General features: G+C 37.5%; 3 protein-coding genes across 4 annotated transcripts; all 3 read right to left on the bottom strand.

The window, feature by feature from the left end:
- Positions 1-12709: 12709 nt before the first annotated feature.
- On the bottom strand, positions 12710-14584 carry LOC113589068 (tumor necrosis factor receptor superfamily member 11B-like). The gene is made up of 4 exons (XM_027028522.2): positions 14533-14584; positions 14021-14402; positions 13723-13902; positions 12710-13637 (listed from the first exon to the last, which is right to left on the bottom strand). Exons 1-4 carry the CDS (start codon positions 14533-14535, stop codon positions 13327-13329), a joined length of 876 nt encoding a protein of 291 aa, XP_026884323.2. The 5' UTR covers positions 14536-14584; the 3' UTR covers positions 12710-13326.
- Positions 14585-40197: 25613 nt separating this feature from the next.
- On the bottom strand, positions 40198-62107 carry LOC113589069 (venom phosphodiesterase 1). Its single transcript, XM_035534348.1, has 24 exons — positions 62008-62107; positions 59965-60093; positions 59537-59662; positions 59169-59229; positions 58977-59074; positions 58661-58740; positions 57828-57947; positions 57405-57514; positions 54982-55047; positions 54579-54651; positions 51520-51628; positions 47758-47880; positions 47140-47171; positions 46473-46600; positions 46330-46399; positions 46109-46196; positions 45263-45435; positions 44794-44839; positions 44346-44500; positions 43544-43685; positions 42338-42415; positions 42056-42188; positions 41036-41192; positions 40198-40418 (listed from the first exon to the last, which is right to left on the bottom strand). Exons 1-24 carry the CDS (start codon positions 62105-62107, stop codon positions 40245-40247), a joined length of 2571 nt encoding a protein of 856 aa, XP_035390241.1. The 3' UTR covers positions 40198-40244.
- Positions 62108-66189: 4082 nt separating this feature from the next.
- LOC113589333 (ectonucleotide pyrophosphatase/phosphodiesterase family member 2) lies at positions 66190-86267 on the bottom strand. Of its 2 annotated transcripts, none has more exons than XM_027028930.2 (25): positions 86101-86267; positions 83729-83837; positions 83147-83293; positions 82818-82943; positions 82419-82479; positions 82128-82225; positions 81324-81403; positions 81110-81229; positions 80597-80652; positions 78819-78884; positions 78274-78346; positions 77778-77886; positions 76713-76835; positions 76475-76506; positions 76194-76321; positions 75911-75992; positions 75746-75833; positions 75389-75564; positions 75204-75261; positions 74899-75038; positions 72615-72750; positions 72266-72343; positions 68744-68876; positions 68006-68159; positions 66190-67642 (listed from the first exon to the last, which is right to left on the bottom strand). In XM_027028930.2, the coding sequence occupies exons 1-25, from the start codon at positions 86116-86118 to the stop codon at positions 67472-67474; spliced, it is 2562 nt and encodes an 853-aa protein (XP_026884731.2). In that variant the 5' UTR covers positions 86119-86267; the 3' UTR covers positions 66190-67471. The 2 variants fall into 2 exon arrangements, with proteins under 2 accessions (XP_026884731.2, XP_026884732.2); XM_027028931.2 differs by having other exon boundaries at positions 82854-82943.
- Between the last annotated feature and the right edge of the window lie 36235 nt (positions 86268-122502).

Below are 122502 nucleotides of genomic sequence, written 5' to 3'. Positions count from 1 at the left end.
CCCCCCACCGGCTATATGACATGGTCATAAACCTCCTCTTGGGTGCCAGTCCCCCTAGAGACCACTTGTTCTCCCTTTTGGGGCCTAAATGTCAGGCAATGGAGGAATATATTCAGGAAGCCTTAGCCCTAGGATTCAACTGGCCATCTGGGTTTTTTTTTTTGTTGGGAAGAAAGACAGTGGGTTACGCCCCTGTATAGACTACCGGGGCCTTAACAAGGTGACTGTCAAGGACTGTTATCCATTGCCCTTCATAACCTCAGCATTTGAGGTGCTGCAGCAGGCCTCCATTTTTACCAAATTGGACCTGCGCAGCGCCTACAACCTAGTGAGAATCCGAGAGCGGAGATGAATGGAAGACAGTGTTCATCACCCCCTCTGGACAATACGGATACCTGGTTATGTCATTTGGGTTGATGAACACACCTGCCGTCTTCCAGCGGTACATCAACGAGGTCCTAAGGGAGGCCCTTGACAGACACATGTTCGTCTACTTGGACAACATCCTAATATACAGCCAAACGGTAGACGAACATGTCACCCATGTTAGGCGGATCCTCCAGCTTCTGATCGAGAACCACCTCTTTGTCAAGCTGGAGAAGTCTGTGTTCCATGCCTGTACCATCTCCTTTTTGGGATTTGTCGTCTCCCACAATAAATTGTGCATGGACCCCACCAAGGTGAAGGCTGTAGAGAACTGGCCTAGACCCACCTCAGTGCATCTGGTCCAACGCTTCCTGGGCTTCACGAATTTTTATCGCAGGTTCATTAAGAACTTTAGTGCATTTGCGGCCTCACTGATCACGTTGACCAGGAAGGTGTCGGGTCGGTTCTGCTGGTCCACCGAACCCCAGCAGGCATTTGATGAACTGAAACACCGTCTGATCAAGGCCCCTATTCTGTAGATCCCTGATACCGAGCTTCCATTTGTCTTTGAGGTGGATGCATCTGAGGTGGGCGATGGTGGAGTTCTGTCCCAATGGTCTGAAGAGGACAAAAAACTGCATCCCTGTGCCTACTTCTCTTGACGTCTGTCCCCAGCAGAACAGAACTACAACGTGGGCGACCCTGAATTACTGGCGGTCAAGTTTGCACTCAAGGAATGGAGGCAATGGCTGGAAGGGGCAAAACACCCCTTCCTGGTCTGGGCGGACCACAAAAACTTGGCCTACATACAGCAGGCCAAGCGAATTAATCCGCGCCAGGCCAGATGCGGACTGTTCTTTGCCCGGTTTGATTTTACCATATTATACCAGCTGGGCACTAAGAACATTAAACAGGATGCCCTCTCCCACTAGTGGGAATCCTCTCCACCTTCTGCTCTGCCCTCAGCAGTTATCCCCGGGGCCTGCATCGTAGCGCCAGTCCAGTGGGGGGTTGAGAAGGCAGTACGTCATGCTCTCCTTACTGAACCAGACCTGGGTGGAGGCCTGCTGGGACAGCGATATGTCCCTAAGGTGGTTAGAGTTCAGGTCCTCGAGTGAGGACATGCATCCACCTTTTCAGCACAACCAGGAGTCACATAGACGCTTGAGTTTCTCCGTCGGAGGTTTTGGTGGCCCTGCATGGACTGCTTAAACTGCCATCTGTGAAGGAGACAGCTAAGTTATTTCTTACCCAGGTGGTCTATCCTCATGGGCTGCCTAGCGACATCATGTCAGACCACGGACCTCAATTCACCAGCCAGTTCAGGGGGGCCTTCTGTTGGTTGTTGGGGGCAGAAGCTAGCTTGTCCTCCAGCTTCCGCCCCCGATCGAACGGCCAGACCGAAAGGGTTAATCAGAATTTGGAGTGCACCCTCTGCTGTCTGGTCTGTTCCTGTCCATCCTCTTGGTCTGAGCACCTATAATGGGTGGAGTTTGCCCACAACACCCTGTGGCACTCCTCCTTAGGCATGTCACCATTCAAGTGCCAGTACGGGTATGCTCCACCCATGTTTCCCAACCAAGAGGCCGACAGGGGTGTTTGGTCTGCTGAGCAGATGGTCAGGCGCACGGGGCTCTTTTGTCTACCACTGCTGCTCAGGAACAATACGCCGATAAGAGATGGTGACCAGTGCTGACTTATCGGCCTGGGCAGTAGGTTTGGCTATCAGCCAAGGACCTGCCTTTGTGTGGGAATCCACGCAAACTCGCTCCTCAGTACATTGGTCCCTTCAAGGTCCTACGCCGCGTTAACCCTGTCTTTTATCGCCTTGCCTTTCCCCCGTCATTGAGGGTCCACCTCACTTTCCACATGTCTTGGCTTAGGCCCATGTTGTGCTCAGTGGGCCCCTTCTTATGCACCGGGCTCATGCATGGTGGATGGTGTACCAGCGTACATGGTCAAGCGTCTCTTGGACATCCGGCGGGTTCGTGGTGGGGTCCGGTATTTGGTGGACTTGGAGAGATATGGGCTTGAGGAGTGGTCCTGGGTCCCCTCCCATCACATCCTGGACCGTGACCTCATTCGTGCTTTTCGGCAGGATTGTGTGGCTGGCCTTGGGACGTCAGGAGCTGCCCCTTCCAGGGGGTGTGGGGTGGGGGTGGGGGGTCCTGTAAGGGTTGGTGCCAGGCCAAGGCCCCCTCCAGCCACCAGAGGGAGGCCTCGAGTCAGGCACAACACGCAACAGCTGGGCTAGACCTTATATAAGTGCAATGACCCAGTCATTCAGTGCTAGGTCTTTGCCAAAGTTCTGAGCCAAGCTTCTAGCCAGTAACTTCAGGTTTTGAGGTCTGTGAGCCCTCGTGCTTCACCTCACTTCTTGTCTCCGAGGGTGTTTGTGTTTTTACACGTCCCCTCCCCTCTCCAGTTTTCCCTCTCAAGTCTGTCTCTCTCCTGAGGCTTCCCTTAGCCATTCACGTTCCTCCCCATTTTCTGGTTTTGTTTGAGAAGTTTTAGTTTGGTTTTCCCCAGTGCATCGGGGTTGCCATTTCTTCCCGTGGCCTCCTTTGTTCTCCCTTTTTCCACGCTTGGCATGGTGTATAGTTTTTTCCTTTTGTTTTACCTGATCCAAGATCTAACTGTTCTGCACAGGGGTCCACCATTGTTAGAGTGTGGTTACTCACCCAGTAGGCTGTTGGTGTCATCGCCTAGTTCACCTGGCTTCAAACCTGCCTTACGGTATCAATGTGTGTAGTGGACATGTGTGGCCCAGCTTCAGACAAGTGTTTTTGTTGTTAGCCAAAGCTGCCATGAAAACAAAAATGAGCAGTGAAAAAATGTACAGGTTAACTTAAAAAAAGTAAATAAAAATAACAACTTTAAACTATAAAAGTGCATTTCCTGAAGAAAATGCAGAATGATTGCACAGCTTACATGATTCCTATGTGATTGCTAGGTGACTGCTATGGTATTCATGGCGGTTTCTAGTATGTTACCAAGTGGTTACTATGGTCTTGCTATATGCTTGCTCTGGAGTCCCAGGTGGTTGCTATGGTATCTCAGGTGGTTGCTAGGGTATTACCAGTTGGTTTCTATGCTCTTGCTATGTGTTTGCTATGAAGTACCAGGTGGTTGCTAGGGTGTTACATAGACTTCAGTCACAGTGCTCTCGCCAATCTCCTGGGATCCAGGCAGCAGGGCGGGGGTGCCTATGCTCCTTCCGCTAGCAAGTCCATCTTAGCCGAGAGCTGGCATCCTGTGCTGGTTGGTCATTCTGTAACACGTTTGTCTGAGTGCTGCAAGGTGAGGGGCAGGATGCACAGACTCCATCGATGTGTACAAACATTTGTTGATGCATAAAGACAATGGCACTCACATAACACAAATGATGAACATGAAACAGTTAACATTAAACAAAAACAATGAACACGAATACATTTAACAATGACAACGCTAACATTAACCTCAACATGCTATATGAACAGTGACCAACACCAAAACACCCAATGACAAAGGTTTAAATACACAAAAACAAAACAAGGTGCAGTTATGTGCAGGTGTGGCCAAAAACAAAGATCCTCCCACAGCAACGTGGTGGGCCAAACCACGTGACTCGCGAGAGGCGAGTGTTCCGTGACAAGGTGACTGCTATGCAATTGCTAAGTGGTTGCTATCGCATTCCAGGTGATTGCTATGGTCTTGCTAGGTGGTTGCTCTGGTACTTCAAGAGGTTGCTACATTGTTGCTGGTTGGTTAGGTGGTTGCAATGGAGTACCAATTGATTGATAACCAATACTGTATAAGCAGTTAGTATGTAACTAGTTACAGTGGGCATAGCTTTGTGTGAGTGGGTGTGTCTCTGCAGTTTTGAACATTCCATCATTAATTTTCTATGGGAAAAATTGAAAAAATGGAAACGTGGACACTGGTTGTCCAATCAAAAAGCTGAATACAAGCACGTCTTTGCCAATCAGACTGAACATTCTGGCCTTTCCCAATCAGACTGAACATTCTGGCCTTGGTTAGCAGTCAAAAATCTGGCAGAAAAATGATAATAAGAATAATATATCGTCTGATAAGAATAGTGATTGGGCATTGCATTGTGCAGTTACTATAAATATGAAAATAGAATCAAAATGATAATGTTAACTACAACATAATCGAAAACAAATCTTTAAAAACTTTAGTTTTCATATTTTAGCTTATGCATTTATGATAGATGTATATATGCAGATTCCCTGTGCCAAAAACTAAAATGCCCAGTAGATGACAAAGTTGCTAATTATCCTATAGAGGGAATGCATTGATTTCAATTTTCTATCAGAATATTCCCCCTTAGTTAGACTGAGTGGCAAAACACTGTGGAAAATGGCTGCATTTATTATGGAAACAGTGATACCAGGAATGAAATAAGTTATTATCTACTTAAATTAAAGAAAGTTACAACTGACAGAAATCCATCTAAATGATCAAAGAGCCAGTGGTTCATGGACATTGACATCTGGCCAGAAATCAGGTTTCCTATTTTTATGTGTCTGATCTTGACACCAAAGCCTACAAAAGACTTAACGCTTGGTCATATCACAAGGCAATGTCATTATAGAGAATTAAGACCCCAAACTTGTACTTATTTTTCAGCGCTTGTAATCAGATGGTTGCCAGTTCAAACCCAACCATTGCCACTACTGGACACAGCATTCCCTTAACTCTCACTTGCTCAAATTGTGTTCACTCATAATTGTATGTTGCTTTGGATAAAAGTGTCAGCTAAATTATGCAAATGAAACTAATGAGGACATCAATGGATATTCTGGTTGTATGTGAACAGGTTTGTACAAATGTTTCTACGTTATTACAACTTTTATTTGAAAACTGAAAGCTAGCTAGGTCTACTTTGTTTGTAGCTAATACTGCCACTCAGTAACATGAATATTCGTGAAGGTAGAACAACCAGTCCTCTGATGGTACTATGCAAACATTAAATATAACATATAAAATATAAAATATAATTTCTTGTGGTCATTGTGATCTTTAATGTATCTCCACAAGTATAGCTTCCAAATCTACAAAGTTATCTGGCTAGCTGCCTAAACTGAGTTTGTCTTGCTAGTGAACATAGTCTTGTCTTTCCTTTAGCTAGCTTTCAGCAAATTCAAACACAACTCATATTTTTGTTTTTGGGTTTCTGCAGCATTTACAGTAAACACTGCCACTCTATATCCTTCAGTCTTTCTGTACTTCAGCCCACTGCTGGACTCAACAACTGTGACATCATGTGCATACCATCTATTGTGGTCGTAACAAAACCAAGTACGGATTGATTTTGTGCTAATTTGGCCATGCTAAAATGGCAAAACTTGTTGGAAGGAAACCCGAAAGCCCTTGGCCTCAGAGAATTAAAGGCAGAGTCTTTAAAATGTGTGCACAGATTTATTCAGCTTGTTGGACTTCAAATATCATTAGTTCCTTGATGATCATTGGGACAAGCACTGTAATGAGCACCATGATGAGAACTGTGAAAACCATAAGATGAAGAAACAAAGGGAAAAAGAAATACAAAGATACTTATAGCTTTGCTAGTTCAAATAAACAAATAAACATGTTGATTTTAACTTAAATACCAGTAGACACCATTATAAATGACACAAAAACGGTTCCACAGCAATAAATTAACAAACTGAAAACTTCACTGATGCTACAAAATGCACAAACACAACTTAGCATGTTTCTTGCAGCATCTGTTCAGTATTTTGTACCTCAGTCTGTGTGCCAAGGGTGCAGTATTTCTTGAAGCTCTGTGTAATTTCTCCTTTTGGCTACTGTCTAACCCTTTTCTTAATCCAACGTTATGTGAATGAGAGTGGCATAAAAATAGCAAAGTAACTTGTCAGTAAACCTCTCAGTGAAAAAGGGTGTTCACAAAATTCACACACACAACCACAAAATGGGTTACAACCTTGAGCTTGAATGTGGGTACAGGTATAGACTGAGGAGCAGTACTACCGTCCACAGCCTGTACATGGATGAGATCAAGCTGTATGCCAAGGCATTGATATACTAATCCTCCTAATCATGATCTAAAGCAAAAACACTGGAATGTCAATCAGGCTGGAGAGGTGGTCGGCTAAATTAAAAGAAGGGTGATCAGGACAGAGCATTGAATTGCCACAATACCATTAACAGATCTGGACAATAGTTGAGGATTCCTGGGGAATCTCATGTAACATGGGAGCCATGTGGCAGAAAAAAGAAGAACAGCAAAATCCAAGTTACTCCATAGGGCCTTCAAAAGTCATTTGGATGAGAATAAGATTAAAGCCACAAACCCTTATACCCAACAGGTGAAATAATCTAGCCATGAGAAGAGGTGGAAGATGCCAACATCAAGACCAGAAAAGAGTGTCCATTTGAGTGTGGATAAAGTGTAGCCATGATGGGTTGACCTTGGTCAGTTTAGATATACTGTGCATTTGAGATGTTCCTCAGTGAGCATAAATTGTCCTAATTTGTGCCATAATGTTCCCCACATCATTACATTGCCACAACTAGGCTGTACCTTTAACATCAAATCCTGGCCTGTACATCAAACATGATGGCTCCATGCACATCAAACATGATGGCTACATTATATTGTTTGAGCCAAATTCTGATCTTGCTATCTAGATGATGCAAAAGGAACCTGGACAAATCTGACCAGGGAACCTTTTCCACTCTTTTCCACATCTTCCAGTTGGCTGCTCCTGTGCTCTGAAGAGATATGAGGGCATGCTCTTTGGATGTTATAGTTCATTTTACACAAAGTAGGGAGATAAGTGGAGAATTCTGAGGTGATATTCTATACACAAATGTTTAATTCACATGCAGTTTGCTTAGTGGTGACTCTATAATTTGCTTGCATGACCCAGGCCTTTAAAGCCTCCAACCCAACTAGATTTCACTATTCTTGGTAAACCCTTCAAATGGTTGCATGTGAAAAAATCTTAGGACAATAGCAGTTGTTTAGGATTGCAATTATTTATATAAATCAGCTTGCATGAAATGGTATAGAAAGAGAAGATTAGGCCCAAGTTTTGATAGACATGTTTGTAGTTGTAGGTTTTCTTGTTTGCTTATGATAATTATTTTTGAAATAATATATTTAAACCCAAAAATAAATTCTAAATTCCAATTAATTTTTCATTAAATCAGTTTCATAAAGTTATCTGTCTGCTGCCACAAATTATGTTGAACATTGCTTAATTTCCAGAAATTTCAGGGAGTCAGAACTCATGTTCAACTATGATAAACCTGTGCCAGCAAATATTTCTGTCTCACTTTCATTCACTCACTGACACATTAACCCCCCCCGCCACACACTTTATGCTCTTTCTCTTGCTATCCTGTTCACTACAATTTTACAACTTACTGAATTTACATTTTTGCTGCCTTTATTACTAACCCACAAAAGAACATAATCTTGTTTTCACATGTTTCTGAAAACTTTATGTTCCATAACAAATAATCATTTTATTCTTATTATAATCTTATTACATTTAAAATGTAGCAAAATTTGAGTTTCATTTTAACATGTAGGGTTTTCCTGTGATGTGCAAGTTTACCTTTGCCGTTATGAATGTTTCTTTAGAAATATTTTACTTTGTTGTTCTATAGAATGTTCAACTGGAACATTCATACCTGATTATCAAACCTACATGAACTACTGAACATGACATTTTGAAACCATCACCATTAACATGGATTCTTTCCAACCCCATAAACCTTATACACAACCATCATCATCATTAACAAATAGTGACAAGGTACAAGAAATCAACTCCATATGAGCATTAATCCCTGTTTTATTGGGCCCACAAAGGTTTGGCTATAATACTAACCATGCTGAAAAAGTATACAGATTCTGATATTCAGTCAAAGCAGAGACAGCCCCCGTAAAATAGTTGGAAAATAAAAGATCACTATGTTGCTATTTGAGTTCAAGTACAAGTGTACTTGCATTTAAACACACTTACATTTTTCAGATGTTTAACGTTGTAGCTGTATGGTTATTGCACTTTTTAAAAATGTATATAGGTGCAACCTGACAAAAAAAATCATCCAATCAAAGGTGTGCAGAACTATGGTTCGTTTCCTTCTACCTGAAAGTGAATCATATTTTTTGAGAAAATACAACAATCCAATTTTCTCCCAGTTAATACTTTCTCCCACTCTTGCTAGTATTCATCAAGGGTAAAGTGTAATTGCATAAATGGAGATAAAATTAAAGGTCACTAAAAATGGAAATATTATAATAAAGTCTTAATAATTACAAAAATAGTTAATTAAATGCACTAACAAAAATATTTTTAAAAATCTACTTTGTTACTGTTTACCAATGAATAGCAAACCACTAGAAAATGAATATATAAAGAGCAATGAAGGCACTCTATATATCTTCACATTAACAGTAGAGTCAAAAATTTGTTTTTGCCTTGTAACCCTGCTGGCTCAGTGACATAGTAGATCCCAACTCCTTAAGCACCTAGCTTTTACAACTGCTACTTATAGCTACAAAGACATTTTGTTAAGGAGTTTTTGACTTGTGTAAACCCAGTTTTCCTTAGACAATCCAAACCCTTCAGCATTCTTCTCCTAGTGAGGTCAATGTTACCTTATTGTGTTTTGGGTCACTGTGTATGGAGCTGAATAACTGCACACTGCCAGTAACTCTGGAGGCATTTTATTGTAAATTAAATGGAAAATGTAAATTTCATTGTAAAGTGTATTGCTTGCTATGCTTACAGCAGGTTTCTCATCGTCAGCATTTTAATATATTGTAGCCTTTGGCAGCTTGCTGGTAGATACTTATCATTTCCTCCTGTGTCCATAAAATGTGAAAGAGGACTCTACTTACTCATTTATGTACTCTGCTGAACATGTAATCTGATCTTCATTTTGTACTGATTAAAATATGTGTGTCTTGTGGAGTACTCTGAATAAATCTGCTGTCAAAGTTTTCTATGATCAAAGTAAGGTGCCACTTCTCTGTAGGTGTTTGATGATTTCATTGGCAAATATATTCAGTTTTTTAAACCTTTGGTCACAAAACAACAAATTTATTCCTTTTTCAAGATACACTATATAGCCTAATAAATGTGGATACCTGATTATCACACCTTAGTGAACATGACATTTTGAAACCATCGCCATTAACATAGAACCCCCACCACCCCCTGGCAAAGATGTTCAGTGAGAGGGCCTAGCTTGCAAATGACATTACAGTTCAAAGATGTTCAGTGAGAGGGCCTAGCTTGCAAATGACATTACAGTTCAAAGATGTTCAGTGAGCTTTGGGCAGGCCACTGCAGTTCCTCCACACCGAACATGTTGAACCATGTCTTTACTTCACTGAATGTGGACTATAGGTTATAGTCATGCAGGAACAGAAAAGGGCCTTCCTAAAACTGTTTCCACAAAATTAGAAACAAATACATTTCTAAAATGTCTTTGTACAGTGTGTTGTAAAATTACCATTACTCTTCATTGGAACTAAAGTCCCTTTGTAAACCCAAGCCCTAAAAACCGGCCCCAGATTATTAACCCTTATCTGATCAACTTATCTCTTGGCATTGTGTAGTCTTGTTTTAGCATTATCCTGGCATCTGCCAAAACAATATTCTTAAATTAGACTCCCAAATAATGAAGTATGATTAATTTCAGAGAATGTTAACACTGCTCCAGAGTCCAGTGGTAGATCCAATGCAGGATTGCTCATAGTGATCTAAAACTTGTGTGTAGTTGTTCAGCCATGGAAACCCATTTCATGAAGCTCCTGTCACATAGTTCTTGCACTGACAAGTTATTTTTATGTGCTGCATTTTTCAGCACTCATATGCCCTGCTCTGTGAGTTTATATACTACATGCTTCAGCACTCTTATGTCTCGCTCTATGAGTTTGCATAGTCTACTGCTTCATGACTAAGCTCTGGACACTCCATGATGCTTGTTTCACAATAATAGCACTTAAGGGTAAAAGGGTAAGCATTCATTGAAAGCATCTGTAATAGTCGGCTTACTTACTACTTTAAACTTTTAATTTCTAGTCTTATTTGACTAACAGAGCAAATCCGAGGGAACGTTTTGCCAAATATTTCAAACACATCAACTTCAACACTGAAAAAACAGATGCTAGATTAGACCAATTTCCTGGAAGCATACAAAGGCCTTCTCCACTGGCAAACATATTAGTCCTTCATCTTTTTCCTGCCTGTCTATAGGCAGAAGCCAATGTTCAGAGGCACATCGGGAGGTCCAATGCTGTTTGAACCTACTTTTGATTATGCATGACTTGGAGATGTTTCAGATCCCCTCAAACAACAATGTCGACAAGTACACAGAAGTCAGCAATGCATGCACAAGACTATAAAAGCAGGTAAACGTGTGCAGAGCTAACAGGCAAGTACAGTTCAGTACCACCAATATTAGGAGTATGTTACAGGGGCTGAACAAGACTTCATGGGGAAGATATTCTGTGTGACAAACACCATCACCTCTCTCTCAGATGAGTGAAACACTTTTTACACTGAATAAACACCTACAAAGATGCCAGTCCAGGTGGCATTTCCAGACACCTGCTTAAAGTATGTGGACATGGGTTAGGTGGAGCATTTACTGACATTTTTAACCACTTGCTGTCCCTGTCTATGATTCCAGTGGTTTTCAAACAGGACACTATTGTTCCAGTACCAAAGACAAACACTCTAACCTCTCAGAATGACTGGTGCCCTGTAACTCTAACCTCCATCAAAAGCAGGTGCTTTGAGAGGCTGGTTAAAGCATTCATCTTCACCTCACTTGGATCCTTTACAGTTTTCCTATAGACAGAACATATGTGCTCTAGGTCTAAATAATTCACTTTGCAGCTGGATCCTGAACTGCCTGTCAGACCCTTGCCAGGTGGTAAATATGGGCAGTATCACCTCCACCTCACTTACTCTCAATAGAGGAACACCCAAGGGCAGTGGGCTCAGTCCTCCCCTGTACTCCTTGTGACTGTACAGCCACACACAGCTTCAACATCAACATTACATGTTCTGATGACACTATGATGCTAGATCTGATCTCCCATGAAGATAAGACAGCCTATAGAGGGGTGGTCAGTTCCCTGACACGGGTGCCAGCAGAATAACCTTTCATTTAATTTCATGAACACTAAGGAGCTGATAGTGGACTTTAGGAAGCAGGAGAGGGAGAACATGCCCATTACCATCAATGGGATTATAGTAGAGAGGGACTGCAGCGTATCTCACATGGGCCACACATATGGGTCATGCCATAAAAAGGCACAACAGCATCTCTTCTCCCTCAGAAGGTAGAGGTTTGACATGAACCCTCACATCATTAAGACATTTAACACATACACTATGGAGAGCATCCTCTCAGGCTGCACTGTCTGATCTACGGAGTCTACCCAGGGTTTGTTTTGCAATGTGTTATGCCTGTGAGTGTGGGTGAGTGTGTTTCCTTTTGCTAGGTGTATATCAGATTCCAGATCCGGTGGAAGGTTTCATCACCCTTTCTAACCTTGACTTCTCTCTATTTTTCTCCAGGTCTACCAGCCCACTGGCTACTCCTACATAAGGCCCCTCCCAGAGTTGTTGTTGGTGGCTATTGCAGCAATTGCTGTTCGCAATTGTATCATTTGTGTGTATGACCTTGTTCTCCCCATTTGGATCTTGATCTTTAGCTTTGATCCAACTTTGGTGTTGGATACTGGTGGTACGTAGTGGCTGCCATTTTTGTTGGGTTCCATTATGTTAGCTGTTTATCATTCTTTTTCCTTGTTATGGCCTCACAGCCTAGACAGGGTTGTAATAAATGCTACACACTATGCATGATGAATGCATGATGTGTGCAAGATGTGCATATGAACAGCCTACCCATTTCCACTTTAGCACATCTGTATATATATTTCCCATTTTATTTTTTTAAGCATTTCATTTACCTTATTCTTGTGTTCTGACCTGCAAAAGTGTGTTTAAAGGTCTTAAATAGCAAGGATGCTCGTTACTGGCATTTCATGCCTAAAGTTGTTGTTTGCCATGTTGTTCAGTTATCATAGATGTGGATAAGGATCAATAATCTCCAGAATGGAACAGTTGCAATACTATTACATCTATGGCATTTAATATAAAATATTCCTTAGTTCTTTAAGGTATTTGAGGGATTTGTTGTTCTATTTCTTATTTTAATAAACCTATTCTGTGCTTCCATTTTGATAGCAAGTAAAGATAGCAGTTATCTGACCAGTTTAAATATGAGCAATATTTGGACCTGATCTTCTTTAGAACAGAAACACTGTGCACAGAAGATCATTTATGTTTTACGTTTTATTGGAATGCCCTGTTCAGCCCTCATTACAGCTCCTGATCAGTAAAGGCATCTTAAAAAACAGGTTCACAAGACATTTGAAATAAAATAAAATAAAATAAAAAACATAAAAATCTGCAACATTAAAATAATAAAAATATCATTTTAACAAACTACACACTGTAGAACGACAACAAAAAACCTGATCAAGTGAACGTACTACATATGCCTGAAATGGACAATACAATCTCAAAACAAGACTTTAATAGATGTACCATGTCTGAAAATGTTTTAGTTTAATTAAAACAATAATCTCTGCAGCATAAACACTTATACACACTTTATGGAAAGGAGACCATTATAAATAACAGATAAAAGGCACAACCTTCCTCAAGGAAAACGCAGTATGCAAAAAGTTTCCATCCATCCAAACACATCAGAACGTTATCCATTCAAACACACCAAAAATTGCTGCAGACAATGATATTAAACAAATCGTGTTTAAAAAACGAATTTGAAAGTGCCGTTTATATTGCGAGTATTTTACGTCTTGGGTGCCTTCTGTAATAAGGAGTAGGCAACTGTAAAGAGGATACGGGCAGCTACACTTCAGAAATGTCAAAGGATACTGTTGCTACAATGCTTAGTTTCTTCCTGAAACTTTTTAATTTTGTTCTCCACTTTGGCAGCCAGGCTGTCCAGGTTTACTTTCGTCAGCTTGTCTGGAAGCTCAGTTAACTGCTCCGGTGTAGCTCGACAGAGCCACAGCTGCGCGTGCTGCAGATAGTTGTCCGAATTGGACCGAACCTGAGATCTCCGCGTCCGACCATCGTTGTGCAGGATGAAGCGGTTGACGAACCGCTGCAGCCGACGCGGTTTCTGTTGTGCAAAGAGCTCCGACAGGAGGGGCTTGATCAGCCTGTCCCAGCCTGAGAATAGTAACAACAATATGAAAGACTTAGTAACAAGTCAAACCGGACCAGCACTAAAACATTCAGCTAGAAACCCGCCTACCTTGCTCTATTATACTACTGCAGGTGGCACACACGTTGTCGTGCCAACAAGACCCATGTAGTAAAAGCCGCTCTTCGGGTTGGCAAGCCTTGTGCGGGGTGCACACTGTATTTCCGGGAGCTCCAGCCGCATAGTGTTTATCCGCACATAGCTCGCACTCTGTGTTTGCGTACGGAGTTCCTGTGGATAAGGCATTCAGTGAGGAACAGCTTAAACCTGCAACGTACAATGTCACTCGGAACCTGTGAGACTAAAGTACTTTTAAATTTAAAACCCTATATCTATATCAAAATAATACCTTTTGATTTAACTCCGTATCCCGCACCGCACACGGTATGCTTCTTGCAGAAGTGGAAATTCCAGAAATAACCCTCCTTGCATTCGCAAACTTGATTATGGAAATGCGTGCACTGCTGCTTAACAACCTGATGGTCGAAGCAGGAGTCACAGGGTAGACACTCAGGAATATAATTCCAGAATTCTGTGAAGAATCCTGCGCTACATGGACGGCATTCTGTCTGGCGAGTCTCGGTGCAGTGTGCACGAAGGTGATACCCTGGAGCACATCGATTACACACGATTTCTTGTCCGGTTGAAGGAAGTACACGGACGTAAGTTGTTTCGTTCACCCCAGCTGCTGCAGGACTTATGCTGATCAAACTCAATACTGCAAAGACAAACTGCAAAACCACACATAATTGTTTAGACAAATTTAGAAAAGCCTCCCGCCATTGATTACATTTGCTATTTGCCTGGGACGCACGCAGCGAAAGATCTAACTTAACAATGAACCAGCGCAAAGTCACGTACCATGGTTGTGATACCTCCTTCTCTATTGATCTACACTTGCTTCGCGTTTCCTTTTAAACATTCCCATTGACGTAATTGCTTAAGCATGTGAAAGTCAAGCAGCCTATGCGTAATGCCATTTGCGGTATTTCTGATAAGCCTTATGCCGCTTTTATTATAGTATTTTCTTTCAAATAATTGCCCCATATCAACACCCGGAATCTTCAGAAAAATCTACTGAACTGGAGTCGCCTGCTTTCTAACTAACTTACATGCGTAGTCCAAGTTAATGTGCTGTTAGTGGGCTCAAGTTAGGTAAGCAGTTTGTTACATTTAGCTTGAAGCTGTATTTTTGAATAGACAGATGCCAGTGGCCCGGAGCATCATTTTCTATAATAAAATCCGTTGTAAGTATATGCTGACTGTGGGTGTTTAAATGAAACGTTTTTTACGTACTTTAAAACGTACTTTTACTAAGGCTGTAGTACTATAGTATACAAAAAGTGTCAAAATGTCCCAGACCCCAGAGGGTACAGGCAAGTCCAAACTCTGAGTAACTTCTTTCCCTGTTCAAAGATATTTATTCTAGGAGCATCATACTACATGCTGTTATTTTCTTTTCTTTCAAAGTTACTGCAGTTCACTGCTCTTTATATGTCTTTTATATCACTTCTTATTCAGACATTGAACTTCAATTAGGTCAGTTAGGTCAGTTTTCCAGGAATTATTTGTGCGCCAGTGTATTAAAAGGGCCGTTTTTGAGACAGCAGAAAAATAAAATTCCAATATCTTGTAGTTATGCTATTTACTGTCTGTTTGGGATAATTAAACTTGCAGTTAACTGGTAGAGGAAAATAAACAGTTTGGGTAAAATTAATATTTTTAATACATTTCTAACACATTTCTAAAAGATATTCAATTAAATCAGTTTTAAATTATATTTAAATGTTATTTTAAATATAAAAAAATTATTAATACAAGTCATTTGGCTTCTCATCTATGAGGCTAATATTTCTGTGAACTAATCCTGAAACCCTGCCAGGTTACACAGCAAGAAAATTACTTAATAATTATTTGTGAATTATTTGTGATTTTATGTAAAAAATATAATGTATCTCATTTTATGAAATCCTTTAATAAAACTGGAATGTGTTAGTTATGTTCTAACTTACATTTCTTTATTACCTTATTGGGTAAGGTATATTATGTTTCATGCTGCTGATATTTAACATAAAATATGTAAGATAGATGAGTTAATGTGCTGGATGAGGAATTTACAGAGGGGGTTTTAATGTGTTCAAGATTTGAGATTTATGCTACATTGTTACATTCGGTCTACAAACTTCACACTTTTGGTGAATGTGGCTCTCCTCTATTCCCTCACACAGTCATTTCCAGGATGCAACTTGATAATTCCATTTAGTACTCCTTGTCTGAAACTCATTTTATGTCTTATGAATTCCAGACATGTCAGATTACTGTTACAAACAAGACTATACTATTAGTGTAATTAGTCAACTATTCTGGAGAGCATTGTAGTAGCTCATAAGATACTGTGATTGGTGATGTTCCAATGAAGCCTAGACCTCATTTTTTGTTTACTGTGTTAATCAGACCAGTATACAGATTATTGTACACACAATAATTGTTCATCAAAAATAAAGTTTTTTTTTCTTTTTCTCCTCCCCCCCCCCCCCCCCCCCCCCCCCAAAAAAAAACAGCAATGTCTTTCTGAAGGTTCATCAAGAGCACCATCTTGTGGACTATAAACATTAAATCATAAAAGTTTGGCAAATGAGGATTTTACATTTACTAATGTTCAAACTAAACATCATTAAAATTGTTGTTTCTGATCCTTTATATAAAAGCTTACCTGCACATCTCAGTTGGTTTCAACTCTCTCCAATCATACAGTTGCATATGCAACTGTGCAGTTGCCATTTGATAAGTGGAAAACTCAAAGTGTAGTCATACATCAGACAGGGAGTACTCAAGGGAAATATTAAATTACATGTGTGAGGGAATAATTAGAGGAGAAACACGGAAACTAAAATTTGTATGCAAGGAGAGTTTTAGAGGACGTGTGTGACAATGGAGCATGCATCTCAGATCTTAAACATATCAAAACCACAGTTGCTGCAGTAGCTACAAAAAAAAAAAAAAAAAAGAATTGCAATACATCTAAAACACTTGTGAACTCCTGCATAAATATAGTCAGTTTTCCAGAAAGCATGTTTTGACCTGTTTTTCCTCTGTAGAACATCTGCAGATGCATACCTCTAAAGAGCAGACTTCTCCAGCACTTTTAATGCTTAAACCCTTGGATCCAACATGACCAATATCAGGCCACAGTGTGCTTGCTGGTCATTTAAGTACTACTAGCAGTTTGATTGCCTCTGTCTTAAATTGTTTAGCCTGACAGGTAATGTTTTAAACGAAGCAATAGCATGAGGAGAGGATATACATGGAGACACAATCCAGTGCTTAGCGTATTTGCGTGTTTATTTGATAGTAAGCATCTTGAGGTAAACACATTGCTGGTGTTAGTAATAAAGCAATTAAGTTCATGTAAGAGGGACAATGTGGTGGTGAATAAGTGAAGGCCATAAATATTGGTAGATGGGGTGAATCACAAGATTGGAAATTACTTATGGACATAGGTAAATAAACTACAGGCCCCACAATGTATTGCATTATCTATGATGAGGCCAAACAAAGTGTTGGACTCTGAAAGCAATTAGATTTTATAAAGTTAATTCCATTTGGGGATGCAGTGGATGAAACTATTGAAAGGAAAAAGCTGAAGTATGCAGACTGCGGCTGAGATGAGAGTACATGGGTGGCAGACACATATCAGAAGTAGGTGAAAGGGCTAGTCAGTGTTTGTGGATAAGGAGAGCTCAGACTATTTGGGGTAACGCACTATAAAGGCGGAGTGGCTGAGGTTATTGTGTCATTCTGTGGTAGCTCCAGATGGAACTGGTGGCATGGAGCAGGCATTGATAGTGCTGACTTTAGTCACCAGGGAGACCAGGATGGATCTGTTGTGTTGGAGAGCACCTACTGATATAATAGGTAAAATCCTTGTGGAACTGTCAGTACCGAGCATGCAGTAATGGTGCCAGTGGAGCTCGGTACAGCCTTTGTTACTGGGAAGTCCATAATGAATTTTATGAGTTGTGTTTGTTAGTGACATAGTACTTAAAGGGGTGCAGCTTATTTAAAAGTGAGTTTGGAAAGGGTGAAGTTGGGACGCTAGACCTAACTGCTGAGCCTTCTAGAGATGTCATGGTCTTAATTCAATGAAACACAGATGAAGGGAGGTGCCTACTTCATGACCCCTGAGAATATAGCTCGCAATGTTGTAGTTGCTGGTATGAAAGGAATAAACTGGGCCCATTGTGAAGCTCTAATGTGTCTCTAATGGTTTAGGATATTTTACATCTAATACCATGTATATGCACAATTACTAACATAAGAACACATATGTTCATGAAGCTATCTCACACTGTTTGATCATGCCTCTTCATTTAATTTCATTATATATTCATTTCATTTCATTATACATAAAATTATAATGTTAGCAATAAGATACTTGATATTTGTAAGATATTTGCACACTAAGCTGTTTTTCCTTTTTACTTAAGGTCCTAATGCAGTAGCAAGTTTGCGATTATCTGCATCCTTCTGTTTCAGCAAAACATGGAAAAAAACTGCCTTGTAAGATGTAAAATGTCTTTTTACTGCACTTGACCTTTTTGAAATTACACCTATTTGGCATTACCTAATACAATATGCGAATTAACTCTACCTCATTATATATTTATGACTTATCATGTATAACATTACAAATTAATGCTCTATCATGGCTTGTGATTTCCATGCACTAATCATAATCAGCCAGTGGGTTATATATCCAATGAGTGCCCAGTGTGCCATGAGATCACTTTGAAGTTGAAGGGTGTAGACAAGCAAAATGAAATACATTCATGAACTACAAACACCAAGGTCACGAACTACTACCACGCAGACAGCACAGACTATATTTGTTTACAGGTTTAGTTTTACAGACTTAGTTTTACTGCAAGATACTGTTTATCCCACTGGCTGTGTCACCCCGTTGTAAAAATCTAGTTACCTAGATATCTCATGGAGGCAGTGCTGTATAAGAGATGTATTACTTGTATTAGCTAATACAAGTATAGAATTCAACAGAATATCATGCTTTGGTCCACATGCAGCCAAACACATACATAGCAAATCCCCATCACCCAACCGATCAGACACCTACAACCCTTCAATAACTAGCCAATCAGACACCTCCAGACTTTTGTTACATTCTTTCATTTTTTGTTATTCCTCACTCGTACCTTTTGCATTCATCTAAATGTTACTCAGAAATAGTCGGCCTAAAACTGAGATGATGCTATGAGATGTTCAAGATTCTTAGATTTCAGTTCATGCATGTGCTCTGAGTCAGTATTTTTGCCTACATGTAAGGTTAGAATAGTGCAATGCTAATTTCAACTGAAGCTAACGGTACTGTTAATTTGGCACAGAGATAGTTCTCTATGCAATATGCGGTGGTTCACACCCGCAAAAGAGCAGAATGACAAAACATTCAAGAGAAAAAAAAGGGAATTGAGGGAATTTTTTAAAGGTGAATGAAATATATGAGTTTATTTGTGAAATCTTTATTTTTGATGTATTACAAGTCTGTTAATGGTCTTTGAAGGAAGAGTAGATTAATAGATGGAAAAACATTTAAACTCAGGTTAAAGGGGCTGACCCACTAGACTGTATGTAAGTCCAAAACAATGGCAAATTTCTCAGCAGTAAAGCAGCTGGAGCAGTTGTGCTATGTCTTATTATAAATTATAAAACAAATTAGCTGTAATAAGGTTTGGGTCTAAAAGTATTGAACTTATCCTTTAATTTGCATTGGAAAAAAAGCCAGAGGACAAGATTTGGGCAAGCGTATGTTTACCATCAAAGCAATAGTTGGTTTTCATTCAATCAAAAAAACTCAATCAAAATTTATTTATATAGCACTTTTTACAACAGATGTCACAAAGCAGCTTTACAAATGTCCAAGTCCAAGCCCCCAGTGAGCAAGACAAGAGTGACAGTGGCAAAGAAAAATTCCCTAGAGCATGAGGAAGAAACCTCAAGAGGAACCAAGACTCGAAGGGGGAGCCCATCCTCCTCTGACCGACAATGGTCATCGCAATAATAAGCATTTTAGGAGAAAAATACATTAAAAAAAATAAAATAAAATAAGCAGTTCATGTCTAGTCCAACTTTTTTCGAGGTCCTAGTCTTGTCCCAAGGTGTGCATATATCTGAGACCCATCCCACAAAAGAACGTTTATTAAGGGTAACGGAAAAGTAGTTGGCTAGGGTGGTGGTGTTGTGGCCTACAGGAAGGGACACCAGGGGGTGGTGGGAGTAGCCATGGCAGCTGAGATGGGCTGAGGCTCAGTAACATCATGACATCCCACAAGAGAACATCCATTAAGGGCAACAGAGATGTAGTTGGCTGGAGTGGAGGTGTGGTGGCCTATGTCTGGGGACATCAGGAGGTGGTTGTAACGTTTCCTATCGGAACAAGCGCAAGGCCAAATGCATGTGCAGGGGGCAGTTTATTAACCCGGGAAATACAAACACTGAGGTTAGAACAAACCGAGGCAAGGAGAAAACTCTGAGGCAAAATGATGCACAAAATAATCAATGGTGACGACAGTACAGGGAGTGTAACATAGACATGACAGAGGAACGTGACTTACCAAAATAACCAACAGCCTAGAGGACAAAACACAGGGCTTAAATAACCAAGACAATCAGGCACAGAACAGACTCAAGTGAACATGGGAACAGGGAGAACCAAAACACGGACTGGAATTAAGGAACAGACCAGGGGCGGACACACCAAAACTAAAGAGTGGAACCAGGGGGTGCAGGAAAACAAACGACAAGGAAACCATGATAACAGGGAAGCCAGGATGGTGGCCATTTGTGACAGTGGTAGGTGTAGCCATGGCAACTGAGATGGGAAAGTCTATTCAAAGAACATAAGAAAAATAAATTTTATTTTCTTTAAAAGCCTCTGGATGTAACTTTCAATAAAAAAACTAACCTGCATATTAACTTAAGAAAAGCTCAAACATGTATTCTTATCGAGTCAGGACACTTGTGTAGTCCTATGGGTAGACTCTGTTGAGAGGTTCCAAATAGATTCTACTTCAGGATTATTTATTGCAGTGTGCATCAGAGTGGGAACTATGTAATAGGTAAACACCTCCACATCTGTGTATAATAGAAGGAGAGTAAGTTGTTTGAGGTTTGTCTTTAAGTTATATTTCATGCCACAGTGGAATTTGCTATGGGCCCGCACAATACACAAATGATATTAACACGCTATCAGTCAGACTCTTTCAAAGTGGAGCTTGCGTGCATGGGCACAGACCTGTTAAACACAGCCAGTCAACATGACCTCACTAAAAGGCATAGAAGAACCAAACTAACATACTGTGAAGTAAACGTAATTCTTAGTGCAAACAATTTAAAACTGATCCATTTAAAAGCATTCAAAGTCTTAGAAGTGTGTTACGTGAGCGTCCTCCTCCTGCATGGGGGAAACCCCTTTGCCTCTGCTTGTTGTTATGCAATAAAAGACCTTTAAAAATATCTTTGTGTCTGTAAAATATGACTCAACCATCAGATTTATCAGTACATGTAAGGAAAAAAAATAGGAGGGAGAAAAAATGTTGCATGTTAAGAGAAATGGGCATGGGGGCGGGGGTGCAGTTAGGGGCTCTCCCGTATATGTTTCAGTGATTGTAGTTTCTATGAATGGTTTTGAATCAAAATTAGATTCAAAATTTGTAAGGTATATAACAATATACTATATTATGAGAAACTTGCCTTTTCATATAGATACACACACACACACACACACACACACACACACAAACTGCTCTGAAAAAAATTAAGAGAACACTACAAAATTATCATTTTCTCTAGTTTTACAATTGATGGGTATGTGTTTGACCAGGCTGAGCAGTTTTGTTTTATTCTAGAAAACAAATATACTACTGGCAACATTTCTTCCAAATTCCAGATAAAAATATTGTATTTAGAGCATGTTTTTTTTTTTTAATGAAAATGACTAATAGTCAAAATAACAAAACAGTTACAGAAATTTCAGACCACAAAAAATGCAAAGAAAACAAGCTCATATTCATTTATAAACAACACAGTACTAATATTTCAATTTAGGATGAGTCAAGAAATCAATATTTTGTTGAATAACCCTGATTTTTAATCATAGCTGTCATGTGTCTTGGCATGCTTTCCACCAGTCTTTCACATTGCTGTTGGGTAACTATACGCCACTCCTGGCACAGAAATTTCAGAAGCTCTAGTTTTTTGATGGCTTGTGACCATACAACTTCCCCTTGATCACATTCCAGAGGTTTTCAGTGGGGTTCAGGTCTGGATATTGGGCTGGCCATGATAGGGTCTTGATCTGGTGGTCCTTCATCCACATTTTGATTGACCTGGCTGTGTGACATGGAGCATTGTACTGTTGAACAAAAGAATCATCAGAGTTGGGGAGCATTGTCAGAGTGGAAGGAAGCAAGTTTTTTTCCAGCACAGTTTTGTTAGTGGCTTGATTCATGTGTCCTTCAAAAAGACAAATCTGCCTAATTCTAGCCTTGCTGAAACACCCCCAGATCATCACCGATCCTGCACCAAATTTCACAGAGGGTGCAAGACACTCTGGCATGTAGGTCTCCGTCTAACCATTATACGACCAGGTGTTGGACAAAACTGAAAATTGCACTCATCTTCTCAAATGACCTTACTCCAGTCCTCTATTATCTAATCCTTATGGTTCAGTCTGACTCTTCTTTGCTGCTCATTGATAAAGGACTTTTTTTCTAGCTTTGCATGACTTCAGCCCTGCCTCCAGAAGCCTGTTTCGAACCATCCTCGTTGTGCAATTCACCTCAGTTGCTGCATGCCATTTTTTTTGGTCATTCGAATGAGGTGGCAATCAATATGTTTGGTAGAGAGTCCTTTTTGACCTCTGCCAGTCTGTAGCTGTTGTTGTCCCATGTGTTTGCTGCTTGTCCTTGTTCTTATGAACTGTAGTTTTTGAAATTTTCAAGATAGAAGCAACCTGATGCTCACTGTATCCCTCTGCCAATAAAGCTACAATTGAACCCTTCTTTTCCTCATTAAGAACCTTTCTTTTCAACTCTTTTGGCATGGTGTGTAGCTGTATTTTCACTATACTTACTCTTTGGGTAGTCCTAGCACTGCGTTTTCCATCCAGCTGGTTCTATAACAAGATAATATTGATGAGAGCAGCAGTGATTTTTATACTGCTGCTTGTTAGAATAGGATTTTGTTCATATATATATATATATATATATATATATATATATATCTCCGTCCTTGAGTCTGAGAAAGTGTCACGGTTGGTCAACCCAACTAGCAGGAGGGACATGCCCACTCCGGCTAAGGATCACACCTTATACCTGCCCCGTTCACAGTCCCCTGATTACTGATTGCCTTCACCTGTTCCTTATTCACTCTGCCATATTTAAACCCACAGATCCCAGGAGATGGGACTGCACATTAGTGGTCCTTCAATGTCAAGGCAAACAGAGTTGTTGCATTCTCTGAAGAGGAGTAAGGCTTCTACTGTAACGCGTGTCGGCCCGACTGCCGCAGGGCGTGGAGCAGAACGCGCAGACTTCCTCGACAGGGACGAACGTTTATTACATAAATGACAGCGGCACTCACACGTATTACAAATGATGAACATGAAACGATTTCACATTTAACACGTTACATCAACAAGTTAAATCGACAATGACCAACAACGCTGCACACCCTAACGTGAGTTTAAATACACACTGACAAAACGAAGTACAGGTGTGTGCACACGTGGCCACAAATGAAAATCCTCCTACTGCACGTGGCTGGCCAAACCACGTGCCTCGCGGGAGGCGAACGTTCCGTGACATCTACAAGTTGTGGTTTGTTTAGTGCTTCTATTATAACGAACCCGATGGATAATAAAGAGCACCCCTTTGCAACCCCGCCTCTCCCTTCCATTCAAGCGCCAACGTCACAGAAAGGTGCTATATAAATGTAAATAATAATAATAATATATTGAAATCCATACAGACATTCTGTAAGACTAACAACATTTTATAATTTGTCATAACACACATGAAAATTGAATAAAGGTAATTATCCTTTTATGACATTGCAAGCAGGAGGGAGGTGTGAATAGTAAAGAGAAAACAGGTTTTTATAAAATAAAACGAGCACGCTGATAAAGTGACAAAAATCATCAGCAGATATTGGAATACACCTCAACGTAGTCCCAAGGCGGGGCTAATGTGAAGCACTCAACCTCAACATCTGTGAGGGTTTAAATAAGATGAAGATAATGACAGGAACATGTGTGTAACAATCAGTAATCTAGTGACTGAGAGCAGATAAGTGATTGGGGTTTGTGATTTGCGAGTAGGGTGGAGTTTTAACTGAATGTCAGCTGGAGTGTAATACCCTTTTATCACAGCATAAGAATGTGTAAGCAATGTACTTACTCATGATGTCACACTTAAAAAATGTACTCTGTTATTCGCTAAGTGTACTGTCTATGAACTTGGTGTATGGCTTGTTGGAGGGTTGTAGTTGAAATATGAAGGTGAATAACAGGACACTTACAGTCTTTAAGATGGGACTGTCAGGTCAAACCAGAAATTTACTGGTTTGACCTGAGAGAGGGACATTGGCAAATTTTTTAGTTGGAACATATACCACAGTGGAGGTTGCATTAACTTTTATCTCATACATATTGTTAAATCGTGGGTACATAATAAATGTATTGTATGGTCACCTATAAAAGTAACAATGTGATGTCTTGAAGGATAGATGGAAGTTATGGAAGTTCTTTTCAGAACTTCTCAGAGAAATAATGGTTAAAGAGTTAAGACAAAGTTAAGAATTAAAGAGTTAAGATAAAGTGTTAAATAAAAAGTTTCATTTTGAACAATCTTGCCTCTGGTTCTTTCTTACTAAGGAGAGAAATTCTCCCAGAAGGGCATGTCTGATCATGCTTTTCCAACCAGTGAACATTTGTGTATACATAACACCTGATCCAGCCAATCAGGATCATCAGGAGCATCTGGATATCAGAGACAGGTTGTGAGATTAGCGTCAGGACTTTGTACTAGATCTCAAGTAGTATGATTCCAGACCTTTACAATTTAGGACAGTCTAATGAGAGTTGCTGACTAGCAATCTTCCCCCAGGCCATTCGGGCTCTGAATCAGGGAAACTGATAAACTGTGGGGACCACCACCACCATGTAACTGTAAATATTCAATTGTAAGCTGGAACTGTACATTGTGTACATACACTTATACATATCCATATATACATTGTACATTGTGTATATAAACATACTATACATATATTGTACATACATTGTTAATATATTTTGTATATATATAGATATATATTTCCCTCAGTTTGGATAGAGCACTCTCAAATTATTTCACTGCGAGTTATATTGTGTATGACTATGTATGTGACAAATAAATCAAACTTGAAACTTGAAACTTGAAACTTGAATTGTCATGCTAGCTCTTGCTACAGTCCTATAGAAACCCCTGAAATGCAATCTCTAGAGAATCTTAAATTTCTTTAGATGCCAGTAAAAATAATAAAGACAAACAATCTAAACACTGGGCTTAGTGTACCCTTTAAACCCAAACTTTGAAAAAATGCTGGATAAAGTTTTGAAATCATTATAATCTTAACTAACTGTACTAAACACTTATTTGGGGTGATGTACTGGGGGCAGTAATGGCATTATCCACCATAAAGAGTCTCATTTTAATAACTTGCAGGCCTTTTTTCTAGCATTAACATGATGGTTAATCCAATGAGCAAGCTAATGCGTAGCACCTAAGTGAAAAATAACTGTTTCATCAGAGAAAGCAAGCTATAGCCTAAACTCTTCAACTATTTGTATCCCAAACTATTCAGAATTACAGTGTGGATGGATGAGCCCCATAGGAAATGAAAATGAGTGTGAGTTAGGATATAGAGTAGGTACACATCTATTCCTAGACAGAAAGTAGAGTAAAACAGGTTTAGTCCTCCATCAAGTGTAAATACTTTCTCAGTTGCCACTTTTTTCTCTTCACCATTTTTTACTGAATGCATCATGAATAGAATTGCCTTCAGTACGATTTTGGAGTCTACAATATATTATCCTGATGTATTTACTAAAAGGTGTTTATGGAACATTAAATTGAAGAAGGAAAGGTCAAGAAAACTGCTGTTTGCACAGTTAAACTGCTGTATTTAGATGTTATACTTGTAGATTTGTTCAATAGCTCTATATCCCCAGCACTGAGACCTCATTTAAATCACTGTTGAGGTGCTGAGGCTGGCTTCACAAATGTTAGCATGTGCCTTTATTTAAAATGTTTCTTTTATTTGCACAGTGAAGATACCTTCAGTCACTTTAAAAGGCAACAAAGCTCTATGCTCATTTTAATGCACGTATGTCAAATGCTGCGGGTAAAATACCTTGTGCAGGTTCATTAAAGCTATGATGGGCTTTTTTTTTCATTTTAGATGGATATCAAATAGAGAGGGGTTTTTTAAATTTGATAACATTTATTACTTAAGATAATGGTAAGCCACTTTAGTCATCATATAACAGGGCTACACATGCAAAGAGACACTTACTGGAGGCCTGGTTTCTACAATAATTTAGGAACTTATGTACCAATGTTAAGCAAGAAGTTATTTTTTGCATTAATAATGATAAAATCTAACACACACACACACACATACACACACACGGATAATAACAGATAGTAACAGATATTGGTCTATGAATATTTGAAGACAATTTTGCACAGTAATTGGTATAAAGCAGACAGGGTATCTTCCTGTAATCTGGCATTTCTCCAGTCAACTATAGTAGACTATATAATTCCTGGCAGTTTCTGACAGTATGGGTTAACAAACTGAATGGCCCATGGCTTGCGTTTCTATTAGTCACCTTAAAATCGGCAGGTTGTCCAGGCTATACCGGTCATAATGTTGACAATAAGAACTGTTGACATATTTCTCACATACAGCTATTCTGGTTTATGATTTTATGAGTCAGGATTACATACTTCTCTAAAGGTCAAGAAGAGACACTGTGCCACTTTTCATCTGCAGTCTTAGTTAGTGTTTACCCTGCCTATCACATGATCAATTTGACTTTTATGTTATGGTTATTATTGCTTTGTGTTATCAGGTATCTTCTTGTCATGCAATGGCTGTGGTTTTGGGTATGAAGTGTTTCCATTACAACATAACGTCCAGTGTCAGGCTTTTACATAAAAGGGATTGTTGGAATTTTTTCATGATGCATTCCTTTTTAGAGTCGCTACAGCTTGGGAATTCCATTGATCACTACACATGAATATATATTATATTGTGCTATGGTGTTTGTTATGATTAAGCAAGGAGTTTGAAGTTGCTGACAATGTATGAGACAAAATAAAGATCTATTTGTAGAAGATGAACAGTTATAGGATACTCTCTCATACTGGTTTAAAACCAATATTTGATCTCCATTGAAGGCTAGACACAAATTGAAGTGTTAAATTGGCCCAGTCATATATGTTTTTCAAACCATATCATTTAGGGTCGAGCTACTTTACATGGACATTATTGATGGAGTAAGGAATGGGCCAGAAATGGAACATCTAGTCTTAGAAGACGGAGATGTCAGCATGTTGTTGTTGGTGGTATTTATTTAAATTAGCTGGAATAATTAGTGGTGAGCTCATTGGCCATTGATGAGTTCCTGATCGGGTAAAGTTGACTACAGTTTTTTATATTGAATTTCCAAGAAAGAATACTGCAGCACAATACAAAGGAAAAGCTCTGGCGTTGAAAAGAAAAAATGATATTTATATACAATAATGCTAATAACATGCTGCCAAGAAAAGTAACATTCCAAAATGGCTGTCTGATGGAGTGGCCAATGACACAACCTGATTTGAATCCTATTGAGAACCCACTAGCATAATCAAAAAGCCATTTTATAGAAACATAATTTCAGAATGTCAGTGTGAACTGTGGAATGCTATTTCTACATCAGCAATATGTTAGCAGAAATTTTGAATCTATACAAGTTGATGGATCAAAGATTCATCTCAGTCATATCTAACCATGGTGATTACATAAGTAAATCGGCTATTTAATGCTCTTTATTTAAATTAGCTTTTTATCTTGGATGGTTGTAAGGAGTCAGCACAATAGCTTTGTAATCGGCTCTAAATAAATATCATTCCAGATTTCAGAGTTTGTTAAAACAGCTACAAAATAAAAATATTATTGTGTAATAACATGACAGACTGAATATTTCTCAAAATATTGTATAACATGCAACATAACTTTGACCACTTATTTGTGTATGACAAATGCAAATGTATTACAGATTTCATTGTTGTCCTACTTGTTTTCAAAATTTCCAAAATTTGTGGTTTGCATAATAGCTTGACAAATGATGTAAACATTGTTGAGCATGTAGGAATGCATAGAAATTTTTTTAAAAATCTAGCAATTTTACACACACACACACACACACACACACACACACACACCAACACAATCTGTTTGCTCAGCAACCCAAGCATAACAGTTAGATTCTGTCCCCACAGCATTTCTCATGTGCTGTTTCTTACTTGATAAACAGTAGAATAGACTCTGCTGTTGTGTCAATAGATTTAAAGAGCAGCAGCTCTTACCTCAATAATAATAATAATAACAAAGGTTAATTATACTCAACTAATTAACTAAAGGTCAATGTTAAATCTTTATTTAATGACAAAGGCAGGCTAATACTCATCTAGTCCCAAACAATATATCCCAGTCACTTCTGTTTGGTTACAAAACCTTCCACAGCACTGAGAAGCTCTTATTAACCCTCTTAACAACCTACCTATGTCTGTAGATTCTGTGGTTATCCTTATTCTATTGCTCCTCGATCTGAAAGTTGCATTTAACCTAGTTTTATATGACTATAGTTTTATATACTCATCATAGACCTTTCAAACACTGATGTACTAGCTCACAGAAAATTCTTCTATGAAACATTTAGAAATGTAATTTTATTTAATAGACAGTTCCCATTTTAAAATTGGATTTTGTTGAGGTACTTTGCCATCGCCAAATATTCAGGGTATACAGTTGAATGTGGCAAGTTATTAAAAAACATTCAAATCTTTACATTGCATGTATGACTTGTTTCTCATAACACTGGTGACTGTTGGAGGACACATTGGTGTTTGGTTAAAGACCTGTTTTGTGCTCCGCCTCTTGTCTAACAACACCCCTTAACTGTGGTAAACTGTAATGCATGGCCTCTTGTGGTTTATTGCGTTAGTGAGCTCTATTTCTAAGACTGTGGTTTGGTTGGAACAAATTTAACACAGTCTGCACAGATGCAATATACTGTGGAAATGTGGAAATGTGATTGTCAGGGTTTCCCCAGTCTGTCTTTCCCCTCTGTGAGGGCTGCCGGTGCAGTCTCCCTTGCCATGTGCCTCTTGTTTTTGATTTGGTTCCTACTTCGCCCCTTTGTACTTTGTTGCACACATAGAAAATAAAAGTGGCCTCCACGTGTATAAAAAGGGTTTTCATTTTATTGCTGCAAACCTAAAGACACAAAGTAGCAACATTTGAGCAGCTCTTGAATGTTTTTTATATACTGCAGTAGAAGCACTAGCCACAAAAGGGGCTCGAGGAAGGAGCATAAATCACCACCTAGTGCCTGAATATTGGAACTGCTTCCACCGAATGAACTAAACTGAGCCACATGTGTAATGAATAGGCACGATAACAGAAAATACAAGAAATAAGAATCCCTCTTCCTGTGGGAATACACATATAATAATATGGTTCCATTACAACTGTCCCTCAGCTTTGATTCATTCATGACCCAGAATCTGACTAATTTGTTTTTCAGAAGTGAGCCGCAGTTATTCAGGGAGTAATTCAGAAGAGAGCCAGGACACATAGACTTCCACACAAGTATCCCAAATCATTATCCCTAACATGATATTTTTAGTATAAAAATATCTAGGAAAAATAAAATAGGCACAATGAAGCTAGAAAGCCAGCTATTAAACTGTTGGTCATTCTATGTAAAACAAACGAAACAGGATGGTAAGGACTTAAGACCCCCCCCCCCCCCCCGCCCTTGTACTGGCTCTCACCTCGCCTGTACCATCTCATCAGGTCAGGTCCTTGTGTGAGGTCATTTAAGTCTGAGTTATAGTGACCTCACAAGAAAACATGGCAGGAATTCATTAATTGAGAAATAAATATGATCAATAAAAAGTTTGATTTGGTGGACGTGTCATATATATAAATGGATAATGATAATGTAATGGTGAGCGGTAAGGAGGTAGACGCGAGTGTGGAGAAGAACGAGATTTATTAGGGGCAAATCCAAAGTCTTGGTTGTTAGGGTTGTCCAGGTTCATTGAGCCAATATGTAGGAGTACGAGGATACATGATAAACAAACAAACACATAAAGGCAAACAGGGGAAGCAGACTATAACAGATGCTAGGAAGAACTCGGGGGCTAACAAACACGAAGGCTAGAAGAAACACAAAGGCATGGAGTTCAAACTTACATACAGGCATATAAAGGCTTTCAGATATTCAATCATTCAATGAACAGCGAAGACACATGGAACAAGTCAAGGTTTAAATACATAAGGAACAGGTGAAAATAACGATGGGCGTGGAAAACCAAACGAGGGATGGAGAAAACAAAATGAAAGAATGGAACCAAAACACACAAGACAGGAAACCATGGAACATGGGAGCTGGGAGGGACCAATGTGGCAGATAACATGATATTTATTCTAAAACATATAGATAAATTATAATATCATGAACTTTTTTTCAACCCAATTGGATTCCATCCAAGACTTATGAAAAGGTAGAAACACGGGGCCTGACAAGATACTCTTTCGTTTTAGGTATTTATCCCAATGACTCATTGGTTCCCGGCTCTGTGTTTACATTGAAATAATATATGTCTCAGTGTTGTTTTACAGTTACACATCAGGGCCCCACATTAGCTCTCTTCATGGGTTCCATAAATATCAATCACGAACTTGATTGGAAAACACCACTTATAGCCTGCAGGAGGCTTTCAAGGTTCAAGAAACCAATATGTGTACGGTTGCTCCATGACTCATGCTACATTAGTCCAAATGGGTTTTCTGTTAATTACACTCCATATCTATTGCCATTAAAATGTCTATAAGTAGTTAAATAGTGAAGGTTGATAGGCTATATACAATGGCTTCAGAAAGAATTCAGACCCCTTGTTGCAAAATTTACTGGGTTGGGGATTTTGAATGGATATAACTGCCATTTTTGCCCATCAAACTACACCTAATTACCAATAAGATAATATGATACAGTACTTATTCATTGTTTATTGTCCTAATCCTATCTTGTACAGCATATACATAAATCTCACACAAATGTATACACTCCATAAAACCCTTTTACATGTGTACAAGAAAACATTTACACACTCCAAAAACAACTTTGTACATGATTACAACAATTATACACTCTAAAAAACACCATTACACATAATTACAGTAGAGCACACAAACACTTCACAGAACACACCAGCAAATTTACACAATTTCAGGTGATGAGGACAAAACAGATGATGAAAGATGTTCTGTCTGAAATGTCCTGTTTCTCTGGAAACTTTGTGTACGTTACTACATTTTTTCCACCTCAGATCTTTAGTCCCTCACCCTACAAGTGTCAGTATATGTGACAATGTGAATGGCTCATGAAGCTGGTGAACAGAACACCAAGACTGTGCAAAGCTGTCATCAAAGGAAAGGCTGGCTACTTTTTTTTTAGAATTTAAAATGTAGAAGTTATTTCATTGTTTTCATACATTCACCGTTTTTCAAAAAATGTAGAAAATATTAAAAAACAAAATGTGCATTCAAAGTTTTGACTAAGTGTATACATAGTACTGGGCACAGTACAATGACAAAAATTGTAAGGTCATGTGTCATGTTTGAGTGGTGAAACCAGTGACACGGGGCATGCATTAACCATGCCAGTGAGGCGTGTTATGGCCTTAGTCACCGAATAGACCATAAATATGTGGTTACTTAACAAGGTGGATCCAGTCACGCTGAGTATACATTAAAAGTTACAGTCAGGCTTTAGTCACTGAGAGGCCACTATTGTATCTGTTGTGAAATAAGGGTTTGGATGGGGGTGGATCTGGGAACACTAGATCTCACTGTTGGGCCTTCTGTGGGTGTTGTAGGTCTAACTGAATGAAACACCAGAAAAGGAGGGTGTCTAACAACCCCAATGAAAAGCCTGCAATGTGATTACCTCCAAGGTGATTTATCCATTGTTAGGTCAAATACATAATAGGAAGTATAAGGTTATTTAGGTCTTTATATAATCCCTAGTCTTGGTACATGTACGGAACCTCTCAATATAATTTTATTTAAGCAATTTATATAAGCAACAGATCGTTATATTCATGTAAAACAGCAAAAACCATGTAAAAACACAAAATAAATAAATAAATACTAATTAAATAAAACATTAATGCACAGAAATATTAATAAAGTAAAAAGTATCAAGTGCTTTTCTCACAATCCGCATTGGAAGAGCTAGAAATTTTCAGAATAAAACACAATGGATCAGTTACAGGCCATGCTAGACTTTTTAAAAGACTTTTATACAGTAATATGGTTATGGGATATGGCTGATAATTGCATTACTGAATTTTGGTTATGTGGAACAGATCAAGCATCTATTGCCAGTTTCGCCATCTAATTAGTTTTTATGTGTGCGAGTGTATGTGTGTGAAGACAAGGATGAACAACAAAGCATGGGCACTGCTTAAAGAATGAGATGTAGCCTTTATGTTGGGAGACCAACAGGCCTACAGAGAAGCTTGAATGAATCTCAACAAAGGCCTCACTAATGCCAACACAAGCAGCACATTGAGGAATATTTTGAGAACTATAACCCTCACAACACAATGGCATTTAAGGCAACCCTTTGTAGCATAGTGCTAACACTGACCTGCTTGATGCCCTGAACCTGATTTTTGCCCAATCCAAACTGGGTAATTACCCCTAAACTGCAATACTACTGATTTTACACCACCACCAGGTAAGAGCCACCTTATGGCGTGTTAATGCCCGTTAAGCAGTAGGTCCATGTTGAGTACGTATATAGACCCAACTACTCTCTCATAAAGAGGTGCTCTCATACATTAGGTCCATCATCCCTTCAGATCTGGACAAGCACCAGTTTGCCTTCTGGGCAAATCAGTCCATAGAGGACAGTATCAATTGCAATACACATGGTTTTGACACATCTACAACAAAAACACATAACAAAAGGAACTTCACTTCCATATTCAACATCATAAACCATAATAAATTTGTTAACACCTGGGCAACTTGTGTCTGGGCAGCTACTTTTACTCTTTGATTATGGACTTTCTGACTTTGGAGTCTACACAACTATAAAGATGACATGGTTACTTAACACCTCTTGCTTGATGAAAACACTTGCCAAAAATTGTACTTGGAAGCTGAAGGCAGCCACCCAAGCCAGGACTCAAACCCAGGTCTGACATGAAGTAAACATGAGCACTATGCCAGCTCCCTGGCATAGCAGCCAGAGCACCTGTTATCTGTCCTAAGTGATAGTCACAAAATTTAATGTATTTACTTAGTGTTGCTTTATGGAAGAGATTCACGTGAATTTTGTTGTACAGTGGCATGGTAACAATAGAGACTTTATCTTAGCCTATCTGTAACGAAGGAGGGATGATGTGCAAACACACTTGCGAAATGCCAGCACCTTGGATGTTATGAAGGACAAAATTAACGGAGGAAGCCATAATGTGAACAACAAACAGGATAGAATAAATGAATAATACATTTAATAACAGAAAAACAGACCAGCACAGAGCAAAACAGAACAGACAGGTTAACATAAGAAAACAGGCTAACAAGGTGAGTACGGGAACTGGAAAAAAAGGGGCGTACACTTAGGGAAGACTAAAGGAGAATAATGATGATAAATATAACTAGAACTAAAGGGGAATACACAGAACTGGGTTACTTATTATTGATGAACAAAAACACAGAGAGACAGTACAACAGCAAACAACAAGGAAATCAACATAGACAGTGATGGTAACTAAACAGGGAGCACCAGGAGAAAGTACATAGGAACGAGGAGCGAGATCAAACGGGAATATACTGAACACATACAAGCGAAGACAAATGAGATCTTACCAACAACAAATTTACACAAGGAGCAAGGACAAAAAAGATCTAACCAGAAACAATGACTGACAAACAAGAGACACAAAACAAGGTTTAAATAGAACTACAATTAGGGACAAATTCAGAACAGCTGGAGACAAAGGGGAGGAGACACAGAACCATGGGGAGTGAGGAAAATCTGGAAGCAACTCGGTTGTTAGGGAAACGGGGAATGCTTAGGTCTGCAGGTGTGACACTATCTAAGAAAAAATGAACCAATAGGCCTACAGGATGTGTATTAAACTGTATAACATTTATAAGTAGGAGAATAGATGAACAATTTTTTTAAATTTTAGATTAAAACATACTCATTGCAAAAATATATGCAAATTACATATAACATATATTCCAGTCTAATGCAAATTATAAAACATTCAAACTTAAATCTGTATTTAAAATGCATATAATTACATATACAATATTAGTGTAAAATTAAATCAAAATCTAATCAGTTTGTCACATCATCTCACAGCATGCAAGTGTAAAACCTAAGCACAAGATTCATACCACAGTGTAAACACACAGAATACAATACACATAATATAGAAGTGATATACAAGAAATATACAAGATATGCTATACAGTGCGATGTGCAAAATACAATAGACATTACAGTGACAACTACAGAAGCCACTACAGTAGATACTACAATAGGTGTTGTATGACACTATACCATATACAGTGTTTACAGTACTAAAGACAACACACAATACACACTGTACAACAAATACTGCACAGTGCACAGAGTGTGCCTGAAAGTGAAGTGATTATAGATATTATATCTAGACTTTATATAGGCAGCTTGAGAACGTGCATGGGCGCATGAGTGGAGCAGCAATATTAGTGTTGATATGTTGAGTTCAGCAGTCTGATGGCCTGGAGGAAAATATAGTCTTCGAGCCAACTGGTCTGAGCCTTGATGCTGCAGTACTGTCTCCCAGATGGAAGCAGAGAGAAGAGCAAGTGAGAGAGGTGACTTCTTCAATCTCGTGATGAAGACAGAGGCTGATCTCATCCCCAGGGCAATATAATACACTCAAGAAATTAAGAATATGAATGAATAAATATGAATAATAAAATGTATATAATTATGTGTTTATTTATGCGGTTGTCTATAGGAATGAGGGTGGTTGGTTAGTGTGCCTTCTTTTAGAAGCTGGATGAATACACAGTTGTCCTGGAGAGAATAGGGGAACCTAGAAAATAAGGCAGTCTTAGCACATTGTCTAATTACATCAAAAGGTATATTTATAAGCTTTATGTGGATTTGCAAAACCCATAGGATACTGTAAGATTGAATGCTTTATTCTTGTATTTCTGAAGACATGCCTGAAAAGATCTTTTAAGATGCAGGTAATGGGATATTCCAGACCCTATAGGGACAGGGTTTCTGGTACAAGAACACTGGGAAATTGTGGTGAGGGAGTTGCTTCTCTGTGGAGAGAAAACACGTGTGTGAGTTCTGTGGGGCTTCACAGCCAACAGAATTTCTTTCTTTTAAGAGTAACAGCCTGAGTGCTGCAGGGCAAGGAGCAGGACATATAGAAACACTCGACGGAGACAGACGTTTATTGACACACATTCACGACACCGGCACTCACATAGAACACATGTAGTGATTACAAACACAGGCATTGCTAAGGTGAACAGAGGCACAAACAAACACGAACGGGATCATTGACTGACAATAATGTACACACTTACAAGGGTTTAAATACATACAAATGCGACAAGACTAAACCGATGCAGGTGTGTACTTAACATAGGCATGGTTATAAACGAGACACAGTTAACGAAGAACTCCCACTGCATGTGGCAGGCCATACCACATGGCTAGTGGAAGGGGAGCGTTCCGTGACAGTACCCCCTCACAAGGGTGGCAGCTCATGATGCGTCCATCACCAATGACAGCGAACCCCAGGCCGCCGTGCACACACAAAACACACAACATGACAAAGCCTGGTGCCCACCCAACACAAGGGATAGGATCTACCAACAAGGGAGGTCTCTCAGCTCCTGAGGAGGAAGGGCAGAGTCCATGCCTCTCCCAGGGCAGTCCAGTACACTCCGCACCAAAATGTGTCGATGCACCTGTACACACAAAAGACGCAAGTACACACAAACAGATGCGCATATAGACACACACGAAAAATGCTTCAACGTTGTGCTCGCTGAAAGCACAGGCACTGTAGATGTGTCCTTGGGCCCACTGGACATACAGAGGGGCACGTCTGCCCCGATTCTGAATATGCTACTCCTTTATCCGATCCTTCTTTTGCCTGCCACTAAAGGAGAGCCCCAGAGGCAGTCCACCTCCTGGGCTTTGGGCAGACCCTTCTAGTACTTCTGGCATTTCCGTGGAAGAGGAAGAATGTAGGCTTTATCCTCGCAAGCCCTAGCCGGCTCCACCAACTGCCTACACTGCAGTCCCCATAGAGCCCCTTGGATCCTGGCTCAGTAGCCCTAGGCTCCCCCTATGAAAAATCCAGGGGTATTCTCCACCTCCTCTGGTGTGGCTGCACTGGTCCTGGTCCTCTCCCCAATATCCAGGGATCCAGGCAGCAGCTTGAGATGTCCTCAAGCACAACCATGTAGGAGGTCCCTTTTCCAGCGAGTGAGTAGGTATCCTGTTATGGTCAGTCATTCTGTAATGGCCTGAGTGCCACATGGCAAGGAGCAGGACGTACAGAATTGCTCGATGGAGACATTCATTGACACACATTCCCGACATCATCACTCACACAGAACACAAGTAGTGGACACAAACACGGGATATGTAAATAGAGTTCTTGCACTGGCCTTTTGTGAGCACTTTGTAAAATAACACACTGAAGCTAAACTTGGAGAATCCTTGTGATCTTCTGTGGTAAACACCCTTTGTCCCACTAAAAACCACCTACAGGCCTTATTTATATTAGGGACATGTTTACACCACATTCTTGAAATGGCCAATTTTGATGAATGAGGAAGAAACCTTGACAGGATCCAACAAACCTTCAGAGGAACCATTTAGGTTCACAAACTAACTGGTAACAATCAGATAAATAAGATTAAAACCAGGAGAGGTTTTCCCTTAATCCCAACATTTTCGAATTTATCTCGTACAATTTGTGATCTATTCTAACAAATGCTACACTGAGAACAAGCAATATAAGCAAAAATACACAACCCTGGTCAGTGCTGTCTCTGTACTATGATGAAGCCTTAACCCTGACTGAAAGACTTTATGTATCTGGTACTGACTGCAGGTAAGAGTTTAGCTGCAGAGCTACAGCTTTTTCTAGGTTCTTAGAAATATAGAGAAGGTTTGAAATTGACCAATAGTTGTTAAGAACTGGGCTCTTACTTGTGTACAGAATTATGTGCATAAAGATTTCATGGTTTATTTAACCAAAGGCTTGCATATTTTGGGTTTGCTTACGAAGGAACCGAATACGTGTTTTTATGCAAAGAAGTGAGCATGCAATTAAAGAACTTTACTAACACTCAGTATACCATTTAAACATGTCACACAGTTGTTTTGATGGTAATTTAATTTTCTATGAAATCTGAACTTATCTTATACTGGGAGAATGTTTTAAAAAGCCACTTAAAAGGGCAGGCACGTTTTGTGGAAATTTACCCGAAAAACACGGTATCTTCTGCGTGCGATTTCTGGCAAATGGATGCATGTAGATGGCTGAAAATCAGTAAGCAGGTACTTGTATTAGTCCTAAGAAATGTTATGTTGATAAATATACTGTACATTAAGAATATATGATGTTATCAATAATTTATTTGAGTATGCTAGTTTGGGCCCATCTGCAGGCCCACTAGGGGACATTGGTGCATAAGGGGGTTAAACCCTAAAGTCAACTTGCTTGACTATTTTCAGAGGCTTGACTTGCCTGATTCCTTCTCCCATTTCTTGAGACTTCAAAGTAAAGGTATGAGACTGAGGTACTTTCCACATGACAGGCATCAAACTGTTTACCACTCCACATTCCATTTGCTCCACTTAGCATAACCTTTCAGCTGGCAGGTAACAAAACTATTTTCCTATATGACATAATTATAGCACCGCAATGCACAGCTAGCACTTGCCCATGTCCCAACTGTTTCCTGCCTTATGAAAAATCTTTTATTTATGACTTACTTTTACCTATGACTTACAGTTCTGTGCGTCTTTATACTGCGCCTATATACTACGTGTATAGTTCCTTAAGATAGCTGCATGCTAATTGTGGTATTTGCATGGGTATACCTTTGCTTTGAAAATTGCTGGGGAAAAGAATGCAGACCACATGTTGCATCCAGTTCAGCCCCTCAACTTCATGTTCCTTTTAAGAAATCAAATCATCGAGCAAGCACATTCACTGAATATAAATTAGCACTGGAACTGAAGGGAAGAGGTTCATAAACCCTCTATGGCTGCATTTGTCAAGCTTATTGGTATTGATGTTTTCTATTTATTTTGATTAAAAATTATTTGTTTAATTTCATGGAAAACCAATTGTGCTGCGTTCATTTGACATAACCTAAAATATAGGCATTCTTAAAGAAATCCTACTCGAAGTAATCAAACCTCTATTAAATATATTTAAAAAAACTCCTCTGTAAACATTGGCTATGTACCTAAATCATTTCCAGTTATTAGCCCACTGATTGAGAAATCTAACCTTGATCCATGTCAGTTGTCAAACTCGTTCCAATTATCAAAATGCTTAGCTTCAAGCCTCTACTGTCAACACTCTACTGTCAACACAGTCTTGTCAGGCATCAGATGTCAAGCATCATGCCACCTGCAGCTCCACAAGGAGATAGCTGGTTACAAAAATGGGAGACCACAGCTGTTACATGGCCTCAGAGTCAAATTCAGAAAAGAGCTCCTTTGAATCAATGTCCCCTGTAAAAAAAAGGCAAAGGATAATCTAAGCTAGCAAGGATTAATTGGTTAAAGAAACAGTGGAAAGGCACTGCACAGTGGTAGAATCCTGGCTTGGGTAGGCAAACATACACAAATACAAAGCTAATAAATACACTGGTAAACACTGGGGTTTAAACACACAAGGTGATTGGATCAGCTGATACGAAAGAAGAGTGATGAATGGGACGGAGCCAATGAGTAACTTGAGTGACTAGCTAGAGAGAGGAAATTATGACGAGATAGAGAGAGGAAACACATGCTGAATGTAAACAATGGGAGAAGGGAAACAGGCCAACTAGGAAGGAACTTGCTCACTCTGCAGTGGGATAGCAAATGGTGGAGTGATAGAATAGAACTGTCACACTTCAGATATCAGGCATTAGATGTCAAATTTCATTTATCAGCTGTCAACTGTTAGTATCAGTTGTCAGACTGGTTTCATTTATCTAGTGTCGATTATCATCTGTCAGGCATGAGGCAACATGTCAGTTTAAGAACATAAATGCACAAAAACAAGAGATACAAGGGACTTCATGTCATTATTTACTATTTATTGTTATTATTTTTGTCAGTGTTTGTTGGTATTATTAACCAAGTGCTTTGAACTTGGTGCTCAAGTACAAAGCACACACGGTGAAGATAAAAATAGAGCAGAAACATTTCAGGCAGAAGAGTTGTCAATAGAGTTGTGTTTCAGAGAGGGCTTATTTATGGATTATATTATTATAATCATGAACATTTAATCATACTTTAATCATACTGACACAAAGAAAACATATGATTTCTTAGTTTTCGCAGTAAGTATGATTCTAAAATATTAATGTGTTTATTGTTGGTAGATAAATTATGTGTAAAAAGGAAATACTATAGAGGCAAATAGCAGATTATTATCTGATAAAGAAAAATACATGTCTACTACATTATGTATCTTATGTACACATATTTCTCTAAAATCACTATATCTTATTCAAAATGATTAAATAAAAGGAAGATAAATAGTTTGTCTGTTTTTTTTTCATCGGGTGGCATTATTCAATCCCTACATTTATGCACGAAGTCCATGAGAGCAGATTACTAGTCTGGCTAGAACATTACAGATAAGACTAAGCATGTAAACATGCAGACCTTGTCAGAAGCTTCATCTGTCATTGATCAGATTGCGGTTATATGACAAGCCATAACAGCCACCCAAAGAACCAGTCGATTAAGCCTTGTGAACATAATTCATGTTCCCACTAATAAAACAGTGATGAAACAGTCAGGCAAAGGAAATGAAGTCAAATTTTTAAAAATAAGTCTCAGTTGCATCATTTACATATTATGATATTATGATGTTTTTTTTTTTTTTCACCCAATCATGGTTTTATGGTTTTCTTTTAATTGCAGCTGTGGGACGTGTCTTTACCCGTAGAATCTCGGGGAGTGGCCGGATGCTACTCTGGAAGAAGTCCAGTCCTGTTATCCACTCAACATCTTGGACACGTGATTGGTGAAACCAAATCAGGTCCTCCACCCAATAAGACTCCTCTTGGTTGCTCTGTATACAAAAGAAGTGAATTAAGCAAATTCAGAAAGTTCTATTCAAAGGAAGGGGACTATGCTCGCTATTATGTTATGTTATATGCTTACTATACAGCCAAATGCTTTGGGGAAAAAAGCCTTTACTCAGAATACACATTAAACCAAACAAATCAATAAATGCAGCTGCAGCAGTGCATTAGCAACAGCAGTAAAATCAACTACAGTGTATCTTTACTCATATAAATTAACATATATAAGGTTGCATGGCTTTAACAATGAGAAAATTACTTCACTGAAAATAATGCTATGGGCAATTTGTTAAAATCTTGGAAAGGTATGTGAAAAGAACATTCCATGAAAAGCAAAAACCCTAAGGAAACAGAGCTTTGAAAACCAATCACTGCTGTCCTGACTGTAAATCACACAAGACAGGGGTACCTAATGATAAATTTGTTTCACTGTGATGGTATCAAGGCAAGAAATAAACATCAGTTCTAAATTGATTTTTTTTCCTAAACATTTTTAAGTTCTTAGATTAATATTATATTTTTACTCTGCCATTTCATTTAAACTAAACATTTACCTGTAGTATTCACCCAAATATTGGTTGGTGTGTGCATATGAATTACCCACCAGGCAGCTCTCAGAGGTGGTAGGTCTATGTGGTACTAGGAAAGAGACAGTGTGCAGTTCATCATCACATTCATGTACAGGATGGGTCACATCCAAGCAGCTTGTCAGGACTGTAAAATAATGGGTGGGGATGGGAATACGGGTGCCTGGAACAAACCTACACGCTCACACATACACACACACACACACACACACACACACACACACACACACACACACACACACACACACACACACACACACACACACACACCAGCAGAGAGTGGCTTATATTATTCTCTTTCTGTGGAATTTCCATTAACCAGTGTATCACTATTTTAAATCTTTGCTTTGACTACACCCAAACTTAAACCTAACCTTAGTCTCAGTAACTACAAAGATTTTTTAATTTTTTGGGATCTTTCAGTTTGTTTGTTTTCTCCAAATATAAGCATCATTACCAGTTACAAATGTCCCCACAGAAATATTTGGTACCCCAAAAAAATACAGACCATCACATACCTACACACATTCACAAGCTCAAGCACATGTACGCAAGCATGCACGCAAACACCCACACTCCCACACTCCCACACCTACAACTAATAATATAAAATTAGGATTAATTAGCTACATAATTAACCATGACATTATGGTTAGAAATTTAGATATTTGCCTTATGCCTCAGACAGCAAATTGTTTTATTCATATAAATTCTGAGTATAACTGTGTTTTTTCAACAGGGTCTGCTCCTTAGTCGTAGCTTTCCCAAGTCGAACTCTAACCATATCCACAAAACATTCTTAAGGCTCTAAAATTAAACTTCATGGAACATATATCCCTGAGAAGAACTTTACATTATGATTATGACATTTGGCCCTTACTTACACACACACACACACACACACACACACACACACACACACACACACACACACACACACACATGCTTTATTAGGTTATTGAGTGTTATAAGTAAGATTTAACATAATATTATCATTGACCAAATGGACAGTGAGGTGGATAAGGGAACACATTTACTCTTGTATCTGGTCTGGAGTGTCGTAATGTCCGTCGGAGTTATAGTCAAATGCAGGTCCAGCCACCACATTGATTCTATTATACTGAGAGGAATATTTCAACAGTAAAAAATCCTGAAAGTACTGCCACAGCCCTGCAGAATACACACACACACACACACACACACACACACACACACACACACACACACACACACACACACATTTACATTTAAATTTACTAAATGGTTATATTTCACTATGTTAGGAGAACAGGATCTTGTAGCAATTTGCGGAGGCTCACTCTTAAAGGCTGGGTACATGGGCACTACATTACTCAAAATAAGGCCATCAAAATGCTCTTCTGCTGTGCTGTTTAGATCTGCAACACACACACACACACACACACACACACACACACACACACACACACACACACACACACATTGAACATTGAACATGCCTGAATAAACATCCTTTCTTTATCTGTATCGGTTCTATTATGTACTATTTTTACTCTGAATTTGCTGTTGACCAAATACTGTACTAATTTGGACATGCTTGCTATGTTGCCCATACATATTGCCTTTATTTCTTGCATTTATTTCAGAGTATACCTTGTTCCTTTACAATAACAAGCCTAATTTATACAGTATGACAATAAACCTGAACTGAATTAAACTGAATTTAAATAGATTACCTTTGTGGTCTTGCAAACCTGTTTAGTATGATGAACAACTACAAACTGGTTCCTGTGTCACTTCACTGTGTAAGGGTCGGTGATGCAAGCTCTGCATAAGCAACTGCACCATGCCAATGCTATAGGATACCCAAGATAATTGGTCTTAAAGCTATTTATTAAGTGTAATCTCATGAGAATTCACATGAAGTGATATGTCATAAGAACTCAAGAAAAGGTATGAACATGATATCTATTAGACCTAACCTTAACCATTTATATCTACGGATTGCTACACATTGCATCCAATGCGTTGCTACACATTTAAGATAATGAGAATTATCAGGACAGCAAAATGTTATTTTGCTACAAATGGTTCATTCCAATGAAAATTTCTTCCATGATGCTTCTTTTTGTTGGGAACTTGACTCTGGACATCTTCCCAGTTTGAGTTTTTTGCTAGGAACTTTACCCTGGAATGTGTTTCCGTCTTACTGTGCTACCACATGGTTTGGATCTTAGCCATCTTAAAAATAAATTTGACACAAAATAAAACTTTTTTTTTTTTTTTTTTTTTAATAAATTGCATTAATGGTTTATTGTTTCAATATTAATTTGTGTTATATAGTGTTCTACATTCAAGTAAACTTGAATGTTGCCCAGATTATCATTTTTTGGGTGCCTAGGAAATTTAGCATAATACAGCATAGTACATACATAGTATGCATGAGGTCTGTATATCATCCTTTTATGTAAACTGAATGTATGTAAAAAGGATTTCTCCAACTGCAAAAATGGCACTAAGTGTGTGTGTGTGGGTGGGGTGCCTACTGGGTGGGTACAGGAAGGCATGTGTGATATTGTTGCTGCTGTTGTACTGGTCACAGGTAGGACTCTGTTCTGCTGGAATTCTCACATCTGCTCTCAGACAGTCTGCTGTCACCGTTGGCAGTGAACCAGGAATACCTCCAGCCTGCAGGGAGATGTAGCATACTTATTCTAAAACTTCAATCATGCTTCTTAGGTGAACAACCTTTGGGTAGTTTATATGTAAGACAAAAAAATGGATATGTTGTTATGACTTTTGGTTGGGTTGTTCTTACCTGTTTGTCCTGGAGGACAAAACTTTCCCCCAGAAGCCATGTAAGCATCAGATTATAGTTTGTCATAGATTTTTTCAATACCAGAAATCAAAAACAAGATTGCTACATTCCATTTATGAAACATATGTGAAAATGTCTTAAAAAGTGTAATAGACCAGCAGTCTCATGACAACTGGGAAAGAATGAAAAGGTCTCATAATTGTCATAATCCAATAAATAAGATATTCTAGCCAAACAGCCCTCTCCAGCATTTATAATTCCCCTTAGTACAGTTATCTCTGTGCATAATTGTAATAACACCAGTATTTTTAACTTTACCAACTAAGGATGGTTGCTCATGAAAGCTGTGTGTGTGTGTGTGTGTGTGTGTGTGTGTGTGTATGTGTGCATGTGATTGTGTGTATACTTGTGTAAACGTGCCCGAGTGTGTGGCTGTGCATGTGTTTGTGTGTGTGTGTGTGTGTGTGTGTGTGTGTGTGTGTGTGTGTGTGTGTGTGTGTGTGTTTGTGTGTGTGATTGTTAGTTCTCACTGTTTTTTCCACAGTAAATGAGCTCCAGAGTGGCATAAGCATGTGTCTGCTGTAGGCACTGATGTAGCCATGATGATGAAGTATGCAGTAGTTGATGCTAGACTGCAGAACTCTGGGTCTTCCAAACAGCAGATGTTTGCCCTCACTTACAGACACTGCATTTACACACAAGCACCATACACTACCATCAGCAAATATGCACACAGTGGTTTTCAACCAATAAGCAATCATATACAATGCACATTCAACATCTTATGATAACACATAATAAAAATCATTACACACACTTTAAGATCATTGGTATACAGTTACACATAATACACACAGCATAAAGGAACCCAAGATACTCAATATATAAATACAGCACCAAGATTCACATATTTATTAAAGTACTTTGCATATATGAATTCTATGAAAGAATAATCATTATAAGTAAAAATATTATTACCTTCAGTGTCAGTTAGGTTTAAGCGAGCGTTGGGATTAGTGTCACCCTGCAAAAAATGCAGACACTGATTACTGCAGACTACCACACAAGCTCACTTATTACTATCAATCATGTTCAGCAGCATGTCAGAGGCTACAACTCTTGTTGTGGATTATTTGTAGCTGCAGATTCTTGTAGGGTGTTTGACCAATTCAATGTTACTGGTCATAATCTGATACCCTGCAATATGATAACATATATGAGGATGCTTAATTGTGTGATAGTGCACATCTAAGCATGTGTGTGTGAGTGTGAGATAACAGATTGGAATGGTGTCCACATAAGCCTGCGTGATTGTATGATTGTGTGATAGGTAGGTTAGTGAGTGTTTTAGTGTTTTTGGTGTGTGTGTATGAGAGAGAGAAAGAGAGAGAGAGAGAGAGAGAGAGAGAGAGCGAGAGAGAGAGCGAGAGGGAGGGAGAGTAGGTACCAGGGCAGGGCAGGAGCAGCCCATTTGATCACTGGGCTCCAAACTGTGCATGGGACAATTGCCGGGTGAGCTCTGCTCCACTGGGTGTTCAGGTGAATAAGGTGGCGAGCGCAGCATGTGGTTTAAGCTGCCATGGCTACCATTATTTTGGGCTGGTGTGATCTCTAACACATCTGCAGCACAGGAGAGGAGAGGAAGCCACACATATTTGAACTGATGTATTGAATCAGCTTTGGCATGAAAATATTCTACCATTTCATACCAAATCTGGACAAATTCGACCTGTATGATTTTTTTTATCTTTGTGTTTTTCTTTTACTGCATATTTTCATAAGAAATGTTATTCACTGGCTGTCCATTACTCATTAGCCAAACTAAACTCTGAACTGTTTAGTCTTTCTATCATGCAGATCCCAAAGATGCCTGGCTGGTAATCTTTAAAAAACCTTCTGTGCTTTTATAGCACTTTTCCAGCTAACAGGAACACATCTGAGTGGAAATAACATAGGAAAGAGTTACAGATTAGAACCCAGATCTCATTAATATGTTGGCTCATTTCTTCTGTCCTCCTTAACTAGGAAAAGCATGCAAGCATTCATGCACACAGAATAAGTTCATATAATGCCACTCTTCAGGTTAACAGAAGTAATGCATTTCAGATTTTTTAGTGGTACTACAACGTTGCTTTTAGCAATTCTTAGACCATAGACTTTGAAAGACAGATTTTTCTTAGAATAGAAGGTTGTTTGTCCGGAGGTGAACAGGGCCAACAGGCCTCTGCTGAGACTGAAATCTTTCTTTTTTCATAAATATTTCTGTCTACAGAAAAAAAAAAAAAAAACTCACCACACATAAGATTGTACAGCTCTATGTTGGAGAATGGCTCAACTACAGTCTGAGAGTAAAATTTTGGTCCATAACTCAGAAACATTGCCTGGTATGGAGAGAGAAAGAAAGGGGGGAGAGAGAAAAGAGGGAGAGAGACAGAAGAGAGAGCAGGAGGTATGTGGAAGTTCATTAGGGCCCCATTCAAACTGCCGTGCATGAATGCACACACATGCACACACCTGCATGGTGGGCTCGTCATTGTCATAGCCATGATTACCAGCAGTGCAGAAAGAAAGGGATCCTGGATACCTGTACATAAACAAATCAGCATATTATATTCGTTGACTCTCAAAGACAGAGGTGATTATCAGATGCCACGCACCTTTCAAAAAGCCACCGTGTGGTGACAAGCACGTTAACATCATCTATGCGTCTGCTGTTTGCGTAGTGGAAACGTTTGGGTAGATGAGACTTCAAATATGCCTTCACCTTCTGATCGGATTTCTTACACTATGCACATGAGCATGCACACACACAAACACAATGAGTAACAACAATAACTTATTTACATCATTTAGCTGACACTTTTATCCAAAGTGACTTTCAATTACAACTGAGCACAACTTGAGCAAATGAGGGTTAAGGGCCATATTCAGGGGCCCAACAGTGGCAATGTGGCAGTGGTGGGGCTTAAACCAGCAACCTTCCGATTACAAGTCAAGTACCTAATTGACTGAGCCACCCAGTGGTGGGTTAGTATGCTAACCCTGCAGCATAATAACACCATCATAAGTTGCATAAATTGCCCTCCACACCAGGTCACTTAGTCTGTGTCACTTGGTCAACCACTGTTATTCAGAGCCTGGTGACTTAGTGTGGAGTCAGTGTAGTAAACATAGTAAGCCCTGCCAGCTGCTGTTTTGTCAGTGACAACATCAGCTCTCCAGGTGTCGCTTCTGCAGACATGCTTTTGTCAGCCTTTGCTTTTCTGATGTGGAGACAATAGCAGTAAACATACAGAGACGTGGGACTCATCAGGATTCACGTACTGTCATGTTGGCCACCAAACCTGCGGCATCCACTGCAACCACAAAACAACCTTGTCTTATTCATCTAACACACAGTCCAACACTTCTGAAGATGCAAATAACAGCAAATAAAAGGGCATGTTTTGATGAAATATTAAAAAATCTAATTAAAATCCCATTGTTACACTACAAATAAGTTTTTATAGATCATCTTGATTACTTTTATTTTTTAGCCAGGTAATGTTATTTATTCAACTGTGAAGAGAAATAGCTGGATTACAGGCCGTGATATTATGATTCAAAATGATGACAGTTGTCAGACAATGATCAGCTGCTTCAAGAATAACTGTCAAAGTATCCAATCAAAACATTACAAATTAATTCAATTCTGAACTAGTATGTACCAAATGTAACCACATAAGCCACGCAGTATAAATCTGTAGCTCCCAACAAACAGCCTGGTGGAATCTCTTTAGCATGACCTACGTTGCTGGGAAAAAAAAAAAAAAAGTAATATCTGATGAGTTAGTTTTTCCTTGTGTGTGTGGGAGAGGAAGCCCACACCAGGCGTGGGTGGATGGAAGAGAGTGTGCATGTGTATGGGCATGTGGGTGTATGTATGTGTCAGATTGTACTTACAAGTGATTGTTTTGTTCCTGGCTCTGATGCGACCAAATACTCCCTCAGTCACATACAGCTGTGACACATCACCCACCAAGTCCTCTAGAACTTCTTTTCTCTCACAGCTGGTTTCCTCCATCCCTATAAAAAAATAAATCACAGTGACACAAACAAACACAAATATAGTGTTGAATATGCTAGAATAAGCTTTCTTTTTTAAAATATTTTGTTATTTGTTGTTTGTTCTATTATATTTATATTTTTAGTTCCATGTATTATGTTATCCATATACACTAACAAACTAAACTTACATAAGGACAATAAAACTGAACTGAATTATACTGCATTTAATTGGATAATTACTATTACTTTGACGAACATACTGGTTCCAGTAACATCACCCTGATTCCTTACAAAGTCACCCACCAGTGGTTGGAGTTGTGCTCAGATTGCTGAGTGTTTTGTGTAATGAATGTACAAGATGTCCTGTGGATGATGTGTGTGTGTGAGATAGTCCTAGTTGCTGCTTTGATTCAGAGTCCGGATATGATGATTCAAAACATCATTAAGACTATATTAAGACACAGGTGTAGTTAATAGTCTGGTGACAAGGATCATGTGCCTCCATGCTTGGAGTTGTAGTTCGATTTGTGATCACCAGGAGTAGGAGAGATGGGCTATGTCACACCAGATAGCTTGCAGGAAGAAGCTCCTTCTCATCCTCTCTGTGTTTGCCTTCGGGAAACGTGAGCACTTTCCTGACCTCAACACAGAGAATAGTCCATTATTGAGGCAGTTAGAGTCTTTCACAATCCTTGTGGTCTTGATCCTGCACCGCTTGTAGAAGACGGTCTGCTTGTTCTGAATGATGCTGAACACACCACTCTCTGGAGAATCTGTCTGTCCTGTTTGATGCTGTTCTCAAACCAAGCTGTGATGTGAAGATTCTTTTGATGGTGCAGGTGCAGTAGTTCCACAGCACCTTGTAGGGCAGTCTCTTAGGCATTTGAGGTGCTAGAGACACTGACAAGCCTTTGTCGCCAGGGCAATACCATGATGTGAACTCCCAGATACTTGAAACTGTCTACTCTTTCCACTGCAGCTCTGTTTATCCTGCTTCTTACTGCACTCCACTATCAGCTCCTTTCTTGTTGTGGCACCAGTTCTCCAGATGTTTAATGTTCACCAAGTGTGCCCTCACATCGAAATATGAGATCAGACCCACCATCACTGTGTTGTCAGCAAACTTGACAATAATGGTGGAGCTGGAAGTAGCCATGCATTCATAGGTATACAGTGAGTACAGCAGGGAGCTCAGGATACAACCAATACATTTTATTTATTATTTATTTGATACCTCAGCTTTGAAAATTTTGGACTTCTGGTGGCCCGTGTCACCTTTTTTTCTTGTTTGTTTTGTTTTTTGCTGTTATTTTGTTTTGTTTTTGTTTTTTTGATGTAAAAGTCCATTTCATTGTTAACACATTCAAATCAAATTTTAGTAGCACATCTGGCTTTTTGTCTTTAAGATCAAATTAACAGTCAGCCATTTTGAGGAAGAAACAGTTGACGTGTGGATGTATGAAAATAGGAATAATTTGCTTGGGGGAGTGTGTGGTTGAAGACACAATACTGAGTATTTTATTTATGAATGAGAACATTTTTAACATGATACTAAGCTGACTTTTTCAAATGTTTCTCAGTATGATGCAGTGATATGCATGTTGCATAACAGGTTGCCACAGTTTCCCCCCCTCCGGTGATACTGTTTCCATGGAGCTGAGCATCATGTTATTCTGTTTGTTTTGCTTTCGTTCATGTTCCCATGGTACCATGTATTCCTGTTCGCTGCTGTCCACTTTCCAGTCTCTAGCATTGATGATGCTATCCTGTCTCATATCCCTGCATGACTCACTGGTTGCCTCATTTCCGACTCTGTCCTTGGTAACCCTCTCCCCTCTGTACTAGTCTCAGCTGATTTCTTTGCTTTGATTGCCCTGTATATTTATTTAATGTTTGCTCATCCCTTTTGCTGATCATTGTCATCTTAGCCCCATGACTTTTACTCCAAACAGGATAGCAAGAAGAAAAATGATGATTCACATGCTTTTGTGTCTTTTCATTTATCCTGATTCAAAAGAACACACCTACAGCAATTCAAACAGTTGTAAATCTGTTTTTCAACAGGCATAGCACACATCTATATGCAAGGGATATATATCCCCTATTAGATTATATTAAGGAGATTTTATTAAGAATGTATTTATACAGAAATTTAGAGAGAGAAAGAGGTTGTGATTTACTCTGACTACAGCATATATACAGTCAAACCCAGGAAATATAAGGCTTCTTTCCAAGTGCACAATACAGTTGCAGTCTTAGTGTTTCTGTCATGCATTTACATAATATATAATATAATAATAATAATATGATGGCTGGCAAAAAGAAGGGGTCATGTCTTCATAGATATTTCAGTCATGTGTCACGAATGGCCACCCTCCTCATGTCCCGTGAATGTCACGGTTTCCCTGTCTTCCTGCACTCCCTGGTTCCATGCCTTAGTTTCGTTTTCTCCACCCCGTCTGTTCCTCTATTCCACTCCTTATTTTAACTTTCTCTGTTCCCATGTTCTGTGTTCTGTTCCGTGTATCTGTTTAGCGTCTGATTGTCTTGCTTATTTAAGCCCTGTGGTTTTGTGTTCTGGTTGTTGGTTATTATGGTAAATTATGTCTCTCTGTCAGGTTTGCCTTATGCCTGTGTTACTGTTGTCCTCACTTTTCTGTGTACTCCAGCCGTGTGTTATATTACCCTCAGCACCCCTTAGCCTTAGCTTGTTTTACCGTTTGTGTTTCCTCGTTTAATAAACCACCTCCTGCATTTTGCATTCTACCTCTCGCCTTGTTCCTGTCGGAAGTGTAACAGAATAACCAACCTTTAAAACACATATGCAGCAGGAGGACCTCTCCATGTCATGTCATGTTCCGTCTGCATCAGCCCAACCACCCCCACACACAATGGTTTGCTCTGAGACGGGGACATGGATTACATCAGGACCCTACTCATTATGCTTTGGGAGGGGAAACCCTTGACTCTACCCTTGCGTATGGTGACACCCAGTGAGTGTAATGGGGAGGGTATGTCAATGGGAACATATGTCATGCAATGCCATAACTACCTTCAGCACCTGACCTGCCCTGATCCCCCAGAGTATGTAAAGGTAGTGTTTTTGAAAACATTTCTCCAGGGTAAGGATCTCCAATGGGCCGACAATCCTCCAGCACAGGGTTCAGGAGAGTGTGATGGTGGAGGGTTTCCTCTGGTTGCTCTCTACATGATTTGCTCCTCCTAGTTGGCCTGCTGTGGCTGCTACCCTCCCAAACTTCCTATCAGTCCCTGTTTCGGGCATGAAGGAATCCGCCCAGCCAGTCTCTACCTCTGGTGAGAGATACGCCACCCGTCCTGTTCCTGTACTAGTCCCCGGTGCGAGAGACACCGCCCATCTTGATCCTGTTCCAGTCCCTGGCGCAGGAGACGCTGCCCGTCTTAATCCTGTTCCAGTCCCCAGCGTGGGAGACACCGCCCGTCCTGTTACCAGGTCTGTTCCTGTAGCTGTGCCTCCGGACCTGCTACCACTGATGGCCGCTATCGCCATCAGTGTTTAACGTCTAGCGATTTTGGACTTGAATACAATAAACATTGTTGGTCTTTACAGATGCATTCTGCCTTACCCCCCCACCCCCCACTACCCATGCCTTACACAAGGAAAACAATTCTACTCACCATGATCAGCCACAACAATTATATTGACACATTCATGGAGGTTGAGCTGTTTAAGTCCATTCATCAGCTGTCCAATCACCTTGTCCACTCCTTGAATTGCACTAATCAACTGAATCAAAGCAAACAAACATCACAGTGCAATATGAGACAATTTACACTAAACATCACAGTGCAATATGAGACAATTTACACTATTTACGAAGTGGGATTAATAAGGCCTATTTTCTACAATAACAGTGAATGTGAACAAGGAAATAAGAGTTTTGCATTGAACTTTAAAAATGTCTTTTATTTTAACTCTTACATATTAAAAAAATCACTCAGACACACAATCTCAGTCATAACAAATCCCAAAGAAATCAATTGTAAAAATACATTTAAAAATGGTGACATATGGAAATAATGTCTTCTTTAATTTCACAAGCAATAAAATCCCATTTTACAATATGTACTGCCATATAAAGAACAGAAATTATTTTTCAGCATTTTAAAGAGGATAATTGTCAGAGTTAGTCATTACAATTACTGTAACCTATCCCTCTTTATGCCTCTCCATGTCTGCAGGTTATTGGTTTACAGTCCTGGACTTCTGTATTTCCCTCTACAAAAAATGTGGTAATCTGTGTTTAAAAAAAAAAAAAAGGATCTATTTTCTGAAACCTATCCCATAGTGTCTTTAAAAAAGGCAAGTCTATATCTGTTTACTGGATGTAGAATGTTTCTTTGCTGCTTTTGTGTTTGTGTATATGTAAGACAGCTCCTTATTGTACAGTAGTGGCCAAAAGGTTTGAGACTGACAAATTCTGGTTTTCACAAAGTTTATTGCCTCAGTAAATGAGTTTGGCATCAGTCAAGATTTTGCCCAGAAGCTGATATCCAGCATGCCAAGGCAAATTGCAGAAGTCTTAAAAAAAGAAGGGTCAACGATCCAAGAGCAATTTGGTGATGAACAATTCTTTTTCCAGCATGACGGAGCACCATGTCACAAGGCAAAATTGATAACCAAGTGGCTTGGTGAATAAAACATTGAAATTTTGGGTCCATGGCCAGGAAACTCCCAAGATCTCAATCCCATTGAGAACCTGTGGTCAATCCTCAAAAAGAAGGTGGACACCCAAAAACACAGAAACTGTGATCAACTCCAAGCAAGAAACTCTTAGGCAAGAATGGGTTGCCCTCAGTCAATATTTTGCCCAGAAGCTGATATCCAGCATGCAAATTGCAGAAGTCTTAAAAAAGAAGTGTCAACACTGTAAATATTAAGTTTTTGCTTAAACTGGATGCATTTGTCAATAAAAAGTTAAATGTATGGAATGCTTGTAATTGTACTTCACTATACCATATAAACATCTGACAAAAGGATCTAAAAAAAAAAGGAGGCAGTTTTTCAACTTTGTGAAAACTACAATTTGTCGGTCTCAAAACTTTTGGATACAACTGTATATATTGTTACTATTGTTGCGTCCGTTGTTGGCCTGGTGAGGATGATACTTTTCCTTGCCACTGTCACCTTTGGCTTGCTCACTCGGGGCTTGGACTCAGACATTTGTAAAACTGCTTTGTGACAACTGTTGAAAAAAGTAAATTTGATTTGATTTGATTTGGACTTATTGGTTTGGGAACCACAGGGGGCTTCAATGATGAATTGGTAGCCAACTCCCTCTGCTCTATTGCTCCCTTCTACTATGACATGAACTATTGAACAATAAGTTAAAAAGCAACCATGGATCTGAGGTTCAGTCACATTTAATATTATTCATACATGTGAAAGGGGCATCCAGTCCAAGCTCTCTGGTCTACAAACAACTCAGTTTACTCAATACTTTTCTAATAGCTCCAGTCAGTATATCTAAATACATATATGGCACCATACAAGGAAACAGCATACTTGGAAATAACATGGGCCACACTTGTTCACAACTTATCACTCAAATCCCTAAGCTAGGTGCATGAAATACCAAAAGGCTTTGACCCCAAAGGTCGATTCCACAAAACCATTAGGTCTAATGCAATTTTCCTATCACACTTACCCATTACAGTCACTTCTGGACTTCTTCATATTGAATCCATCTCCTTTTCCCTTACCTGTTAGCCCAAGAATCCCATAGATTTAGGATTCCCTGCGTGGTTCAACACAACCCTACATTTTCCTGGGAAGAAGGGGAGACCATGCCCCTGTGCAAGCTGGGTGCATCATTCCATCAATCCTAGGTCATGGAGGAGGATGCCAAGGAATTGTTGCATTTACCAGTTCACTACAACATTTGCTGCAGAGTGCCATTTTCTGAGTGCCATTCGCATTAAACATCTGGATCTTGTTTCTCTAGTTCCCTCTGCCCTTGAACACCTATCAAGGTATTCACAAACTAGGCATTTCTAGTGCTTACAGCCTGGTTCACATTTGTGAGAGTGACAAATTAAAATCAAATTTATTTATATAGCACTTTTTACAACAGATGTTGTCACAAAACATCTTTACAAATGTACAAGTCCAAACCCCCAGTGAGCAAGACAATGGTGACAGCTGCAAGGAAAACTCCCTAGAGCATGAGGAACCAAGATTCAAAGAGGGGACCCATCATCCTCTGGCCGAATAACTTTTAAGCTAAAAATAAATTAATAATAATAATAAAATGAAAAAATAAGCAAGTGGAAGGTTGCTTTCAATATTCATAGCAGCATGTGTATAATGACCTCTCTAGACTGCTCCAGAACAAGCCCTTTGAAATGAACTCTCTACACAGCTCCAGAACAAGCCCTTTGAAATGTTCATTCTTAGGTCAGCCCAAAAGACTGATATAGAATGATGCTGCAGCCAGGGCTTTTGCTGAATTTTTGCTGCACTTATAAACTGCCCTCATATTGAAGCACTGACCTTTTACTTCCCTTCGTCATGGATGCCTGAGAGTAGGTTGGGGGCTGTGCTCTTGCAACAGCAAGGTGAACTAAGAAAACTTCTCCATCTATTCTCAGATGTTCCCTGCTAGTTTCCATAATAAAACCTCTCACATTTGGATCATACTGTGTTTTTGGTGCTTGCTATCATTACAATCTCTTACCCCTCCACTAACAGGTCCAAAACTGTGACCAGATTTATCTGGTTCTTCCAAATAAAGAGTGTAAAAATCAGGTCTGCAAAAACAACAAACAAAATCAATGCGTTCCAGCTAATACATTTATCGTTATCATTTCAATACCAAAAACCCAAAGCAAATCAAAGGGCAATATAAACACACCCGATAGGACAAAATCATTGCCATAAATAAATCAGATTCCTAAACTTTGACATTATGTTAATGAATTTGGCATATTTCATATTTATGTTGTTCACTGAAGGTATAGACCATAGAACTTTGACTGGGCTTTGGTATAATACATAGATGTGTTCTGTACATTTTATTTTTGTTATGTACAAATAATTAAGTAGTAAATATGTAAGGGTTGTCAGTCAAGAGGATTTACCGCTGATCATCAGGCAACTGTAACCACTTCAGTACAGTGAATACTCTCTGCTCAAAAGGAATTGTTCTGTAACACACACAAACACACACACACACATACAATCAGGCAAAAAAAAAAAAATCTATAATACAATAAGGCATGAAACTACTAGTGACACCGATTTCTCCCAAATTCCAAATAAAAATATTGTCATTTAGATTTTCAGACATTGAATAATGCAAAGAAAACATGTTCATTTTAAAATGGAGTCAGTAAACAAGTATGTTGGGTAAATTGATCAGTAGTTCATTAATTAGAATGTGTTGGAATTTGTTGGTTGTTCTAGAGCTGTATATACAGAAGTACACAAAATGACCAGAAAAAAAAGGTCAGAGGTCCTTCATCAGCTGTGCATGTAAAGTGATTCTCAAGAAATGCCAGAAATAATATCTTGTTTCTCCAGACACCTTGTGAACTTCACTGACTACACACATTTGATAGTTTATAGGTTTTTAATAGTCTTAAAGGGCTTATAATCTAATGGTTTTTACATTTATTTTTAAAAGCTATACATCAGTTGAGTTCCAAAACTGTGTGTGTAATTACACACACACACACACACACACACACACACACACACACACACACACACTGTTTTTCACAAAGTTTACTGCCTCAGTTTTTTTTTTTAGATCATTTTGTTTAAATGGTGTAGTGAAGTACAATTATAAGCATTTCATAGGTTTTTTAAACTTACTGACAAAAATATACCCAGTTTAAGCAAAGACCTAATATCACAAAATATCAATGTTTTGTTCAAGCCACTTGGTCATCACTTTTGCCTTGTGACATGGTGCACTGTCATGCTGGAAAAAGCATTGCTCTTCACCAAACTGCTCCTGGATCATTGGGAGAAGTAACTCTTGGAGGATGTTTTGAGATCATTCCTTATTCATGGCAGTGTTCTTAGGCAAAAATTCGAGCAAACCCACTCTCTTGAGATGAAGATGAATGGTCTCAGGATGCCTCACTGTTAGCATGACATGGTAGCACTCACCTTTTGTACTCCAGACAGTCATTTGTTCAGATGTACCAAACAGTCTGAAGGGGCGTCATCAAAGAAAGTAACTTTACCCCAGTCCTCTGCAGTCTAATCCCTATACTTCCTGCAGAATGTCAGTCTGTTCTTGAAGAGAAGTGACATCTTTGCTGCCCTGCTTAACACCAAGTCAAAAGCCAAAGTCCTTTGCCTCACTGTGCATGCAGCTGCACTCACACCTGCCTTCTCTCATTCCTCTGCCATGGTGGTGACCCGATCCTGTAGCTGCAGCCTCTTTAGGAAATGGTCCTGGCCCTTGCTTAACTTCCTTAGGCACCCTGAAGCCTTCTTCACTGTAATTAAACCTCTCTCCTTGAAGTTCTTGATTTGATAAATGGTTGATTTAGGTGCTATCTTACAAGCAGTAATGTCCTTGCCTGTGAAGCCCTTTTGATGCGATGCGATGCAATGCAATGCAATGCAATGCAATGCAATGCAATGCAATGATGACTGCACGTTTCCTTGAAGGTAACCATGGAAGAAAACTTCAAGCACCACCATCCTTTTAAAGCAATCAGTCTGTTCGTCTAATCAACATGACAGAGTGATATCAACTGCTTTGTCCTCGTTAACACTTTCTCCTGAGCTAATGAGAAGATCACTGAAATTATGTTAGCAGGCCATTTTGTGGCAGGGCTGAAATGCAGTGGCTGGAATGCAGTAAAGTGATTAAGTTCATTTTCATTGCAAGGAATGACTTTGTAATTAATTGCAATTCATCTGATCACTCTTCACAGTCTAGAGTTAATGGAAATTGCCACCATAAATCTGAAGCAGCAAATTTTGTGAAAACCATAATTTTGTGAAAACCAAAACCTTTGCCAATGACTATGTGTGTGTGTGTGTGTGTGTGTGTGTGTGTGTGTGTGGGTGGGTCTGTGTGTGTGTGTGTGTGTGTGTGTGTGTGACGATTGGCCACCCTCTTAGCGTCTCTGTTTTATTATTTCTCTCTGTCGTATCTTTGTTTTTCATTTACTTCCTAGTTCCGCTCCTTGGTTTCGTTTTCTCCGCCTCTCGTCAGTTCCAGTATGTGTTTTAGTTCTCCCTGTTATGTTCACCTGCATCTGATTTTCTTTGATTGTCTTGGTTATTTTAGCCCTGTGTTTTGGCTTCTAGTTTGTTGGTTATTGTGGTAACTTATGTCCTGCTGTCAGGTTTACCGGCACCGGCATTGCTTTTCTGTTTACTCCAGCTGCATGTTATATTACCCTCAGTACTCCTTAGTCTCTGTTTGTTTTACCCTTTGTGTTCATGTTTCCTCATTTAATAAACTGCTTCCTGCATTTGCGTTCTACGTATTGCCTGTTCCTGGTGTGATCGTGTGTGTGTGTATAACCACACATACCCATTATACTTTTCATACAGATGAGGAAATGTTCCATTTATTTTCACATCTGATCCTGGCCAGAAGAATGTTCCTGCTCGCAGACCCTGATATCTTGCTGTGTGCCAAATCTGTGTGCAGTGCAGAAACAAATATTCACATTATGACATTATGTAGTTAAAATCGTCAAATAAAATAGGTAACAACATAATGAAACCTTAGAAAAAAAGCAGAAACAACACAAAGTTTCAATCAAAAGCCAAAATACAAGATACAGCCCATTTTCTCTATAAATGTAGACAAGTTTTTGTCTTTCAAACATTTAATGGAGGGTTTTTATATATATATATATATATATATATATATATATATATATATATATATATATATATATAGATAAACCCTCCATTAAATGTGTGTAATATGTGTGTATGTGTGGCTTACTGGTTGCCCTAGATACCATCTAGGGTTGTCCTTCTCACTGTTGGATAGACTAAATGAAGCGTCAAATATGGGATCATACATGTTATTATCCACCAAACCATGGGACTCGGTGTACAGACCCTACACAGAGAGATGTGTTCATCTACAAACATTACCAAACTGAACAATATTAAAATGACAAATAAAACATCACTGAATTTTCAACTGAATTTGCCATTTATCAGCATGGCACAAGTGCAAATGACATACAGCCTTTCGCAAATTTGTAAACATTCTTGTTTGCTTGGACATTCATTCCGCTCTGGTTTTACTTCATCTTGAAATAACTTTCAAACCCAAACACTGATCGGTCAACTTCAATTTCTTGCAATAAAGTTTATTCAATTCGACTAAGGTCATAAAAAGGCCTGGGAATCGAATAAGAAGCCATAAGCTAAAGCCTAGGAATTAGAACACAGAATGGAGTCCCTTGTGGGTCACTGGCTGCAAAGTAGAGGCTTTGATGTGGGTGGTTTGAAGGCTTCCATGCATGCCTAAGGCAGATCATTCTAGACTGTTCCTCTGAGAAACAACTTTACTGGTATTGGGAAAGATCATTCTTTTTAACAGACTTGAAAGCTTCTTTGTGAGTTCTGTAGCTAAGCAAGGTTTGCTATCTTACCACCAATCACAAGGTGATGCTGGCCTGCAACTTTATCTTACACGTGTTTGGTGGCATAAGCTGAGATCATCTTTCTTTAGAAAAAGGCTTATTTAGAGCTCAGACAGCACAGAAGGAGAGTAGGGAAGGATGCCCATAGGCTGTCTCAGTGCAGCACTCATAAATGACTTACCGTTACAATGGAATAGTGGTTAGGGAAAGTTTTACTGGGGAACACAGGCTGCATAAAGATGGAGGAAGTACCACACTTTCCTAAAGACAGAGAACCACACACATATACACACACACTTCAATACACAAACACTTCACACTTCAACACTTCATGAACTGTGAGAAATATTGTGCTAATACACTGCTTCCTTGCCCCAGATTCAGAGACCTTACAACCCTAATCAAGCTCATGCTTTCACTGCTCTTATGTGTCTAGTTCATCTCATGGACATACAGTATGTATGTTTGTATATGGTTTTACATATGTGTATATTTACTTAGCTTGTTCAGCACTGGTATGAGGGAATGCCATGTGTACTGATATTCTGCTCTCAAGCCGTCCAGAGAGATCAGCAGTAAAGGTTGCCTCTTAAAACTGGAGGTGAAAGAGTGATGAAATGACTGTGTGGAATATAATATAATAGAATAGAATAGCATAGAATAGAATAGAATTGTGTGTATGACATTACTTTGCTGGGCATTTTGGGCTGGTCATGTTCACACAATCATCTTGAACCCACGGGGTTACTCCTAACGGAGACAGCATGGAGCATGATGGAAAATAAGTGTGTGCTTTTTTGTGTACATTATGTTTGTGTGCATATGAATGTGTGGGACTGTAGATGATTGAGTTTGTCTGTGGAATAGTGTGGAATGGTGTGACACAGTATGTGTGTGTATGTGGGAGTTGTATGAGTGTGCGTGGGTGTATGTGGGACAACCTGTTTGTAACAGATTACATCCAAGTTTCTGTGAAAGTGTGTACATCAGTATACATGAGTATATGTGAATGTGTGATGGATTTGATATATGTGCCTGGTATTGTGTACCATCTCACCACAGCAGACAATGTTATAGTTCGTGCAGCAGTCTCCAGCATGCAGACAGTCCTCAGAACATTGGCATTTACTGCCAGCAACACGTTTCTCCCCACACCTCAATAGAGTGCATTCCCAGCTCTCAGCTACGGACACACACACACACACACACACACACACACACACACACACACACACACACACACACACACACACACACACACACACACACACACACAACAGCATATCCCAAACAGCTGGGATTCTCTGGGATATTTAATCACTGTTTAAGCATTTCTTAGGTTGTATTAGGGCTCCTTATAACCACTGAACAATCTCTGAATAGCACAGACCTTTTTGCTGACAAAGTTTACCCTTTCATAGCTATGATTCACCCACCATTAAATGTACACTTTCAGCAAATAACACACCATGTTACAAAACTTACCTGGCTGAAGGCAGATCTCCTGGAAGTCATAGCAGCAGTTGTTATTGCTGATACACTGCTCATTACAGCGACAGCCTGGAGTCTCGTAATCATAAGGCTCGTAGCAGCGATTATGGCAGGACACTGGCACTGGGGGCTCTTAAAGATGAATATTATTTAATTGTCTATGATAGACAATTCAATAAACATAACAGAGATTTTATTATAAGTAACTTATTTATAATGCAATATATTTCAGTAGGCTTACTTTAATATCACTGCAGAAGTTCAGCAGTATAATTGTGATTCTATAGTATGATGGAGTGATTATATACAGCTCCAGAAAAAAAAATAATAGACCACTCCAATTTTTTCTTAAATCAGCATCTCCACATGTACAGCAGCCATTCCATTCAAGTGTTTGTTGAATTCCTTCACAGGCACACTTCATTCTACATAATGCTGAATAGGTGATCACCTTAACAAAATTCTATTTTATGAGCAACAGTATAAAATCCAGTGCCGCTGTCATCACTATTCTCTTGTTATAGAACCAGTTGGATGGGAAAAGCAGTGCCAGGACTACCCAAAAAGTAATTGTAGTCAAAATACAGCTACACACCATGCCAAAAGAGGTGAAAAGAAAGGTTCTTAATGAGGAAAAGAAGGGTTAAATTGTAGCTTTACTGGCAGAGGGATACTGTGAGCATCTTGAAAATTTCAAAAACTATGGTTCATAAGAACAAAGTCAAGCTGCAAACACATGGGACAATAAAAGCTATAGACTGGCAGAGGTCAAAAACAAATCTCTACCGACCATATTGATCACGACCTCATTCGAATGTGACTTAACAACCATAAGATGACAAAAGGAATGGCATGCAGCAGCTGGGGTGAATTGCACAGCGAGTATGATTTGAAACAGGTTTCTGGAGGCAGGGCTGAAGTCGTGCAAAGCTAGAAAAAGCCCTTCATCAATGAGAAAAGAAAAAATGAGAAAAGAAAGAAAAGCCAGACTGAAGTTTGCGAAAGACCATAAGGATTGGACCATAGAGGACTAGAGTAAGGTCATCTTCTCTGATTATTGTAAATTTCAGCTTTTTCCAACACCTGGTCGTGTAATGGCTAGATAAAGACCTGGAGAGGCCTACAAGCCAGAGTGTCTCACACCCACTATAAAATTTGGTTCAGCATCGGTGATGATCTTGGAGTGTTTCAGCAAGGCTGGAATCGGGCAGATTTGTCTTTGTGAAGGACACATGAATCAAGCCACTTACAAAACTGTGTTGGAAGAAAACTTGCTTCCTTCTACTCTGACAATGTTCCCCAACTCTGATGATTGTTTTTTTTTCAACAGGACAATGCTCCATGTCAGACAGCCAGGTCAATCAAAGTGTGGATGAGGGACCACCAGATCAAGACCCTATCATGGCCAGCCCAACCTCCAGACCTGAACCCCATTGAAAACCTCTGGAATGTGATCAAGAGGAAGTTGGATGGTCACAAGCTATCAAACAAAGTCAAGCTCCTGGAATTTCTGTGCCATGTGTGGCATAAAGTTATCCAACAGCAATGTGAAAAACCAGTGAAAAGCATTCCAAGACGCATGAAAGCTGCGATAAAAATCAGGGTTATTCCAACAAATATTGATTTCTTGACTCATCCTAAGTTGAAATATTAGTACTGTCTTGGTTTATAAATGAATATGAGCTTATTGTCTTTGCATTATTTGTGGTTTGAAATTTCTGTAAGTGTTTTGTTATTTTGACCATTAGTCATTTTCATTAAAAAACTCTAAATACAATGCTCTAAAATACAATATTTTTATCTGGAATTTGGAAGAAATGTTGCCAGTAGTTTATAAAATAAAACAAAACTGATCAGCCTGGTCAAACACATACCCATCAATTGTAAAACTAGAGAAACTGATAATTTTGTTGTGGTCTCTTATTTTTTTATGGAGCTGTATAATATATATATATATATATATATATATATATATATATATATATAAAGTTCACTGATATACAAATAGAATAGTAAATAGTAAATAAGACTATTTACCTTTGTTTCTACAGTTTTCCAGTTGAAGGCCAAGACCTAAGCCCAGTCCTAATATTATGGTGACCACAGACACAGCCAAGATGCCTATCTGTGCAAACATGCACATGCACACACACATACACATACACATACACATACACATACACACACACACACACACACTCAGAAGGGGTTACTACAACTAGATAATGACTAGTTCCTGTTTATATATATATATATATATATATATATATATATATATATATATATATATATATATATATATATATATATATATATATATATATATATATATATATATATATAATCTATCTATCTATCTATCTATCTATCTATCTATCTATCTATATATAGACATATAACTATAGACTGGTTGATAACTGCTTGAGTTCCTTAATACTTACATGAGCTTAAAAAGGGATATATATATATATATATATATATATCCCTTTTTAAGCTCATGTAAGTATTAAGGAACTCAAGCAGTTATCAACCAGTCTATAGTTATATGTCTATAGTCATATGAGACACTAGCTTTTGTTCAATGTGGGATTCGTGTAAATAAATGGGCTGGAGGGGTACTCAAACAGGATATAACCTAATCCCCGCTGTGAAGCAATGGTGGAAATTTAATGTTGTGGAGGTGTTATTGAATATTGACCCATGATTCAATACTGACACCTCATTGAGTAGTGACCTAATCAACACTATTTTTGTTATCTAACCAAACAGATAGTAACACTGCATTTGCCAAATGACAATGGTCCCATCCAAGAACTTGTAATGTGTAAAACATGAAAACATTATTAATTTTCCCTGACTTTGGACTTTTTAACAGTTCATTTATAAGTTGAAAATGGCTTTTCAGGATTTGCGTCTTAATTTTGATTGGTCAGTTGTCTCTCAGCCTTCAGTTTAAGTTACCACCATCAGTTAAGCTCACTGTACTGGGAAGAAACTGTCAAACGTTTACAATTAGGCATGAAAAGATCATGGACTGATTAAAAATGACAGGTTTTGCTTGCATTGTTTATGCTTGTTTATGTTTATGTAAAGTAAGCATTTGTGTAGGCTTAGCTTCTCTTGACTCCTCTCCAATGAAATGCCACAGACTTTAGTGCTCACTAAATGATTCACTCTAATCAACACACATAGAACTGTGACTATTTTTTTTCCCCCAACAAAGCAGCCTAAAAGAATGGAAGCATAGAATTTGAGTCCAGCAGCTCAAATTTATATCTTACAAAATCTTACAATTTCATTTTCTTTTCAATTTTTCTTTATTTTCTTTTCTTTTTCCAGTGTTCCAGTGTCTCATTTACACTAACTTTTCACAGGCGTAACAATGACAAAACTTGCACTATTTTATGAAACATTTGTCCATGTAAGAAAAGACAAGGCAGGGGTTGTCCACCCCAGTATTAGGAGTGAGTGGATTTATCCAGCCAGTGACATTACAAGCACAGTTTTATTATACTTTCTAAATTAAGATTTTATACATAATTTTATACATAATGCTACAAAAATGTAAAATAAATATTTTCATTCATCATGGGCCTATTACTAACACAATGCAATGCAATTGTTTTTTGCTGCACATATGTTTTGTCTGGTACAATGGCTACAGTGCTACAGGTGCAATTGCTAAATGTCTTCCAGAGAAATGTGAGAAATTTTATTAGATTGTTCCTAGAATGACAATTCTGGCTAAAAGTAATTCAATTTTGACTCACCACTAACAAATAGTCCAAAAGTAGTAGTAATCTACAACACTTACAGAGTTACTTTACCCTTGTGAATTGCTATGTCTATTTTGCAAGAAATTGTTACCTTTGTAGATATGCTGTGAAATATACCGGGCTAAAATAACCCATTTATTAAGAATTATAGACACTTCTACGTTAGGTCTGTTACTGTAGGTAATTCTGAATAAATAAACTCTGAAAACTGTGTCTGTTGAACTCATTCATTGAAAATTGCACCATTGCCAACCTAATGTTTTTTTTTTTTGGTTATTTTTATTTATTTATTTTTTAATTAAAACAACTGCATAAAAAAGAATACTTACAATGACAAGTTTTTGTTTGGTAATGTGAGTCTTGCTGAATTCCATGCTAATGTGCTCAGTTTTAAACAGTTTGGAACTCTAGAAGAAGTGTGTCTTTAGACCACAAGCATAATAATGATTTGAACTTTGCCAGTGGTGGACTATGGAATATCAGATGTGTGTGTGTGTGTGTGTGATGAGATTTATTGTACTGATACCACTTAATTCCTGCTCTTGTCCTTGCACCACCGCACACACTTTTATCACTCACACACACTTTGGATCACTTTTATTCACCTCTTACACTACACATCTGTTATCTCTTTTGTAAACATTAACTAATTTCATACATGTTCTTTTGATTGCTCACTTCATAAAATAATGCTATCTTATTGCTGACTTAATAATCTGTGTTCATTTTGCTATCTTTCTGTCTTGAATTAACTTGCAAGATGGTGGAAACAGGAGCTCTCATTCTCCTCGGCATGGATTGCTAATATGTCAAATATGTTTAAAATGAATGAATGAATGAATGTGTGTGTGTGTGTGTGTGTGTGTGTGTGTGTGCATACAGAATCCAAAAAAATATATATACAAATTATAGTCATTAAACATTAATCAAATTAGATTAGCATTAGATTTTCTTATTCTTGGTACTAGTAAAGAGCCTGCACCTTTTGATCTAAGCAGACGTGGTTGATCATAATGCACTAGGAATTCTCTAAGGTACTGTGAGGCAAGAACATTCAGTGCTATGTAGGTCATTAGAAGTATTTTATAATATATAATATTATATATATAATATATATAAAATATTTCAATATAAAATTTTACTGGGAGCCAGTGTAAATTAGCTAAGATAGGAGTGATGTGTTGAAAATTTCTAGTTCCAGTAAGAACTCTAGTAAGAACTCTGGCTGCTTCATTTTGAACTACTTTATGGTATAAGATAGATAGTAAGGCATTACAGTAGTCCAATCTTGAAATAATAAATAATAAATCTTTGAAATGTTCTTAAGGTTTAGAAAGGTGGTCCTAGAAATATTATTTACATGAGCTTCGAATGAGAGACTGGGATCCATAATAACTCCAAGATCTTTAACTGTTAAATTTGGAGACTATTGAGGTTCACTGAGTAATTAGAGAGTGAGGACCTGGCTGTCTCTGGGCCTAATAAAAGCACCTCTGTTTTGTCAGGATTAAGTGAGAGAAAGTTCCTCAACATCCAGTGTCTGATGCCCTTTATGCATTCATCAATAATACTAAACTGATATAGGTCCTCTGGATTGGCTGAGACATATAGCTCATATAGTTTCATCAGCATAGTAGTGGTAACTAGAACAGTGTTTACATATCTCACCTGGAGGTAGCATATATAAAGAAAAAATCAAAGGCCCTAGAACAGATCCTTGTGGGACACCATAGCTAACCTTGTTGTATGCTGAGAAGTCTCCATTTATCTAACTGGTAGTGATCAGCTAGATATGATTTAAACCAGGAAAGGGCTATTCACCTAATCCCAACATTTTCGAGTCTATCTAGTAAAATGTTGTAATCTATAGTGTCAAATGCTGACCGCAGATCAAGCAATATAAGCAAAGATACATAACCCTGGTCAGAAGCCAACAACAGGCCATTACCTACTTTAATCAGTGCTGTCTCTATACTATGATGAGGCCTATAACCTGAGTGAAAGACTTCATGTATCTGGTTCTAACTCAGGTATGAGCTTAGCTGCTGAGTTACATCTTTTTCTAGGATCTTGGAAATAAATGGAAGGTGGAGAATTGGTGTCAGTTTTATTCCTAATTAGATGCACAATTTTACTATACTGGAATCTAGGATTATTTTTTTTATTATTTTCTATTAGGATCAAGAGATAAGTTGTTTGAGTGGTAATAAGTGCTTTTCTATACTTCCTTCCATGCAAGCTGGAAGATGACAAGCTTAATGTTGTGCCATTTACATTCTATTTTTCAAGTGTTTTGTTTTATATTGCGAATGTGATCATTATACCAAGGTAATCATTATACCAAGGTATATTATAATGATTATGGTGATTTATGAATCTTGATATAATTTCATGTTTTCAGTAATACCGTTTTATCAGTTTTTCATCTCACAGTAATCATAGACAGCTTGGTAATAATTTTTATTTTTTTGTGCATTGTGGGCTTTCCGTGCACTTCATGTGCTCCATGCATATACCCACACGATGAAAAAAACAAATGGAGAAGTTTCACAATTATGCTTACATTAGCCCTTTCTAATGTGTGCTTTTTCTCATTTGCACAGCTGCTGGTGCCATGGAAATTCCCTATGACTCTGCCGGTCTCCAAGGAGTCCCCTCTTCACAGAGCATACATGGTGGCTTTGCACATTGCTGTGCTTCTGATTTCTGACAGTTTTGATGATCATTTATTATATGCTCGGATCCAAGTTGTTGAAGGGACAAATTGTGTTCATTTAAAAATAAACTGAATTCATTTAAAAATATTACTTAATTGATAGAAATTATAGAATCACATCACTGTAATCGACATGTTGCAGAAATACATGCAGAAATACATAAATACATAAATTTCTCATATTCTGTTCACAGCACTTGGGAATTAAGGCTACCATTTGGAATACTAGTATTTCTATAAAGCACACTTCTTCTACACAGACCTAATATCTGTGATATGATCATTTCTAAACAGTTGATATATTTATGAGGAGTTATTAAATAATGAACACCTGTACAGTCTCCCAAATGCAGTACATGGATTTATTACTATTTAGACTTTACTAGGTTTTAATGAGTTAATCACATGCAGATACAGGTCACTTATTCACTACAAGTCAGGATATTCTCCCCACTCACAGGTTCAGAATCATTAATCTGACATACAGGAGTCTAGGGGTGGGATTGCAGTCCGGATTAAAATATGTTATTGTGCTGTCACATTATTATCACCGTGAAATGGGAGAATGAAGCTACACACACAAACACAAAATCCCACCTGCCATTCATACTGTTCGAGCATTTTCACATAGTATGACGTGTGCCCACACAATGGCAAATGTATATTCTAGCAAAAACCTTCTAACACAAAAACGTTACAACATCTGGACTCACAAACGCATGTCTACCCACAAGCACACATATACACACAAGCACACAGAAAGACAATATTCTCACTCAGAAATACTGAGTCTAGTTTTTCAGTTACAAACATAGAAAGCCTGTGGTGTTGTAAAGTTTAGCTATTTTTAATGTGGTATTATTTTGTTTTAAGTGAATAATAAATATGACAAACCGTAAAAAAAATATACACCTAAGCAAAAGTTGACCAGGGTAGAAAGAGAGAGCACTGATTTTGGACGAGGTTGGTTGCCATGTGGCAATTGGCTTCTTGCTACACCTCTGTGAGGTTAGGCATTCTCCTCGAATGTGTGCATGTACGTTTTGAGCATAAGGACATGTGTGTAGGGCAGGTGCATGGTGCGGTAGAAATCCAGCCCAGTGAGGAGTTCCACATCACGCACACGGGCTGTGTGTGTATGCAGGACTTCCTCCACCCAGCCAGACCGATTCTCCACGCTCTGTGAAGCAAATACCAGTCAAGGTCAAATGTCAGAGGCCCGAAACACTTTAAAGGTTGGGAGATAGAGATGTAAACACAGAATTTGATGAGGAACAATGATCTAGCACAACTATGCCTCATGGTCTTAAAGTCTAAACATGTCTGCATGAGTCTTTAGTTTGATTAAAGGTTACAGTCATAGGAGGCCTATTGACTATACTGTAATTTTTAATTTGTTCCTACATCACTGCTGTAAATGCAATGGCAGACATTCCCCAAAGGCAGTTCCTAAGGTTTCTGATGACACACATTTTTATCATGGTTCGGCATGTGTGTGTGTGTGTGTGTGTTTGTGTTTGTGTGCGTGTCTGTGTGTGCTCACATTGCAGCTCTCTGAGTTATCAGGGCGGTTTGGCAGGACGAAGGTAATAGCAGAGAGTGATCCATTACACTCCTCCACCGTTGTATTCTCTCCCTCGCAGCTTGTAATTATCAAATAGTAATGAGTGGGGACTGGGGCAGATTCGCCGGCATGCCTGCAACACACAGACACACACAGACAGAGATAGACACACTAATCAACATATATATATATATATATATATATATATTTATATGTGTGTGTGTGTGTGTGTGTGTGTGTGTGTGTGTGTGTAACTACCTATATGACATTTTCTATCCCTAACCCTTAACCTATTTTTGTAAACAAAAATATGCCCTTTCATCTTAAAAAAATGAGTTTTCTTTAAAAAAAGCACCTTACCTTTTCAGAACTATTTTGCCAGTCCTGACAAGGTAGGATATCACACTTTTCCTCCAGTTTTTCCTACATAATCAGGACATTTCTATCCTAGGGATTCTCACCCAAATATACACTCAAAACTATCTCAGAAAGTTATCAGGGATCAAGAAGTAAAACAGGTTGTTCTACAAAGAACAAAGAATGTTCCTTTACTGCCAGTTGTAGTAGCTTACACCTACTTACACAACAATGAACACACATATAACAAATGAGCAGGTACCACTCGATAAAACTAGTGAGTTATTCATTTTGAAATCATTTCTAAAAGACTGCTTTGGGTGGGTGAGTGGGTGAGTGGGTTTGTGAACGTTTCATTACTGTCTGATCTTTTCAACCGTGTCTCTTAGTCCATCAAAATCATAGTCAAATATGGGCCCAGTAATGACATTAATGGCAGTCCTCTCTGCACTATAGTGAGTCAATACTGCCTCCTGCAGGTAACTCCAAATCCCTGCACACAAAACACAGGAAACCAAACAGTCAGTATAACAACACAGAGATAGAGACTGGACAAAGAATAAAAAAGAGAGTTAAAACAGAAAAAAAAACACGTAAACACTGCGCAACGTCTCAAAAACGTTTGTGTCTGCGTACGTGCATCCATGTAATAATGGCTATCTAGACAAGCTTCCATTTAGAGAATAATGGTGTCACTCTGCCCTGGACACCTTATGTACACACCCACACACACAAAAACCCAGACACCCAGACTAAATCAACACCCACAGGGCTTTGACTGGATTAGGGCCTACAGCAACATCACTCGATGGCTTAGAAGGCTTCTATAGCAGCTGCATGCAAGTGCAGGCTACTGAAGGGAATGGAATTTATCACACTCAGCCTTAAAGGCACAGTACATAGGCACACTCTAATTTTTATTTCTAATTTATATTTCATTAACAAGACATAACTCAGAAGCTTCCTCGCTCAATTGATTGCTTAGAAATATACAATCTAGGCCTATAGCTAGCGAGCGTGCTCCTTCCAAGCAATGTAACCACTTAAGTGGAAATGCCCATCATTTGAAAAGTCAATGTGGGTATTTTTTTGCCCTGATCAAAGTCATATATCGGACACAATTGAAAAATATTGAATAAATGCATTCTAGGGCACCTTTAAGTATCTGCACCAACACTACACCAGAGAGGCTAACCCACTTCTGCAGTCTGTCGAGTAAAATACAAAACTGTGTCACAGGCTTCACTTATGTCTGGGAGATCCAAAACTGAGAGGCTACATATGTCATTATTTTTTATAATCTAAAATTCACAAATTTTACAAAAAAGAAAACTGCTAAATTGCGACAGATAGGAAACATTAATTTCTGTTACTTTCTGTTGTGTTCTTGTGGCCATCCACATTACAAAAGCAATAAAATGCTAAATTCAAAATGCAACTTTATTTGAATATCACTTACTGCACTTTTAAAAGTACGGTTTGTAAGCCTGTTCACTCTTAAAGTATAGGTACACAATCATGCTCACTCTTAAAGAACAGGTACACAATTGTAGTGGAAGCTGCAGCCCGCTCCTAAGGTACCCCAACAATTCTTACAGAAAGTGTCCTTATCAAGATGTACTGGAATGCCAATCAATGCCCTGTGGAGCGACCAGATCCTCACCCCTGGGAGAGCTCATCACACCCACTCTGAGAGGCTTTGTTTGACATATACCAGAATACCTTTGGCTCTGCTAAAAAGGTACTCTCTTTTCTTGTCAGGTCTCCACACCACTCTGTAAGGAAGGTTTATTACCCTGCCAGGACACACTGCCCAAACTTTACGACCCCAGCCCTGAACTGGGCGCAACAAAGTCATAAAGCACCTCATGTGAAATCTAGGGACAAATTCACAACCTGGAATACTTGAAGCAAGAAAAACTTATAAAAGACCGTATTCCCAAAAGAATAATGGAATTTCATGTTTCTCTTGTGAAAGGCCTTCTCGCGAGCATTGCAACAAGACCCCATCATGTATGGAATATAATTTTTTATTGTTTCCTTTTTAACAAGGTTTGGTATTTCAGATGGATGGTACGGACAATGGATCCACAGCGCCCTTCATTGAGTATAATTGACTTCCCATCTGGACTTGTTAACCAAGTATGGCCAACAATGCATTGTTATATACATAATAGGCTCAACACTCTCAATTTGGGATGAAGTCTAACTAAGCTATCTAGCACTGAACTGTTATGAAACAGGTTCTCTCTCTAGTTATGTTACCTTTTCTTATGTCTGGTTATTTCAGTCAGTCATGAAACCATTATATCCAAGTCTTAACCCTATTTTTCTAGTGTTTGTATATTAACCTTTATACATGAATTACTTAGTGATTACCTCCTCATCTCAAGTATAACAGAGAGAAGATTATTTGCATTATTAATGCTGGGACAGTAACATACATGTGTAGTAATCATGCTTTTTTTCCATTCTCTATATCTCTCTTCTATGCTCCTCTATCTCTCTCCATAACCAACTGTTTTTAAGTTGTATATTTCTTGGAAAATGTAACTGCTTTCTTACATATAATTGTGTGCTTTATATTACTTATCAGAACATCTGCAATCTAAATATGTGGACCAAATGGCTCAGGTGAATTAAGGTAACTGATCCTACCTGTTATAGTTTAAAAGACATATGTCTCATAACCAAATATCACTACCCATTTGTTTTATTCCCCTTTCTATTCTTTTTGTTAAAATTATTTTTCTTTTTACCCGCCAAGGCCGGAGAGAAAGAGGTATAAGTAAGGGTTATAAACATTAACGCACATGAATAATAATTAGTTAAACGTGAGGAAAGTTGGATCCAGAAAAGAAGTTAGAACCTCTTGCGAGAAGAATTAAGTACTTAGTATAGTGTCTTATTTTATATCTAGTTTATATCTATTTTATATCTAATGTCTTATCTTATATCTAGTGTTTGTCTTAAACTGTTTAATTTGTTTTCCATTATTCCATCAAGATAGTCAAATTTTTGTTTTGCATCGTTGGTAAAGTGGAATTAATCCTGTTTGGCCAACAGTAATTAGCACTAATTAGCCAACCTTACATTTCTACAATCTACATCTATCATACGATCTCGTATTAACACCTGTGAAGTCAAGGAATTGTCCATCTCAGCTCTACACTCTCAGTGAAGTTCAGGCTCGTCGATTCGGGATAAACTTTGGTACAGGGTCGTTGGAAGTGCACTACAATAATAGGAATAGGAATATCTTCATCTTTTAGGCAGCCATCTGATAGTGACGTTCACTGTTAGCTCTGTTAACTTTTTGGGATAGACTAGTCTTAGTTAGCACCTTAGCCAAGCAGTTCTCTGGCTTGTGCAAAAGTTCTTCCCTCTGATACTAGTTCTTGTCTTTGTTGGTGATTTATTATTATTATTATTTAATTAATTTTCTTTATCTCCTCTGTCCCCGTTCTTTTCTCATTCCATTGTCACTCGTTAGGTATTCTGTAGCCTGAGCCAAGTCCATCATAGTAGTCTATAGCACCCGTTTCACAACGTCAATAATTTGTTTATTCATTGATCAATAAACTTCCCATTTATTCAACAAGTTGGTTCTCGTGGCAAATATATATGAAGCAATGGCAACTAATTTAGGAATGAGACTGATATAACGTTAATAAGCCTTCGGTACTTCCCCATTGTTAGTTGATATATTTTCCCTATATTTTGTGGTGGTGCCCCTTTTCAATAATACATAAAATTGTGCTTTTGCTACAACCATCATGCTCACTATTAAAGAATAGGAACACAATATATTATCATGCTCACTCAAAGAATATGTACAAAATTATGCTCACTCTTACGGAAAGGATAAACAAACATACTCACTCTTAAAGGCACGATACATGGGTACTGTGTTTGTGATCAGGGAGGCATCATATCTGGATTCAGGAGTAGAAGACTTATCTGTGGAGAAATGCCAGACAAGCTTGGCTGACCTTTTCCATGGAAACAGGGTTTGTATTTGTTTTAAGAGTTTACCTTTTACATGGAAACGATGTTTGTATTTGCAGTATACATGAGTGAAAATGCCACATTTGTTTCCACCTTTTCAGATGTCTAATCAAGAGGCTGTGTACCCACTGAGCTAAACAATATCATGTAACATTTTAATTCTCCTGCTATTTCAGTCCTGTGAGTATGAGTGTCTGTGTGTGTATGAGCGAGAGGCACTAACCAGGTGGGTAAAGGAATGCTCGGAGGATCTCAGTATCCTGGTTGTCAGAGTCACAGGTTTGTGTGTGTTCGGGAGCAACACGAATATCAGCTCTCAAACAGTCTGAACCTGAGTATGGGAATGGGGTTCTATCCGCCTGTATAACAGAGAGCTGGGTCAAACAGGTGAGGACACACACACACACACACAAACAATCAAACACAAATGCACATGCACACAAATTTGCCTGGTTCCCTCTTCTCCAATAATTTCTGGGTAACTAGATATTATTGGGCCATTCTCCAGACAGTACTACAATTGACATGGCAGTGTGGCTGGAAATTTTACACATGTCTGTATCACTGCTATATTGAGCACTGCTGGGTCTGTCACCGAAAACACTCAGCAAACTCAGCAATTTGTCTAGATGGCAACTTGCTTGTGGCAGAGTGTAACAGCAGCTCCAGGTACTTTGCATCCTTCATTTTGTTTTTATATTTTACAGTGTTTATTGTGTGTTGGGTAGGAACAAGGACTGCTAAATGGCTACTCTGTAATATGGCATCTGATCTATTTTTCAAAACAGACCCCGGGTTCACTGTACATGACCAGAATTGCAAACAGTGGACACTTTAGACAAGGTAAGAGAGTTTAATCTTCTTCACCAGAATAGTGTGAGTCCTTCATTCATCCAACTCCCAGGGCCCTGCCCCTACCCTTCACAATCACTCTCACCATAATGAGGGTCTGCCTCTGCTCTCCCCTGCCCCAACAACCCATGTCCATCACAGCTGATCAGGTGAGGAGATGGCTAAGGAGACTACATGTAGGAAAGCAGGTCCTGACAGTGTCTGCTCTAAATTACTGAAGGCCTGTGTAGATCTGCCTTGTGGAGTGCAGATAAACCTGAAGGAGTTGTATGACTACAGAGCTGTGGCAATAACTTCACATCTGATGAAGACACTTGAAAAGCTAGATTTCAGTCACCTAAAAACATGATTACAATGATGGATACAGTTCACTTATAGACCATGTGTGGGGGTTGAGAATATACATTCTGCACAGAACGTACTCTCACCTGGAGAAGACAGGTAACACCATGAGAGCCATGTTTTTTGACTTCTCAAGCACCTTTAACCCCACGCAGCTCACACTTCTGAAGGATAAACATAGGTGGACTGTGCACTGGTATGCTATTTCACAGACTACCACAGACCCACAGAACTCAGGATGTGCAGCTATGGAAGCATATGAAAGCATGCCAAAAGCAGTGTGGGTGTTCCTCAGGGGTGTATTACGGGTCCCTTGCTTTTCACAATCTACACCTCAGACTTGGGCAGGAAACATAAATAGTCCAAGAACTGGCAAACTCTGTTTCCTAAGGAGAGCAAGGTCCTTTGGTGTATGTGACAATTACTACACACTCTATGAGCCGCTAATGTCATGTGCCATCTCTTATGCTGCTATGTGCTGCGGAAGAAGCAGTACCGCAAGACACACTAACAGACCCAAACATCAGGAAAGCTGTGTCAGGCCTGGGGCTCAGACTGAGCCCCATGGACAGGGTGGTGGAGACGAGAGAGCTGGCCAAGCTCTCAGTCATCATGAGCAAGCTCACATATCCCATATGCCTCCTGTAACTACTGGTTCTCACCAGAGCACAGTGACCAGCAGGCACCTGCCACAGTGCAGATGTGAGCAATGTCTCCTTCCTTTTGCAGCCATCAGCCTGTATAACAACATTCTTACTTCATCTCTCTTATATCGCAGCTCTTTTTTCCATCTGCATTGACTCTTGTACTTTTTCCAGCCTCTGGCAGATAACTGCACTCACTGATCTTTATTATTGTTACTGACATTCCATATTTTTTATTATATCCTGCTGTTTGTGTCTTGCATATTTTCAGTGTATATTTTTCTAGTTATTTAAACTTGATTTATTCTTACAATTTGTTTTTCTGTTTATATTATTTTACTACACTGTCTTTCACATTGTCATTAGACTGCTGCTGTTTTACCTACATTTCCCATGTGGGAACAAAGTGTTATCAAACAGCAGGAATGTAACCAAAGACTGACCAAGAGCATGGATAACCAAGAAGATGGATAATGTGAATGGTTCATGGGCACAGTTGTGAAACAGTGTCTTACTGTGCATCTACATGAGTACAGGTGTGGGTGTGCTGAGGTGAGTGCAGGTGTGCGTACATAGCTATGCCTGTGTACCACATAAGGGTATGGTACCTAATGCATAATGAATCTGCTGTACATGGTAAATGGGTGTGCATGTAAACGTGTCCTTTGCCTGTGTCGTAATGGTGAAGGCAGACCACAGGGCAATGCGGAGCTCCAAGCTGTAGCCGCTAATGTAGTCGACATGCTGCAGGAGCACGTAGGAAGTCTGGAACAGGACAGCAGGGCTTCCAAACGGCAAGTGGGTGTCATCTACGACAAATGTGCACATTCCCAGGGATCAGCTCTGACGTGTGTTACTCATTGCTTTAGATAGCAAATCATGTCCTGGAGGCGGTCCATTCAGAGAATCCAGTTTGGTTGATGACATAATGACATTAGGTATGGGAATTTTTCAGAACTGCCAGGGGGCTTAACTGTTTAACAAGCTGACGTCTTCTAGAGAGAACACCTGACTGGTCTCCTCGACTTTATTCTGCAAGAGAGAGTGAATAAGAAGAGAGAAATTAAAAGACCAGGATTTGTTTGTGTGTGTGTGTGTGTGTGTGTGTGTGTGTGTGTGTGTGTGTGTGTGTGTGCATGTGCGTGCACGTGCCCAAGACCTCATCATCACAGCTACAGCCCAGGTTGTAGAAGGCGGTAGAAGAGGTGGAACTTTCTGCAGGTTTGGGTGGAGTCACTTTCGTTGGCTGCACTGGTGTGTAAGACGGGTTCTTCAGCATGCTGTTCAGGCTACCGTGAGTTCCATTGTTAGGTGCGGGAGTCAGCCCCAGGAGGTCTGCGCACACACACACACACACACACAAACACACACACACATGTACGAACACCCACCCAACACACATGTGCACATTGGTTTCTCATTCCATGGAACAGCTGTTTACAGTTGTAATGTTTACAATAGGCACATTAAGAGAGAGAATCATATTCAGAACACAATTAAGGGGGTGTATTCTCACCACACATTAAATTATAAAGCTCAATATTTTCAAAAGGAGGAACTTGTGTCCTGAACTTGAAGCTTGGTCCATAGCCCAAAAAGATTGTCTATGAAAAAGTAAACACAAACCAGTCAGCCTCTGTTATGGCTTCATACAGAATCTTTCCTGAATTTAAAATAGCACCTGCATGCTGCTTATTTTGTTGTCAAATCCATGATCGCCAAAGTACCAACAACTGCCTGGTAATCGGTTCTCAGGAGGACCCCTACAACACAGGAAAACGTTACCATCTGCCCTGAGCCTCCCCCAACTGTTTCAGTTAGCACAAAGACTAATATCACTATCAGCAACACTGTATTTATTAAGTACGATGGAAATCGGCCTATTCAGTATTTGAATATTGTAATTTGAGATTGTGATATTTGTTGGTTATTCTTTTGCCACAACCACACACACACACACACACATTGATATGAGCCACTTCCTTTCCATGAGTAGGTGAACGTCCTCTATCCTGCGGTTGTTGGCATAGTGCAGACGCTTGGGCAGATCTTGTTTCAGGTATGCTTTAAAGTGCTGATTGGGCATCTTACACTAGAGCCAGAGCACACAGCAAACACACATACAGGCATGTGATGTTGCCAACATGTAAGGGAATACAACATTTTTTTTTATCAGTGTACATTCTATATCCTTACTGTTAAATTAGGTACACTCTCTTTGTCAGTGTGCATGCTATATACTTACTGTTAAATTAGCTACCATCTCTTTTGGGTCATCTGAAAAAAAGAAATTTAATATGTAGGTGAGTATGACACCAGTTTTTGTTTATTTATCTAACTTTCTGTGTATTTTAAAGATAGTACATTCGTTTTGTATGTGTTTGCATGTGTGAATATGAGTGTATACATGTGTGTGTGTGTGTGTGTGTGTGTGTGTGTATGTGTGTGTGTGTGTGTGTGTGTGTGTGTGCAGTGCATCTTACATAGTGTGCTGATGTTTTTTGGTCTTAGTCTACCAGAAGTACCCTGGATGAGAGCAAAGTTATCAGTTTCGAGCCCATATGAGCTCAGATACTCAGTCCGGTCACAATGGGCCTCCTCCATTCCTACACACACACACACACACACACACACACACACATACACACACACACACACACACACACTCTATCAGATATCAGACACAGAAGGCCCCCTTTGTTATATAAACATACATTCACAGAGGGAAAGGATAGGAGGCTATCTGCACTAATTGTCTCACCCCCCACCCGCTACCCCACCCCATACACACACAGTCTCACCATATAAATGACACTACAGGTCAAATGGATTTGCCTGTGGATTCTCCAGACAATCCAATACAAACCGAAAACTTTGTCAGAATAATTAAACAGAAAAGAAAAGCAAGTTGAACTTCAGAAATGCAGCCCCCACAGACACTGGATCTCTCACCAGCCGAAGCACCTGTGAGATAAACCTGAGAGCACAATGAGATGAACTTGAGTGCTTGTTAAAAAAAACCTCATCCGATTCAAAAAGGACCTCTACAAGAAGGGGGTCTGGAACTAATTAACAGCAACATGCTGAAACCTCACTAAAGGATGCCTGGAATATGTCAGTCTCTTAATTACTGCAGAATTCATGCAAAACCAAATGAAAAACCAACTAGTTGAAACCCCTATTGATGTAGTGTATAAATAATTTGCCATAATTACAGAAACACAAAGAGACTAGAACAATATTACACACTGGAAGGTTTTTTGCCAATTGTACATTGACCTTAGATTCAAACTTTGTCAGACTTTTCAACAGTGGCTAAGATAGGTGGTACTTATTTCAATAATCAGTTGACCTACCCACTAAACACACATGACCATTACAGATGCCATATTTCTGAAACTGAAGTTTCATGACATAAGCATGAAACAAAATTTATGGTTTGATTATATAAAGTAATGAATCCAACTGTCAATGTACAAGTGTCCCACTACAACTTTATTTCAGGTATGAAACTTAAACGGTGAAGCTTAATGGAATGCATTTATTACCGTGATCGCCCACTAAGATGATGTTTACACAGCGATGCAGGTTCATTTGTTTCAATCCATTCATCAGCTGACCTATGATGTTATCGATTTCCCTCAGGGGGTTATCCAACTGCACAATGTGTGTGCGCGCGCGCACACACACACACACACACACACAGAAAAACAACACTTTCGTGTAGGTATGCCACAGCAAACTGCTTCCCTCACGTTTTCATGAAATTATATTTTATTTATGACTTACTAACATGCAAAAGTGGAATTATGAAAATATTTTTAATTAATACATTAACTACTGTAATTATTTAATTACATAGAACATCACAATAGAATCACCAGCTTCCTAAGTGCACAGTGCACAATAGAATCACCAGCTTGGGTGAGAGAGCCAATAATGTGAAAGCTGATGAGGTGAAAGCTGATGAGGTGAAAGCTGATAGGGTGAGAGCCGATGGGCTGAGAGACAATGAGGTGAAAGCCAATTAGCTTGGAGTCTTACCTCATTACTAAGAGGTCCTAGTCTGTGCCCAAAGGTATCAGGCTGCTCAGAGTGCACTGCACACACATGTGGCCTGTAACAATGTGATGGTATTTTTAATATGAACATATAATACGTATAATACATGTAAAACCCACCCACCCCATTACCCACTGCCTACCACCTAGTCTATTGTCCTGTCCTGTGTTTAGTGATTGTTTAATATACTGTACAGATTTCTATATTTTATTAATAGTGCATTACTTCTGTAGTGTAACTGTAGTAAAATTGTAGCGTGTACGGTTTATTGCATTTATTGTATCTGGTGTCTAACAGCACTGTTGTCTGAATTGTATTTGCAATGAATCATTCCTTATTCATTATAACTGAGGTGAAATGGAATAACAATTGAACTAACTTTGTTTCTTAGAGTTTACATTTCAAAAACGGTGTACAAATAGCTCTGCAAAAAAGGGGCTAAAAAGTGACTACTTCTATTTTGACAGAATAAAGACCCTTATTACACATGAAAGGAGATTTGTTTTTCAGTAGCCAAAGGGGCTGACCTTTCATCATCAGGCAGGTGGAGCCATCTCAGTATGGTCAAAATTCGCCTCTCCAGTGGAATCACCCTACACCATCACAAGAAAGGTGGGGGAGGGGTTATTCAACCAACTACAACAGCAGACATTCACAGTCATCTGAGTACTTACAGCAAGACTCACAGCAAGACACCCCCACATACATATGAATTATCACATTATTAGCATAAGATCAGTTTCACTTGCATGTAATATATATATATATATATATATAATATATATATATATATATATATATATATATATATATATATATATATATATATATATATATATAGAGAGAGAGAGAGAGAGAGAGAGAAAGTAAGAGAGAGAGAGAGAGAGAGAGAGAGAGAGAGAGAGAGAGAGAGAGAGAGAAAGATGGAGAACCGAGAGGAATAGATTGGTGGAGAAAGATATATGTAGATATGTAAAGTAGAAAATATGATTTATGGAAAGAAGCAAGGAGATGGAGAAAGTATGATAGAGAGAAAGAGAAAAAGAGAGGCACCACAGCCTTGTGAAAATAAGCATGGCCATTGTTAGTTTATGTAAGGTAGGAGACAAAAGGGAAAAAGCAGTTCAACAAGATCCTATTGCATAGAGACAAAGATGAATGGCCCTTGTTGTGTGTGGGGGTGTGCGTGTATCTGGGAGGGGGGTGCATGTGTGTGAGGGTTTTGTTTGAATAAATGCCTGGAAGGCACACAAATGCACGTGCTTGTTGGATCATGTGAGTGCTGGTGACACTTCTTTCCCCACACACTGTCAGAACCCAAAATTGAGCACTTAGCCTGGGAGAAAAGAACACACTGTTCAGTCCCTTGAAACTGAAGAAAGGTGGAGAGTGTGTCCTTCAAACAGCAGTTTTATTGTGCCAGTGCTCTGACATAATAGCTGATTTAAGCCTCCATACAGGGCCTGTCAGAAGCACCTTCTCAGTTTTCTTTATGCAGGATGAGAATTAGTGTGCAGCAAAAATGCCTGCACAGCTTATCTGCACTCACAGTGGAGGCATGGTGTTATCCCTACTGCTCCCTCACTCTGGCCTTCAGTGGAGGCGTGGTTATCTCTACCACTCCCTCACCCTGACCTCCAGTGGAGGCGTAGTTATCCCTACCGCTTCCTCACTCTGACCTCTAGTGGAGGCGTAGTTATCTCTACTGCTCCCCCTTTCTGACCTGCAGTTGAGGCGAGGTTATCCTTACTGCCAACAGACAGCTGTAGCATCAAGTCGATCCTTTGCCTTTTTTGCCTATACTCAATATATCAGGTCTATTTTTAGGGCAGTTTCCTAAGAACAGTTATTTGTTGGACAGTCTGGACTTATACTGACTATACTAGTCAGACTATTAATGAATTTCTCAAACTGTATATAAACTGTTGGGTTTTGGCATTTTGGCAAGCTGGCATTGGTCTGCATAATTTAGCTATATTAGCAAAAGAAAAGATCTAAGTCAAGAATATCCATCAGGAACTAATTTGCTCTGGCTTTCACAGCTGGCCAATCTCAGTGAACAAAGAGCGAAAAACCGATGATGCAAAACTCTGCTGACTCTACTTCCATGAATATAATAGACATCCCTAATGACATTTGCCTAATGTAACACAACTGCCTATGCTTCTGCCTACAGCTTTAAAAGTGTCACAAAAAATAAGAAATGCATTACTTTATGCACATCATTCCTGTAGAGATCAACATGAATGTGAAGTGTGAATGTAACTGCATGGTGTTGCTGTTCCTTAAGGGTTGACCTGCTCACCAAGGCCAGAAGAATGTTCCAGCCTTCACCCCCTGCTTCTCTGCTGTGATCCAGATCTGAGGGGGAGAAATATGTGGAAACCAAAATAAACACTGAAAAACCATATCCATTTACAGCATATGTTTGTATGGTGTTCATACCATTAAAGACATCCTTGAATTTTTTTCAAAATATGGTCAGCATTCATATCACGATGATTATCTACTGCACACTCTTAAGCAATTCCATACTTTGAGAGTGTAAATTCACCACCACAAACTTGGTATTCTTGAAAACCAGCAGTAAAATATCAGTGCTTAGTTAGGGACTAAGTGGTTTTAAAAGGCTGTCATTAAATCCCCAATGATATCTGGAAGGGCTGAGATGCCTCAGCACACAAAATGCCTATGTATAATTCTGAATGGCTGTACATACACTATAAGAATAATAGGCACATATAACATTTGATATGCAAATTAAAGACATTTTCCCTGGCCTACCTGGCCAAGATATGACAAAAGGGGAGAGACTCACAGGTTGCCCGCCCCACCAGCGGTGTTTGAGTTTCTCTCTCCCACGCAGGTTAAAGGTTGCATTGAACACTGGGTCATACATCGTGTTACACACAATGCCATGAGACTCCGGATAAAGCCCCTAGCCCAAGACACACAGCAAAAAACCTTTATTTTAAATACTTTTCTGAGACCTTTCTGATCATTTTTAGGATGAATAGCAGGCTTGTGAATACCGTGGCTAGTGTGTAGAGGTTGGGGAAGGTTTTAGAGGGATACACTGGTCTCATGTGAGGAGCATGAGTTCCACATGTTCCTATCAAAAAACCCAAACATTTAAGTTATTTAACAAATGTAATTTACTAAACAAAATTAGAATTCTCATGTGAATCATGTGAAGATGTTCTACCATGGAGAGCCATAAAATATTATGGCTTTCATCATGTGACATTATACCAAAATATGAACAGAAAAGAACAATCCCAATTGCAGAGACAAATGAGGGCTGCATTTCAGTCAGTACTATCTGAGAAACTAAATCAGTCTTCTCACACACTTTTAACTTTAATGTCTTTTAAGTCACTTGGTAGATTCAGATCACCATGAAGTTCCTGAGGCCAAATATAGGTGAATATCATCTTAGAACACCACCTTGAACTTCACCTCTACATCTTAGAAGTACGTTTGTACATGGTTTTGTGTAATAACATCCTTATTTATGAATAAGTAATATATAATGTAAAATTGAATTGCTCTGTCACCACCTGATAGAAAAATTCCAAAAAACAGATTCAAAGTCAGTATTAAAAGTACTATGCCACTTGTTTTAGTTTGTGGAACAAAATAAAGTTAGAACTTTATTCAGTAGAACTACTGGCAAATCAAAAGAATATAATGTTCATGATGTTAACATTGACCTGTTTAACCTCACCTTAAGGCATGTCTTAATAAGTTGTAAATTTGTGTACATTATGTTAAGTGTAGGCTCACTGTGTATATGTGTATGTTGGTCTTATTTTATTACTGCGATTGTGTCGTACTGAGTTTGTGGATGTTGGGGATCACAGATTTTCCTTTCTTCAGGTAGGAAGCACGGAATCCATCCAGAGACAAGATAATAAGTGGAGGGCGGACGAAACTGTACAAATACAAGATGACAGTCACGACTCATGCTGACCACAAAGGGAAACTGCTCTATAGATATTTGAGCCCCACCTTATAGCATCCATTTGAATTCCACACATCAAATGTGGCACTTAAAATGCTAATTTTCTATTTGAATACTGACTTAATGTGAGCATGTGTTAGAGGTGTTTTGCTAGACACCTCACCTTTCAGGGCATTCTGGGTTTTGAATCTCTTCACAGTCTTCATCCACCCACGCAGTCTCACCTGCAAACCAAAGGCACACTTACTAAACAAGACACACGCACACACACACACACACACACACACTGAAACATACGATTTATCGTGTATGTGTATATTCTCATGCTATTTCTTAATTAATTAACTAATTTATTTATTGGTTTAGACCACCTCCATTCCACCTTAACTAAATAACTTGATAACCTGTTTTAACCTGATTTATAATGACATACATTTATTATTTATTAGTATCCCTATACTGGCCCAGCACAAAACTAGAAAAGAACACAAAAGTACAAAGTGGCTGGCTGATGAAGCCACCCTTCCAGGGCATGAGTGTTTACGTGTGCTGCTCGTCTCACCATTGCAGAGAGACTTGTAGTTGCTGCAGCAGTCACCTTTCTCCAGACAGTCCTCTGAACAATGACATGCGTGCTCTTCCTTCCGGATCTCACCACATCGATCTTTACTGCATTCAAAACCTCCAGCTACAGACACACACGCAAACATGCACATGTGCACATGTGTACATAGACAGAGGAGTGCAGGCATGTGTCCTAGATACACCCAAGCAACTTTATGGATAATAATCAACAATATTACTTCTGCATTTGTTTGTGGAAGAGTACGTGACTGTGTTTATCTGTCTTTGTATGCATTTATATGTTTGCACACATGTGTGTGTACTCACCAGTTTTGAGACACTGCTCATCAAAGTCTACACAGCAGCTATAGTAAGTTTTACATAGATTATCACACCTGCAGCCTGGAGGCTCTGCTTCCACCAACTCAAAGCAGCGGCCCTTACACGAGCCAGCAGAGCTCACCCATTCAGATACTGCCAGACAGAAATTAAATGAAGAATCAGAAAGTGAAACATCATCTTCACACAGCCTCAAAAGAAACATGCAAATGACATTGTTTTAAAACACTGACATACTTTTAAAATATGATAGTAGTAGTAAGAGGTAGTAGGTACTGATATGAGGTAGTAGTTAGTAATCTAATGGAGGTTTTCAGCATGAACTAAAGCAGCAGTCACATGGCTGCTCTCTGGTGATGCAGACCGAAAGGGGCAGGTCACAGGCTGCATGTGCATCTGACTCGGGGTTCACCCCCACTGCAGGTCAGAGAGAGGGAATGCACTGTATGGTTATCTGCCCTGGGGTTCACCCCACTGCAGAGTGGAGAGGGGAAACGTACTGTATAGGAATCTGCCCTGAGTTCACCCCACTGCAGTGTGCAAAGGGGGATGCACTGTATGGGCTCTCACTTTTAGGGTGCTGGGGACCATCATCCTTTTCTCCTGTGGGCTGTGCAGCTTGAAACACGTAGGCCACACACACACAGGGGCCAAACAGGAATGAGAGAGCACAAACTATCTGTTGAGAGAAACATTCATTAATAACAAATGTAAGCATATTCACACATATACACACACACACACTCAAATGAGCAGTTTTAAAAGAACACAGATTGCTCATGTAGCTGAATTTGGTCTTGCATAGGAGTCACGGACAACAGGAAGGAGTGCGGGACATGAGGGAGTGCAAAAACAACACTGTGAACAGTTATTGCATAACTACATTTAAAGCTAAATATTATGCTCTGATCATTTTGCAGTGAGGTATTACATTACAGACAGTATCCAGGTAGAACCAATTTTAGGTTCTTCTCTCAGGATCGAGGTAACCTTTTCATAAGCTTCTGTAAAAGACCACTGTGCACTTGCACTACACACCAAAACATCACTGCACACTTGACTGTAAAGCATCTGTATAAGTCCAGAAGGACACACAAAAAAACACAGTGCACCTGACACTCAAGGGCTTCTACATCCTAACTGAAAAAAAATAAAACAGAACAAACAAACAAACAAACAAACAAACAAACAAAAAAAACCTTTTTAAGAATCACCACACCAAGGGGTTGTTTTTTTTCTAACAGTGCTGAGCAACATTTGAACATTACAAACACATACCTTAGCATGCACACATAGCATAAGAAGAGTAAGGTCTTCTAGCATCCACAGCAACACACAAAACATAAGCAGAGTAGGGTCTACTAATATCTCCCTAACTGCAGTAACATTATGGTCACCAGACTAATGGCTTATTTTAGTATATTTATCTTAAGTACTTCACAACAGAAAACTGTAGTATGACAGCTATGTTTTTTATTTACAACATATAAACAACAGCTATGTTTATTTTGTAACAACATAGACATTCTAATAGTAGTTAAGTAGCGTAGTAGTCAAGATTAATCTAATGCATTTAGTGTTGCACAAAAATAACATAACTTAACCCCCCCCCAAAAAAAACAGGTAATGCTGCCTTTCAAAACACAGATGGACACCACTAATCTAGAGCAAGCATCACGGCGGTAATGCTGCCCTTTAATACACAGTTCAATATCACTGATCCAGAGCAAGCGTCACAACAGTAATGACGCCCTTGACTCCTCTTGTGTTCCATACATCCCCTCACCAGCACACTTCACTCAGAACACAAATACATTTAAGCGAGAAAACATATATTTAAGCAGAAAACAATCACACTCAGTGAAAACTTTACAAAAACAAAGCATTTAAAAAAATGCTACATTTGTGGAAACAACCAAAAGCTCATAGCACTGAAACATTAAGTGACCTCACAGCAGCATTAAGCCACAACTTCATTGACCAAATTTAAAAGATTTTCACAAACGCTGTATTTGAGGTCGTCAACAGATGTTCTCCTGGCCACTAGGGGCACTTCACAAGTTTAGCTTATATGTTAAAAATATAAAAAACATGAGTAAAACAAGAAGCTGAAGACAAATGGAGGAGACAGGGAGAGTCTGACGTCCAGAGCTTCCGTAGCGTTTTAAGGAATGGTAAGCTTTCTGGGCATTTACAGCAATAACGTAAATAAATTACCACGATTTATTCGTCACACATTCATGTGTAAAATGTCGACCCCTAGTGGCAAATAGCACTTTTGTTGTGAGCAACTCCAAATGCATCGTTTTTGAAAATGTTTTTCTTTTTAGTTAATACTGCTGTGGCTTGCATTTCGGATCTGTAAGCTTTTGACTGTTTCCAGAATTGCAGATATTTGTTAATGCTTAATTTGTATAATGTTGCTGTTTTTGCTCTAAACACAGCAACATTATTTGTATTCTGTTTAATTGTGTTTCCGTTGCTGCCCAAGTCACCAGTGTTCTCTAGTTTTACTTGCTTTGTACTATTGTGATTTGCCTCTCGGGCCACCGTAGAAATTCGGGTTTTTAAGGCTTCTTGGAATAGGAAGAACGGTTATCGGGGCTCTGCATGAAATGTCAATAGAACCCTTATAGTTCATACAAACGTGCTACGATGTGTGTTTATTTAATTTGCAAACACGTTTGTAGTCAATATACTCTTTCTGACAGATGATATAATGATGGTGTATGGCTATACGTTTACCTATACTGTAACCTAAAATATATCATTTAAAAAATCCATGAAAACGAATCTTATTTGCGGCACAGCTTGCGAAATCTCAACCCTTCTGCTGATTCAAAGTGAAAAGTAAACTAACCCCCGTAGCCTCTCACTCATTAGTGAAAACTCGCTGCTCTCAAACCTCTTTCGCTTCACAGACTAAATTTATCTTACCGTACCAAATTTTCAAGCCGCATGTTCCGATATGTCCTTCTGGCATTAGTCCGTGCTTGCGAATGCTCCGCCGACCCTGCTGGTATGACACTGGCGCGGGACAGAACGCGCTTGTGCTGTTTACCTTGTTCAGAGTGCGCCCCTCTGCTAGCCAATGCGCGTGAAGTAATGATCGCTTTTGGCATCTGAGACGCGCGTGCTAGTCGCCATCTGAACAACAGTCAGCATTTAACTCTCCTCATACCGACGCTGCGCCACCAACTGCACTGTATGGTCTAGGAAGGTGGGTAGAGCGAAAATGCCCCCCCCCAAAAAGAGTTAATTTTTGGTATTTTTGATGTTTAGCCAATGTTTGTTGTAAACTGGCAAGGTTTCTGTACCATTGATGTCAAATTAGTTAAACAAATTAGTTTAATCGCTTTGCATTAGTTGTTATCTGTGAGGGATGACAAGCGATGTGTCATTCAGATCATTTGTGTACCACAGAGATCTTTAAGCTGACATCAGCTCCTAAGCACTTTAAGTACTGGCATTTGTGAACCAATGAGCCATTTGCTGCCATGGGTATATATCTGTTCTGTTTACATAGAGATGCAGCAGAGCACACAGATTAGGACAGTTACCCAAGTTTGAAACACACACACACACACACACACACACACACACACACACACACACACACACACACACAATTTAATGTTGTTTGTTATAAAAAAAAATATTTTATTTTTAAAAATTCTTTATTTATTTCCACCTTGGTGAAAATTTACAGAGAGTGTATGAGGTTATACACTCTCAATCTCCATGCAGTTATAATTCCATAACATTTATAACATGTACAAATATCAACTACAGCTCAACAGTCCTTTATAGGAACATCATAGTGTTAATTTACAGAGTAACATTTACCATCAGCTACAGAGAACAAACAGAAAACCAACAGACTGGCCCCATTTGAGGTTTCTCTTGAGTAAAACATAAGTCCACTATACACACACACACACACACACACACACACACACACACACACACACACATACAGCCTCTGACTTGTTCCTGTAAAAACAGCATTTACACACACCCACGTGCAAATAACTGTGTACACTTCCATGTACACACACACACACAAATACACCTCCAGACCTGTTTCTGTAAGTGTGCCCCTCCTCCCCCAATAAAAATGGCTCAGGATTCCAGGATGGAAATTTAGGCCTATTTCTGAAATAAATAAATAAACAAACAAACAAATAAATAAATAAAGAACTCATGGACTTATAAGTCTAATTTAGGAGATGTTTCCATCAGCTCCACATAAGGATTGGAGAATTGATACAGTTAAATTTCATCACCTGTTTCAAAGAAAGAGGGAGAGAGAAAGAAAATGGGAGAGAGTAATTGGATCTACATGTGTTTTTAATTTTTTTAACTGCTGGATACAACAAACATGCAACACCAAATTTCCTGATTAGCTATCATTCTATTCTGTTCAAACACAGAAAGTGATTAAGATTGTTATCCAAACAGGACGTGTTCAGATCAGCTTAATCGCCCCATCCCACATTGCCACACCCTACATGTATGTGGATACATAATTCCCTGTCCAAAGCTCTGCTATATGCCACACAACCCTATAATCAGATGATATCTGGGCTGCCCAAGAAAGTGCCCAATTCTGTGGCAGATAGGCTCAGAAGCTATGTGTACTGGAGCTGAAAACGGTGCTTGTTCTCACTGTTGATATATGTTTAATTCTCTGGAAGGTAAGGCCTTATTTTGAAGTACATTCCCACCCTTAGAGCAGGAAAATGCTTGAGAGCCCTGGTGAACTTTGACCAGAGATACACAAACAGCTATTTGCTAAAGGTGCACCGGCAGCACATTTCTCTCATGTAAAAACCCACACAAGTCTCACCAGAGCCATGAGGCATCCTGAAGATAAACGGAACGAATCTTGGACATAGAATTTTCTGCTAAGGCTCTACTCCTTCACATGCTCACACCTTCACACACACACAGAGTAAACTGTGTGTTTGTGTTCCACAGTCCCATCTTAGATATTGTGTAAGCATGTGTTACTGATTTCAGTAAACTTTCTGAAGGTTGAATTATAGAGATTTTATTTTGGTGTCTGTTTCTCTCGCTCTCTCTCACATACACAACCACACACACACTCACACACACACATGTAGACAAGAAAGTGTGCGGAGAGAGAGAAGGGGACAAATACAGAGATAAGATATTCTGTGTGTGTGTGTGTGTGTGTGTGTGTGTGTGTGTGTGTGTGTGTGTGTGGTGGACTTGTGTTTTACTCAAGAGCAACCTCAAATGGGGCTAGTCTGATGGTTTTCTGTTTGTTTTCTGTAGCTGATGGTAAATGTTACTCTGTAAATTAAGATTATGATGTTCTGATAAAAGACTGGTGAGCTGTAGTTGATTTTTGCTAAATGTGTGAGAATGAGAGTGTATAACTTCATACACTCTGTAAATTTTCACCAATGTGGAAATAAATGCAAAAAAAACCCCATTACATTTTTTTCAAAGCTCAGAATCTCTTAAGCACACAAACAACATCAAATTGGACATGAGAAAAGAGACATTAGTAGACCCATCTTCTAACATGCTTTTGTTTTGAAATTGAATTGTGTGTTTATGTCTGTATGAAACTATTGCTTTAAATGTATACCATAGAATGCATTTATTTAGTATTTATTCTGTATTGTAAGTTCTCTTATGTCTATGTAGAATGTATGTAACTTTGGTAAGGGCAAAACATATCCACATGCTGTTTTACATATCCATTAGCAACCCTGTGATTTGGTCCTGGAATGAAACAAGATGTTTTGCCTTTTTGTTGAGCTCATGAACAATTCGATTAACTCTGATCTCAATGATTCACATGGAATCAACATGTTACAAACATAAATGAACAACAACAGCAACAGTAAAAACTCACTGTGACCAGGAGAGGTGAACCATGAGATAAGAAGTCAAGTCATGTGTCAGTTCTTAAATAAAACTGATTTTAACAGATTGACTAGATATCTAGATAACTAGATATTTTGTAGTTTCCACTTTAGTGGTGGAGAAGCTGTTAGCTAGAAGGTGCAAGTTAGCTATGGGGTTGTGATTCCAGTAAAGCTGGAACTGCCTCTTCAGGGTCAAATGCTCAGCAAAGCCTTTGTGATATTGATTAAGATTTGAGATACTATCCGGATGGAAAGGTGAAGATAAAACTACCAACTTAAAAGTTGTTCAGGATCCTATTAAATATGAAAATCAATAAACATTGCCCATAGACAGTTTGGTTCATTGGGAAGTGTAGGAAAAGTGGCCACATCCACTTCACAGCCTGGAGTGGTAGGTACATTTCTTGGGCTGGTGTATGTACATTTCGAGTCCATAAATATTATCTAATGACTCAAGACTTACAAAATAGTTTAGGATTCTGGAATTAGCCTGTTCTATCACCCTGTTTGGTTCATGTGGGATTTGCATTTAAAGAAGACAACACTGATTTGTCAGTTCCATATACCACTGAAAGTCAGTGAAAAACTTATTCGTTGAATAAGCCTTTTCATTGAAATGACTAAAACACCTAAAGAAAAACAATCTCTCTCTCTTTCTCTCACTGCCACTCCCCTGTTTTACTAGTGTGTGTAACTATGTGTTGTATTTAGTTGATTTTGTGATGACAGAAACACTAACTTCTTTGGCAGTGTCCTGTGTTTGACCGTAGACACAGGCTACTCCCGGATTAGTTAAAGGTTTAGTTAAAAGGTTAGTTAAAGGTTTAGTTAAAGGTCATTCTGTTATTTTAGTCCTGAAACAAAGTGTGAGAGCACCCACTACACTGTACTGCACACCCAGGAAAGCTGTGACATCAACTAACCAATAACTGCACACATCTATAAACACTGAATATTCTCATATGGTAAAAAAAAAAAAAAAAAAAAAAAAAAAAAAAAATAATAATAATTTTAAAAATAGTTAAGCGACAGGTGAGAGCTATTAGTTGTATTTGGTTTAAAATGTGCCAGTGTGACACACAATTCTATTTAAAATTTAAGATGAGTGTTAGGAAGATCACACTACACTACCAATCCTGTCCTCGGCAGCAATAAATTCAACACATGCAACAGCAGTTTATCCCACTCAAATCAAAGTAATACATACATGATAAATTATGCTTTAAAATAATATGCCACTAAATTCTGATGGAAAGTGTGTGCAGATGAGCTGGTCTACAGCTGAGGGACTAGTGGAAGGACATATAATGCTGTAAGTGATGATTAGTATGGGGAGAAATCCTGTTGTGTGAGACACTGCATGTTCAATGTGTGTGTGCACACTTAAGCATCAGCTTGTGCATTTAACTGCCACACTGCTTTAGACACTGTTTAAAGCTGGAGAACACGTCCCCCTAAAGCTGTGCCCAAGCAGCCCCTAGTTACTTAAATGACTTAAGAAAGACTCCAGCCTGACTCAGCCTATTCTATTAATTAGTATATTTCAATTCACAGTCCCCCCTCCCACCGTGAACCAGAATGCGCTATATGTGCTGTATGAAGTTGTGTAGCATAGACTCATGCTGAATGTAGTCATGTAATAAAAGCAGACTGATGTGCTGTGTGAAGGTGACTAACAGAAGGTAATGTGGGGGAGGAGGCAATTCTCAGTCACTAGAGCTCTCTCTAGTGGATGTGTGGCTCCACTCTTCTCTAAGCACTATCTGCCAATTTCATATGTATGATGAGGAGCAGGTTACTAAAGAACAGACGATGTCTCTGAGCAAAGTTTGATAATCAATACATTGATTAGTGTTATTAACTGATTCTGCTACTACAGCAGGTGCAGCTGGAAAGCAAATAATTTCTATTATGTATAGCTGTAGACATTACAGTGCCTATAATCATATGAGAGGTCCACATAACCTTTAGGTTGATGCTAACATCATTGACTTTGTTGTAACTACTTTATTGTAGAAAAGCATTAGGAGTCTCAAGGCTGCCTGTCACTTCACCTCTAGGTTGATAAAGACATCAGGACTAATTTATAAACCATAATGTGAATTTTGGTGTGAAAGCATGTGTGCACACCACATAGTATAATTACATCTAGGTAGTGGTTGCTTGAAAGTGAATCTACACAGTCTGGGCCTCCTGAATTTATGCAGCATTCTCTGTTTGGATCACAGTATTTCTCTTTTTTTGCAGTGGGATTACAAATGGTTTGCACAACAAACATTTGTGTTTGTTGTGCAAACCATTTGCAATTTGCATGTAGATTAAAGTTATTACACTTAATAATTGCAGCCAAAAATCTGTAGGTTAATCTGTTTGATTTATGAGTGTGTGTGTGTGTGTGTGTGTGTGTGTGTGTGTGTGTGTGTGTGTGTGAGAGAGAGAGAGAGAGTTTGTGTCCCAAAGCAGTCATCATGTCATAGAGGTCTGTGTGTGATTTTTTAAAATCCTGCTTCAACTCACAATGTAGATGTTAGTCAGAACTAAGAATTACTTTTTAGCGTAGTCAGCCTAAAAGTTCCCCCATAAAGGGATATAGATCAGTGCAGTGATTGATGCACTTCAGCATCACTCTGACTGTCTAATAATCCTGTGATAATCTGTATACACACTCTCTTCTTAGCTTCTGTAAGACAATGAGAAGCAGGCATTTAGGTTGTGCTTTAAGATAACTCTTAAAGGCTGTGTGAAAATACACACTTTCAAAATGTTTAGTCTTTTTAAGTCACAACCTTGAAAATGTACACAGGAAGACTGAGCTGGGCCAGAGGGCCCTTGGAGCACACCAATAGCTCACCTGGAATCACACTCTCTGTCATAACTAGGAGTAAAAAAAAGAGCATTTTGGATGAACTAAAATGTACCAAGTCCTTTAAACATGTCAGAGTGCCATTAGTAGCAAGCATAGTCATACAGACTTTTTTTTTAGTTTGGTGTGTTTACATGAAATCAAAATGATTGCAAAGTCTCTTGCTTTCAGCTCAAGGAAGGAATGTTGATATTGTGGATGACCCCACAAGGAAGTGACTCTGCTGTTCATTCACTTGAAATACGGTGTTTAGTCATGTTGACATGCTAGAAACATTCTTTACATTCTTTAGTCATTTTTCTGTGCCTCTTCATGTAGTCATTTAGTCACGCATTCAACTATTTAAATTCAACCATGTTCAAACAGGCATTTATTGTACCACATTTATATGGTTTAAATGCAATTTTGTGATGAGAAATTTGCATAGTTTTACTTGCTTGACATTTTCATATCTGATCATCAGTACACTTTTCAGTCATAGTTGTAATTTTCTGCAGTTGTAGAATGTGTATTACATGTTGCCAGGAATCAGCATTTTCAGACAATGTTGCTCTCATCTTCAAGGACAACTGGTTATACTGAGCAGATAAGAATTCTTTTGGGGGGCAGTGCCTAAGAACTAGGTCACATAGCTTTTGTTATACACTCAGATCATTTTGAAGCTCTTATATACTGCATACTGCCTACATGGTCTTCCCTCATATGTGATGATTAAGTGATCTTCATTGCAGAAGAATCTTAAGGAAGAGTTAAAACAAGTCTTCCCTCTACATCACTGACTGAGCGGGGACAATTAATTAAAGTTAGCTAGGCAATGAAACAGACTTACATGAAACAGACTACATTTAGTCCTGTTGCATGCTAATTGTACAATTCATGAGCAAGCAAAATTGGGCAAGAAGGCACACTCCCATGCACTGTTCAGAAAATCTAATGAACTAACAAACTTACCTCTTAAACTTATCCTTTCTTTTGGGTATATATTAAGCTGTGTATCTTAAATATGAAGCACAAATATCAGTAACTTAACATCAGCAAGTTTTCCATCACATACCAAAATGCAACTTGAAATACTGTAAATATTCCAAATAAAACTCAGTAAATAGTAAAACATTTCCTATACCTATTGAAGAGTAAAACTGTATCGCTCTGTTAGCACTCTGACACACACGCAATGCTTGCTGCCTATTCAAATACCTTGGAAGAATGTATATTATATTTTTTATTTACCTGTAATTTGTTTTATCTGAGCCAAACAGGACACAAAAATAGTTTTGTTTAGGTTTCTTCTGAATGCTACCTCTAATAGAAGGACAGCAGTCGATAGGAGGAAAGTATTTTATTCAATTAACTTGAAAATAAAAGTTAAATGGAATGGAATAGACCAAGCGATACAAATATACATAAAATAAAACAAACAATCAGAAGGAAATATGGTAGTAGTTCTAGAAAGACAATCAGAACACATATGCAATGACTTATAAAAGTTAAAAATAACGCAGTGCACATATTCAATGTTACAAGAGTGCAGCAGTTAAACTTACATCCCTATACCCGATGGAACTTAGCAGTTAATGGGTAGATATTCTTCACTTACTATCTAAAATGTACAGTAATTGGGAAACATGAGACCCATGTACAAAAAAGTAAAATTAAAAAAAAAATGTTAAACACAGTTTTAGGTTTGTTGCATGTCTGCAGGAAATACCTACAGGATACCCACAAGAATGGCCAGTGTTTGAACATACTCTGCTAATTACTGTAGAATCCATGAGAATGAGGCACAGCCTAGGTACACCCAATCCTTGGGCATCTACTCAAATAAAATACCATCCAGTTCCAAAATACATAAATGAAAGCATACAGGTACCAATAGCTAATTATTAAATGTTATTTCCCATGATTAAGTATTTTTAAAGCAGACAATTACTGAATTAGTATCCATTGCACTCTAACACCAACTGGACACACATTTTCCACAAAAGCAAATATAAGGCACATGAGTGAACTCACACCAATATCAGCTTATTAGCAACAATGTCAAACTAAAAGTTTATATGGTTAAAAACAAATTAATTAAATGAAAATACATTTTACCACTTGACTGCATGTATGTAGTTGTGCTTTCTATAACTTTATATATGTATAATTCTATATTTTGTTTGTTTGTTTGTAAGCTTCTTGTCATATACCCATGTTTGTGATGTTTACAATTCTATGTTCCTGGATTGGGTGGTACCAGTTGTCCATGGTACATAAATCTGTGTAAAGTCGTTACTAAGTCCTTGGTTAACACTAGTTACTTTTATTAAAGGATACTTTATATTTTTACTTTCAGTTGCACCACCAATACGTTAGTCTTGTCTTAAGTAGTAGCAACTAACCCACTACGACTGGACGGATGGATGGATGGATAGATGTATGTATGTATGTATGTATGTATGTATGTATGTATGTATGTATGTATCTATCTATCTATCTATCTATCTATCTATCTATCTATCTAAATAAAGCCTGAGAATGGTAAACAGTATCCATAATTTATGCGTAAGGTCACATTTAAACTGTATCACTGTTCTGAATTTGCATTTAGTTTACAGTGATCAATGATTAGGAGAGAAATAATGAATTAGTAAAGTAGTCTGGGAAGTTCTGAACAGACTAATTTACTAGAGATTTTTGGACTTTCTGTGACTCAATTGTTTTTTTTACTGTATAAGGATAAAATCATTTCAAAAGCTGTCAGAGCTCACGTGAGTAGTCAACACACATTGTGTTTATATGTGACCAATATGACCAAATATGACCAATATTTTAGTTTGCTTGGGCCAACAAATACTTTCTGATAGAACAATGTATTTGTTAAAGTAGTGATAAAATAATTTTAGTTTCATAAATTTCACAGATTTTTCTTTTACGGACCTGAGTTTGCTTATATACACTGATCATTTGATTGTCATACCTTCACGTACTACATACGCTGATTTTTCTGTGTCATACCTTCAGGAACGCAGTCTTGACAGCCTCTATCTATTGCCAGATACAACTTCAAATATTCTGCATAGCTTAACATTTCTGGACTGTTTTTTTTTTTTGTTTTTTTTTTTAATATAATTTATCATATTTCTTCTTTTCCCAGCAGTGATCTTGGCTTTTTCTTCATCTCAGAAGTTTTGTTTTGATTTCATCTTTCACTGTATCAGAACCTGAAATAAAGTTTATTAGAACTTTTCCATTCAGTCCCTTTCTGCTTTTATTTCCAGTCGACAGAGCCAAGTTATGGCAGCACAGATAAAAGGAAAGAGCCAGAAGGAAACGCAGGCATGAGGGCACCCTGGAACATCAGCGCTTTGCCATTCTTAGTCAACAAACTTGAATGACAAAAGAGAGGTGGAGTGACAGCATCATAACATCACAGTTAACCATAACTCTCAATGTCCATGGTCCCCCAGAGAGAGAGATGGTATTTACAAACCTTCAAAATTATTTATTGCTTGATTTGATTGATTAATTTGACAGCTGTCAATCATCCCCAACCCCCACCCCATCCCCCACAACCCTGACCCCTCCCCTCCCCCACATATTATTATTATTATTATCATTATTATTATTATTATTATTATTATTATTATTATTATATGATTTATGATGTGACAATATTATATGAAAATAAAACACAATGAGGGATCCTCAAAATAGTTTTATTGACTTTAAAAAAAAATTCTTTAATTGAGAAATACTCAAGTGAATAAATTAAATAAAAGTTACTAGTCTTAAATTAACACGTATCACCCAGTCTTTAATGTCCGCTCTGCTCTGATGTCAGTCATGTACTGATACTCAAACGTGTATGGGTCTCGGTTGTGTGTCTCTCTCTCTCTCTCACTCATCCAATCATTCACCCATCCCACTCCCTCCCATTGGCGGCTTCTCTAAGAAGTCACACCTCCTCACAAGTCCTCCCCCCTACCATGCAGGAAAAACTTTCTGACAAAAATTGATATATTGCCCCTCACCCCTCCCACTCCCCCTCCCCCTCCCACTGGTTGATTCTCTAAGAAGTCACACCTCCTCCCCCCTACCATGCCGGAAAACTTTCCAACACACTGTTGGGATTTGAAATATGCCTAGAAATATGCCTTATCTTTCTTTTCATTTTTCTGAAAACAATGTCTTGCACTGAAACGGTGTTTAAGATGATTGGAATGATTGGAAATACTGTTCAATACAGTTCAGAACTAAAAGAATAGAGTTGCAAATGCTTGCAAGTGCACATTGCAAACAGCTGATTTAACTTGGTGGGGCTTAGCGTCGTAATTAATTTCAGGTCTAGATAAAACATACATTTTAACAATCATTACGTATTATATACAAGCTATCGTATCTGTTCTTTTTGCGAGCTAGCTGGGAAAGGATGTTGTCTTTATTCTGATGATTTTTGATCAATATGTAATAAGGCCATTGTGTTTTACAATATGTGAAACATTTTGATCGACTGAAACTCTTTTGATTGACCGCTATTCTTATTCTAATGGCTAGCTATATAGAAAAACTTTAACTTCGAAGTAGGTAATTCTATTTACTTAAATAAAGCATTAAATGATGTAACATCTATTTGTTCTGGTAAAGAGGATACCATCATGACGATCTTTTATGCTCACGGTCTATAATTCTGTTCTATGTATTTCCGTAGGTTCAGACGATCACGAGTTCCTTGAATCTGTGGAGAGAATTGCCGACCAAGGTAATTTCTAATTTGTGAACTTTTATACATTTTAATTTTATGGATTTTATTTATCATTTTAATTTTTTTTATTTTTTATCAGCAGATATAAGGACACAAAATGAAACAGTTTATATACTGAATAAGTTGATACAAGGTATTACATTCTAGAGGGAGTCTAACATATGTTAAAATGCCATATTTTGTCTAATAGTTTATGCAGTGTATTACTTGTCACACAGAGGCAGATGGGGTGAATCCTTCTACTGTCATCCATTATTCATCAAACCCTGAGCTCACAATTTTTTCAGGGGACCTCATACAACAGGCGACGTGTTTAGAAATGTATGCAGAGGCCACTGTGGCTTATAACATACGTCTAAATAACTCTAGGCCTGTTCAAGCTGTTCAACCACTAACCTGTAGGCCACCATCACCACGTAAGTATAATTTTAAAAGCATGATTATTAATCATATTTATACTAGAATAATTGAATCAATTTTTTTTTTCCTAAGATGGCTCTAATGACGGGGATCAGGAGTTGAGTCTGTTTGACTGGGAGGATCATTTAAGAGTGCCTCCTCCATCATAATTACTGGATGTAATTATTGGATGTTTACAATGTGCACTTGGAAGTATTTGCAACTCTGTTCTTTTACTTATGAACTGTACTGAAGAGCATTTCCAATCATTGCAATCAGCTTAAACAGTTTCAGTGCAAGAGTTTGTTTTCAGTAAGAAAATAACATTTCTAGGCATATTTCAAATGAAAACGATATGCTCATGGATGTTTGAAATGTGCACTTGCAAGCATTTGCAACTCTGTTCTGAACTGTAAGGAACAGGATTTCCAATCATTTCAATCTCCGTAAACACTGGTTCAGTGCAAGAAAACAGATAACAAGCTGTTGGAAGCTATTTGCAACTATGTTCTTTTGGTTCTGAACTGTATTAAACAACATTTCCAATCATTATAATCATCTTAAACACTGTTTCATTGCAAGAAAACAGACAACAAGCTGTTGGAAACTATTTGCAACTCTGTTCTTTAGTTCTGAACTGTATTAAACAAGATTTCCAATCATCTTAAACACTGTTTCATTGCAAGAAAACAGATAACAAGCTGTTGGAAGCTATTTGCAACTATGTTCTTTTAGTTCTGAACTGTATTAACCAACATTTCCAATCATTGCAATCACCTTAAACACTGCTTCGGTGCAAGAAAACAAATAACAAGCTGTTGGAAACTATTTGCAACTCCTTTCTTTTAGTTCTGAACTGTATTAACCAACATTTCCAATCATCTTAAACAATGTTTCATTGCAAGAAAACAGATAAGAAGCTGTTGGGGGCTATATGCATCTATATTATTTTAGTTCTGAACTGTATTAAACAAGATTTCCAATCATTCTAATCATCTTAAACACTGTTTCTTTGCAAGAAAACAGATAACAAGCTGTTAGAAGCTATTTTCAACTCTATTCTTTTAGTTCTGCACTGTATTACACAACAATTCCAATCATCTTAAACACTGTTTCATTGCAAGAAAACAGATAACAAGCTGTTGGAAACTATTTGCAACTCTGTTCTTTTAGTTCTGAACTGTAAGAAACAGTATTTCCAATCATTCCAATCTCCTTAAACATTAGTTCAGTGCAAGAAAACAGATAACAAGCTATTGGAAACTATTTGCAACTCTGTTCTTTTAGTTCTGAACTGTAAGAAACAGTATTTCCAATCATTCCAATCTCCTTAAACACTAGTTTCATTGCAAGAAAACAGATAACAAGCTGTTGGAAACTATTTGCAACTCTGTTCTTTTAGTTCTGAACTGTATTAAAAACATTTCCAATCATTACAATCTCCTTAAACACTGTTTCATTGCAAGAAAACAGATAACAAGCTGTTGGAAACTATTTGCAACTCTGTTCTTTTAGTTCTGAAGTGTGTTAAACAAGATTTCCAATCATTACCATCTCCTTAAACAGAGGTTCATTGCAAGAAAACAGATAACAAGCTGTTGGAAACTATTTGCAACTCTGTTCTTTTAGTTCTGAAACTGTAAGAAACAGTATTTCCAATCATTTCAATCTCCTTAAACACAGGTTCAGTGCAAGAAAACAGATAACAAGCTGTTGGAAACTATTTGCAACTCTGTTCTTTTAGTTCTGAACTGTAAGAAACAGTATTTCCAATCATTCCAATCTCCTTAAACATTAGTTCATTGCAAGAAAACATAACAAGCTGTTGGAAACTATTTGCAACTCTGTTCTTTTAGTTCTGAACTGTAAGGAACAGCATTTCCAATCATTCCAATCTCCTTAAACACAGGTTCAGTGCAAGAAAACAGATAACAAGCTGTTGGAAACTATTTGCAACTCTGTTCTTTTAGTTCTGAACTGTAAGGAACAACATTTCCAATAATCTTAAACACTGTTTCTTGCAAGAGAACAGATAACAAGCTGTTGGAAACTATTTGCAACTCTGTTCTTTTAGTTCTGAACTGTAAGAAACAGTATTTCCAATCATCTTAAACACTGTTTCATTGCAAGAGAACAGATAACAAGCTGTTGGAAACTATTTGCAACTCTGTTCTTTTAGTTCTGAACTGTAAGGAACAGCATTTCCAATCATTTCAATCTCCCTAAACACTAGTTCAGTGCAAGAAAACAGATAACAAGCTGTTGGAAGCTATTTGCAACTATGTTCTTTTAGTTGTGAACTGAATTAACCAACATTTCCAATCATTGCAATCACTTTAAACACTGCTTCGGTGCAAGAAATAAATAACAAGCTCTTGGAAACTATTTGCAACTCTGTTCTTTTAGATCTGAACTGTATTAAACAACACTTCCAATCACCTTAAACACTGCTTTGGTGCAAGAAAACAAATAACAAGCTGTTGGAAACTATTTTCAAATCTGTTCTTTTAGTTCTGAACTGTATTAAACAACATTTCCAATCATCTTAATCACTGTTTCTTTGCAAGAAATCAAATAACAAGCTGTTGGAAACTATTTGCAACTTTGTTCTTTTAGTTCTGATCTGTAAGGAACAGCATTTACAATCATTTCAATCTCCTAAAACACTGCTTCAGTGTAAGAAAACAGATAAGAAGCTGTTGGGGACTATTTGCATCTATGTTCTTTTATTTCTGAACTGTATTAAACAACATTTCCAATCATTTTAATCACCTTAAACACTGGTTCAGTGCAAGAAAACAGATAACAAGCTGTTGGAAGCTATTTGCAACTATGTTCTTTTAGTTCTGAACTGTATTAAACAGTATTTCCAATCATCTTAAACACTGTTTCTATGCAAGAAAAGAGATAACAAGTTGTTGGAAACTATTTGCAACTCTGTTCTTTAAGATCTGAACTGTGTTAAACAACATTTCCAATTATTACAATCACCTTAAACACTGGTTCAGTGCAAGAAAACAGATAACAAGCTGTTGGAAGCTATTTGCAACTATGTTCTTTTAGTTCTGAACTGTATTAAACAATATTTCTAATCATCTTAAACACTGTTTCTTTGCAAGAAATCAAATAACAAGCTGTTATAAACTATTTGCATCTCCGATCTTTTAGATCTGTACTGTACTGTATTAAACAAGATTTCCAATCACATTAAACAATGTTTCATTGCAAGAAAACAGATAACAAGCTGTTAGAAGCTATTTGCAAGTATGTTCTTTTAGTTCTGAACTGTATTAAACAAAATTTCTAATCATTCCAATCTCCTTAAACACTGCTTCAGTGCAAGAAAACAGATAAGAAGCTGTTGGGGCTATTTGCATCTATGTTCTTTTAGTTCTGAACTGTATTAACCAACATTTCCAATCATTACAATCACCTTAAACACTTCTTTGGTGAAAGAAAACAAATAACAAGCTGTTGGAAACTATTTTCAAATCTGTTCTTTTAGTTCTGAACTGTATTAAACAACATTTCCAATCATCTTAAACACTGTTTCTTTGCAAGAAATCAAATAACAAGCTGTTGGAAACTATTTGCAAGTATGTTCTTTTAGTTCTGAACTGTATTAAACAAAATTTCTAATCATTCCAATCTCCTTAAACACTGCTTCAGTGCAAGAAAACAGATAAGAAGCTGTTGGGGACTATTTGCATCTATGTTCTTTTAGTTCTGAACTGTATTAAACAACATTTCCAATCATCTTAAACACTGTTTCTATGCAAGAAAAGAGATAACAAGCTGTTGGAAACTATTTGCAACTCTGTTCTCTTAGTTCTGAACTGTAAGAAACAGTATTTCCAATCATTCCAATCTCCTTAAACATTAGTTCAGTGCAAGAAAACAGATAACAAGCTATTGGAAACTATTTGCAACTCTGCTCTTTTAGTTCTGAACTGTATTAAACAACATTTCCAATCATCTTAAACACTGTTTCTTTGCAAGAAAACAGATAACAAGCTGTTGGAAACTATTTGCAACTCTGTTCTTTAAGATCTGAACTGTGTTAAACAACATTTCCAATTATTACAATCTCCTTAAACACTGGTTCAGTGCAAGAAAACAGATAACAAGTTGTTGGAAGCTATTTGCAACTATGTTCTTTTAGTTCTGAACTGTATTAATCAACATTTCTGATCATTCCAATGTCCTTAAACACTGCTTCAGTGCAAGAAAACAGATAAGAAGCTGTTGGGGGCTATTTGCATCTATGTACTTTTGTTTCTGAACTGTATTAAACAACATTTCCAATTATTACAATCACCTTAAACACTGGTTCAGTGCAAGAAAACAGATACCAAGCTGTTGGAAACTATTTGCAACTCTGTACTTTTAATTTTGTACTGTATTAAACAACATTTCTAATCATCTTAAACACTGTTTCTTTGCAAGAAATCAAATAACAAGCTGTTATACACTATTTGCAACTCTGTTCTTTTAGATCTGTACTGTACTGTATTAAACAAGATTTCCAATCACATTAAACAATGTTTCATTGCAAGAAAACAGATAACAAGCTGTTAGAAGCTATTTGCAAGTATGTTCTTTTAGTTCTGAACTGTATTAAACAAAATTTCTAATCATTCCAATCTCCTTAAACACTGCTTCAGTGCAAGAAAACAGATAAGAAGCTGTTGGGGGCTATTTGCATCTATGTTCTTTTAGTTCTGAAGTGTGTTAAACAAGATTTCCAATCATTAAAATCTCCTTAAACAGAGGTTCAGTGCAAGAAAACAGATAATAAGCTGTTGGAAACTATTTGCAACTCTGTACTTTTAGTTCTGAAGTGTGTTAAACAAGATTTCCAATCATTACCATCTCCTTAAACAGAGGTTCAGTGCAAGAAAACAGATAACAAGCTGTTGGAAACTATTTGCAACTCTGTTCTTTTAGTTCTGAACTGTAAGAAACAGTATTTCCAATCATTCCAATCTCCTTAAACAGAGGTTCATTGCAAGAAAACAGATAACAAGCTGTTGGAAACTATTTGCAATTCTGTTCTCTTAGTTCTGAACTGTAAGAAACAGTATTTCCAATCATTCCAATATCCTTAAACATTAGTTCATTGCACGAAAACAAGCTGTTGGAAACTATTTGCAACTCTGTTCTTTTAGTTCTGAACTGTAAGAAACAGTATTTCCAATCATTCCAATCTCCTTAAACAGAGGTTCATTGCAAGAAAACAGATAGCAACCTGTTGGAAACTATTTGCAACTCTGTTCTTTTAGTTTTGAACTGTATTAAAGAACATTTCCAATCATCTTAAACACTGTTTCATTGCAAGAAAACAGATAACAAGCTGTTGGAAACTATTTGCAACTCTGTTCTTTTAGTTCTGAACTGTATTAAACAACATTTCTAATCATCTTAAACACTGTTTCTTTGCAAGAAAACAGATAACAAGCTGTTGGAAACTATTTGCAACTCTGTTCTTTTAGTTCTGAAGTGTGTTAAACAAGATTTCCAATCATTACAATCTCCTTAAACAGAGGTTCAGTGCAAGAAAACATAACAAGCTGTTGGAAACTATTTGCAACTCTGTTCTTTTAGTTCTGAACTGTAAGAAACAGTATTTCAAATCATTTAAATCTCCCTAAACACTAGTTCAGTGCAAGAAAACAGATAACAAGCTGTTGGAAGCTATTTGCAACTATGTTCTTTTAGTTCTGAACTGTATTAAACAATATTTCTAATCATCTTAAACACTGTTTCTTTGCAAGAAATCAAATAACAAGCTGTTATAAACTTTTTGCATCTCCGATCTTTTAGATCTGTACTGTACTGTATTAAACAAGATTTCCAATCACATTAAACAATGTTTCATTGCAAGAAAACAGATAACAAGCTGTTAGAAGCTATTTGCAAGTATGTTCTTTTAGTTCTGAACTGTATTAAACAAAATTTCTAATCATTCCAATCTCCTTAAACACTGCTTCAGTGCAAGAAAACAGATAAGAAGCTGTTGGGGGCTATTTGCATCTATGTTGTTTTATTTCTGAAGTGTGTTAAACAAGATTTCCAATCATTAAAATCTCCTTAAACAGAGGTTCAGTGCAAGAAAACAGATAACAAGCTGTTGGAAACTATTTGCAACTCTGTTCTTTTAGTTCTGAAGTGTGTTAAACAACATTTCCAATCATTGCAATCTCCTTAAACACTGCTTCGGTGCAAGAAACATATAACAAGCTGTTGGAAACTATTTGCAACTCTGTTCTTTTAGTTCTGAACTGTAAGGAACAGCATTTCCAATCATTTCAATCTCCCTAAACACTAGTTCAGTGCAAGAAAACAGATAACAAGCTGTTGGAAACTATTTGCAACTCTGTTCTTTTAGTTCTGAACTGTAAGGAACAGCATTTCCAATCATTTCAATCTCCCTAAACACTAGTTCAGTGCAAGAAAACAGATAACAAGCTGTTGGAAACTATTTGCAACTCTGTTCTTTTAGTTCTGAACTGTAAGAAACAGTATTTCCAATCATTCCAATCTCCTTAAACAGAGGTTCATTGCAAGAAAACAGATAACAAGCTGTTGGAAACTATTTGCAACTCTGTTCTTTTAGTTCTGAACTGTGTTAAACAACATTTCCAATCATTACCATCTCCTTAAACAGAGGTTCAGTGCAAGAAAACATAACAAGCTGTTGGAAACTATTTGCAATTCTGTTCTCTTAGTTCTGAACTGTAAGAAACAGTATTTCCAATCATTCCAATATCCTTAAACATTAGTTCATTGCAAGAAAACAGATAACAAGCTGTTGGAAACTATTTGCAACTATGTTCTTTTAGTTCTGAACTGTATTAAACAGTATTTCCAATCATCTTAAACACTGTTTCTTTGCAAGAAATCAAATAACAAGCTGTTATAAACTATTTGCATCTCCGATCTTTTAGATCTGTACTGTATTGTATTAAACAAGATTTCCAATCACATTAAACAATGTTTCATTGCAAGAAAACAGATAACAAGCTGTTAGAAGCTATTTGCAAGTATGTTCTTTTAGTTCTGAACTGTATTAAACAAAATTTCTAATCATTCCAATCTCCTTAAACACTGCTTCAGTGCAAGAAAACAGATAAGAAGCTGTTGGGGGCTATTTGCATCTATGTTCTTTTAGTTCTGAACTGTATTAACCAACATTTCCAATCATTACAATCACCTTAAACACTTCTTTGGTGAAAGAAAACAAATAACAAGCTGTTGGAAACTATTTTCAAATCTGTTCTTTTAGTTCTGAACTGTATTAAACAACATTTCCAATCATCTTAAACACTGTTTCTTTGCAAGAAATCAAATAACAAGCTGTTGGAAACTATTTGCAAGTATGTTCTTTTAGTTCTGAACTGTATTAAACAAAATTTCTAATCATTCCAATCTCCTTAAACACTGCTTCAGTGCAAGAAAACAGATAAGAAGCTGTTGGGGGCTATTTGCAACTATGTTCTTTTAGTTCTGAACTGTAAGAAACAGTATTTCCAATCATCTTAAACACTGTTTCTATGCAAGAAAAGAGATAACAAGCTGTTGGAAACTATTTGCAACTCTGTTCTCTTAGTTCTGAACTGTAAGAAACAGTATTTCCAATCATTCCAATCTCCTTAAACATTAGTTCAGTGCAAGAAAACAGATAACAAGCTATTGGAAACTATTTGCAACTCTGTGCTTTTAGTTCTGAACTGTATTAAACAACATTTCCAATCATCTCAAACACTGTTTCTATGCAAGAAAACAGATAACAAGCTGTTGGATACTATTTGCAACTCTGTTCTTTTATTTCTGAAGTGTGTTAAACAAGATTTCCAATCATTACAATCTCCTTAAACAGAGGTTCAGTGCAAGAAAACATAACAAGCTGTTGGAAACTATTTGCAACTCTGTTCTTTTAGTTCTGAACTGTAAGAAACAGTATTTCCAATCATTCCAATCTCCCTAAACACTAGTTCAGTGTAAGAAAACAGATAACAAGTTGTTGGAAGCTATTTGCAACTATGTTCTTTTAGTTCTGAACTGTATTAATCAACATTTCTGATCATTCCAATGTCCTTAAACACTGCTTCAGTGCAAGAAAACAGATAAGAAGCTGTTGGGGGCTATTTGCATCTATGTACTTTTGTTTCTGAACTGTATTAAACAACATTTCCAATCATTACAATCTCCTTAAACAGAGGTTCAGTGCAAGAAAACAGATAACAAGCTGTTGGAAACTATTTGCAACTCTGTTCTTTTAGTTCTGAACTGTAAGAAACAGTATTTCCAATCATTCCAATCTCCTTAAACACAGGTTTAGTGCAAGAAAACAGATAACAAGCTGTTGGAAACTATTTGCAACTCTGTTCTTTTAGTTCTGAACTGTAAGAAACACTATTTCCAATCATTTCAATCTCCCTAAACACTAGTTCAGTGCAAGAAAACAGATAACAAGCTGTTGGAAGCTATTTGCAACTATGTTCTTTTAGTTGTGAACTGAATTAACCAACATTTCCAATCATTGCAATCACTTTAAACACTGCTTCGGTGCAAGAAATAAATAACAAGCTCTTGGAAACTATTTGCAACTCTGTTCTTTTAGATCTGAACTGTATTAAACAACACTTCCAATCACCTTAAACACTGCTTTGGTGCAAGAAAACAAATAACAAGCTGTTGGAAACTATTTTCAAATCTGTTCTTTTAGTTCTGAACTGTATTAAACAACATTTCCAATCATCTTAAACACTGTTTCTATGCAAGAAAACAGATAACAAGCTATTGGAAACTATTTGCAACTCTGTTCTTTTAGTTCTGAACTGTGTTAAAGAACATTTCCAATCATTCCAATCTCCTTAAACACTGCTTCAGTGCAAGAAAACAGATAAGAAGCTGTTGGGGGCTATTTGCATCTATGTTCTTTTAGTTCTGAACTGTATTAAACAAGATTTCCAATAATCTTAAACACTGTTTCTATGCAAGAAAAGAGATAACAAGTTGTTGGAAACTATTTGCAACTCTGTTCTCTTAGTTCTGAACTGTAAGAAACAGTATTTCCAATCATTCCAATCTCCTTAAACATTAGTTCAGTGCAAGAAAACAGATAACAAGCTATTGGAAACTATTTGCAACTCTGTTCTTTTAGTTCTGAACTGTATTAAAGAACATTTCCAATCATCTTAAACACTGTTTCATTGCAAGAAAACAGATAACAAGCTGTTGGAAACTATTTGCAACTCTGTTCTTTTAGTTCTGAACTGTGTTAAAAACAGATTTCCAATCATTACAATCTCCTTAAACACTAGGTTCAGTGCAAGAAAACAGATAACAAGCTGTTGGAAACTATTTGCAACTCTGTTCTTTTAGTTCTGAACTGTAAGAAACACTATTTCCAATCATTCCAATCTCCTTAAACACTGTTTCATTGCAAGAAAACAGATAACAAGCTGTTGGAAACTATTTGCAACTCTGTTCTTTTAGTTCTGAAGTGTGTTAAACAGTATTTCCAATCATTACAATCTCCTTAAACACTGGTTCAGTGCAAGAAAACAGATAACAAGCTGTTGGAAACTATTTGCAACTCTGTTCTTTTAGTTCTGAACTGTATTAAACAACATTTCCAATCATCTTAAACACTGTTTCTTTGCAAGAAAACAGATAACAAGCTGTTATAAACTTTTTGCATCTCCGATCTTTTAGATCTGTACTGTACTGTATTAAACAAGATTTCCAATCACATTAAACAATGTTTCATTGCAAGAAAACAGATAACAAGCTGTTAGAAGCTATTTGCAAGTATGTTCTTTTAGTTCTGAACTGTATTAAACAAAATTTCTAATCATTCCAATCTCCTTAAACACTGCTTCAGTGCAAGAAAACAGATAAGAAGCTGTTGGGGGCTATTTGCATCTATGTTCTTTTAGTTCTGAAGTGTGTTAAACAAGATTTCCAATCATTAAAATCTCCTTAAACAGAGGTTCAGTGCAAGAAAACAGATAATAAGCTGTTGGAAACTATTTGCAACTCTGTTCTTTTAGTTCTGAAGTGTGTTAAACAACATTTCCAATCATTACCATCTCCTTAAACAGAGGTTCAGTGCAAGAAAACAGATAACAAGCTGTTGGAAACTATTTGCAACTCTGTTCTTTTAGTTCTGAACTGTAAGAAACAGTATTTCCAATCATTACCATCTCCTTAAACAGAGGTTCAGTGCAAGAAAACAGATAACAAGCTGTTGGAAACTATTTGCAACTCTGTTCTTTTAGTTCTGAACTGTAAGAAACAGTATTTCCAATCATTCCAATATCCTTAAACATTAGTTCATTGCACGAAAACAAGCTATTGGAAACTATTTGCAACTCTGTTCTTTTAGTTCTGAACTGTAAGAAACAGTATTTCCAATCATTCCAATCTCCTTAAACAGAGGTTCATTGCAAGAAAACAGATAGCAACCTGTTGGAAACTATTTGCAACTCTGTTCTTTTAGTTTTGAACTGTATTAAAGAACATTTCCAATCATCTTAAACACTTCTTCATTGCAAGAAAACAGATAACAAGCTGTTGGAAACTATTTGCAACTCTGTTCTTTTAGTTCTGAACTGTATTAAACAACATTTCTAATCATCTTAAACACTGTTTCTTTGCAAGAAATCAAATAACAAGCTGTTGGAAACTATTTGCAACTCTGTTCTTTAAGATCTGAACTGTGTTAAACAACATTTCCAATTATTACAATCTCCTTAAACACTGGTTCAGTGCAAGAAAACAGATAACAAGCTGTTGGAAACTATTTGCAACTCTGTTCTTTTAGTTCTGAACTGTAAGGAACAGCATTTCCAATCATTTAAATCTCCCTAAACACTAGTTCAGTGTAAGAAAACAGATAACAAGTTGTTGGAAGCTATTTGCAACTATGTTCTTTTAGTTCTGAACTGTATTAATCAACATTTCTGATCATTCCAATGTCCTTAAACACTGCTTCAGTGCAAGAAAACAGATAAGAAGCTGTTGGGGGCTATTTGCATCTATGTACTTTTGTTTCTGAACTGTATTAAACAACATTTCCAATTATTACAATCACCTTAAACACTGGTTCAGTGCAAGAAAACAGATAACAAGCTGTTGGAAACTATTTGCAACTCTGTTCTTTTAGTTCTGAACTGTAAGGAACAGCATTTCCAATCATTTCAATCTCCCTAAACACTAGTTCAGTGCAAGAAAACAGATAACAAGCTGTTGGAAACTATTTGCAACTCTGTTCTTTTAGTTCTGAACTGTAAGGAACAGCATTTCCAATCATTTCAATCTCCCTAAACACTAGTTCAGTGCAAGAAAACAGATAACAAGCTGTTGGAAGCTATTTGCAACTATGTTCTTTTAGTTGTGAACTGAATTAACCAACATTTCCAATCATTGCAATCACTTTAAACACTGCTTCGGTGCAAGAAATAAATAACAAGCTCTTGGAAACTATTTGCAACTCTGTTCTTTTAGATCTGAACTGTATTAAACAACACTTCCAATCACCTTAAACACTGCTTTGGTGCAAGAAAACAAATAACAAGCTGTTGGAAACTATTTTCAAATCTGTTCTTTTAGTTCTGAACTGTATTAAACAACATTTCCAATCATCTTAAACACTGTTTCTTTGCAAGAAATCAAATAACAAGCTGTTGGAAACTATTTGCAAGTATGTTCTTTTAGTTCTGAACTGTATTAAACAAAATTTCTAATCATTCCAATCTCCTTAAACACTGCTTCAGTGCAAGAAAACAGATAAGAAGCTGTTGGGGGCTATTTGCATCTATGTTCTTTTAGTTCTGAACTGTATTAAACAAGATTTCCAATAATCTTAAACACTGTTTCTATGCAAGAAAAGAGATAACAAGCTGTTGGAAACTATTTGCAACTCTGTTCTCTTAGTTCTGAACTGTAAGAAACAGTATTTCCAATCATTCCAATCTCCTTAAACATTAGTTCAGTGCAAGAAAACAGATAAGAAGCTATTGGAAACTATTTGCAACTCTGCTCTTTTAGTTCTGAACTGTATTAAACAACATTTAGAATCATCTTAAACACTGTTTCTTTGCAAGAAAACAGATAACAAGCTGTTGGAAACTATTTGCAACTCTGTTCTTTAAGATCTGAACTGTGTTAAACAACATTTCCAATTATTACAATCTCCTTAAACACTGGTTCAGTGCAAGAAAACAGATAACAAGTTGTTGGAAGCTATTTGCAACTATGTTCTTTTAGTTCTGAACTGTATTAATCAACATTTCTGATCATTCCAATGTCCTTAAACACTGCTTCAGTGCAAGAAAACAGATAAGAAGCTGTTGGGGGCTATTTGCATCTATGTACTTTTGTTTCTGAACTGTATTAAACAACATTTCCAATTATTACAATCACCTTAAACACTGGTTCAGTGCAAGAAAACAGAGAACAAGCTGTTGGAAACTATTTGCAACTCTGTTCTTTTAGTTCTGAACTGTATTAAACAACATTTCTAATCATCTTAAACACTGTTTCTTTGCAAGAAATCAAATAACAAGCTGTTATAAACTTTTTGCATCTCCGATCTTTTAGATCTGTACTGTACTGTATTAAACAAGATTTCCAATCACATTAAACAATGTTTCATTGCAAGAAAACAGATAACAAGCTGTTAGAAGCTATTTGCAAGTATGTTCTTTTAGTTCTGAACTGTATTAAACAAAATTTCTAATCATTCCAATCTCCTTAAACACTGCTTCAGTGCAAGAAAACAGATAAGAAGCTGTTGGGGGCTATTTGCATCTATGTTCTTTTATTTCTGAAGTGTGTTAAACAAGATTTCCAATCATTAAAATCTCCTTAAACAGAGGTTCAGTGCAAGAAAACAGATAATAAGCTGTTGGAAACTATTTGCAACTCTGTTCTTTTAGTTCTGAAGTGTGTTAAACAACATTTCCAATCATTACCATCTCCTTAAACAGAGGTTCAGTGCAAGAAAACAGATAACAAGCTGTTGGAAACTATTTGCAACTCTGTTCTTTTAGTTCTGAACTGTAAGAAACAGTATTTCCAATCATTCCAATCTCCTTAAACACTGTTTCATTGCAAGAAAACAGATAACAAGCTGTTGGAAACTATTTGCAATTCTGTTCTCTTAGTTCTGAACTGTAAGAAACAGTATTTCCAATCATTCCAATATCCTTAAACATTAGTTCATTGCACGAAAACAAGCTATTGGAAACTATTTGCAACTCTGTTCTTTTAGTTCTGAACTGTAAGAAACAGTATTTCCAATCATTCCAATCTCCTTAAACAGAGGTTCATTGCAAGAAAACAGATAACAAGCTGTTGGAAACTATTTGCAACTCTGTTCTTTTAGTTTTGAACTGTATTAAAGAACATTTCCAATCATCTTAAACACTTCTTCATTGCAAGAAAACAGATAACAAGCTGTTGGAAACTATTTGCAACTCTGTTCTTTTAGTTCTGAACTGTATTAAAAAAGATTTCTAATCATCTTAAACACTGTTTCTTTGCAAGAAAACAGATAACAAGCTGTTGGAAACTATTTGCAACTCTGTTCTTTAAGATCTGAAGTGTGTTAAACAAGATTTCCAATCATTACCATCTCCTTAAACAGAGGTTCAGTGCAAGAAAACATAACAAGCTGTTGGAAACTATTTGCAATTCTGTTCTCTTAGTTCTGAACTGTAAGAAACAGTATTTCCAATCATTTAAATCTCCCTAAACACTAGTTCAGTGCAAGAAAACAGATAACAAGCTGTTGGAAGCTATTTGCAACTATGTTCTTTTAGTTCTGAACTGTATTAAACAATATTTCTAATCATCTTAAACACTGTTTCTTTGCAAGAAATCAAATAACAAGCTGTTATAAACTTTTTGCATCTCCGATCTTTTAGATCTGTACTGTACTGTATTAAACAAGATTTCCAATCACATTAAACAATGTTTCATTGCAAGAAAACAGATAACAAGCTGTTAGAAGCTATTTGCAAGTATGTTCTTTTAGTTCTGAACTGTATTAAACAAAATTTCTAATCATTCCAATCTCCTTAAACACTGCTTCAGTGCAAGAAAACAGATAAGAAGCTGTTGGGGGCTATTTGCATCTATGTTGTTTTAGTTCTGAACTGTATTAAACAAGATTTCCAATCATTTTAATCTCCTTAAACAGAGGTTCAGTGCAAGAAAACAGATAACAAGCTGTTGGACACTATTTGCAACTCTGTTCTTTTAGTTCTGAACTGTATTAAACAACATTTCCAATCATTGCAATCACTTTAAACACTGCTTCGGTGCAAGAAACATATAACAAGCTGTTGGAAACTATTTGCAACTCTGTTCTTTTAGTTCTGAACTGTAAGGAACAGCATTTCCAATCATTTCAATCTCCCTAAACACTAGTTCAGTGCAAGAAAACAGATAACAAGCTGTTGGAAACTATTTGCAACTCTGTTCTTTTAGTTCTGAACTGTAAGGAACAGCATTTCCAATCATTTCAATCTCCCTAAACACTAGTTCAGTGCAAGAAAACAGATAACAAGCTATTGGAAACTATTTGCAACTCTGTTCTTTTAGTTCTGAACTGTAAGAAACAGTATTTCCAATCATTCCAATCTCCTTAAACACAGGTTCATTGCAAGAAAACAGATAGCAAGCTGTTGGAAACTATTTGCAACTCTGTTCTTTTATTTCTGAAGTGTGTTAAACAAGATTTCCAATCATTACCATCTCCTTAAACAGAGGTTCAGTGCAAGAAAACATAACAAGCTGTTGGAAACTATTTGCAACTCTGTTCTCTTAGTTCTGAACTGTAAGAAACAGTATTTCCAATCATTTCAATCTCCCTAAACACTAGTTCAGTGCAAGAAAACAGATAACAAGCTGTTGGAAGCTATTTGCAACTATGTTCTTTTAGTTCTGAACTGTATTAAACAATATTTCTAATCATCTTAAACACTGTTTCTTTGCAAGAAATCAAATAACAAGCTGTTATAAACTATTTGCATCTCCGATCTTTTAGATCTGTACTGTATTGTATTAAACAAGATTTCCAATCACATTAAACAATGTTTCATTGCAAGAAAACAGATAACAAGCTGTTAGAAGCTATTTGCAAGTATGTTCTTTTAGTTCTGAACTGTATTAAACAAAATTTCTAATCATTCCAATCTCCTTAAACACTGCTTCAGTGCAAGAAAACAGATAAGAAGCTGTTGGGGGCTATTTGCATCTATGTTCTTTTAGTTCTGAACTGTATTAACCAACATTTCCAATCATTACAATCACCTTAAACACTTCTTTGGTGAAAGAAAACAAATAACAAGCTGTTGGAAACTATTTTCAAATCTGTTCTTTTAGTTCTGAACTGTATTAAACAACATTTCCAATCATCTTAAACACTGTTTCTTTGCAAGAAATCAAATAACAAGCTGTTGGAAACTATTTGCAAGTATGTTCTTTTAGTTCTGAACTGTATTAAACAAAATTTCTAATCATTCCAATCTCCTTAAACACTGCTTCAGTGCAAGAAAACAGATAAGAAGCTGTTGGGGGCTATTTGCATCTATGTTCTTTTAGTTCTGAACTGTAAGAAACAGTATTTCCAATCATCTTAAACACTGTTTCTATGCAAGAAAAGAGATAACAAGCTGTTGGAAACTATTTGCAACTCTGTTCTCTTAGTTCTGAACTGTAAGAAACAGTATTTCCAATCATTCCAATCTCCTTAAACATTAGTTCAGTGCAAGAAAACAGATAACAAGCTATTGGAAACTATTTGCAACTCTGTGCTTTTAGTTCTGAACTGTATTAAACAACATTTCCAATCATCTTAAACACTGTTTCTATGCAAGAAAACAGATAACAAGCTGTTGGAAACTATTTGCAACTCTGTTCTTTTAGTTCTGAAGTGTGTTAAACAAGATTTCCAATCATTACAATCTCCTTAAACAGAGGTTCAGTGCAAGAAAACATAACAAGCTGTTGGAAACTATTTGCAATTCTGTTCTCTTAGTTCTGAACTGTAAGAAACAGTATTTCAAATCATTCCAATATCCTTAAACATTAGTTCAGTGTAAGAAAACAGATAACAAGTTGTTGGAAGCTATTTGCAACTATGTTCTTTTAGTTCTGAACTGTATTAATCAACATTTCTGATCATTCCAATGTCCTTAAACACTGCTTCAGTGCAAGAAAACAGATAAGAAGCTGTTGGGGGCTATTTGCAGCTCTGTTCTTTTATTTCTGAAGTGTGTTAAACAAGATTTCCAATCATTACAATCACCTTAAACAGAGGTTCATTGTAAGAAAACAGATAACAAGCTGTTGGAAACTATTTGCAACTCTGTTCTTTTAGTTCTGAACTGTAAGGAACAGCATTTCCAATCATTTCAATCTCCTTAAACACTTGTTCAGTGCAAGAAAACAGATAACAAGCTGTTGGAAACTATTTGCAACTCTGTTCTTTTAGTTCTGAACTGTAAGGAACAGCATTTCCAATCATTTCAATCTCCCTAAACACTAGTTCAGTGCAAGAAAACAGATAACAAGCTGTTGGAAGCTATTTGCAACTATGTTCTTTTAGTTGTGAACTGAATTAACCAACATTTCCAATCATTGCAATCACTTTAAACACTGCTTCGGTGCAAGAAATAAATAACAAGCTCTTGGAAACTATTTGCAACTCTGTTCTTTTAGATCTGAACTGTATTAAACAACACTTCCAATCACCTTAAACACTGCTTTGGTGCAAGAAAACAAATAACAAGCTGTTGGAAACTATTTTCAAATCTGTTCTTTTAGTTCTGAACTGTATTAAACAACATTTCCAATCATCTTAATCACTGTTTCTTTGCAAGAAATCAAATAACAAGCTGTTGGAAACTATTTGCAACTTTGTTCTTTTAGTTCTGATCTGTAAGGAACAGCATTTACAATCATTTCAATCTCCTAAAACACTGCTTCAGTGTAAGAAAACAGATAAGAAGCTGTTGGGGACTATTTGCATCTATGTTCTTTTATTTCTGAACTGTATTAAACAACATTTCCAATCATTTTAATCACCTTAAACACTGTTTCATTGCAAGAAAACAGATAACAAGCTGTTGGAAACTATTTGCAACTCTGTTCTTTTAGTTCTGAACTGTATTAAACAACATTTCCAATCATCTTAAACACTGTTTCTATGCAAGAAAAGAGATAACAAGCTGTTGGAAACTATTTGCAACTCTGTTCTCTTAGTTCTGAACTGTGTTAAACAAGATTTCCAATCATTACAATCTCCTTAAACATTAGTTCAGTGCAAGTAAACAGATAACAAGCTATTGGAAACTATTTGCAACTCTGTTCTTTTAGTTCTGAACTGTATTAAACAACTATTTCCAATCATCTCTAAACACTGTTTCTATGCAAGAAAACAGATAACAAGCTATTTGAAACTATTTGCAACTCTGTTCTTTTAAATTTAAACTGTATTAAAGAACATTTCCAATCATGTTAAACACTGTTTCATTGCAAGAAAACAGATAACAAGCTGTTGGAAACTATTTGCAACTCTGTTCTTTTAGTTCTGAACTGTATTAAAGAACATTTCCAATCATTCCAATCTCCTTAAACAGAGGTTCAGTGCAAGAAAACAGATTACAAGCTGTTGGGGGCTATTTGCATCTATGTTCTTTTAGTTCTGAACTGTATTAACCAACATTTCCAATCATTACAATCACCTTAAACACTTCTTTGGTGAAAGAAAACAAATAACAAGCTGTTGGAAACTATTTGCAACTCTGTTCTTTTAGTTCTGAACTGTATTAAACAACATTTCCAATCATCTTAAACACTGTTTCTATGCAAGAAAACAGATAACAAGCTATTGGAAACTATTTGCAACTCTGTTCTTTTAATTTTAAACTGTATTAAAGAACATTTCCAATCATTCCAATCTCCTTAAACACTGCTTCAGTGCAAGAAAACAGATAAGAAGCTGTTGGGGGCTATTTGCATCTATGTTCTTTTAGTTCTGAACTGTATTAAACAGTATTTCCAATCATCTTAAACACTGTTTCTATGCAAGAAAAGAGATAACAAGCTGTTGGAAACTATTTGCAACTCTGTTCTCTTAGTTCTGAACTGTAAGAAACAGTATTTCCAATCATTCCAATCTCCTTAAACATTAGTTCAGTGCAAGAAAACAGATAACAAGCTATTGGAAACTATTTGCAACTCTGTGCTTTTAGTTCTGAACTGTATTAAACAACATTTAGAATCATCTTAAACACTGTTTCTTTGCAAGAAAACAGATAACAAGCTGTTGGAAACTATTTGCAACTCTGTTCTTTAAGATCTGAACTGTGTTAAACAACATTTCCAATTATTACAATCTCCTTAAACACTGGTTCAGTGCAAGAAAACAGATAACAAGTTGGTGGAAGCTATTTGCAACTATGTTCTTTTAGTTCTGAACTGTATTAATCAACATTTCTGATCATTCCAATGTCCTTAAACACTGCTTCAGTGCAAGAAAACAGATAAGAAGCTGTTGGGGACTATTTGCATCTATGTTCTTTTATTTCTGAACTGTATTAAACAACATTTCCAATTATTACAATCACCTTAAACACTGGTTCAGTGCAAGAAAACAGAGAACAAGCTGTTGGAAACTATTTGCAACTCTGTTCTTTTAGTTCTGAACTGTATTAAACAACATTTCTAATCATCTTAAACACTGTTTCTTTGCAAGAAATCAAATAACAAGCTGTTATAAACTTTTTGCATCTCCGATCTTTTAGATCTGTACTGTACTGTATTAAACAAGATTTCCAATCACATTAAACAATGTTTCATTGCAAGAAAACAGATAACAAGCTGTTAGAAGCTATTTGCAAGTATGTTCTTTTAGTTCTGAACTGTATTAAACAAAATTTCTAATCATTCCAATCTCCTTAAACACTGCTTCAGTGCAAGAAAACAGATAAGAAGCTGTTGGGGGCTATTTGCATCTATGTTCTTTTAGTTCTGAACTGTATTAAACAAGATTTCCAATCATTAAAATCTCCTTAAACAGAGGTTCAGTGCAAGAAAACAGATAATAAGCTGTTGGAAACTATTTGCAACTCTGTTCTTTTAGTTCTGAAGTGTGTTAAACAACATTTCCAATCATTAAAATCTCCTTAAACAGAGGTTCAGTGCAAGAAAACAGATAACAAGCTGTTGGAAACTATTTGCAACTCTGTTCTTTTAGTTCTGAACTGTAAGAAACAGTATTTCCAATCATTCCAATCTCCTTAAACACTGTTTCATTGCAAGAAAACAGATAACAAGCTGTTGGAAACTATTTGCAACTCTGTTCTTTTAGTTCTGAACTGTAAGAAACAGTATTTCCAATCATTCCAATATCCTTAAACATTAGTTCATTGCACGAAAACAAGCTGTTGGAAACTATTTGCAACTCTGTTCTTTTAGTTCTGAACTGTAAGAAACAGTATTTCCAATCATTCCAATCTCCTTAAACAGAGGTTCATTGCAAGAAAACAGATAACAAGCTGTTGGAAACTATTTGCAACTCTGTTCTTTTAGTTTTGAACTGTATTAAAGAACATTTCCAATCATCTTAAACACTTCTTCATTGCAAGAAAACAGATAACAAGCTGTTGGAAACTATTTGCAACTCTGTTCTTTTAGTTCTGAACTGTATTAAACAACATTTCCAATCATCTTAAACACTGTTTCTTTGCAAGAAAACAGATAACAAGCTGTTGGAAACTATTTGCAACTCTGTTCTTTTAGTTCTGAAGTGTGTTAAACAAGATTTCCAATCATTACCATCTCCTTAAACAGAGGTTCAGTGCAAGAAAACATAACAAGCTGTTGGAAACTATTTGCAACTCTGTTCTTTTAGTTCTGAACTGTAAGAAACAGTATTTCCAATCATTAAAATCTCCTTAAACACAGGTTCAGTGCAAGAAAACAGATAACAAGCTGTTGGAAACTATTTGCAACTATGTTCTTTTAGTTCTGAACTGTATTAAACAATATTTCTAATCATCTTAAACACTGTTTCTTTGCAAGAAATCAAATAACAAGCTGTTATAAACTTTTTGCATCTCCGATCTTTTAGATCTGTACTGTACTGTATTAAACAAGATTTCCAATCACATTAAACAATGTTTCATTGCAAGAAAACAGATAACAAGCTGTTAGAAGCTATTTGCAAGTATGTTCTTTTAGTTCTGAACTGTATTAAACAAAATTTCTAATCATTCCAATCTCCTTAAACACTGCTTCAGTGCAAGAAAACAGATAAGAAGCTGTTGGGGGCTATTTGCATCTATGTTATTTTAGTTCTGAAGTGTGTTAAACAAGATTTCCAATCATTTTAATCACCTTAAACAGAGGTTCAGTGCAAGAAAACAGATAACAAGCTGTTGGACACTATTTGCAACTCTGTTCTTTTAGTTCTGAACTGTATTAAACAACATTTCCAATCATTGCAATCACTTTAAACACTGCTTCGGTGCAAGAAACATATAACAAGCTGTTGGAAACTATTTGCAACTCTGTTCTTTTAGTTCTGAACTGTAAGGAACAGCATTTCCAATCATTTCAATCTCCCTAAACACTAGTTCAGTGCAAGAAAACAGATAACAAGCTGTTGGAAACTATTTGCAACTCTGTTCTTTTAGTTCTGAACTGTAAGAAACAGCATTTCCAATCATTTCAATCTCCCTAAACACTAGTTCAGTGCAAGAAAGCAGATAACAAGCTATTGGAAACTATTTGCAACTCTGTTCTTTTAGTTCTGAACTGTAAGAAACAGTATTTCCAATCATTCCAATCTCCTTAAACACAGGTTCAGTGCAAGAAAACAGATAGCAAGCTGTTGGAAACTATTTGCAACTCTGTTCTTTTAGTTCTGAAGTGTGTTAAACAAGATTTCCAATCATTACCATCTCCTTAAACAGAGGTTCAGTGCAAGAAAACATAACAAGCTGTTGGAAACTATTTGCAATTCTGTTCTCTTAGTTCTGAACTGTAAGAAACAGTATTTCCAATCATTCCAATATCCTTAAACACTAGTTCAGTGCAAGAAAACAGATAACAAGCTGTTGGAAACTATTAGCAACTCTGTTCTTTTATTTCTGAAGTGTGTTAAACAAGATTTCCAATCATCTTAAACACTGTTTCTTTGCAAGAAATCAAATAACAAGCTGTTATAAACTATTTGCATCTCCGATCTTTTAGATCTGTACTGTATTGTATTAAACAAGATTTCCAATCACATTAAACAATGTTTCATTGCAAGAAAACAGATAACAAGCTGTTAGAAGCTATTTGCAAGTATGTTCTTTTAGTTCTGAACTGTATTAAACAAAATTTCTAATCATTCCAATCTCCTTAAACACTGCTTCAGTGCAAGAAAACAGATAAGAAGCTGTTGGGGGCTATTTGCATCTATGTTCTTTTAGTTCTGAACTGTATTAACCAACATTTCCAATCATTACAATCACCTTAAACACTTCTTTGGTGAAAGAAAACAAATAACAAGCTGTTGGAAACTATTTGCAACTCTGTTCTTTTAGTTCTGAACTGTATTAAAGAACATTTCCAATCATCTTAAACACTGTTTCTTTGCAAGAAAACAGATAACAAGCTGTTGGAAACTATTTGCAACTATGTTCTTTTAGTTCTGAACTGTATTAAACAAAATTTCTAATCATTCCAATCTCCTTAAACACTGCTTCAGTGCAAGAAAACAGATAAGAAGCTGTTGGGGGCTATTTGCAACTATGTTCTTTTAGTTCTGAACTGTAAGAAACAGTATTTCCAATCATCTTAAACACTGTTTCTATGCAAGAAAAGAGATAACAAGCTGTTGGAAACTATTTGCAACTCTGTTCTCTTAGTTCTGAACTGTAAGAAACAGTATTTCCAATCATTCCAATCTCCTTAAACATTAGTTCAGTGCAAGAAAACAGATAACAAGCTATTGGAAACTATTTGCAACTCTGTGCTTTTAGTTCTGAACTGTATTAAACAACATTTCCAATCATCTCAAACACTGTTTCTGTGCAAGAAAACAGATAACAAGCTGTTGGAAACTATTTGCAACTCTGTTCTTTTAGTTCTGAAGTGTGTTAAACAAGATTTCCAATCATTACAATCTCCTTAAACAGAGGTTCAGTGCAAGAAAACAGATAACAAGCTGTTGGAAACTATTTGCAACTCTGTTCTTTTAGTTCTGAACTGTAAGAAACAGTATTTCCAATCATTCCAATATCCTTAAACACTAGTTCAGTGCAAGAAAACAGATAACAAGTTGTTGGAAGCTATTTGCAACTATGTTCTTTTAGTTCTGAACTGTATTAATCAACATTTCTGATCATTCCAATGTCCTTAAACACTGCTTCAGTGCAAGAAAACAGATAAGAAGCTGTTGGGGGCTATTTGCAGCTCTGTTCTTTTATTTCTGAAGTGTGTTAAACAAGATTTCCAATCATTACAATCACCTTAAACAGAGGTTCAGTGCAAGAAAACAGATAACAAGCTGTTGGAAACTATTTGCAACTCTGTTCTTTTAGTTCTGAACTGTAAGGAACAGCATTTCCAATCATTTCAATCTCCCTAAACACTAGTTCAGTGCAAGAAAACAGATAACAAGCTGTTGGAAACTATTTGCAACTCTGTTCTTTTAGTTCTGAACTGTAAGGAACAGCATTTCCAATCATTTCAATCTCCCTAAACACTAGTTCAGTGCAAGAAAGCAGATAACAAGCTATTGGAAACTATTTGCAACTCTGTTCTTTTAGTTCTGAACTGTAAGAAACAGTATTTCCAATCATTCCAATCTCCTTAAACAGAGGTTCATTGCAAGAAAACAGATAACAAGCTGTTGGAAACTATTTGCAACTCTGTTCTTTTAGTTCTGAACTGTGTTAAACAACATTTCCAATCATTACAATCTCCTTAAACAGAGGTTCAGTGCAAGAAAACAGATAACAAGCTGTTGGAAACTATTTGCAACTCTGTTCTTTTAGTTCTGAACTGTAAGGAACAGCATTTCCAATCATTTCAATCTCCCTAAACACTAGTTCAGTGCAAGAAAACAGATAACAAGCTGTTGGAAGCTATTTGCAACTATGTTCTTTTAGTTCTGAACTGTATTAAACAATCTTTCTAATCATCTTAAACACTGTTTCTTTGCAAGAAATCAAATAACAACCTGTTATAAACTATTTGCATCTCCGATCTTTTAGATCTGTACTGTATTGTATTAAACAAGATTTCCAATCACATTAAACAATGTTTCATTGCAAGAAAACAGATAACAAGCTGTTAGAAGCTATTTGCAAGTATGTTCTTTTAGTTCTGAACTGTATTAAACAAAATTTCTAATCATTCCAATCTCCTTAAACACTGCTTCAGTGCAAGAAAACAGATAAGAAGCTGTTGGGGGCTATTTGCATCTATGTTCTTTTAGTTCTGAACTGTATTAACCAACATTTCCAATCATTACAATCACCTTAAACACTTCTTTGGTGAAAGAAAACAAATAACAAGCTGTTGGAAACTATTTTCAAATCTGTTCTTTTAGTTCTGAACTGTATTAAACAACATTTCCAATCATCTTAAACACTGTTTCTATGCAAGAAATCAAATAACAAGCTGTTGGAAACTATTTGCAAGTATGTTCTTTTAGTTCTGAACTGTATTAAACAAAATTTCTAATCATTCCAATCTCCTTAAACACTGCTTCAGTGCAAGAAAACAGATAAGAAGCTGTTGGAAACTATTTGCAACTCTGTTCTTTTAGTTCTGAACTGTATTAAACAGTATTTCCAATCATCTTAAACACTGTTTCTATGCAAGAAAAGAGATAACAAGCTGTTGGAAACTATTTGCAACTCTGTTCTCTTAGTTCTGAACTGTAAGAAACAGTATTTCCAATCATTCCAATCTCCTTAAACATTAGTTCAGTGCAAGAAAACAGATAACAAGCTATTGGAAACTATTTGCAACTCTGTGCTTTTAGTTCTGAACTGTATTAAACAACATTTAGAATCATCTTAAACACTGTTTCTTTGCAAGAAAACAGATAACAAGCTGTTGGAAACTATTTGCAACTCTGTTCTTTTAGTTCTGAACTGTGTTAAACAACATTTCCAATTATTACAATCTCCTTAAACACTGGTTCAGTGCAAGAAAACAGATAACAAGCTGTTGGAAACTATTTGCAACTCTGTTCTTTTAGTTCTGAACTGTAAGGAACAGCATTTCCAATCATTTCAATGTCCCTAAACACTAGTTCAGTGTAAGAAAACAGATAACAAGTTGTTGGAAGCTATTTGCAACTATGTTCTTTTAGTTCTGAACTGTATTAATCAACATTTCTGATCATTCCAATGTCCTTAAACACTGCTTCAGTGCAAGAAAACAGATAAGAAGCTGTTGGGGGCTATTTGCATCTATGTACTTTTGTTTCTGAACTGTATTAAACAACATTTCCAATTATTACAATCACCTTAAACACTGGTTCAGTGCAAGAAAACAGATAACAAGCTGTTGGAAACTATTTGCAACTCTGTTCTTTTAGTTCTGAACTGTATTAAACAACATTTCTAATCATCTTAAACACTGTTTCTTTGCAAGAAATCAAATAACAAGCTGTTATAAACTTTTTGCATCTCCGATCTTTTAGATCTGTACTGTACTGTATTAAACAAGATTTCCAATCACATTAAACAATGTTTCATTGCAAGAAAACAGATAACAAGCTGTTAGAAGCTATTTGCAAGTATGTTCTTTTAGTTCTGAACTGTATTAAACAAAATTTCTAATCATTCCAATCTCCTTAAACACTGCTTCAGTGCAAGAAAACAGATAAGAAGCTGTTGGGGGCTATTTGCATCTATGTTCTTTTAGTTCTGAACTGTATTAAACAAGATTTCCAATCATTTTAATCACCTTAAACACTGGTTCAGTGCAAGAAAACAGATAATAAGCTGTTGGACACTATTTGCAACTCTGTTCTTTTAGTTCTGAAGTGTGTTAAACAAGATTTCCAATCATTACCATCTCCTTAAACAGAGGTTCAGTGCAAGAAAAAGATAACAAGCTGTTGGAAACTATTTGCAACTCTGTTCTTTTAGTTCTGAACTGTAAGAAACAGTATTTCCAATCATTCCAATCTCCTTAAACACTGTTTCATTGCAAGAAAACAGATAACAAGCTGTTGGAAACTATTTGCAATTCTGTTCTTTTAGTTCTGAACTGTAAGAAACAGTATTTCCAATCATTCCAATATCCTTAAACATTAGTTCATTGCACGAAAACAAGCTATTGGAAACTATTTGCAACTCTGTTCTTTTAGTTCTGAACTGTAAGAAACAGTATTTCCAAT

Source organism: Electrophorus electricus, chromosome 2 (genome assembly GCF_013358815.1).
Source record: "Electrophorus electricus isolate fEleEle1 chromosome 2, fEleEle1.pri, whole genome shotgun sequence".
Taxonomy (NCBI): domain Eukaryota; kingdom Metazoa; phylum Chordata; class Actinopteri; order Gymnotiformes; family Gymnotidae; genus Electrophorus; species Electrophorus electricus.
Note: the sequence above shows the minus strand (reverse complement) of the source record. Positions and strands in the feature narration are given on the sequence as shown.

What these genes read in the sequence shown, in the direction of transcription:
- LOC113589068 (XM_027028522.2), bottom strand. An exon ending in ATACGGAGTTAAATCAAAAG is followed by an intron (nt 13,903 to 14,020) that starts GTATTATTTTGA and finishes CCTTATCCACAG; the next exon opens with GAACTCCGTACGCAAACACA. An exon ending in CAGTAGTATAATAGAGCAAG is followed by an intron (nt 13,638 to 13,722) that starts GTAGGCGGGTTT and finishes TACTATTCTCAG; the next exon opens with GCTGGGACAGGCTGATCAAG.
- LOC113589069 (XM_035534348.1), bottom strand. Translation starts at nt 62,107, where the DNA reads ATGTTTGCACAGATAGGCATCTTGGCTGTGTCTGTGGTCACCATAATA. An exon ending in GCTGCTCCTGCCCTGCCCTG is followed by an intron (nt 44,840 to 45,262) that starts GTACCTACTCTC and finishes CATTTTTTGCAG; the next exon opens with GGTGACACTAATCCCAACGC. An exon ending in CATTTACTGTGGAAAAAACA is followed by an intron (nt 43,686 to 44,345) that starts GTGAGAACTAAC and finishes ATCTCCCTGCAG; the next exon opens with GCTGGAGGTATTCCTGGTTC.
- LOC113589333 (XM_027028930.2), bottom strand. An exon ending in CTACAAGTCTCTCTGCAATG is followed by an intron (nt 82,480 to 82,817) that starts GTGAGACGAGCA and finishes TTTGGTTTGCAG; the next exon opens with GTGAGACTGCGTGGGTGGAT. An exon ending in AGATGGTAGCTAATTTAACA is followed by an intron (nt 76,322 to 76,474) that starts GTAAGTATATAG and finishes CTCTGGCTCTAG; the next exon opens with TGTAAGATGCCCAATCAGCA.